The sequence below is a fragment of the Bufo gargarizans genome, chromosome 8, assembly GCF_014858855.1.
Source record: "Bufo gargarizans isolate SCDJY-AF-19 chromosome 8, ASM1485885v1, whole genome shotgun sequence".
Taxonomy (NCBI): Eukaryota; Metazoa; Chordata; class Amphibia; order Anura; family Bufonidae; genus Bufo; species Bufo gargarizans.
This window is the reverse complement of record NC_058087.1, coordinates 134,950,851-135,061,652: the sequence shown is the minus strand read 5'-3', so window position 1 is coordinate 135,061,652 and position 110,802 is coordinate 134,950,851. Positions and strand designations below refer to the sequence as shown.

General features: G+C 46.2%; 3 protein-coding genes across 5 annotated transcripts; 1 reads left to right on the top strand and 2 right to left on the bottom strand.

Moving 5' to 3' along the window:
• Window positions 1-505: 505 nt before the first annotated feature.
• On the bottom strand, window positions 506-42,457 carry LOC122944903 (mismatch repair endonuclease PMS2-like). 2 transcript variants are annotated; one of them, XM_044303628.1, is made up of 15 exons: window positions 42,322-42,457; window positions 39,440-39,579; window positions 38,636-38,722; window positions 36,058-36,160; window positions 32,498-32,681; window positions 30,859-31,029; window positions 29,560-29,657; window positions 25,664-25,763; window positions 24,275-24,359; window positions 23,015-23,167; window positions 19,570-20,404; window positions 15,414-15,581; window positions 8,534-8,634; window positions 2,453-2,622; window positions 506-756 (listed from the first exon to the last, which is right to left on the bottom strand). In XM_044303628.1, the coding sequence occupies exons 1-15, from the start codon at window positions 42,333-42,335 to the stop codon at window positions 616-618; spliced, it is 2,550 nt and encodes an 849-aa protein (XP_044159563.1). In that variant the 5' UTR covers window positions 42,336-42,457; the 3' UTR covers window positions 506-615. The 2 variants fall into 2 exon arrangements, with proteins under 2 accessions (XP_044159563.1, XP_044159565.1); XM_044303630.1 differs by having other exon boundaries at window positions 32,534-32,681.
• A 160-nt stretch (window positions 42,458-42,617) lies between these two features.
• Window positions 42,618-50,256, top strand: LOC122945063 (aminoacyl tRNA synthase complex-interacting multifunctional protein 2-like). Its single transcript, XM_044303898.1, has 4 exons — window positions 42,618-42,866; window positions 47,669-47,878; window positions 48,065-48,296; window positions 49,695-50,256. The coding sequence occupies exons 1-4, from the start codon at window positions 42,753-42,755 to the stop codon at window positions 50,078-50,080; spliced, it is 942 nt and encodes a 313-aa protein (XP_044159833.1). The 5' UTR covers window positions 42,618-42,752; the 3' UTR covers window positions 50,081-50,256.
• A 5,374-nt stretch (window positions 50,257-55,630) lies between these two features.
• On the bottom strand, window positions 55,631-110,297 carry LOC122944565 (eukaryotic translation initiation factor 2-alpha kinase 1-like). 2 transcript variants are annotated; one of them, XM_044302971.1, is made up of 16 exons: window positions 110,059-110,187; window positions 89,047-89,185; window positions 88,391-88,555; window positions 82,773-82,909; window positions 82,575-82,612; window positions 82,396-82,495; window positions 82,188-82,268; window positions 80,447-80,546; window positions 79,272-79,329; window positions 66,643-66,958; window positions 66,264-66,372; window positions 65,781-65,887; window positions 63,679-63,796; window positions 59,979-60,058; window positions 57,565-57,798; window positions 55,631-55,788 (listed from the first exon to the last, which is right to left on the bottom strand). In XM_044302971.1, the coding sequence occupies exons 3-16, from the start codon at window positions 88,527-88,529 to the stop codon at window positions 55,669-55,671; spliced, it is 1,737 nt and encodes a 578-aa protein (XP_044158906.1). In that variant the 5' UTR covers window positions 88,530-88,555; window positions 89,047-89,185; window positions 110,059-110,187; the 3' UTR covers window positions 55,631-55,668. The 2 variants fall into 2 exon arrangements, with proteins under 2 accessions (XP_044158906.1, XP_044158905.1); XM_044302970.1 differs by lacking the exon at window positions 89,047-89,185 and having other exon boundaries at window positions 55,634-55,788; window positions 110,059-110,297.
• Between the last annotated feature and the right edge of the window lie 505 nt (window positions 110,298-110,802).

The following is a 110,802-nucleotide window of genomic DNA, read 5'->3' as shown; positions in this document are numbered from 1 at the left end:
AAGCAGATCCCAGAGGTGGGACACATACCTATCTGACATTAATGCCATAGCCTAGGGATAAGCCATCAATGTCCCAGAAGGGCCAACCCCTTTAAGAAGCCAGTCACAAGATGAAACAGTGGAGCAGGGAAGACAAGATTTGTGCCTCCTCTGCTCTTCCCCATGTGACGATTACAGGTGGCAGTGACCTAATGGCAGCTGGGTATAAGCAGAAATCTGTATGTAATACAGGGGAGGCACAGCATTTGTCGCTCTTGCACCCTCCTGCTCCACTGACGCAATCAAATCCTTCACTGTTACAACTTGGGCAGCTGACGACCTTTCCCCGTCGGTCCCCTGACACCAAGCTCGGACCCACGAGATGGCGGCAGGCACAAATACATATTCTACTATACACCAGAGATGCAAAGCCAATACACAAAACACATGAAAGACACGTAACAGATGAAAACATAGACAGATGTGTATAAAAAGAAAAGATTTATTCCTAGATACAAAATAAAACCTGAACCTCGTAAAATGCTGTCGTGAGATAAAACTAATGGTGTGGCTGCTGCGGTAATGTAAAACCATAAAAGCCACTAACAGAATTATTTCCTATTGTGCCCACACCACTCAGAAGTCAATCATATCCAGGCTGGCGAGGTGCCTCATGGTCGGCCTCCCATGGGGACAGTTCCACGGCTGCTCGATTTCTCCCATGTGTGCCACCAGCTTCCTCATTTCATGACTGTTTAAGGCTGTTCCAATCATCACCTGGCAGTAAAAAGAGACCATGAAATCTTAGCAACAAAAGCGACTGGTCGTCAGCTCTAACGCAGAATACTTTTAGTCAATATGCAAATGAGCAGTGAAGTGCACCGAGGGCGGGAACAAGCCACTCTGTGCACCATTGCTCCTCCCACTTCCTCTCCCAGCCCCTCCATCTCCTTCTTGATTGACAGAGCCAGGTGAGAGTATTATGCAGAAACCTGGTCCTGTCAATCAAGGAGAAAACGAGGCTGGCAGAAGAAGCAAGAGGAGCAAGGATGTCCAGAGCGGCTTAGGCCCGCCCTCAGTGCACTTAACTGCTCATTTGCATATGGATGAAAAGTACTTTTTCACCAGAATGAAGTAATAGATCACAAAGTGAAAGGTATCATTACATTCAGCTGAGCTAGTCCTACAAGGTCCTGGTTTAGGCCTAGTTCACACGTACGTTTTTTTTTTGCGAGTGTACGGGCCGTTTTTTTTGTGTTCCGTATACGGTCCTGCGCAGCCGTCCTCCATTCATTTCTATGGGGCCGAGAAAAATAGCCGAGAGCTGGCTCAGCTGTTGCTGTCTGCCCCATAGAAATGAATGGAAGCATGGGCCGCGAATGCGTGGCACGCTCCCATTCACTTCTATGGAAGTAGCTGGGATTAGCGCTTAGTGGAGGACAGTCCCTGGGAAATCTGGGGTCCTCCAGCCAAAGCGCTCCCAGCTCCGTTCTCGATATAGGTGCGGGTCCCAGCGGTGGTCCCCGCACCTATCAGACAATGGGGGCATATCCTAGCGATATGCCCCCATTGTCTAAGATGGGAATACCCCTTTAACAATGAATTTCCGGATGATGAACTGCCTTTAAAGGGAATCTGTCATCTCAATCTTCGACTATTATTTGCAGTAATAAATGAGTCCAAATCACAACTTTTTTCCTACTGCCAGCACTCAAAACTGCACTGAAATACATTGTCAGGACTGCTGTGCATGCGCACATGACTCCTCTTCATTATGTTAGACAGCACAGCAGTCCTGACAGTGTATTTCAGTGCAGTTTTGAGTGCTGACAGTGGGGTAATGGGGAAGGGGGGGGGGGGGGTGGGCAGTAGAGAAATAAAAAATAGAGAGCTGGACTCCCCTAAAAGTAAGGCTACTTTTACACTTGTGTCAGAGGATGTCTATACTGGGGAAAAAAAACGGTTCCGTTTTGTCCTCATGCATTCTGAATGGAAAAAGATCTGTTCATGATGTCTTTGGTTCCGGCAGCATTCTATTTCGTGTCCGGTCATAAAAACGAGGAAAAAAAAAAAACGGATCCAGCACTGAAAATAATGTAAGTCAATGGTGACGGATGTTTATTTAAAAAAAAAAAAAATTTTAAAGAGCCAAAAAAACGGATCCGTCACCCACTGAGTTTCAATGTATTTAGTTCCGGATTCGTTTTTTTTTTTTAGTTTTGATTTCACATAACCGCATCCTAACGGAGCAGATGCATCCTGATGTGCAAAATCAAAACGGATCAGTTTAATTCCGGTATTGAGATCCTCTGCCGGATCTGAATACCAGAATTTACAAGGCAAGTGTGAAAGTAGCCTAATACTGCACGTAACAGTCCAAGATCCGGGTGATAGAGTCCCTTTAAGAAACGTGCATGTCATCTCCTGCTGTTTGCACGGCAAAGTAACTGGATACCCAGCCTGCTTCACTTACAGATTTTCTGCATGCTCTTGAGGCAAACATCTGCCTTACTCGAGACGGTCTGCACATAACTCCGGGAGAGTCACTAAGCATAAAGATTAATTCCTCGATGTCCTGCTGGCCAAAGGTCCAGTTTTTGCTAGTTGGTAAAGAAACTAACTTCACTCTTTCCATGACGGGCGCTGTTAAAAAACAAAAAAATGCTATTGGTGACAATGCTTAGGATGATAACAATGCTTTCTTCACATTTGTTTGCAGGTTTTTTTTTATTGCCATTGTTTTTTCTAATATTTTCTCAGCTCCTATGGTCATGGGAAAAAACAGAAAAAATGCTTTGCCTGTAGGGCATTTCATAAGGTGCTATAGACTTTAAAATAACACCCGGAACAACCTCTTAATAATTTTGGCACATCCTCGGGAGTTCTTTAAGCCAGAAAATTAAACCTATGCCAGCAAGGATGTGGCATAAATTTTAGGTGTAAAATGGATGCACCCGAAATCTGGTGCTATATTTATAAACATGGATCCCTAAATAAAGATATTTGATAAACCTGTTTCACCTTGTTAAAGTGGTGAATAGGGTTGTTTCGATACCAAAATTTTGATTCCGTTTCGATACCATAAAAAAGTATTGCGATACTCGATACCATACGATACCACAGGAAAAAAAATAAAACACCAAGAAAGCAGCGTGCATTCCGCATTTTATGGAATGTCAGGCCCATAATCGAACAGTCCAATCCTATTTTTTGAGGGGACAAGGTAAAAAAAAAAAAAGGCGAATCGCGCGGTTTTAATTTTTTTTTCTGTTGCGGCGCTCACCGTATAGGAGCTATTTTTTTATATTTTAATAGTTCGCACTTTTTTGGGCGTGGCGATATGTAATGTTTATTTATTTATTCTTTATATATTTTATATGTAAAATTGGGAAAGGGGGTGATTTAAACTTAATATTTTTTTACTTAGTTTTTTTTACTTTTTATTTAATAACTATTAGCCCCCTTAGGGGCTAGAACCTGGGATCTTTTCATCCCTTGTCCTATTCACCATAATAGAGCTATATTAGGGTGAGTAGGACTTCACACTCTCCCTGCTGCCCTGTGTTCACAGCAGCAGGGAGATTACCATGGCAGCCATGGATGGCTTCAGTAGCGTCCTGGCTGCCATGGTAACCGATCGGAGCCCCATGATTACACAGCTGGGGCTCCGATCAGAAGCTGCCACTGCCACTGATAAAGAGGAGGGGAGGGGACCTTGTGGTCACTGCCACCAATGATACTAATTCTGGGGGGGGGCCGCACTGCGCCACCAATGTTTTTAGTACTGGGGGAAGGGGGTGGCGCACTGCGCCACCAATGAAGATAAGTAATCTTTTAATACAAATATAGGAGGCGGGTGCCGGCGGCCTCTATGACAGGGCGCTGCAATCCATGGCGGTTAACCCACTCAGGTGCCGTAAACAGTTATATCTACTTATTTTAGTTATAATGGATATTCATTACCTTTAAGAGCAATGTTGATTTATATTCACTATTTTGTATGGATTTTCATGTAGGCCGAAGTAAGTCCATGGGAAGATTACTGCGCCGTTCAAAGAGCTAGTGTTATTGTAACAATATATTATACATTTAGACAGTTAGAAGATACACCTGCAGATGTAAAGGCCTCATTGTATTTGTTATCTGTACATGAATTGCACAATGTGAGAATTGTCTAGATGTTCCTCAAAGTATACATTCACGTATCAAAGTTTGTCCCTCGGCTCCAAGACATGGCCTCCTGATGTCAGAGGTATGTAGTATTAAAAATATCAGGCATGTATGAGTTAATCCTTAATGAAATGATGCTTATTGCTTATACAACAGTGCCACCTAGATATGAGCAGTTAATACTACACCAGTAGCAAAAGTGCATTCTGGGTAGTATTTTGACGTCACGTTCCTTATCAATGCACACGCCCATCCAACAATGATTGGAAAGTTCCAAACTAGGAAGGTGTGTTCTTCTGATGAGTTTTGGGTTAAGAAACCAGATACAAAAAGAAAGGAAAGAAAAAACAAAGAAAGAAAGAAAGAGATCTCTGGAGAAAGATTTGGATTATCAGAAAAACTCTTGAGAGCAGACTGCCCCAAGACTCTGTACATCACTTGACTTTATGTAGTATTGATCTAAATGAATTGGCTTGATACTTAGCCAGATACCCGCTCATTTGCGGATGTGTAACGTTAGTTGCTACATTAATATTGTCACTTGATTTCAGTTACGATGCATATAACTGAATAAAGGGGATAATATTGGAGAAACTCTCTGTTGGGAATCTTTATATTCCCTAGTTTGATATCAAGCCAATAATTTAGTTTTAAGTTTTGTTGCAATACTACCCCATATCTGAGATTGGTCATCATTTTGGGCAGAGCAAGGGCTTGTATCTGTCATTTTCTTGATTTAATTTTTGCACATAATCCATTGATTTTATATCTCTCACAATTTTAAAGCCGGATTGCATAATATTTTTGTGTTGGTTGAGTAGTGTTTTGTTGGCACCATATAGTGGTGAATTCTGGGTACTGCTTATCATTGTATTTTATTGAAATTTACGTTGATAAATTTTTTATTGTATTTTAAACTATTGTATAATAAACCATTTATATTTTTGCAAAGACACTTGTACCCTGTTTTGCTGATTGCACAAAATAATCAGGTTCTCGATTGAACTCTTTTTAAGATGTTTATGTCCATTTCACAGATCAATATCATTTGAATAATTTTTCTTTTGATCCATTCTTTTTTTTTTTTTTTTAATAAAGCATTTGCTTTATATACCCGACAGGAGGGAGTGACTCCTTCTCCCATGTGCTGCTGAGGGAACAAGGTGCACGCTGAGAGCAGCGTGCGCCATGTTCTCTGATACTAGGCTGCGCAGTCAATGTCAAATCCCGGTATCGAATCGATACCGGTACAAAAGTATTGATTGGGCATCGATAATTCGATACCCGCTACAACCCTAGTGGCGAAGGTGATGGGAAAACCGGCAAAAAGTAGCAAATTTTTTAGCACTACTGGACATCAGAAAGCTAGCATAGACATTTGAACTTGACATATCTGAGGCTCTTAAATGGCATTAATTAGTATTAACCCTTTCACGCATTATCATGTACATGTACGTGGGGGAATGTGGTGCCTTACCACATTCCCACGTGCATGTACGCGATGGGATCGGGCAGGTGCACGGGCCCGGCTGTTACTGATAGCCGGGCCCCTGCTGCTCCCGCCGGCATCGCTGTATGCGATAATGCCGGCAGATTAACACTTTCACATGCCGCGGGCAGCACTGAATGCGGCATGTGCAGGGTTTACAGAGGGAGGGGGCTCCCTCTGACTCAATCGGCCCCCCGCGCTGCGCTGGCAGGGGGACGATGGTTGCCATGCCAGCACTGATGCCTTACACAGGCATCTGAGCCTGCCAGCTACGAAAGCCCAGCCTGAGGGCTGGATCTCCTAGGCAACTGTCAGCATCTTACTGTGTAAGATGCTGACCATTCAATTCAGTACAATACATAATGTATTGTACTGAATTGAAACAGGGATCAAACCCTGAAAACGTGAAGTCCCACAGTGGGACAAATATAAAAAGTGAAAAAAAGTGGTTTTTTTTATAATAAAAATATTAACGTTTCAAGTAAAAAAAAAAAATAAGCGTCCTTTTCCCAAAATAAAGTTAAAAAAAAATTGTAAAAAATAGGGTAAATAATAAAAAAGTTGACATATTAGGTATCGCCACGTCCGTAACAACATGCTCTATAAAAATATCACATGACCTAACCCCTCAAGTAATCACTGTAAAAAATATAAAATAAAAACGGTGTCAAAAAGTGTAACAGCAAGCGATCAAAAAGTCATATGCTCTCCAAAATAGTGCCAATCAAACCCTCATCTCATAAAAATAATACCCTACCTAAGACAATCGCTGAAAAAAAAAAAAAAAACTATGACTCTCAGACTATGGAGACACTAAAACATGATTTTTTTTGTTTCAAAAATGATTATTATTGTGTAACATATAAATAAATAAAAAGTATACATATTATGTATTGCCACATCCGTAACGACCTGCTCTATAAAAATATCACATTATCTAACCCCTCAGGTAAACACAGTAAAAAAATAAAAATAAAAAAAAGCAATTTTTTGTCACCTTATATCACAAAAAGTGTAATACAAAGTGATCAAAAAGTAATATGCACCAATCAAACAGTCATCTCATACCCAAAAAAATGAGCCCCTACACAGTTGCCCCCAAAAAAACTAAAAAAAAAACCTATGGCTTTCAGAATATGGAGACACAAACATTTTCTAAAATGCTTTATTATGTAAAACTGAAACAAACAACCAAAAAAAGTCATATTTGGTATTGTCGTGTCCATAACAACCTGCTCTATAAAAATACCACATGATCTAACCTGTCTGATAAACATTGTAAATGACAAAAAATAAAAACTGTGCCAAAACCTTTTTTGTTACCTTGCCTCACAAAAAGTGTAATATAGAGCAACCCAAAAAATCATATGTACCCTAAAAATAGTACCAACAAAACTGACACCTTATCCCGTAGTTTCCAAAATGGGGTCTTATTTTGGAATTTCTACTCATGGGGTTCATCAGGGGGGTTTCAAATGGGACATGGCAACTTAAAATTATCCCAGTGAAATCTGCCTTCCAAAAATAAGGCGTTCCTTTCCTTCTGCGCCCTGCCGTGTGCCCGTACAGCAGTGTACGACCACATATGGGGTGTTTCTGTAAACTACAGAATCTGTAAACTACAGAATCAGGGCAATAAATAATGAAGTTTTCCTTGCTTTGTTACTGGGAAAAATGGAAAATCTGGCAAAAAAGCAAAATTCTGAAATTTCATCTACATTTTCCTTTAATTCTTGTGGAGCAACTAAAGGGTTAACTGAACTGGTCCTGAAAAAATTGGGTTTTGGAAATTTTCTTAAAAATTGTAAGATTTGCTTCTAAACTTCTAACGTCCCAAAAAAAGTTTAATTAAATTTTCAAAATGATCCAAACATGAAGTAGACATATGGGGAATGTAAAGTAATGACTATTTTTTGAGGTATTACTATCTATTATAAAAGTTGAGAAATTGAAATTTGGACATTTTTCCACATTTTTTGTAAATTTGGTATTTAAAATAAAAATAAAAATGAAATTTTTTGACTCAATTTTGCCACTGTCATGAAGTACAATATGTGTCAAGAAAACAATCTCAGAATGGCCTGGATAAGTAAAAGCTTTATTAAAGTTATTACCACATAAAGTGACATGTCAGATTTGCAAAATTAGGCTGCGTCCTGAAGGTGAAAAATGGCTGTGTCCTGAAGGGGTTAAAGGGATTGTCCAGGCTTTTACTATTGGTCAGCTATCCTCAGGACAGGTCATCAATATCAGATCGGCGGGGGTCCAAACACTCGGCACCCCCACTGATCAACTGTATGAGGAGATGGCGTGCAGTGCATACGTGCCGTCACCTTTCTCTCTTCCTGTTCACCGCTGCAGTCTATGGCAAAAGACCATAGCCCGAATACAGCTGAGGATAGGTCATCAATAGTAAAAGTTCAGAGAACCCCTTTAAGTACATGCCTAGATAACATCTAATGCACAAACGTAAATAAAAATCGAAGGAGAATTAGATCCATTTACCATACGCGTAGGGGAAAACTCCGGGTGCATATGTCCAATATACTCATTAGCCCATGGAGGCAAAAAGAGTGTCCTTTTGGCCTCTATCGGGCTGGTATAGTTCAGCAGACTTTTTTTTTATTTATTTTAAACTAGATGAAAGTGCACAGTCTACTGTCTTATTCTATAAAGAGACAGCCCACAAAATGGTATACAGTGAAACTTTTTAAGATTGGAGCCTATGGACTTTGTATGCAACTGTATTGCTATAAAGTGGTATACGCTAGGAATTCTCTACTGATACATTTTTTTGGCCATACACTGCAAATGCACTAAGTAGACCCCGAGGCATCAAAGAAACCCTGTAAGATGACCCAAGGGACATAGAGAAGAAACGTTTCTGGCACATACCGTCTTCATCAAAGATGAAATCAAAACCATTTTTCTTGAATATTTCTATATTGTCCATCAGAACCGATTCATTCACAGACGTTAAATTTAGTTTCTGTGGCCTGAAAAGAAAGATATAATAATATATAAAAAATATATCATAAGTGATATTATATATAAAATATATAATAAGTGAGAGATTTTACAATAATTGGAGTGCAATTACCGTAATTCTCTGGTGGTTTCTGGTATTGCAGCTCAGTCTCCTCCACTTGAAATACTAGCCACAGCCCATTAACACCCTACAACTAGCTCTTACCCCAATCACTTCCCTCCCCTGTCCAGACTTGGCTGCCAATCATTACAACCGGACCCTCAAAACCACCCTAGATGAAGTTGCTCCAATATCAATCCGTCCCTTTCGACACAGAACACGGCAACCCTGGCACACACCTGAAACACGTTTTCTCCAGCGCTGCTCCAGATGTGCAGGACGCTTATGGAGAAAATCATGAATATCAGCAGACTTCCTCCATTATAAATGTATGCTAAAAACATATAATTCGGCTCTCAGCATTGCCAAACAAAAGTACTTCACCTCTCTCATCTCCTCACTTTCAAATAACCCCAAAACGATTGACACTTTTCACTCCCTTCTAAGCCCTAAAGTTCCAGAACCTGTCACTGACCTCTGCGCTGATGGCATGGCCACTTACTTCTGATACAAGATTGGCAGTATCTGGCAGGAAATAATCTCCCAGTCCCCAAATAATTTCAATCCTCCTCCCTCCAATTCCTCCACATGCGCTCTCTCCTTTTTTGACCCTATAACAGAGGAGGAAGTCCAGGCTTCTCTCTTCTTCTCGACCCACGACCTGTAGCAGTGATCCTATCCCATCACACCTCCTCCAGTCCCTCTCCCCGGCTGTAATCACTCACCTAACTACAATTTTTAACCTCTCTCTTCTGGTATCTTTCCCTCCTCTTTCAAACACTCTTATCACCCCACTACTAAAGAAACCATCTTTTGACCCGACCTGTGCTGCTAACTACAGACCTGTTTCTAACCTCCCCTTCATCTCTAAACTCCTTGAACGTCTTGTCTACTCTGGCATAATAAGCTATCTCTCTGCAAACTCTCTTCTTGACCCCTTACAATCTGCCTTCCGCCCTCTTCACTCTACAGAAACTGCCCTTACTAAAGTGTCTAACGATCTCCTAACAGCAAAACTAAATGGTGACTATTCTCTACTGATTCTGCTGGATCTCTCTGCAGCGTTTGATAACGTAGACCATAAACTCCTCCTCACCATGTTCCACTCTATTGGCCTTAAGGACACTGCTCTCCCTGGGTTCTCTTCCTATCTGTCTGGCCGCTCCTTTAGTGTATCATTCGCGGGCTCTTCTTCTCCTCTTCCTCTTGATGTCAGAGTTCCTCAGGGCTCAGTACTAGGTCCTCTACTCTTCTCCCTCTATACAGCCCCCATCGGACAGACTATCAGTAGATTTGGCTTTCGATACCATCTCTATGCTGACAACACCCAACTCTACACTTCGTCCCCTGACATCACCCCTGCTCTACTCCAAAACACCAGTAATTGTCTGGCAGCTGTCTCTAACATCATGTCCTCTCTGTACAGCGCTGCAGATGGCGACCAAAATGGTCACCAATGCGACTTAGAATTTACAAATGGCGACAAGACTTTTTAGACTAGACTCGCCGCCGCAGCTCTGCAGTTGAATACAGCGGCGGGGCAGAGGAGATGATAGTTCTCTGCCCCGCCGCCGATGTTCTTCTCAGCAGTGCAGTAGAGAAGGAGTCTCTCCCTCCCCCCTGTGCTGCTGCCGCTGACGATAAGAGGAGAGACGGGAGGAGCTGTGGCCACTGCGCCACCAATGAAGATAACTGACCTGTTAATACAAATACAGGAGGCGGAATCAAATAGCCGGCACCCGACCTCTATGACAGGGAGCTGCGATCAGCGGCAGTTAACCCCTCAGGTGTAGGGGATCACAGCTCCCTGTCACAGAGGTCGGGTGCCGGCTATTTGATTCCGCCTCCTGTATTTGTATTAACAGGTCAGTTATCTTCATTGGTGGTGCAGTGCGCCCCCCCCTCCACCCCCCAACACCCCAGTATAATAAACATTAGTGGCGCAGTGCACCCCCCAAAACCCCTCAGTATTAAAGTCAATGGTGGCAGTGGCCACAGGGTCCCCTCCCCCTCTTCATTGGTGGTTCAGTGGCAGTTCCAATCAGAGCCCCACAGTGTAATCCCGGGGCTCCGATCGGTTACCATGGCAGTCAGGACGCTACTGAAGCCCTGGCTGCCATGGTAAGCTCCGTGCTGCTGTGTGCACAAAGCACAGAGCAGCAGGGACAGTGTGAGTTCCTATTCACCCTGATAGAGCTTTTTCAGGGTGAATAGGACAAGGGTTCCAGCCCCTAAGGGGGCTAATAGTAAGTTTAAAAAAATTTACATATAAAATATATAAAACAATAAACATATTACATAGCGCTGAGTCTGAAAAGTCCAAACTATTAAATTATGAAAAAAAATATCTCCTATGCGGTGAACGCCATAACAGAAATAAATAGAAAACCATGCGATTCAACATTTTTTGTCACCCCAAAAAATAGGATAGGACTGTTCTATTATGGGCCGAACGTTTCATAAAATGCGGAATGCACATGGCTTTTTTGGCGTTTTTTTTTTTATCGCGTGGTATTGAGTATCGCAATACTTTTTTAAGGTGTTGAAACCGAATCCAAATTTTGGTATCGAAACAACCCTACACCGATCTGATCGGCGTAGCGTTGTCACGATGCCAAAATTTTGATTCGGTTTTGATTTGGCGACTAAAAATGTAATTTGGCTCCTAAATTTTTCAGTTCAGGAGCCAATGGCTACTAGGTATTTTTTTTTAGTCTGGAGCACTGCTGTATCTAAAATTGAGCCTCTCAAAAAGTGAACTTCTTGTCTTTCCCCCCTATCTACTAACTCACCTAACCTTGATATTTCAATTTCGGTCTGCAGCACTATCATAACTCCTGTGCAACATGCCCGCTGTCTTGGGGCCACATTTGACTCCAATCTCTCCTTTGTTCCCATATTCAATCACTCACACGCTTTTGTCGTCTGCACCTCAAGAATATCGCCAGAATCCGCCCTTTTCTTACGGTGGAAACGGCAAAAACTCTTGTTGTTGCCTTGATTCATTCTCGTCTTGACTACTGGAACACATTACTAATCGGTCTCCCTCTCACTAAACTCTCCCCCCTTCAGTCTGTCCTAAATGCTGCAGCCAGGCTCATCTATCCATCCAACCGCTACACTGATGCTACTAGTCTGTGCCAGTCACTTTACTGGTTGCCCATCCACCACAGAATACTGTTCAAACTTCTCACCCTCACCCACAAAGCTCTCCCCAGTGCTGCACCTCCATACATCTCCATCTACCACCCTACTCGTGCTCTCCATTCTGTTAGCGACCTAAGATTAATAACCTCCATAATTCGTACCTCTCACTCCCGTCCTCAAGACTTTTCTCGAGCTGCACCTACTCTCTGGAATACTCTGCCCCGGAATACTAGGTCAATCCACAACTTCTCCACCTTCAAACGTGCCTTAAAAACACATCTTTTCAGGCAGGCTTATCAAGCTACCTAAACTGACTATTCCCCGACTAAACCTCCCCCACCAACTCCTCTGGCCTAAACTCGATCCTCTAGTCGGCCGGCACCACTCCTGTCAGTTCAATAATGGCTCAAATCCTACTTATCACAATCAACTGCCTTATGTGTCACCCCCAATTCCTCATAGATTGTAAGCTCTGCGACCAGGGCCCTGACTCCTAGTGTTTCAGTTGCATATTAGCCAGTTAGTTTTGTTTGTACATGAACCCTATGAACTTGTAAAGCGCTGCGGAATATGGTGGCGCTATATAAATACATTTTAGTATTATACACAAAAACATCACCTCAAGTCTGGTTAAAGCAAAAATGAATTCTGTGTGTTGCCTTATGAAGACAACCACTTTCCAGGTGCCTATGAAGGTCCCCATAGACACTAGTGTATGGTCAGCAGAATGCACCAAGAACAGCGGGTTCGGCTCACAGTCTAAGGCCGAATGCACACGGCCATGAACGGTCCGAGGTATCCCGGCCTGGATTCCTGTTGACAGCAGGAGCGCACCGCGTCATTAGTTGCTATAACGCTGTGCGCTTCATGCCGCCTGCACTACAGTAATACACTCGTATAGATCATACGAGTGTATTACTGTAGTGCAGCGATGGCATGAAGCGCACGGCGTCATAGCAACTAATGACGCGGTGCGCTCCTGCTGTCAGCAGGAATCCAGGCCGGGATACCACGGCCGTGGAACACAGCCGCATGCATTCAGTCTAAGGCCCCATTTACACGTCCGCAATTTCGTTCCGCATTTTGCGGAACGGAATTGTGGACGCATTCATTTCTATGGGGCCGCACCTTGTGCGGCCCGGCTCCGGAAATGCGGACCCGCACTTCCGGGTCCACATTTCCGTTCCTGAAAAAAATAGAACATGTCCTATTCTTGTCCGCAATTGCGGACAAGAATAGGCATATTCTATTAGTGCCGGCGATGTGCGGTCCGCAAAATGCGGAATGCACATTGTCGTGTCCGAGTTTTGCGGATCCGCAAAACACATTATGGACCTGTGAATGGACCCTAATATGTACAGAGGAGTGCTCAGGCGGTCCCCTGGGCATAAGCCCACCGGGGCATTTCCCTGTAGGGTCTATGGGCAGTCCGCCACTGCCTGACCCGAAATGACTGTATTATATGTATCTGGGGTATATTTCCACTGGACCGGGGGTCGAGTGGAGGGGTGGACCGTAGGCGCAAAAACGCAACCAGAGTTTTTTTACAAACCAATAGTTTTTTTTATTGTTATCGTGACAACGCGTTTCGGGGTTCTGCGGACCCCTTTTTCAAGTCGGTGGATGATACCGCTGGTGGAGAGAGCGCTGTTCCCAGCTCCTGGCACGTGTGGAGTCCAGATGCTGTACACCACACGTGCCAGGAGCTGGGAACAGCGCTCTCTCCACCAGCGGTATCATGCACCGACTTGAAAGAGGGGTCTGCAGAACCTCTTTGTAAAAAAAAAAAAAAACTCTGATTTTTGCGCCTACGGTCCACCCCTCCACTCGACCCCCGGTCCAGTGGAAATATACCCTATTCATTGACCCAGACGGTGGCTTGGCCCCCGCCAAAGGGGAACGTGGACGGAATCGGCAGCATCAACCAGTGAGACATAATCACTCCTATTCACCTCCATTTTAGTTGCACCGAATAATAGGTGCAACAACAACAGGTGAGCAGTACCACTCTTCCTGTTACTTTGGAGACTCGTCTTCTAACTTATTTACCCTATGAGCGCCTTTTTCTTTCCTTGGCCACATTTTCCATTATTATATGTATCTGGACAGCGGCCACGAGAAGGCCTCAGACGGCCTCTCCTGCCAGCAGCTTTCCCTTCTCTCCCTAATGAAAATGGATACACGCATGTATGGGGGAGTTGGGAGAGGAGATATAGCGTTTGCTGACACCTATTGAATGTGTAGGCCAGCCTTAGAGCCAGGGCTAGAGAGCAGCTTTTGCTCTGGCAGATCCACTACATCTTGCATGGTCGGCCATTCATTTGAGTACTGAATGGTGGGCTACACCTTCCCTTTGGAATTAAAGGGGTTCTCCAGGAATAAAAAAAATATATATGAAAATACTTAAATATTATTTTATAATAAATATATTCACAAATACCTTTCATTACTTAGAATGGCTTGTTTTGTCTAGGAAGCAATCATTAGGAGAAATAAAATGGCCGCCGTCCTATCAGTACACACAAAACCTGCCCTAATCACACAGGAGGACAAGTTACTTCACCACAATGAGCCATAGTGCTGCCTCATCCTCCCCTCTGCTCTGCTTGTCAGTAATCATGACCCTGAATACAGGTGAATCTCTGTGGCAGTGGAGAAGATGAGGAGACATGAGAGGAGGGTGAGGTGTAGCTAATGAGCAGCAGCACTTGTATGCAGTCACCATTACCACAGCCTGTCCTGTCCGTCCTCTCTGCACTTCATGTCTCCTCATGAACTAAATTCCCCAGAGATTCAGCTAAAGTTCTTATCACCTGTATTTAGGATCATAATCCCTGACAAGTAGAGCAGAGAGGAGGACGAGGCAGCTCTTTACCTCAGTGCTCTGAAGTAACTTGTCCTCCTATGTGATCAGGACAGGGTTTGTGTGAACTGATGGGACAGCAGCCATTTTGTTTCCCCTGATGATTGCTCCCCAGACAAAACCAACCATTATGAATAATGAAAGCTATTTCAGAATATATTTATAATAAAGTAATATTTAAGTATTTTCATTTTCTAAATTCCCAGAGAAGCCCTTTAACAGCTGAATCCTTGGGGTTTCTAAAGCCGTACTACAGGGGATGAGCTGACTACCAGGCATGCTAGCTTGACGAGACCACCCCTTTAAACTGTCTATTGTCCTATGGCAGTGATGGCGAACCTATGGCACGGGTGCCAGAGGCGGCATTCAGAGCCCTCTCTGTGGGCACCCGCGCCTTGGAAAAAGTCTATGGCGTACCAATATGCTTTAGACTTTTCCTGCCATTCATCAGCACAGGACGCACTATGAACAGCACAGGCAGCGCACTAAATGTAGGCTATTAAGCTATTATAGCTAAGTGATAAAGTACATGGAAGATATACTATATTGGTATTCAGGTTAAATTGCTGTGTTGGCACTTTGCGATAAATAAGTGGGTATTTGGTTGCAGTTTGGGCACTCGGTCTCTAAAAGGTTCACCATCACTGTCCTATGGCAACGAATGATCCCATACGTACATGATAAGTCTCTGCCCTTGCAGGACAGTGTTCTGCTGTAACATTTCAAAGTTATACTCCTCATCAGTTGCGTGTTGGTCGATGATGAAGAGGTCGGCGTCTAGTTTGGCGATTATGAATCCCAGATTAAACTGCCCAATGATGTCCATCTTGGAAAACATTTCTTTGCTGTAAATCAAGAACAAGAACATGATGGCATTGCTTACATTAACGGGCATTTCCATAGAGCGCTATTAATACAATTATTACACATGCATACACCACAAGGATCCCCTAAACACTTCGAATTTTCAGAAAGGCGCATAGAGGGTCTCCTAGTGATCACTCCGATGCCGGCTCTTTATACCTCTGGGGTACGATTCATTTGGCGGGACATTAGCCGTCACCAGTGCAGATGCATTAACGATCAGAATTGAACAGGCTGTCTAATGAAGACAACTCTGTCATTGTAGAGGGGAGGTCCCGTCGACTCTAGCAGTCCTTGTATCACATGGATGGTCATTGGCCACCATGTAATACTACATTTGCCCTGCAGTGGCCGCTGTAGAGGAAAGACCTGACTGGCTGCAGCTTCCCTTGACAAAATCAGATTTTTGCTGGGGGTGCCGAGAGCCACCCTCTCTGATATCCCCTATAATATGCACAGGGATTTGATAAGGAGAAAAAATTAATGAGGCACACGAAATCCATTTGTGCCACCCTCCCATATGCCCGAGAACCCATGGGGCACAGATAAGCATCCTCCAGCACTCCAGCTGTGCTGAAACTACTCCTTTCAATTCTATGGGAGTTAACAAGAGCAGCCAAACAAAAGTGCATACTGGGAGTTGTAGTCTCACAGCAGCTGGAGTGCCGAAGGTTGCTGGTGTCTGCCATAGCCCTCATGCACACGACAGTATTTTTTCACGGTCCGCAAAACGGGGTTCCGTTGTTCCGTGATCCGTTTCCGTTTTTGTTTCCGTGTGTCTTCCTTGATTTTTGGAGGATCACCAGACATGAAGGAAAGTGAAAAAAAATCTAAGTCAAGTATGCCTTGCAAATGAAAAAAACGGACACAGACGCGGATGACAATCTTGTGTGCCTCCGTGTTTTTTCACGGACCCATTGACTTGAATGGGTCCGCGAACCGTTGTCTGTGAAAAAAATAGGACAGGTCATATTTTTTGGACGGACTGAAAACACGGATCACGGACGCGGATGACAAACGGTGCATTATCCGAGTTTTCAACGGACCCATTGAAAGTCAATGGGTCCGCAGAAAATCACGGAAAACGGACACGGAACACAACAACGGTCGTGTGCATGAGGCCATAGGCTGTATTGCTGCTATCTCTATCTAGGTCAGCGATCTCCAACCTGTGGCTTTCCAGGTGTCCCGGCTGTTATTGCATGTTGGGAGTTGTAGTTTTGTGACAGCCACAGTTTGGATCCCAGTGCTCTATGCCTTTATAAACTAGCTTGGAAAATAGTTTGCAATATTTTATTCAAACTGGTTCTAGGTGTTGTCTGATGAGTAATCATGTGTGGGCTAACAGGGCCAATTGTTCCATACTGTGAGCCGTCCGCAGCCTTAGTCACTTGCGTTTTTTATAATCATCAGGAAATGGTCCGTCTGTACAAATTATTCTGTACATAACGTTCAGAGAATAAAATAAACCAAAGTGCAATACGGAGAAATGGCAGAAGTACGTTCTTAATGCAAAGTTGCACATTCTTTTCCGGTCCTGGGATACACTGGACCACTCGTAAGGACCCCAATAAAACTCAAAGGGGTATTCCAGTACTTAGATACCAAAGGCCTAACTTCAGGATAGGTCATCCACATCAGGTCGGTGGGGGACGGACACCCTGCACCCTTACGGATCAGCTGTTTCAAGCAGCCGCCGTCATAGGAAATTATAAAGTGGACGGAACCTTGTGCTTCCGACTCCGTCCACTGTATAGTTTCTGAGACAGCTGATCGGTGGTGGTGCGGGGGGCCGGATACCCACCGAGCTGATATTGGTGAGTATAAGCCATCAAAATGTACAGTAAGTAACTGCAAAACCCTTTAAAAGGTGTATTCTCATCCGAGACATCTATGGCATATTGACAGTATATACCATAAATCATGGGGGCACAACCTGCGTCCCGGGGGCCACATGCGGCCCTCGATATCATTCTGTGCGGCCCCCAACCATCTGGTGACAGGCATGTATGTCTATGTCTTGTGGCTGCTCTCATGTATCTTTCATGTATTCCCCCATTAGATGGGAGTCCTGGAAGTGTAACTAGACATTTATGATATATACTGTACGTTCAATATCCCATACATATAGTATTTCAGTTGGTAATACTGCTTTAAGTTTTATTATTGGCCCTTGGAATGGGTTCAGGCTGACAATGTGGCCCCCAACCAGAAAAGTATGTGCACCCCTGCTATAAATGTTCTAAAAGTGGGGGTTCTACATCTAGGACTACTAGGAAACAAAGGTCCCCTGCTCCTCCATCACGCTCAAGAGAAGATGCGCTGGCCACACATTCACGCAGCGATCTCTAATATACATCATGGGATAAAAAAAATAAAAAAATAAAAGCTAGGATCCCCACCGAGCCTCTTCATAGTTTTCCCTTTAAAGCACTTCCCCATTTACTTTAAAGGGGATCTCTCACTTCAGCAAATGGCATTATTCATGTAGAGAAAGTTAATACAAGGCACTTACTAATGTATTGTGATTGTCCATATTGCCTCCTTCGCTGGCTGGATTCCTTTTTCTATTACATTACAACACTTCTAATTTCCAGAGGTTACGACCACCGATGTAGCACAAATACGTGGTGGCCGGGAAGGTAGCTGCTGCGCATGCGTGCCTATGTGTGATTGCACAGTCCCGCCCACCAGAGAGGCTGCGCTTTTTCCTATAGTGTGCAAGCACAACCACTGTTAAAAGATTGCAAGGTGGTCGTAACCCCTGGAAACGGGCAGTGTATAATGTGATGGAAAAACGAATCCAGCCAGCAAAGGAGGCACTATGGGGACTCACAGTATATTAGTAAGTGCCTTGTATTAACTTTCTCTACATGATAAATGCCATTTGCTGAAGTGAGGCAGCCCTTCTTCTGGAGAAGCACCAGAATTACACACCTCCGTCAACTGTGTAATGGACAGAGCTGGTTAAAGCACTTCAACGGGAGCAGTGCTGCAGTAAACAGTTCAGTCCACTACACCAGGCATGCTCAACCTGCGGCCCTCCAGCAAAACTACAACTCCCAGCATGCCCGAACAGCCTACAGCTATCAGCCTTCAGCAGGGCATTGTGGGAGTTGTAGTTTTACAACAGCTGGAGGGCCGCAGGTTGAGCATCCCTGCACTACACAATGGACGGAGCAGTGTAGTTCTAGCACCGATCTGAGGCGCAGGAGATACTGCAGAACAGCTGATCAGTAGACATGGAGGGTGTTGTATCCTTAGGGTAGACCATCAGTATAAAAATCCTGGACTACCCCTTTAAGAGTGTATGGCTTACAGGTATCTCACGTCTATGGCTAGCCTTAGTGAGCAATGATATATATATATATATATATATATATATATATCTGCACATGCCTTATACTGTACATCCCTATCACTATTCTGCAAACTGTGACTGTACTGCAAGAAGGGCGTGAGATTTGCAGATATGAACATACAAGTCATTATGGGCGGACTGGGAACCTAAAGCGGCCCTGGTAAAAAAACAAAAACTGAAAGTGGCCCATATTGTACGCAGGTCCAATTTGACAGAAGGGGGGGGGGGGGGATGGGTGCAACAGAAGTAGGCAAGGCCTGGAATACTGTAGTGCAGCACAAAATTCTGCCCTAGCAGAACCAGATACTACAGAGCAGCACAAAATACTGCCGCCTTCACCACAGTGTTCAACTGTATCACAGTCCTGAGGACAGTAATACAGTGAAATTCAGGAGGGCACTTGCAGCCGTTGGCCAGGTGAATAAGTACCTGATGCTCCTAGCATCAATCAATGCCTAGAGAATCAGATTGGAAAGTACCCGCAGGCGGCAGTGTGGAGGACTCAGGCGGCCCCACGGGCATTGACCCACCGGGAGATTTCCCTGTAGGGTCTATGGCTAGTCCGCCCCTGCAGGTCATTGAGCCACCAATGAAGACACTTCACATACCTGATCTCTTTCCTGAGCTCGGCTTCTGCGGTCTGATTTTCCCCAGGACTGATCTTGGCTCTGAATCTCCGGAACATTTCCAATTCCTCCTTTTGCTGCCTTTGCCTTTTTAGTTTTTCCATCTGTTTGATCAGACGGTGCATTGAGAAATGTAAAGGCACAGTCGTCTTCCTAATGTTAACTGGTGCATCCACCGAATCAGGTTCAACATTTTTAACCAATATCTCCATTTTCAAACGCTTGCAATTTGGAGCAGAAACATCGTCTTCTTCGTCTCTGTTGGGATGCTGGCATAGGATCTCGGCTTCCACATGACGGGGATCACTTGTGGATGGAGATTCCGCCTCTCTTTTCACAAGGGTATCCGGTGAGTTCAAGCTGTCACTGTTAGTGCGGCAGGGCACGTCAGGGGCGCCGAGACCCAACTCACTGTCAGAAGTGCTGGTGGCACCTTTGCCGAGACCTAACTCACTGTCAGAAGTGCTGGTGGCACCTTTGCCCGAGTCGCAGTCACTTTCACTCAGAGTAACGTCACTAAATGTTTGCGTGGTTCCTTGGGGCTCCTTGACATCACTCGCCTCAGATGCTGGTATAGAGATCCTGGTCTCAACTTTTGGTGAAAGGTTAAAAAATGACTGCAGTTTTCTTTGTGCAGGAGAGGTGCTCTGCGTCTGCATCGTCCCAGTCTTCGTGCTAGCTGGACCGCCCATGGATCTCTGGCTGATCGTGAAGGCCTCCCTCAGTTTAGAGACAGCGAATGCTCCTCTCTCGGATAAATTAGACTGTCCTACTTTGAGACAATCAGATTCTTCTGCATTTACTCTTCTCAAATTGCCTGCAAGAAAAAGTTTATGGTTCACACGTTAAAACTTCAAACCCACATTTCTCCGCTGTACAGAGAAGTGCACTCAGAGCTTCCCCCGTACTCTGACTACTTATATAAAGGATGTCGAAATTCCCATTTACAAATGGACTGCTCACGGTAGTCAGTAGGCAAAGCTTTGGGGGGAGGTGCATGGACGGCAATGATGCAGACTTCAAAAGCTATGTAAACCTTTGGGGGTAATTGTTAGCTCAAAATGAGTAAAATGCAATAATTTTTTCGATTGGTCTTTATCAAAAATATTCTGCCATTCTGTCACAAAGGGTTAAAGGGGTTGTCCGGGTTCAGAGCTGAACCCGGACATCCCTCCATTTCCCCCCCGGCAGTGTGTTATTGAAAACAAAAAATGCTCCGATGCTAGCCTCAGGGGGGCTGCCTGGGTGAAAATAAGGGTATGTCCGGGTTCAGCTCTGAACCCGGACAACCCCTTTAACTGTTTGTCTAGCTGTATGAATGGTACTTCGGCTATTAAACTTTATTTAAGCCACATCAGTAAGATAGGACTTGAGCTATAATTAGTGTTTAGGAGGTCAGAGATAAGGAGCCATCAGCTGAGCTGCCTGAAGGTAAACAGTAAAAATACAGAGCCTGCTACTACAGAATCCCAAGGCTGTACACAGAAAGGGGCTCAATATTTTTAATAAAGACCAATTGAAAAAAAATATTTTTAGCTCAAAAATGAGTACAATGCAATAACAAAGAAATATTGCCCCCAAAGGTGTCCAAAGCCTTTAAGCGAAGAAAAACGCATGGATCGCTCATCCACAAGCTGTGCATTGATCTTCTCCTTCTTAGAAAAATTAATACACCATACACAAGACATTTAGTATACTTTTTGATCAAAATGCATACTGTATGCCCAGTCACGTGTGACGATGGCCTCTTTCGAGTGGGTCCATACACTTTTGCCTAGAAGCAAAAGATCGATGCATAGCTTGTGGATGTGCGATTTATGTATTTTCTTTAGTTTTAAAGGGAACCTGTCACCGGGATTTTGTGTATAGAGCTGATGACATGGGTTGCTAGATGGCCACTAGCACAACCACAATACCCAGTCCCCATAGCTCTGTGTGCTTTTATTGCTTTAAAAAACCGATTTGATACATATGCAAATTAACCTGAGATGAGTCCTGTCCCTGACTCATCTCACATACAGGACTCATCTCAGGTTAATTTGCATATGTATCAAATCGTTTTTTTTCCACAATAAAAGCACACAGAGCTATGGGGACTGGGTATTGTGGATGTGCTAGCGGCCATCTAGCAACCCATGTCCTCAGCTCTATACACAAAATCCCGGTGACAGGTTCCCTTTAAATATAAATTAACACCTTATCGTCACTCCTCCTATTTCATACCGTTCCTGGTCTCTGTCTAGTTTCTGACACATTGAAATGCAAGCTTTTTATTAGATCTGTTCACATGGTGCAGTGCTGCATGGCAGCTGTTGTTCCTGTGGGTAGGTGTAGCCCAGTGCCAAAGGAGGGTTAGCCTGACAGCTGGGGTGTTGTTGGGCTGCGCCGCCTGCACCAGTGCGATGCTGCAAAGGTGGTGGTTGCCATGTGGTGCTGCTCTAACTTAGTGTAGGGACCCACTCATAAGAGGCCACTGTGACGTGGCGAGTGGGCTTATGCATTTTGATCAAAAGGTAAGACATGTGGATGTGCGATCCAGCTTTACCACATCTGCCAAGTGCTCCTTTGGCTGGCGGTTATTCCTCCAAACCCCACCCGATCATACACACTGGGCTCAGCTGAGCATGCATGTGTTCGCAATGGGGAGAGGGCGTTTGACAGTAGATTCTGTGAGAACAAAGGATCAGGCTTGTTGAAACGCACCATACTCGATCCCACCTTCTCCCAGGTGAAGTTTATCTAAGGCCCCATGCACATGACCGTATTTTCGGTCCATATGTTTTGCGGATCAGATGCAGAACCATTCATTGCAATGTGCTCTCCGCATTTGTCTGTCCATTCTGTGGCCCTGCAAAAAACAAAGAACATGTCCTATTCTTGTCCGTTTTGCAGACAAGGATAGGACACTCAGGGGTTGTGTCCTTTCTGCTGCAGCTCTCTCTCTCTCTCTCTGTAACTGTCACAGCTTCTAACAAAAGAAACGGCTGAAGAGTGGAACTGAGCGTGTGTGACCACCTCTGCAAGGTGGACAGAGAAATGAGGAAAAGTACAAACAGAATGTGGCGTTATACAGATACAAGTTTATTGAATAACTTAGTGGCTTTGCAATTTTTTTTTAATTACATGCATTTATGAAGGTGTGAAAACTGTAGAATATGTTTCATGGGACAATCTCTTTAATATCTAAAAACTATGCCAAAAAGTTTTAAAGGGGTTGTAAACTTCTGTTGTAAGGGCCCCCACAACAGTATGTGGACCACAGGACATCCTGCTGCTGCAACCTCCATCAATCACCTGTAATCTGGGGGGAATCCAACAGCAAACCTTCACGTTGCAGGACCCACACAAGGGAATGCAGCGCTACATAGTTCTCAATGGCTGCCCTTGTATGATGTGAATGCTATGTTGTAGGCCACCAGTGACTTACCTGAGACATCCATCAGCTGCTGGTTCACATTTAGTTTATTCACACTGCTGCTGAACATGGCGGTGAGAGAAGTCTTTAGAATAGCCAGTAAAAGTTTCTCTTCCTGGAGTAAAATCTGCCTCTTGTCCGGCGTGACGTTGATATCTACACATTCTGTATGAGAAGACACAAGCATTTCCAGATCTCCATAGTTTTCTCATGGGCTACAGCCAAGTCATGGTGTCTGTGTGCAACTTCACAATGATACACAAGAAGCTGCTGCAGCAGCAACCGGTCAGATTTCAGGTCTCATTTCTCAGAGGCCTGTTGGAAAATAAAAGCAGCAACCTAATTGGCTGTTGTAGGCATCTGCTCCGTATTTTCCTAGTTCGAGGTTTGATTAATCCCCTCATAGTGTTCTCCAAAACGCTGCGCTTATGATTCATTTATCTAAGTTTTTTTCGGTTTAAGTCACTGTTACACCAGACACAGCGCCTTGCAGGGCTAACTCAGCTGAATGTAATGATACCTTTCACTTAGCCATCCTGCGCTTTATTCTAAAGAAAAAAGTACTTTTAATCCATGTGCAAATAAGCAGTTAAGTGCACTGAGGGCGGGTCCAAGTCACTCTGTGCAGCCTTCCTCCTACTTCTTCCTCTGCCAGCCCCTCTGTCTTCTTGATTGGACAGGACCAGGTTCCTACATCGATATCTTGCCTGGGCCTGTCAATCATGGAGAGGGAGGGGCCGGCAGAGGAAGCCAGAGTGTACTTAAAGGGGTATTCTAGTTATATAACGTTATCCTGTATCCACTGGTCCCAGCGTTAGGACCCCCACCGATTACGAGAATGGCAGCCCTGTACCCCGTGGAGCCCCTCTGAAACAAACAGAGCGTCTGGTCGGGCACGTGCGTGCCTGCTCCATTCATTTCTATGGGAGTTCCGGCGTTACTAGCTGCTCCATTCATTTAGGGGGGGGGGCTCCACGAGGGAAGGTGCCCCTTTTCTGGTGATCGGTGAGGGTCCGTTTTGCGGACAAGAATAGGCATTTCTATTATGGGCGGCCTGTTCCGTTCCACAAATTGCAGAACGCACACGGACGGGATCTGCAAAATACGGCCCGGTCGTGTGCATGTAGCCTTACACGTACGTGTCATGACCCCACCCATCAAAGATGCTACGAGTTCAGGTCAGCTAAAACCCCCATCAGGCTGTGACACACACACACGAGTAATACAGAAGTATAATAGTATCACAAGTGGAGGTTATGCAATAAAACTCACCTGAATGGACACTGACATTGAGGACAACGAATGGATACTGATGTCTGTTGAATGAATGATACACTTCATTCACAATCTTAATGACCTGAGCAACAGAAAGAAATTTAATTAATAATTTCCTGAAAATACTAAAAACGTATAAAAAGCGCAGATTCTTCTGGTAACCTAAAAGATATTCGCTTTGAACCAGTTTTCTGGTGTAAAAAAAAAAAAAAAAAAAAAAAAAAGTCACAAATTTATAGTTCTAAAATTTGCAACTTTTTTCCCTTATTGGCCCTTGTGAAAAGTGACAATAGAAGTAGGTGGCGTTCAGCTGGTCAATTCTAACTAAACACACCGGCGCAATATGCAGCTCAAGGCAAGCATATGCTTCATTTTCTGTCTTTAGGACTGCTTAAAGGGGTTGTACACCTTTGGGGATGTTTTTCGCAAAGTCCTGCTTCCCAGCTCATTCTCTCCCCGGCCGCTGCAGCCAACCGCTGGCTGCAGATGATGTTATCCCCTTCCGTCTTGTCAAATGGGAACACGACACAAAGGGAGCAGGTCTCGGCGTCAAAGCAGAAGTTTTCTTCCTGGGAGTAAAGCGGAGCAGCCAGGGAGAAAAGGAGCGCTGAGCCAGAGCCATGAAGCAGGTAAGTATGCATCCCTTCGCAGGTCTACTCATTAGGGGCGTTTGCCAAAAATCTCCCCAAAAGTGCACCTCTTAATAAATTTGGTGCAGTTTCCAAAAACGAACTTATTAGACGCCGGTCTTCATCAATCTTCCCCTACAGGTTTTAAACACCTGGTTCTGTCCTACACTTACTCAGTGAATGGACGGCATCCGGATCCACGTAATATCTATATGTACTATATGTATATGAAAACTCACAGTATTAGGGCTCAGCGGGTCCGCAATACAAGGGCACCGGCCGTGTGCAGCCCACATCACTTCACTTGAATGGGTCTGCAATCCGGAAGGACCAGTGCGGAACGGAGGCACAGGACTTCAGGGAACCACTACGGAGTGCATCGGTGGGGTTTCTCTCCGTGCCTCCGCAGCGCAAATTTTTTTTTCGTTCTATCTTTTTTTGTAGTGCGGATGGATCATGGACCCATTCAAGTTAAATGGGTCTGGATCAGTCTGCAGAATCCGCGCAGATGTTGCCCATGCATTGGGGACCGCAAATTGCAAGGAACGGCCTAGCAACAGCCGTGTGCATGAGCCCTTAGAAAAACATGTCTGCAACACTGTAATGATTGGTGTTGAGCTGCAATACCGCAGACAACCTGCGAACAGGTGTGGTGCTGTTTTTGGAAAAAAAAAATAGACATGTTTTTTTTTTCCAAGACTGGACAACCCCTCAAATGTAATCCTCATTTTCAGGACCTAACTGAAACCATTTTTACCTTAGCAGGGTCACAAGGCCGCTGGTTGATAAAATAGAACTGCCTGTCCGTGGAACTTCGTCCTACACCATGATCACATCGAGATATGTATCCTGAAATACTGATAGCAAGATTATACGTAGGAATGTTTGTGCGTCAACAGTTCTCTCATTCCTAATTAACAATATAATAAAAGCACAATAATAATGAGAACAATCTCTGAGTTAAAGTTATCAGGTCGATGTCTAAATCTGCCGTTAGTATGCAAAAAACTCCACACACTGTAGTGTCGCCTCTCCCCTCAATCTGCCCCTTCTCCCATGTCTGTAGGTTACCAAAAAGAGAGTAAAGACAGAGGAGTAAGACTGTACGATCAGACTACACAGGGTTTATTTGTAGTCTGTAACCATGGAGACACATTGTTCCTCATAGGAGCTTTACACACAATAAAGGCAGGAAATGTTAAATCAATATTATTCAGAGTTGCTTTTTTATTTTAAATGCAATGAAGCAAAAAAATAGTTTCAGGGGTGGACATTGAGGGGCTCCCCACGAGAACATTCACCCTGGGTTCACACCTGAGCTTTTTTGAGACGCGCGTAAAACGCGCGTATTTGTCGCGCGTTTTTCGCAATAGTAAACGCGCGTTTGTGTGATTGACTGCAGTGTTGTCCAATGAGTCTATGGCCCAAACGCGCGACAAACGCCCCCAAAAAAGCTCAAGAACTTGTTTATGCGTCGGGCGTTTTACAGCGTGTTCAAACGCGCTGTAAAACGCTCAAGTGTGAACCAGGGCCATAGGGAAGCATTGGTTTTCACGTGTTGAGCGTTTTACAGCGCGTTTTCACGTGCTGTAAAACGCTCAGGTGTGAACTTAGGGTCATTGCATAACTACCAGGACATCACCGCTTGATGATTTCTGTCTTGTAACATCGTTACCCCTGTACTGTGAAGTCACTCAGCCCATTATCCTTGTACCGTGACATCACCGTGTGCAACAGGGAGACCAACATAAATCATAAACGCTTTCAGAACATGCTTCCAAAGCACGTATTGCAGCATGGGGCCCCAAGGTTTGCTATGGGACCTCCTAGTACGCACAGCCATATTTTAAATGTATATATAAATAGCCAGCAAATGGGGACCCATGCCATTAGAAGGGACTCATGTTTTGCAAAAATAAAATAAAAAATACACAGTTCACACAAACTGTCCATTCACATGTCCGCAAAATGAGTCCGTAGCCATTCCACAACTTTAAGGAACAGGTGCGGACCCATTCATTTTCAATGGTGCCGGAATGTGCTGTCTGCATCCGCATTTGCGGATCCGTACTTCCGGATCCACACTTCCGTTCCGCAAAAAAATAGAACATGTCCTATTCTTGTCTGCAATTGCGGACAAGAAAAGGCATTCTCTATGAGAGTGCCGGCGATGTGCGGTCCGCAAAATGCGGAACGCATATTACCGGTGTCCGTGTTTTGGGGATCTGCAAAACACATACGGACGTGTGAATGGACCCTTAATACGGGGTTGTGAATCCAGCCTCATGAACTGCTGCACATAGGCCAATTACAACCATACATTTCAGGTTGCCCCTGAGACTACTCAATGCCATAACAGGAGAAGCAGAAAGCATTAACCTGTTCGCTACCAGCGCTGTACGGCGATGGTGTGGCCTTTAAACATGGCGCCCGCTCGCGTGTGCAGCATAGCTGCGCGGGTCTTTGATGTTTCAAACAGCAGAGGCCCACAGCTAATGTCCGTGACTGGCAATAAGGCCGGGGATGCCGGTAATTAATTCTAATGGGCTGGGTCTCTCTGAAGAGTCCCAGCCTCTTAAAGCTGGCAGGCCAACATAGGAAATAGTCAATCCACATATTACTATACTCCTTTTTAGAGTATAATAATATTCTATAAAAAAAACTAAGTAATGCACATTGTAGCCTCCTAAAGGGACTACAAAAAAAACTAAATATTGAAAGGGGGGGGCCCTTTCCTTAGAATAAAAAAATAAATACAAAAATAATAAAAAAAATTTAATAGTACGGGCGTTTTTAGACGTGATGCCCATGATGTTTATATTTTTTATATAAACATCATGGGCATCACGTCTAAAAAAAACGCTTGTACTATTAAAATCTAAAAATTTATTTCCAATACGGGGAATGGTGTAACGGAAGAAAGTAGTAAATGGCCTATTCACTATTTTTTCATCGCTTCTCTTAGGCCTCTTTCACACGGGCGTTGCGGGAAAATGTGCGGGTGCGTTGCGGGAACACCCATGATTTTTCCGCGCGAGTGCAAAACATTGTAATGCATTTTTAACTCGCGTGAGAAAAATCGTGCATGTTTGGTACCCAAACCCGAACTTTTTCATAGACGTTCGGGTCTGGGATCGGTGTTCTGTAGATTGTATTATTTTCCCTTATAACATAGTTATAAGGGAAAATAATAGCATTCTGAATACAGAATGCATAGTAAAATAGCGCTGAAGGGGGTTAATTATATATTTTTTTAACTCACCTTAGTCCACTTGATCGCGTAGCCCGGCATCTCTTCTGTCTCCTTTGCTGAACAGGACCTGTGGTGAGCATTCATTGCAGGAACAGGACCTGTGGTGATGTCACTCCGGTCATCACATGATCCATCACCATGGTAAAAGATAATGTGATGGAACATGTGATGACCGGAGTGACGTCACCACAGGTCCTGTTCAGCAAAGGAGACAGACGAGATGCCGGGCAGCACGATCAAGTGGACTAAAGCGAGTTAAATTATTATTATTATTTTTTTAACCCCTCCAGCGCTATTTGACTGTGCATTCTGTATTCAGAATGCTATTATTTTCCTTTATAACCATGTTATAAGGGAAAATAATAATGATCGGGTCTCCATCCCGATCGTCTCCTAGCAACTGTGCGTGAAAATCGCACCGCATCCGCACTTGCTTGCGATTTTCACGCAACCCCATTCATTTCTATGGGGCTTGCGTTACGTGAAAAACGCACAAAATAGAGCATGCTGCGATTTTCACGCAACGCATGAGTGATGCGTGAAAATCACCGCTCATGTGAACAGCCCCATAGAAATGAATGGTATTCAGTGCGGGTGAAATGCGTTCAACTCACTCATCGCATCCGCGCGGAATACTCGCCCGTGTGAAAGGGGCCTTACCGTGAAAAAATAAAAAATTTGAATAAAATGCGATACAAAAGACACAAACTGCAAAATGGTATAAAGAATAAAAACTACAGGTCATCCCGCAAAAAAAATAGCCCCCACACAGCTCAGTAGATATAACTATAAAAAAAAGTTAAAGGGGTCAGAATATGGTGATATAAAAAAACTTTTCAAAGTTTTCATTAATTTTTTTCAGTATTTAAACATATAAAACCTATACATATGTGGTATCGCTGTAATCGTACTGACCCAGTGAATGAGTGAGAATGACTTTTGCCGCAAAAGGAATGCCATAGGGACAAAACCTGTAAAACTGTGGAGGAATTGTGTTTTTTTTCCCCAATTCCACCCCATTTTTTATTTATCCAGCCTCCCACTACATGGTATGCCATATTAAATGGTGGCGCTAGAAAGTAAGACTTATCTGGCAAAAAAAAACAAGCCTTCGCGTGGATATGTGAACGAAAAAGTAAAAAAAGTTATGGCTCCAGGAACACAGGAAAGAAAAATGATAACGCAAAAACGAAAAAAAAAAAATAAAATCCAGTATCCTAAGGGTTAACCAGCGTAAAGCTGTTTGATATATGACCAAATCTTTCTCATACAGCATCACCTGGCTTCCTTCATTTTACAGAGCTTATTTGCATGGTAGAGGCAGGTCTGTAGACGCGCATGTGGATAGTGGTGCTATACCATGGTGGTATACATCATGCGCCATCTTCATCGTTACTTACCTATAGAAACCACCTAGGACATCTGCATGGTTCAGCCCATACTCCTCACACACACTTTCACTTGGAGGCAGCTGCTCAAAAGGAATCAGGTTCTGCAACTGACAGGGAGAGAAGAGACAGAATCCAGAATGATCATCTCCTCGCCCAAGCTGCTGGATTATCTGCTGCGTCTCAACTTACCTGTAGCCAAATCTTCCATCAACATGATGCAGGCGCAGGTCTGACCACCCGAACTAACAGCATCATAAAACCCTCCGATGCTGTTAGTCTGAGTGATAAGACCCATGATGGAGTTGGAATTTGTGGCCCTAATACAGGCAAAGAAATTCGCCCAAATTGCACTTGTGAAATTGGCCTTATAGGAGTACCATATATGGATTTTTTAATAACCCATATGGACATTTCTGGCCTATCCACGAGATACACCATAAATGCTTGGCAGGAGTGGGTCTCACCTATGGGACGCGCGCCTATTGTGTGTACGGGGGCCCCATCTTGCGCTGCCGTGAACGGAGAGGTGTCTCTATCTCTGTTTACTTCTATAGTGGTTCCAAAAACATTAAATCACACCTTTCCCTATTTTACATATAAAAATATATTGACAATAAAAAAATAAAAATAAAAACATATCATGTATCGCCGCGTCTGGAAATGTCTGAACTATTATAAAAAATATAAAAAATCCTGTGCGGTGAACGTCGTAACGGAAAAATGAAAAACGATTCGCCATTTTTCTGTCACCTTTACCACCCTATCAAAAATAAATAACAGTGATCAAAAAGTCGTACCACAAAAAGGGTACTAATAAAAACTACAGTTCGTACCAAAAAAAAAACACGCCCTCATAAAGCTCTGTGGGCGGAAATATTAATCAGTTATGTCAGAATATGGCAATGCACAAAAAATTTAGATTTTTTTTCAAGGTTTCAAGGTTTTTAATTCTAAAGTAGTAAAACAAAAAAAAAAACAAAAAAAAAAAAAACTTATACAAGTTTGGTATCGATGTATTCTTATTGAGCCGCAGAATAAGGACGTCATGTCAGAAAAATCCTTCCTCTTTAAGCATACTTATGACCCAAATGAATGGGGCCCCTTGTCTTGTTCCACCTCCCTTCAATGTTTTTTTTTTTAATCCGATACATTTTTATTATTTTGTAAAAATAAACAATATCATTTTACTAAATTCTTGTGTCATATATTATGTTCAACACAGTGCAAAAATACTCATTGTACAAAACAGGATAGTCAATAAAAGGATCCTTAACATAAAGTCCCTTCTATGTTTAATGTGGATTTTACCTGTTTCTGGCCAAACACAGCTCCTATGTTTTCTTTCACACTACTTGAAGTGCCACTTGAGCAGACGACGGGGGTTCTCTTCCCTTGGCCCACTTGGTTGGTGCAATTTATACGCACGTCCGTCGAAATGATACAATAAGCTTGTAGAATCTGAACCATTTTTGCAAATTCCTTTAAAGAGAAAAAAAAGAAATACTTAAAAGGGTAACTGTCATGTTTTCATAAAAAATAAATAAAAAAATTGATATCTTTATATATATATATATATATATATATATCAATTTTAACATATGTTACTGCTGCGGCAGTATTATGCATAAAGCAATCTTTAGTTTCTTCACATACCACTGTTTTCCTTGAGTTTTTCCCTTAGTTACAGCTGTTTAAAAATTTACAATATGAGGACCTTCTCAAGATGGCTCCTCTGCCAGTTCTCTGAGGCCAAAACTGCTTTCCCTCACTTCCCATACACACACTTGCTGTAGCCAGCAGCTCCCTGCCAGCCAATCAGATTGGATTACTGAGAGACACGCCTCCTCACTCTGAAGCCTAATGCAGGCATGCAGTGTGAAGGACCGCCCCTGTGTCTTCCTGTCTTCTTAGGGCTCTTTCACACTTGCGTTCTTGTCTTCCGGCATAGAGTTCCGTCGTCGGGGCTCTATGCCGGAAGAATCCTGATCAGGATTATCCTAATGCATTCTGAATGGAGAGAAATCCGTTCAGGATGCATCAGGATGTCTTCAGTTCCGGAACGGAACGTTTTTTGGCCGGAGAAAATACCACAGCATGCTGCGCTTTTTGCTCCGGCCAAAAATCCTGAAGACTTGCCGCAAGGCCGGATCCGGAATTAATGCCCATTGAAAGGCATTGATCCGGACTTAAGCTAAACGTCGTTTCGGCGCATTGCTGGATGCGACGTTTAGCTTTTTCTGAATGGTTACCATGGCTTCCAGGACGCTAAAGTCCTGGCAGCCATGGTGAAGTGTAGTGGGGAGCGGTATACTTACCATCCGTGCGGCTCCCCGGGCGCTCCAGAGTGACGTCATGGCGCCCCAAGCGCATGGATCACGTGATCACATGGAACACGTCATCCATGCGCACGGGGCGCTCTGATGTCATTCTGGAGCGCCCCGGGAGCCGCACGGACGGTAAGTATACCGCTCCACCGCTCCCCGCTCCTACTATGGCAACCAGGACTTTAATAGCGTCCTGGGTGCCATAGTAACACTGAAAGCATTTTGAAGACGGATCCGTCTTCAAATGCTTTCAGTACACTTGCGTTTTTCCGGATCCGGCATGTAATTCCGGCAAGTGGAGTACACGCCGGATCCGGACAACGCAAGTGTGAAAGGGCCCTTAGCCAGAGACAGACAAGCCATAGCAACTGTCTTTTAAGGGAGCAGTGGAAAGGGACAGAGGACATTAATGACAGCTCTTATTATCAGGTAATTACAGATATTTTGATCGACATTGACAGACAATAAAAATAAAATTTGACAGCTATCCTTTAAAATGTGGCAAGGGGGGGTGCTGACTGTGTATATGCCGTTCCAAGCCTACTTAATCAAATACTGTCTCAGAAGTTCACAGGATGAACACTACACTTCCGTATCCATCTATCACACTACTAGTCGCGCACTTTTTTAATGTTCCTCAGGAATTCCTTGTGCCGCACCGGCAAGGTGTAGAAGAGCTGCTGAATGCCGACTGTTGTTCCTTGCTGTCGGGGGAGGGGAGATCTTTGAATGATTTTTCCATTTTGATCCAAAACCAAGCGAGTGCCCACTTTAGCTGATTTATGACAGGTGAAAATTGACAGATCACTGTAGGAAAAAAAAAAAACATAGATAACAGTGAGTAACTTCTTATATAAATAGAACAAAGGTAAAGAGGAGCTGTCCCCTCTCCCAACGTCTGTTTTAGTAACTACTTGCATCCCCCATGTAATAACTATTCTGGAGCATCTCTTTGTATAACTCTGTGTTGTGCCATTCCTTTATTATTCTTGCTAGAAGTTATGAAAGAATTACTATGAAGGTCAAGAGGGGTGTTACCAGTTGGGGGGCGGGTTGTTCCTGCACAATCTGAGACTATCCAATCAGTACTGACAGTGTCAGTTACCCTTCATCTGGTAACACCCATCTGGACCCTTCATCGTAAACTGTTGACATTCTTCATGTAGGGGAATGCAAGTAGTTACTAAAACAGACATTAGATTTGCTAATGAAAATGTGCCACATTTCTGAAGTCTTTTAGGGCTCTTTCACACTTGCGTTGTCCGGATCCGGCATAGAGTTCCGTCGTCGGGGCTCTATGCCGGAAGAATCCTGATCAGTTTTATCCAAATGCATTCTGAATGGAGAGAAATCCGTTCAGGATGCATCAGGATGTCTTCAGTTCAGGACCGGAACGTTTTTTGGCCGGAGAAAATACCGCAGCATGCTGCGCTTTTTGTTTCGGCCAAAAATCCTAAACACTTGCCGCAAGGCCGGATCCGGAATTAATGCCCATTGAAAGGCATTAATCCGGATCCGGCCTTAAGCTAAATGTCGTTTCGGCGCATTACCGGATCCAACGTTTAGCTTTTTCTGAATGGTTACCATGGCTGCCGGGACGCTAAAGTCCTGGCAGCCAGGGTAAAGTGTAGCGGGGAGCGGGGGAGCAGCATACTTACCATCCGTGCGGCTCCCGGGGCGCTCCAGAGTGACGTCAGGGCGCCCCACGCGCATGGATCACGTGATCGCATGGCACGTCATCCATGCGCATGGGGCGCTCTGACGTCATTCTGGAGCGCCCCGGGAGCCGCGCGGACGGTAAGTATACTGCTCCCCCGCTCCCCACTACTACTATGGCAACCAGGACTTTAATAGCGTCCCGGCTGCCATAGTAACACTGAACGCATTTTGAAGACGGATCCGTCTTCAAATGCGTTCAGTACACTCGCGTTTTTCCAGATCCAGCGTTTAATTCCGGCAAGTGGAGTACACGCCGGATCCGGACAACGCAAGTGTGAAAGAGGCCTTAGATAATTTTTCTGCCATGCTTGAGTAGGAGGCATGACTTCATGGGAAAGATGACATATTGTGCAACACCAAAATTGGGCCATAACTGTGGCACAAAGTAAGCCAACTAATAGGTGGTATGAATTTAGGTAAGACATTCTAAGGCCACCGGCACACGAGTTTCTGTATATGTTTCCTTACCAAATCCACCTGTTAGTTACAGTTTTTGGTGCGGATTTGATGTGGTTAGCCACAGATCTCACCTTTCATTGAAAAAGGGCGAAATCTGCCCCAAAAATTGCAAACATAATTGAGACGCTGCGGATTTCTAAATCCTCACGGCAGGTCAATTTCCACACGTAAGAAAGAAGCAAAGTGTACGTGAGACTTGTGTAATCTCATACATTTTGCTGGTCCTGTATTACGCTGTGGTCTTTCCGCACCAGAATCTGCACAGAAAAACCACACGTGCAGGAAGCCTAAAGGAGCGTCAGTCACTGTGGCACATTTTTAGACTATCTAGTCAAGTGGTCTCCAACTAGTGGCTCGGGAGCCACATGTGGCTCACACCCCCCTGCTGTGTGGCTCGCCATGGGAGTCCTGAGTTATGACCATATGTACCGGCAATTGACATTATTGCAGACCTATCCTAGATTTACCACCAAACAGCGCCAATTCAGATGGTATAATACCAGTGTTCAATTTCACACCGAAATATTAAATCACCAAATGTTTGCAACTTCACGTTTCTCCACATTCAAAATGTCTCATCTATATACTGTATCTGAATTGCTTGTTGCTCCCGGTCATCACTGAAATGTGGCTCAGAACATACAAAAAGTTGGGGACCTCAGGTCTAGTCTAAGGTTACAGGCTCTTAGACAGCATTAGTAGTTTTACCACTCTCTTTAACATTGGAACCATCAATATTTTAATGTGTATATCGGCATAATGGCTGATTGTTTTTATTTTTATTAATTTATTATTATTTTAATATATACCGTATTTTTTGCCCCATAAGACGCACTGCGTCTTATGGGGCAAATACTTATGAGCGCTTCCATTATGGAAGTGCTCATTAGTACCGGAGGATCGGGAAGCGGTGAATGCACTACCCAGGCTCTGTACTCACCGCTTCCTGCCAAGAAGACAGAGCGCTGTAGGTGAGGAGCGGCGGCGTCCAGAGCAGGAGAGGTGAGTGGATTTTTTATTTTATGTGATCTGAGGAATGGAGGCTGAATAAAAGGCTGGGGGCTGATTAAATGAGGCTGGGGGCTGATATGAGGCATAGGGGTCTAATCTCAGGTCTGAATTGAGCTCTTTATATTGGGTCTGTTATCTGAGGTCTGATTGGGGGTCATTCACATTGGGGTCTGATCTGAGGTCTTATTGGGGTCTGATTAACCTTGGGGGTCTGATTGGTGGACTGATCAGATGTCTAATAAGAAAATATTTTTTTCTCATTGTCCTCCTCTAAAACCTAGGTGCATCTTATGTGCCGATGCGTCTTATAGGGCAAAAAGACCAGAAGCAGAACACTAAAGTTAGAAAGGACGTTTATATACTTTTCTACGACCGTTCAGCACGCATCACTTCACATGAATTAGGCCTCGTTCACAGTTCTGTGTCCTTTTGACAACTGTAAAATAAAAAAATCAGTCTGTGTTTCATCGGTGAAGGATCCGTGTTTGGTCTGTGTATCCGTTTTTGCCCACCTTGTGTCATCTGTATTTCACGGACACGGCTCAGCTGAAAATTAATTTCAAAAGCATCTCCTATCAGTGGTCAGAGAAAAATGGACCCAACACTGACCAAACACGGATGCCATCCGTGTTGTGTCCGTGATTTTCACAGACCCATAGACTTCGATGGGCGTGTTTGAAGTTAATGGACGTGTGAACAAACGTGGAAATTTATTTAGTTTTTTAAGTCAAAGAAAAAAAGAGTGTATCCAAAAAGAAGGAAAAGTATGAGTGACTTCTGTTTTCATGTTCTGTTTTATGGCTCAAAAAAAATATAAAACTGCATCAAAAACTTCACGTATGATTCCAGTTTATTTGCGCCAAAGTCCATAATGGAGGAACTTATGTTCCCTCTTCCTGCAGGGTCCACGTCTGGCTGTGGCATCAAATATTGCATGTCTGATTCCAGCCTAAAGGGAGATTACTGTACATTCGTACAATCTGTTCTACTTTACCTTAAAGCACACAATGAACTTAAAGCTTCTCCTCGAAAACCAAAAGTCTCCACGGTCACCAGGTCAGAGAAATCCTGCAGTTTGGACGTGTGATGTTTCAAGGCTAAGGGATTAAACATAGTCAGTAAGACAAAGCAACACAACACGGCAAATACTGCAGAATATAAAGAAATCTCAAATTGCATTGTAACAATGCCTATTCTTATCTGCAAAACGGACAAGAATAGGACATTTAATTTTTTTTGCGGGGCAACGGAACGGACATATGGATGCGGTGGGCAGACCCATTGAAATAAATGGGGCCTCATCCCAAAAAAAAAAAAAAAAAAACAGACCGGACACGGAAACAAAATACCGTACATTCGTGTGAATGTAAGGGAATCCTCATCTCTTGTCCAGTATGTAGTGCAGATACAAAGAGCGTCTTTCACTCTGGGGGACCTGTCTTGTCCTTCAGTACATAGACAAACCACTGATCTGAATGGGCACTTTGTAATACTTAAAGGGGTTTTCCGGGATTTTAGTACTGATGACCTATCCTCTGTGCCAGCGCAGCCTTTCCTTCATTGTTTACCTGCTCGCCGTCGACATCACAGCGGTGAGCAGGTGTCATTACAATTCTATTGGACGGCTCCGTAGTGTTTAAGTGTATAAGAACGAGCCGTCCCATAGAAGTGAATGGGGCGGCATCTTGTAATTACACCTGCTCGACGGCTCAACTGCCACCTGTCGACGACGAGCAGGTAAACAATGAAGGGAAGGCTGTGCTGGCACACTGATCCTGAGGATAGGTCATCAGTACTAAAATCCCGGAAAAATCCTTTAATTTCCCCTGTAGAGGCACTGCAGGAAAGATGAGCGTTTACTGCCAGGTTTCCCCACAGGTCAGAGCTGACTAACAGGGGGTCTTAGAAGGCAAAGGGGGGCACTATGTGATGATCTTATTGTCAAGGGACCCTTCTTAACAAGTAGAAGTTCTCCAATGCAGAGAACCCATTTCATGGTGTTTTTCTGATCAGAAATGGTATTGCAAGCCTGTAGAAAACGATTGTAAGGCTCAGTTAGTTCTCAACACTTATACTTTGTGAGCCAGACTAGGTCAGGATTCCTGTATGCAAGCTGGAATGCTTTCATTCACTGACAGCAAGCCAAGATCCTAAAAATGGATTAAAAGAAAGAAAGAAAACTGGCTTAGGCATCTTGCACACAAACGTTGTGCATCCGTTCCGTGCGGCGGCCGGAACGGATCGAGACCCATTCAACTTGAACAAGTTCTACTTTTTTTGCGGTGAGGAGGCACGGACAGAAACACCACGGAAGCACTTACATTCCACATCTCCATGATTGCGGACCCATTTAAGTGAATGGGTCAGCATCAGTGATGCGGAGTGCACACGGGCCAGCGCCACGGGCACACAACGTTCATGTGCAAGAGGCCTTACTGTTGTCCACAGCAACCAATCAGATTCCACCTTTTATTTTTCTGAGCTTCTATGGAAAACGAAAGGTGGAAGCTGGCCCCTACTTATATAAAACAAATAACCATATTAAAAGAGTTGTCTGGGGGGATGAGATTTTTATATAGGGGGCAGATCGGGTTTAAAAAAAAAAAAAAAAAAGACAAGGCCGATCCCCCGCCCCCCCGCCCCCATGCTTACCAAGTCCTCACTTCCTCATCCCGAGTCAACGCATGGGAAATTGCAGCAAATGCCTACTTAGCCAATCACTGGTGGAGGAGGGTCACTGCTGTGGAAAGTGATTGGCTGAGCGGGCATCTCCTGCCATTTCCTGTGTCGAGCCATCACCGGGAAGTGGATGGCAGTGAAGTGGCAATGGCGGGGAATCGGTGAGGATGGGGAGGAAGAGGGGGAGAAGGTTTTGTTTTAACCCATTCTGCCCCATATATAAAAAATGTAATCCCGTCAGAGACCCCTTTAAAAGGGTTGCCTCATGATAATATTTTTGATCTATATGTCGCTAACATATTCTGCAGCACAGTACAATGGCCATTGTAGGCAACACCTTTAAAGGGGTTCTCCGGGCTTTTCATATTAATGCCCTATCCTCAGGATAGGTCATCAATATCAGATCGTCGGGGGTCCAACACCCGCCACCCCCGCCGATCAGCTGCACTTGCAGTCTCCAGTCTCTCTTCCTGCTGCTGCTGTCCTATAGACATACATTGGAGTGCACTGCGCGCGCCGTCGCCTCATACAGCTGATCAGCGGGGGTCCCGGGAGTCGGATCCCCGCCGATCTGATATTGATGACCTGAGGATAGGTCATTAATATGAAAAGCCCGGAGAACCCCTTAAACATTGGAGTCGTTGCGATAATCAGGGGATACGTAGTACTTTATACAATTGATGGCAGGCCACCAGGAGGAGCTACTTGTTAGAGATTCACTGGCCGTGGTCATAGTGATAGTGGTGGTGGTGGGGGGGGGGGGGCTGAGCAGCGTAGTCCCCAATGGAACAATGGAAGTCCATATATCCAAAAACAGATTTTTATGAATGCACAATGTGCCCCTACAGTGTACCGCTGGGTCTCTGATTCCTAGCAAGAAAACCTTCACATACTTAAGCCTTCAAAGTTATGTTCTTCCACCCCGCAGCCATTGTCAGAGACTTCAATGAGATCTGCTCCATACTCCTTCAGCTTTATGTCTAGGAGATAAGAAGAACATTACAAATGCAATTAATTTACATGAGTGTAAAATGAGGATGAAATGTACGGCTGCGGCGAAGACGAAGAGGACAGAATGCCGAGAACAGATTGTGGAGGACAAAGGGTGAACTAATCCAGCATCATAGAGTATTGGATGTATATTCCGCCCCACGGCAGCCATCTGTTCTATGAGCAAACCAACGTCAACGCACCTCAAAAATAGTCACATACTAGGAGTAGTACTCCGAAATGGAGCAGCAAAAGACTACTTCAACATTGAATATTTCCCTAGGGGTGAAAAAGTTGCATTAAGGCTGTCTACGCGACGACATGTGTTGCGCGACACGACAGTCGCGCGACAGATAGGGCACAACTACACTGCGACATTTTGTCGCGCGACAATTTTTATAATGATAGTCCATGGTGTTGCACTGCGACACGACAGTCGCAGAAAAATCCATACTGTTGCAGTATGTCGCAGTGCCCCACCATAGACTATCATTTAAAAAATTGTTGCGCGACATTGGTGCGACAAATTGTTGCGCGACAAGGTGTAGACCTAGCCTTAATCTTGCAACCACTGGAGAACTTGTCTAAAAAATGTTTTACATCACAGTAATCTGAATCAATGTGTGACAGACGTCCTCACAAAGGGGTCTTCTAAGACGGACCATCAGGACCTGCCAGAGAGTGGACACTCCCTTTGAACGCCTTACCAATACTTGTCGCTCCAGCATCTATGCTGTTCTCCAGAAGCTCTTTAACGGCGGTGGCAAGACTCAGTACAACTTGGCCGGAGCAGATTTGATGGACGGACTTGCGATCGATCGGCTTAATTGCTTTGGCGGGTTCAGTGCTAAAATTCAGAAAAAAATTTAAATAAAACTGAAATATTCCTGGTGATAACAAAATAAATACGTAAAAACCTATATTTCTGATGAACCACAGAGATGTGTCAGGTGATCTCCTTGAAGGTTTGCAGAACTTTGCCCTTTTAGTTCCTGCCAGCCTCGACTGATTGACAGATCCGGATGAGCCTAGGGGTACCTGCACACGGTACAGATTTATATGCAGAAAATCCGCACCAAAACCCCACTATTTATTGCGGTTTGGGTGATTTTTAAAAAAATGTTATGCAGATTCTTTGCTTATGAAGTCTATGGGGAAGACCGCTCTACAGAAGGTGAACAATCACACAAACAATTGACATTTTGCGAATTTTAAAATCCGCACAGCAGGTCAATTTCCGCACCTAAGGAAAAAAGCAAAGTGTACATGGCATTTGTCAAATCTCATTCACTTTGCTGGTACTGTATTACGCTGCAGTTTTTCTGCACGAAAATCTGAATGGAAAAACACACAGGCCCCTTTCAGACGAGAGAGTTCCACGCATCGGACTCGCAGCGAGAGTATGCAGCAGCACTCGTCCTGACCTCCCCAGCACTGACGGGGTCGCATAGCATTATATTGATTTGTGATGCTATGTAACCCTTAGAGGTCTGGAATGTATTGGATAACCGTGACATAATGTTGTCAGTGTAAAGGTTGCATTGCATCATAAATCAATATAATGCTATGTGACCCTGTCCATGCTGGGAGGTCAGGACGGGAGCTGCCGCGTATTCATGCTGCGAGTCCGATGCGTGGAACTCTCTCGTCTGAAAGGGGCCTTAGTCTGCATCATGTGCAGGTCGCTAAACTATGAAGATGAAGACTCTGGTCATCTGGACTCCATTGGGTCTGATAAAAGGAGGTGAGGTGTATAAATTGAAGACTTGTTTGACATGTTTGTGTGGGACCTTGTCCATTTTTGCCTGATAGAATGAACAAAGAAACTTGTCTGAAATATTTGTAGAAGACTTTGTCCATGTTATCTGATGGAGAGAACAAAGAAGACATGGCCGAAATATAGGAACAAGGTATTATCCCACTTATTGAGAAGAGTGGGACCCGCAACTTTCCGACATTAAAAGGGTTGCCCAATACCTCCATTTTCACCCCGGCAGCCCCCCTGACATGAGCATCGGAGCAGTTCATGCTCCGATGTTCTCCTTTGCCCTGCGCTAAATCGCGCAGGGCAAAGGCATTTTTTGGAGTTCCAGTGACGTACTGGGGCTCTCCATGGGGCTGCCAGGAAGCCCGGTGACGTCACCGGCACTGATGGGCGGGATTTAGCGCTGCCCTAGCCTGCCCATCAGAGCCGGTGACATCACCGAACACACTGCTGGGCGGAAGTTTCCTCCCGGCAGTGTGTTATTGTAAATAAAAGATCGCTTGCGCTGCACGATTTAGCGCAGGGTAAAGGAAGCGCATCGGAGCATGAGATGGGTCTGCCAGGGTGAAAATAAGGGTATGTCCGGGTTCAGCTCTGAACCCGGACAACCCCTTTAAAGGGAACCTGTCACCAGGATTTTGTGTATAGAGCCGAGGACATGGGTTGCTAGATGGCCGCTAGCACATCCGCAATATCCAGTCCCCATAGCTCTGTGTGCTTTTATTGTGTAAAAAAAACCTGATTTGATACATATGCAAATTAACCTGAGATGAGTCCTGTCCCTGAGATGAGTCCTGTACGTGAGAAGAGTCCTGTACGTGAGAAGAGTCCTGTACGTGAGAAGAGTCCTGTACGTGAGAAGAGTCCTGTACGTGAGAAGAGTCCTGTACGTGAGAAGAGTCCTGTACGTGAGAAGAGTCCTGTACGTGAGAAGAGTCCTGTACGTGAGAAGAGTCCTGTACGTGAGAAGAGTCCTGTACGTGAGAAGAGTCCTGTACGTGAGAAGAGTCCTGTACGTGAGAAGAGTCCTGTACGTGAGAAGAGTCCTGTACGTGAGAAGAGTCCTGTACGTGAGAAGAGTCCTGTACGTGAGAAGAGTCAGGGACAGGACTCATCTCAGGTTAATTTGCATATGTATCAAATCGGTTTTTTTTACACAATAAAAGCACACAGAGCTATGGGGACTGGGTATTGCGGATGTGCTAGCGGCGATCTAGCAACCCATGTCCTCGGCTCTATACACAAAATCCTGGTGACCGGATCCCTTTAATGGCATTTCCTATTTGCCATATGGGACTACCCCTTTAAGGAACCCGTACACGTATTTTACCTGGTAGGATTGTCTTCTCTAAGGGCTCATGCACACAAACGTATTTTCTTTCCGTGTCCGTTATGTTTTTTGCATTCATTTCAATGGGTCCGCAAAAAAAACGGAAGCTACTCCTTGTGCATTCCGTTTCTGTATGTCCGTTCGGCCAAAACAAATAGAACATGTCCTATTATTGTCCACATTACGGACAAGGATAGTACCGTTCTATAAGGGGCCGGCTGTCCCGTGAAATACGGAATGCACACTGACGTCATCCGTATTTTTTGTGGATCCATTTTTTTACGGACCACTAAATATATACGGTCATGTGCATGAGCCCTTAACCTCATAGAACATGAAACAAACCCACAGTGGGGAGAAGTTTTAGGTCTGCGCCGATTACCAGCTCTTGGATGTAAACAAGAATGCTTCCATTCACTGACAGCAAGCAGAGATCTTGTCCATGGTGAGGAAGTGAAGCACAAAGTGGCTGCAAAGGCGCACGAGTGACTTACCAAGCTTGCTCCATTCCTATCAGGCAGACTGAGCTGCACTAAAGTAAAATCCCAAGACCAGTGAAATGTTAGTACATCCCGCGGGTCGGCTGAGCCCAGTCCTCCCGCCTCCCGACAGCCGGGCCGCTCTTTCCACCGCTCACTGCTTCGTCCAATCACGGTGCCAGGATCGGCCCAGCTCACATTCCATTGGCTGATAAAAGGAATGACGAATCATATTAGCTAGAGCAAGAAGCGAATCCGCCATCTTTGATGTGGGCAACGGGGATGCGCGTATTAGTATTTCCTACCCAAGCCGTGCCCTTAGTTAAGATGGCCGGCGAGCAGTTTTTGTAGATGGTCGCAGCGAGGCTTGCTGGGAAGTGAGTGGCGTCATCAGTTCTCCAGGACCGGGGGATTGAGCAGCGTGGTGCCGGGCGGGTGCTGCAGTCATGCCCATGTATAAAGTACAGCAGTACAACAGCGGGGACGTCAAGGTGGATCTGCCCAGCTGCATGTACACTCTGCCCAACCTGCACCAGGCTCCCTGCGGACACCATGAGCAGGTAATTGCATCATGCCGGCCATCACCGAGGCCTCCTGTTTGCTGTGTACAGCACTGACCATAGGTGGGCCCCACCGTTATCCTGGTGCCTGCAAGCTTAGATCCATGGACATGTCATTAACATTTGCAATTGACCTAAGTGATGCAGTGAATAGTGCAGTCCTGCCACTCACCCCACCCCAGACAGGTATTACCTGGCATGATGCCACCCCATGCAGCGCCGTTCCTGCTGTCATGCCATGGAAACCTGACAGACTCCGTTATAAGTTAGTGGATCGAACGCCGTATTCACTAATCGAGTGCCCCTTTAAGCCATGGGCATGGCAGGTCGTAAGGTTTCCATCTGCAAACCCCCTGTTACAGCATATGGATGTCTTGGGGGGGGGGGTGTTGCTATTAAGGCAAAATGTGTGCGCCCGTGCATGCACCTCCTGCAGAAACAACCCCTTTCAGAATTAGGAAATCGCTTTTCACTTGCAAAAATTTTAGCAACCTAAATCTGCCATGTGTGAATTCACCTGAACGGTGGGGTTCACGTTCCTAGCAACCGTCTGCAACCCATCCGTGTGAATGGGAACTTTAAAAGGGAACCTGTCACCGGGATTTTGTGTATAGAGCTGAGGACATGGTTGCTAGATGGCCGCTAGCACATCCGCAATACCCAGTCCCCATAGCTCTGTGTGCTTTTATTGTGTAAAAAAAAATTATGATTTGATACATATGCAAATTAACCTGAGCTGAGTCCTGTATGTGAGATGAGTCGGGGACAGGACTCATCTCAGGTTAATTTGCATATGTATAAAATATTTTTTTTTTACACAATAAAAGCACACAGAGCTATAGGGACTGAGTATTGCGGATATGCTAGTGACCATCTAGCAACCCATGTCCTCAGCTCTACACACCAAATCCCGGTCAAAACAGGGTTTTAAAGGGAACCTGTCACCGGGATTTGGTGTGTAGAGCTGAGGACATGGGTCAAAAATCATTGGTGGCAGTGGCCACAGGGTCCCCTCCTCTTCATCAGTGGCAGCTACTGATCAGAGCCCCAGCAGTGTAATCCTGGGGCTCCGATCGGTTACCATGGCAGCCAGGATGCAATAGAAGCCCTGGCTGCCATGGTAACCTCCCTGCTGCTGTGTGCACTATGCACAGGGCAGCAGGGAGAGTGTGAGATCCTATGCACCCTGATAGAGCTCTATTAGGGTGAAAAGGACAAGGGATTAAAAGATACCAGGTTCTAGCCCCTAAGGGGGGGGGGAATAGTTATTAAATAAAAGTAAAAAAAAACACACCAAAATATTAAGTATAAATCACACCCTTTCCCAATTTTACATATGAAATATATAAACAATAAATACATATCGCATATTGCCACGTCCAAACGATTAAAATCTAAATAAAAAAAATATATGTGGTGAACGCCATAACAAACATTTTTTTATTTAAAAAAAAAATGAAAATGCACAGAATATCGGAATAAGTTATCGGCCTGAAAGTTCACAGGTTATCGGTATCGGTCGATCCTTAGCACCAACCTTCCAGATTGCGGACCCATTCAAGTGAATGCAATACAGGCATGGCTGGCACAGGTTGATGTGCATGAGTAATAGTGCCAGTACTGTGGTGGATAGGGCGCAGTACCATTCGCAGAGTGCTGACAGGGTTTATGGGTGAGCAATGTGGATTAGCAGGACCAGGCGGCAGCTCGCCTCATGCCTCGGAGGAGTGTCTGCAGCAATGCCACATATTTCACCTATTCTCACGAAATCTAAGAGACACATTTGTGTCTTAGGCCTCGTTCAGACAGCCGTAGTGTTTTGCGGACCCACAAAACACAGATACTGGCCGTGTGCGTTACTCAATTTGCAGACCGCACATGGCCGCAACCATAATAGAAAATGCCTATTCTTGTCCTTGCCGCGGAAAGGAACCACGGATGCGGACAGCACACTGTGTGCTGTCTGCATCTTTTGCGGCCCCATTGAAATGAATGGGTCCGCACCCATTCCATAAAATTGCGGAACGGGCGCGGACCCGTTCGTACGGCCGCCCCAATGGGCTCTTAGTCTGTGTTCATAATAGAAGCCACAATGCATGCTGGATCCGTCATATGGTGGATGCGGTCGGTGCCGACATACCCCATGGAGCTACAGTGGCCTAAAGGGAATCTGTCGCCTACGTCTAGTGTATGTAGCTGATAGCAGCGCTCTGTGGTGCTGTCTCACATATATCTTTGCTCTTTCAGAATGCCACAAAATAAGTTTGGTATGCAGATGAGGTCCAAAGTGCCCAGCGGGTGTCGCCAACAGTTCAAGGTGCCCAAGCCGGCCCCTTCACTCATTCCCAGTGTCTCTCCTTGCTCCCTCCAGTCTGCCCCCTCCTTTGTAAGGTCACATGCTACTTTTGACCACCGCTGCTGTTCTGAGCAGTTGCCTTAGTGAAATCTCGCACAAGCGCAGAGACTTCCCTGTGTGGGCATCGGACCCGTGTCACGGGGCTCAGTGCATGCGCGCTACCTACAGTGTCTCCATACCCAGTGCAGGGAGGTCACGGCGCAGGCAGTCTCCTGCACTTCACTTGCGTGAGATTTCGCCGAGGCCAGCGGCGCAGGCGGAGTTCTAAAGAAGTATGTGAAGTCGCAGAGGAGGCGGCGGACTGGAAGGGGCAAGCGTAGGTACTGGGAAGTGGCGGGTTTGGGCTCCTTGAACGGTTGGTGACACCCGCTCTGCACTTTGGACCTTATTTGCATATCAAAGATAAGTTTCTGGCGTTCTGAAAGATTGATAACCCAGACAAGGGGAATAGTATTGTTCATGTTAGACAGAGCAGTGCCATCGGGTACATACAGTAGAAATAGGCGGCAGATTCCACCGAGGGGTCCATTGGTTTTCAGTTCTCCTGTCGGAGATGAGGGCATCTGCACCTGAGGCTCCGTGTGAAGGCTCTGATGCCAATGTGAACAGAGCCCAAATCCATGCGATTTAAGGGGGCATTGAGCCACATTGTATTTCCATCTGCCTCTGGTTTCATATGGAGGTTCTTTACTGTTTGGGTTTCATACAAATCTGACAAAGTGGCGTGGTCCATCAGATGACGGAGCTATTCTCTGTGCTGCTAGGGCAGAATAATGACACATGGCACCCAGGAGCCTCCATAAAAGGGTCCATTCACACGTCATTTTGCGGAACGGAATTGCGGACTCATTCATTTCTATGGGGTCCGGGTCCGCAGTTCCATTCCCGAAAAAAATAGAACATGTCCTATTCTTGTCCGCTATTGCAGACAAGATTAGGCATTTTCTATTAAGTGTCGGCGATGTGCGGTCCGCAAAATGCACACCGCCGATGTCCGTGTTTTGCAGATCCGTGGATCTGCAAAACACACTGTGAATGGACCCTTAACCCGCGTGGCACTGTAAAGCCTCCTCCATGCGGCTGTCACATGTTTTTTTCGGGTCAGGCTGCAGAAAGAAGCCACAGCATTTCATTGATAACGTAGAGGTTGGACCTCAAACTTGATTTTCAAGCAGATTCCTAGACCTGATTGTGACATTTGTCCAGGCCACACATACAGGTGAAACTCAAAAAAATTGGAATATTTCATTAATGAAACTTAAAATTTGAATATTGTGAAAAGGTTCAATATTCTAGGCTCAAAGTGTCACCCTCTAGTCAGCTCTTTAGTCCATACCCCCTGAGCAAAAGGGGACCTGAGATTGTGACTTTGGGGTTTCATAAGCTGTAAACCATAATCATCCAAATTATACCAAATAAAGGCTTGAAATATCTCGCTTTATCTGTCTATATTAGTTTCACCTTTTTTAAGTTGCATTATTGAAATAAATGACCTTTGCACGATATTCAAATTTTTCGAGTTTCACCTGTATATAGAAAGTGTACATTATATCGGTGGTATAATGGTCTTTAGGCTACTTTCACACTTGCGTTTAGGTGCGGATCCGTCTGGTATCTGCACCTATAATGCAAACGCTTAGATCCGTTCAGAACGGATCCGTTTGCATTACCATGAACAAAAAAAACTTAAAAAAAAAGTCAATGGGGGACGGATCCGTTTGAAAATTGAGCCATATTGTGTCAACTTCAAACGGATCTGTCCCCATTGACTTACATTGTAAGTCTGGACGGATCCGTTTGGCTCCGCACGGCCAGGCGGACACCCGAACGCTGCAAGCAGCGTTCAGGTGTCCGCCTGCTGAGCGGAGCGGAGGACAAACGGTGCCAGACTGATGCATTCTGAGCGGATCCGCATCCACTCAGAATGCATTAGGGCAGTACGGATCCGTTCGGGGCCGCTTGTGAGAGCCTTCAAACGGAACTCAGAAGTGGAGCCCCGAACGCTAGTGTGAAAGTAGCCTTAGACTGTCTAGTGAACCTGTAAGTCTGTCCATGCTGGGAGTTGTAGTTTGTGAGGGCATAGTAGCCCTGGAAGGAGTGATGTCTCCCCATTGACTTGCATTGGGGGTCAAGGCGGATCAGTCTTGCTCCGCATCCCAGGACAGACAGCAAACTACAACATGTTGCGGTCTGCTCTCCGGTCTGGGAATGCAACTAAATGGAACGGAATGCCTTTTGGAGCAGTCTGTTCAGTTTTGTCCCTATTGACAATGAATGGGGACAAAACTGAAGTGTGTGTTCCGGATCTCAATACCGGAAAAAAAAGCTAAGTGTGAAAGTAGCCTTAATGGTTGGCTGAAAGATCTGTATCATTGGAGAATAAATAAAAAAAACTTTTATGAGAGGTGAACCACGTGACAGTATCAGTTTTGCGTGTACTCTTCAGGGGGTATCTGAGCCAGCGCTTCAGGCTCTGGAGTCCAGACAAGAAGACATCCTTAAGAGGTTGTATGAACTGAAGGCTGCGGTGGACGGCCTCTCAAAAATGATCCAGACCCCCGATGCAGATCTGGATGTGACGGACATGATTCAGGCAGATGAGAGCGCAGTAGCTTCAGCCTCCTGCAAAGCCGACCTGGACTCCATACTTGGAAAGGTACGTGATAAGGGATGGTGGGGGTAGACTGAATTGGCAGATCGGTTTTTCCATAGATCTGCTCCAAAAAAAATATATACAAAATCCAGTATAAGTCATTAGGCACAGGAATCTTAACAGGCGCTGGGCAGCCCTCTGCCGTAGGTTCAGACTTGCCTTAACGGAGGGTTTGTTTCTCACTTTCAGGACTACGGCGCGCTGAGAGATATTGTCATCAATGCTGATCCCTCCGTGCCTCCACTGTCCTTGCTGATCCTGCACGGTCTGCTGTGTGAGCGGTACCAGGTTCTGTCGGCAGTGCACACTCACTCGTCGGTCACAGGCATCCCAGAGCCTCTGCTCAAGTGCTTCGGAGACCAGGTCAACAAGAAGTCACGGCAGGACTATCAGCTTGGCTTCACCCTCATCTGGAAAGATGGTAGGTATTGGCAGAGCAGTGGTTTCTATTGTGGCCCCCGCTAGCCTGTAAAATGAGCTCATTCTGATCTGCCACTGATATTTCGGCTCCATTTTGCCGCGTGACTATATAATAATGCTGCTGCTCTGCCTGCGGGGACCAAGTCGGTGCCACAAACCAATCTTGGAAATCAGTAACTCCCATTAAAACAAAAAATTGTTGGTTTGGGAATGGTGTATGGGTTGTCCCCTTAGATGCACGTGGATTTATGCTGCTCTACCACATGGAGTAATCCATATGGCTATATGATTCTGGCAAAACCCTTGCTGCCCATACAATGCCAGTTGCCAAGATGGCTGCTGATGGAGTTGTAGTGTGTGTGGATGTCCAGACATCTTAGTGCGGCTGTCACTGCCTAAGGCCTCATGCACACAACTGTTGTGTGTTTTGTGGTCCGCAAATCGTGGATCCACAAAACATGGATGGCGTCCGTGTGCGTTCTGCAATTTGCGAAACGGCACGGACAGCCTTTAATATAATTACCTATTCTTGTCCGCAAAGCACGGACAAGAATAGGACAGGTTATTTTTTTTATTTTATTTTTTTGCGGCCCACGGAACGGACCAACGGATGTGGACAGCACACGGAATGCTGTCTGCATCTTTTGCGGCCCCATTAAAGTGAATGGGTCCGCATCCAAGCCGCCAAAACTGCGCCTCGGATGCGGACCAAAACAACGGCTGTCTGCATGAGGCCTAAGGCTGCTTGCACACCTGCAGTAAGGTATCCGGCAGACTGTTCTATCGGAATTGACTGTATTCAGCATAGCCACATAGGGATGTTCGCCGCTCAAGCACATTATAATGGGATCCGTCCGGCTTCAGCACTGGGTTTTGGCTGGACAAAAACTGGTGCACGCAGTGGGATGTGGTGGCGAACGCAGCTGTATCCGGCAAGGCTAGATCTGCTAAACTCCAGCAAGCTGTGAAACTAGCCCAATGGAGGCCTTATGCGCACATCCGTGAAAATTTCCTTGAACAATCCGTGTTTGTCCCGTGACACTACATAGCTGAAAATTTAATTTTCAGAGCCTCTCGTATAAATGGTCCATGAAACACGGGTCAACAACCTTCGGCACTCGAGCTGTTGTGTAACTACAATTCCCAGCATGCTCCTTTCATGTCAGAGTTCTTAGCAGAGCCAGTATGCATGCTGGATCCATAAACACGGACGTGTGAATACACACATTAATATGAATGGCCACATGTGCTGTCCGTGGAGAATATGGACAGCACACGTCTGTAAATCATTGACGTGTGAATGCCGTAGGTGGACAGATGACAGACCTGGAGTGCAGCCATTGTGAAATTCACTGCATTATCTGTACTAATACGATTTTTTTAAAAATTTTTTCCTTAGTGCCCAAACCACAGATGAAATTCAGCATACAAAACATGTGTCCGATCGAAGGAGAAGGCAACATCGCCCGGTTTCTGTTTTCTTTGCTGGGTGACACATTCAGCGCGGTTACCGCCACGCTGATTGACAGCTGGGTCGATATGGCCATTTTTCAGATGAGAGAAGGGAGCAGCAAGGAGAAAGCTGCCGTACTGAGGGCGATGAACTCTGCGCTGGGCAAGACTCCCTGGCTTGTAGGAAATGAACTGACCATTGCAGATATTGTGAGCTGGTGCGCCATTCAGCAGTCTGGAAATATCACCGCTGTCCCAGCAAACGTGCTGAAATGGATGAAATCGTGTGAAAATCTCCCCTCCTTTAATACAGTGCTTAAATTATTAAAGTAAAACAAAATGTGGGCTCTGAGGTTTGGCATTGCTCGGGTAGACCCCCTTATGGCATAACCACTGAGGTGTACTTTCCGATCTTCAGTATGTATCCAGCTTTCTTTCCTTTAAGCCTCCATTTGAGTGGCTTTTTTGTATTGGTACACCATGAATATAATAAAAGTTTTACTACTCTCTGTACTGTGAATGTTACTTGAGCCAAACAGCACGATTCTTAAAATATTACGTGGGGTTCTCCACCCACATGCAGGGAGTTAGGTGGGAGCCGTAACATTATGTCTATTGATCTGGTATTTTATATAATCAAGGGGTTATGAAGGTGCTGGATTACAGGGGTTGCTAGACTATCGGCACTGATGTCCAGTCATTTAATAAGAGTAAGTCATGTTTACAGATCGCCTTGACGCTAGCAGACGGGCACAAATAATTTTGTACAAAAGTCTTTGCCAAGAATCTCACATTTACAACGTAGAATTAGTATTTTATATGTACTTATTTTATTGTTTGCAGAGTGCTGTTGCATTTTGTGTGTTCTTTACTTTTTGTATTTTCAGCCATGGAGATCAACACCTGACCACCCAGTTTTGTTTTTCTTACAGCCATGGCTGCTGATGGAGGGTTCCATCTGTCAGCAGCCACTATTCAGTTACACTGGAGACGGACAGGAAAACTAGCGCATGCGCAGTCCATCGTCAGTGCGAGTGGCAGCCACTGATGGTCTAGATCAGGCATGCCTAACCTGCAGCCCTCCAAATGTTGCAAAACTACAGCATGCCCAGACAGCCTACAGCAGGGCATGGTGGGAGTTGCAGTTTTACAACAGCTGGAGGGCTGCAGATTGAGCATCCCTGGTCTAGATCCTCCATCAGAGGCAGCATCAAAATACCTTCGCACTGGCTGTGATGCCTCAGGGTTTGACACCACCCCTATCACACCACATTTAAACTAACAGGCTGATGAACTAGTCCCTTTATTTTAGGTAGCATGTTTGATGGCCCAGCACGGTCAGGCTGTCACAGAGCTCATACTATATTCCTGCATTTATTAGGGAACCTGGTGCCATCGGTAATGTTGCCACAGGGCTAGATCTAGTGATCTGGGGACTGTTACCATAAGGCCCCTTTCAAACGAGAGAGTTCAACGCTCTGGACTCACAGCATGAGTATGCAGCAGCACCTGTCGTTACCTTCCAGCGCCCACGGTGTTGCATAGCCTTATATTGATTTATGATGCTATGTAACACGGAGAAGGACATGTCTAAGCCCGGGCACCGCGACAAGGTTTCTCAAGTAGCCCGGGACCTAACACTCTCCTACCTGTGCCAGTGGGCAAATACCAGGAGCCAGTGGGCAAATTACAGGAGCATAAGGCCGACTCACAAACAACTAACCAGTTACCTCCAGCATGTATCCATGCTTGCAATGGGAGGAGGGAGGAGTCTGCAAGTCCCACTCAAGACTGTCTGGTATGGCCCAGGCCTCACAGGTGCACCTAAATGTGGCCTGTAGATGGAAAACAGGCACATTTAAATTGGAGTTTATATACCTCCAGGAATCTCTATATATACAAACTGAATGGAATGACGTGGTATAGCAGGAGGTGCTCAAACCCACATGCAGTCGTGCATATATATAGGGGAGCAAATCCTGCACTTGTGGCCCGTTGCTAATGGCAATCCCCAGCAAACATGCATACGGTGGAGGATGCCCGCAGCGAACCACAAGTACCACAATAGACATCCTACACAAGATAACAATTGTGTGGATGTGATAATCAATTTAACAATATAACAAAATAGCAAAAGACAGGTGCACTCTGCGGTATTACTAAATCCTCAAACTGGTTTTAAAATTGAGAAATTAGTCAACATGTCCCACGGAGTTGTTTGAGTCGGCCTTATGCTCCTGTAATTTGCCCACTGGCTCCTGGTATTTGCCCACTGGCACAGGTAGGAGAGTGTTAGGTCCCGGGCTACTTGAGAAACCTTGTCGCGGTGCCCGGGCTTAGACATGTCCTACTCCGTGGGACATGTTGACTAATTTCTCAATTTTAAAACCAGTTTGAGGATTTAGTAATACCGCAGAGTGCACCTGTCTTTTGCTATTTTGTTATATTGTTAAATTGATTATCACATCCACACAATTGTTATCTTGTGTAGGATGTCTATTGTGGTACTTGTGGTTCGCTGCGGGCATCCTCCACCGTATGCATGTTTGCTGGGGATTGCCATTAGCAACGGGCCACAAGTGCAGGATTTGCTCCCCTATATATATGCACGACTGCATGTGGGTTTGAGCACCTCCTGCTATACCACGTCATTCCATTCAGTTTGTATATATAGAGATTCCTGGAGGTATATAAACTCCAATTTAAATGTGCCTGTTTTCCATCTACAGGCCACATTTAGGTGCACCTGTGAGGCCTGGGCCATACCAGACAGTCTTGAGTGGGACTTGCAGACTCCTCCCTCCTCCCATTGCAAGCATGGATACATGCTGGAGGTAACTGGTTAGTTGTTTGTGAGTCGGCCTTATGCTCCTGTAATTTGCCCACTGGCTCCTGGTATTTGCCCACTGGCACAGGTAGGAGAGTGTTAGGTCCCGGGCTACTTGAGAAACCTTGTCGCGGTGCCCGGGCTTAGACATGTCCTACTCCGTGGGACATGTTGACTAATTTCTCAATTTTAAAACCAGTTTGAGGATTTAGTAATACCGCAGAGTGCACCTGTCTTTTGCTATTTTGTTATATTGTTACATTGATTATCACATCCACACAATTGTTATCTTGTGTAGGATGTCTATTGTGGTACTTGTGGTTCGCTGCGGGCATCCTCCACCGTATGCATGTTTGCTGGGGATTGCCATTAGCAACGGGCCACAAGTGCAGGATTTGCTCCCCTATATATATGCACGACTGCATGTGGGTTTGAGCACCTCCTGCTATACCACGTCATTCCATTCAGTTTGTATATGATGCTATGTAACCATTAGAGTTCTGGAATGTATTGGATAACACTGACATTAATTTCAATGTGTCTGCAAAAAACAGACCGCACAGTGTTCTGTAGCCCTGCAAGAAAGATAACGTGCTATTCAATGCCCAGGATAGGCATTGTTACAATGGATTTGCCCAAAAAAAAAAAGCAACACTGTTACTGCAAAATACATACGGTCATAAATCCATCCTTAGATAACTTAGGGTATTTTCACACTAGTAGAAAATGGAAGTGGGGCACTCTAAGTAAAGGGATCTTTTATTGAGAATAGCAAGATTAACAGTAAAATTGGCAATAAGTATCACAGTAATCATAAACAGCAATGTAAAAATCAGCAGAGGATAAGTGGTCAATAATAGTGGTATAAAAATGGTAGTGATATTAAATTCAATGGTATATTAAAACCTAAAACAATAAAATCGACAAATGTAGATCCCAATATACAGATGGCTTAAGACAGTGAGTTGGAATATTTGAAAAATAATCGAAAGGTGGTCATAAAGGTATTATTCGATAGTAATAATTTGATGCGTTTTTTCAATGGAAAATATTCAATGATATAAATAATCGCTTTCTGACGAATAGTTAGAGTAAATAGATTCATGGCCAGTCCTTTAACACACATTCGTTATAATGGCCAAAGTTCAAAGCGTATGTGGCATTCGATAGTTTGTAGAGACAATGTTTCAACTGCTCATATGCACAGAGGCGTCCCGCGGTATTTGTATAGGAAGCGATCGCTAAATTTCAGGTAGGGATATGCACAGTCTTAGGCCCCATGCACACTGCCGTGTTTCACAGCCGTGTGCGGGCCGTGGAACCGCGGCCTGGATCCCTCCTGAGAGCAGGAGCGCACGGCGTCACTGGTTGCTATGACGCCGTGCGCTCCCTGCTGCCGGCACAGTACAGTAATACACTGGTATAGATCATACCAGTGTATTACTGTATTGCGGCGGCAGCAGGGAGCGCACGGCGTCATAGCAACCAGTGACGCCGTGCGCTCCTGCTCTCAGGAGGGATCCAGGCCGCGGTTCCACGGCCCGCACACAGCTGTGAAACACGGCAGTGTGCATGGGGCCTTACCGGGAGGTCTTTTCACTGGACTGATAGCCCTCGACTCGGCCTGCTTTCTTTTAGGATTCCGGTCTCAAGGGCTGTCTGTTCAAATTCGAATTTGGCGCCAAAGAGGTTGTTAGGTACATGTAGTCTTTATCTTTCGTGTTACGATTATTTCTGTATGAATAGCGAATTCGCCAAAGTAAGAAATCATCGTAACACGAAAGATATCAAGACTATGTGTACCTAACAACCTCTTTGGCGCAAAATTCGAATTTGAACAGACCGCCCTTGAGACCGGAATCCTAAAAGAAAGCAGGCCGAGTCTAGGGCTATCAGTCCAGTGAAAAGACCTCCTGGTCATATCCCTACCTGAAATTTAGCGATCGCTTCCTATACAAATACCGTGGGACACCGCTGTGCGTATGAGCAGTTGAAACATTGTCTCTACAAACTATTGAATGCCACATACGCTTTGAACTTTGGCTATTATAACGAATGTGTGTTAAAGGACTGGCCATGAATCGATATTTACTCGGCAGAAAGCGATTATTCATATCATTGAATATTTTCCATTGAAAAAACGCATCGAATAATACCTTTATGACCACCTTCTTTCGATTATTTTTCGAATATTCCAACTCACTGTCTTTTAAGCCATCTGTATATTGGGATCTACATTTGTCGATTTTATAGTTTTAGGTTTTAATATACCATTGAATTTAATATCACTACCATTTTTATACCACTAATCCTCTGCTGATTTTTATGATTACTGTGATACTTATTGCCAATTTTACTGTTAATCTTGTTATTCTCAATAAAAGATTCTTTTACTTAGAGTGCCCTACTTCCATTTTCTATTATTTATTCTCATCAGACTGGGTGTTATCTGTTAGTGGGAGCACCTCTGCTGGATCTCCACCCCACTCTAGTGCGACATTACCTCATATTTTCACACTAGTGTTAGAAGAATCCGGCAATCCATATACAAACAGATTTTTTTTTTCCAGATCAGTCTTTCCGGTATCATCTGGAATAACGGATCCGTTATTAAATATTTTCAAAGCTAGAAAGAACTGCGTATGCGCAGACCGGAAACCCGGATCCGGCAATTTCTAGAACACTTGGTACCAGATCTGGCATTAATACATTTCAATGGAAATTAATGCTGAATCCAGCAAGTGCGGTAGTGTTCCGGTATTTTGTCCAATCAAATACCGTACAAGGGACAACCTCCTGATGCATACTGAACGGATTGCTTTCCATTCAGAATGTATTGGGACAAAACTGATGCATTTTTTCCCCATTATTGAGACCCTTTACCGGGTTTCAATACCAGAAAATAATAACTAGTGTGAAAGTGCCCTTATCGGGGATAGGTATGTGAGGACAGAAAGGAAATGCAGCATTCCAAAAGCTAAAGGGTTAATGCAGGCCTGCCGACCGATATATTGCATAATAATGACTGTACAACTCCATATATAAATAACATTTAATTTACAATAAAAATGTAATGAACAGACAGCAACATGATCTAAAGCTGGAGGCCGGTGTCTCTGCTCGATATCTGCCCCTGTAATAACTCCAGGCTCCTCTTCAGTCTCTCATTCTCCTCCTCTAAGAAAAGGACTTTCTGCTGAAGATCCTGAACCAGCTGCCGAAAGAATAGAAGACAAAGTAGAATTGTCAACACGGCATAATTATTGGATCTGCTGATAAAAAAGTTATGATTGGCCAAAGGGTTTATATTCCGTAGGATATGGATAGACTTTTACCAATGATCCTGTGTGCGCGCCAAAGAGATGTCCCATGGGGCTCCTTGCTTGGCCACAACAGCTCTACTCTTAGGGCTCATTCACACGGCCGTTCAGTGCATTGGAGGCTGCCGCAACGGATCCAGACCCATTCAACTTGAATGGGTCTGTGATCTGTTTGCACCACACAAAAAAATAGAATATGTTCTATTTTTTTTGCGGAGGCACACAGAACTTCGTAGTGATTCTGTGCCTCAGTTCCTCACCAACCTTCCGGATTGCAGACCAATTCAAGTGAATGGGTCTGCATCTGGGATGCGGGGGTGCACATGGCCGGTGCCTGCATATTGCCATGTGAATGAGCCCCTATCCTGTAAAGCAGGAGCGAAAGTCAGGTTCCCCCCACTGTCAAAGACCACCAGGGAACCTGGAGAAAAGAGATGCTCATTGGGGGATATTTCTCAAACTGGCTTAGTTGCCCCTAGCCACCAATCAAATTCCACCTTTAATTTTTTAGAGCTCCTTTGGAAAATGAAAAGTGGAATCTGATTGGTTGCTAGGGGCAACTAAGCCAGTTTTCCTTTACACCAGTTACTCCAATGAGGTCTGTGTATAGAACAGATCCAGTGTCACTGCTGCTTCTGCGTGTCCCGGTGGTCATGTGACTGGTCACATGATCGCTGGGATTACAGTTCTAGGAGGTTGCTGCTGGGTCTACAGTTTCCCAATGGTCCTTTGAGGGACAAGGGACTTTATCAGACTATAAGACCAAAAATGAAAAAAATACCATAAACTTGCAAATCAACGTGCATTACTTATGAAACAATGCTGCAAAAAAAATAAAAAATTTTTTAAAGCTGTTAAACTGACCAGTGTGAAAACTGCTACACTTTGCCTGGTCCTGAAGACTAGCATTGCCCTAGTTGTGACCCAGCTAAGGGGTCAGCCACCTTTGGCACTCCAGCTGTTGTGAAACTACAATTTCCAGAATATTCCATTCATTTCTAAGGGAGTTCTAAGAAAAGCAAGTATGCCTGCTGGGAGTTGTAGTTTCATGACAGCCGCAGGGTCGGAGGTTGCCTAACCCTAATCTAGAGGTTTAGGGTCGTACCTGCTGTGTTGATGGACACTCCCTGGTGTTACTGCTTGGGCTGAGCCCAATCAGATGTCTCCTCAATACTTGGTGAGCCTCTATTAAATATCCAGCATGCAGGGGCACAGAGCAATGGGGCCATTGAATAGGTCAATGCCCCTTTAAACATCTGATCGGCAGGTTTGCTGCAAGTTGGACCCCCACCATTCTCATACTAATGACTAGGGATGAGCGAACTTGGTTTTTGGGTTCTGTGGCAATTCCGTTATGGATTCTGTTACAACGGGCCATAATGAAATGCCCCACGGAAGCCTTTAAGAGGCATTCCGTCATAATAGGAGTCTATGGGCAGCATAATGGATCCGTCTGGTTTCCGCTATGCAGGAGTTCTGTCCTGCATAACGGAAACCAGGCGGAGTCGTTAGGCAGCCCATAGACTTCTATTATGACGGAATGCCTCTTCAAGGCTTCGGAATCGCGACCCAAAAATATCAAGTTTGCGCATCCCTACTGATGACCTATTCTAAAGGATAGGCCGTCAATCTTGTAATCCCATTTACCCTATTTTATACAGCATACTTACATTTTCCCTCTCAAGGAACAGCTCGCCTCTCAGCATTTCGTCAGCAGATGGACGTAGTGAACAGTCAGCGCTGGTCAGTAACTTAACGTATTTACTTTGCACCGGCCAACGAGACACAAAGGATTCCGGGATGATCCCGGTGCTGAGAGCTGATAAAACGTTGTTCCTTTCCATCTCCGTCCAGAATGGATGGAAGAGCTCCAGTAATATAACGCCAACACTGTACATATCAGACTGCAAAACACAAGGACAATGGCTTACATTTACTGACCCTTCCCTCTCGCTCTCTGTCCAGCTGCTGACTAAGGGACAGATCAACCTTCCCATTTAGCTGTACTGGCTGCGCCACCTCCTTGTCTGGGCTTTAGGTATTCTAGTGTTTGCCAGCCTTGTGAAGGCTTGCCTCTTCTGTGTCAGCCCATGTACGAACCCTGCCTGTTTCTCGACTTTGATTCTTTACCGCTTTCTCGAATACCTATGTACGCCGCCTGCTCTAACCTTGGATTGCTTTCTCGTATACACTTGTATGCTGCCTGCCCTGACCTCGGCATGTCTCCTGACTACTCATGTTGCCCGACTCCTTGCGCCAATGTTTCTGATCCGACACTACTCCAGGAGGTAGCAGTCTGGTTGGTTTCCTGCTCCAAAGTCCAGGTCTAGATATATATAGTACAGAGCATTTATTTCTAACCCTGGACAATCCCTTATAAAATGGTTGCCCCATTTTTTTAAAGAACAAATTAATGTTATACTTACCATGCAAACCCCCCTCCCCCACCTTTTCCAGAACTGCTGATCCTATCCTTCCCACACCTGCAGCGATGACATGCTCATGCACAAGTGACTGCTGCAGCCAATCACTGGTATATGGCACACCACCACTGAGACCAGATTGACTGCAGCAGTTACATGCAGTATAGGGGCATGCAAATGCTGCAGTCAGGAAAACCATAGACCAACAAGGGAATACAGAACAGTGGTGCTGGAATGGAGCAGGTATGGGAAGGATCAGTTTAATATATTTTTTTATTACAACCCACTTAAAATGCAACCTGCCATGTTGTTCATCAAAAGTAATAGTAAAAAAAATGATCTCGGCATGCACCATGAATGCCGCAGGCCATAGGAGACAGTAGAAGTGGACAGTTCAGTCATGCCAGGCTCCTCATGAATCCACATGCTATGAATATGCTGCCCCTTCCCATTACTTTCTATCACCCCAGTAATAAAGTCACTAAAGCAATCTAGTATTTGTAGCTTGCACATACACTATCCTGCAAAGCAGCGCACCAGCAACCAGAGCAGCAGTGTCAGAGAAGGACAGGTCTTCTACAGCAATCGATATAAATGGATTTCACGTTTTACAATATTAAAAATGATGCCAGCAACTCCTAGGACAAACGATGGAGCTGAAAAACTGCAGCATTCCTTAAAGGGGTTCTGTACTTTTTTTCCTTACTGATGATCTAACCTCTGAATAGGTCATTAGCATCTGATCGGCAGTGGCCCAACACCCAGGACCGCCGCCAATGAACTGTGAGATGGCGGTGGTGCCATGGCCTTCTCGCAGGCCAGTGAGTGACGTCATGACTATTATCACTGGCCTGGGCGCGGCTCAGCCACATTCACTTCAATGGGGCCAGAGATAAGTCATGATGTCACTGGCCAAAGGATAGATCATCAGTAATAAAGTACAGAACCCCTTTAAAAAGGTTGTCCCATTAAAGGGGTTATCCAAGTTCTCAAACAGCCCCCATGTGCTGGGCATTCTCACAGGTAATATACTTACCCCGCTCCCTGCGCGGCTCCTTGTGCCCACACTGCTGCTTCTCCCTGCAGACACATGAAAACATCCGGTGTCGGGGGGAGCAGCCAATGGTAGGCGGGGATGAGCCTCCCTAGCATTGCAGGTGACGCTAGGGAGGCTCGTCCCTGTCCCTGCCTGCCTTTGGGGGCACCAGGAGCGGCGCAGGTAGTGGGGTAAGTATATTACCTGTGAGGATGCCCGGCACATGGCGGGGCGGTTTGAAAACTTGGATACCCCTCTAGGACAACTTATGCCCTATCCACAGGCTGAGGCCACCACCAATCAGGAGAACAGGGACCCATGCTCCAAATCTGAATGGAGTGCTCCATTCTACTGTATAGAACTGCTGGAGAGTGCCAAGTACAAGCCTTCAGCCATCTCCAGCAGCCCCAAAGAGTTGGGAGCGGCAGCGTGCATGCTTGACCACTGCTCCATTTAAACGGGGAAGCGCAGGCCCACATTCACCTGACGACCACTGAGGCCCCAAACCATCCTGTCGACAGGAGATAAGATTTTTTAATGGGAAACATCTTTAAATAATGCACAATTATTGCAGGTTTAGTCACAGAAGATGGTGGCACTATATAAATAGAATTAGTCTACATACCTTAAAATCATAGCGTGAGCCTTTTAACTGTTCCTGTGCGGCATACATACAGGTGCCCACTCCTGACGTGTGTGTCGAATCTGCATTAAGTAGGAGCAGAGAATGTATCCTTTATTATATCATCTGATAACGTGCAGGACGTGCATGCAGCAGGACAAGTTTTCGACCACATTTCTATCAGACCCATCAGCTCTCCTCACGGTCTGCTCTCAAATTCTGGTACTGACAAATCACTAAAACTTTTCTTATAAGGGCTCATTCAGACGGCCGTAGTGTTTTGCGCCCGCAAAACACTGATACCGGGTGTGTGCGTTCCGCATTTTGTGGACACGTGGCCGGCACTATAATAGAAATGTCTATTCTTGCTTATTTCTGTCCGCGGACAAGAATAGGACATCTTTTTTGCAGGGCCGTGGAACAGAAGTACGGATGCGGACAGCACACTGTTTACTGTCCGCATCTTTTGTGGCCCCATTGAAGTGAATGGGTCCGCACCGATTCATACGATCGTTTGAATGAGCCCCAACTCTGCATTGTGAAGGGCATTTAGAATGGTCCTACCCCAGATTTCTGGCATTAAAAAAATAAATAAAAAAAAGTCACAAACTGCTTAGATCCTTTTACACCCACCATCGCTACTTTCCAAAAAGTGGGAATGGTGTGGGCAGCACCATTGGCCCTGGCACATTTACAATAATTTATGCCGGCTTACTGGCGTAAAAGATGACTGAAATGTACACCAGCTACAAGCTGGAGTACTTTTTAATCTAGGCGCACAGACTGGCGGAGGAGGAGCTTAACTTATGACGAGGCTGGTGCAAGGGGATATGAAGACTGGCATAGAAATGCCAGTCTTGATAAATGACTCCAGTGTTTATTCTCACATACAGTGCTTCCCATAATTATTCATACCCCTGGCAAATTTTGACTTAGTTACTTTTATTCAACCAGCAAGTAATTTTTTGCGGGAAATTACCTAGGTGTCTCCCAAAAGATAATAAGACGATGTACAAGAGGCATTATTGTGGGGAAAAACATTTCTCAGCTTTTATTTACATTTGAGCAAAAAGTGTCCAGTCCAAAATTATTCATACTCTTCACAAACTGTCAGGCTGAGTTCACACGGGCGAGATTTCCGCGCGGGTGCAATGCGGTAGGTGAACGTATTGCACCCGCACTGAATCCTGACCCATTCATTTCTATGGGGCTGTGCACATGAGCGATTTTTTTCACGCATCACTTCTGCAATGCTTTAAAATCGCAGCATGCTCTATATTCTGCGTTTGTAACGCAGGACAGGCCCCATAGAAATGAATGGGGCTGAGTGAAAATCGCAAGCATCCGCAAGCAAGTGCGGATGCGGTGCGATTTTCACTCATGGTTGCTAGGTGACAGTCTATTCACTGTATTATTTTCCCTTATAACATGGTTATAAGGGAAAATAATAGCATTCTGAATACAGAATGCTTAGTACAAGGTCAATTGAGGGTTAAAAAAAAATAAAAGAAATGAACTCACCTTGTCCTCTTCATCGCGCAGTTCCCGGTCTCTTCTGATGAGCTGTCGGCTAAAGGACCTTTGGTGACGTCAGATCACATGCTCCAATCACATGGTACATCACCACGGTGAGTTAATTTCTTTTATTTTTTTTTAACCCTCAATTGACCTTGTACTAAGCATTCTGTATTCAGAATGCTATTATTTTCCCTTATAACCATGTTATAAGGGAAAATAATACAATCTACACTACAACTAACCCAAACCTGAACTTCTGTGAAGAAGTTCGGGTCTGGGTACCACAGTCGGTTTTTTATCACGCGAGTGCAAAACACATTGCACCCGCGTGATAAAAACTGAACATCGGAACGCAATCGCAGTCAAAACTGACTGCAATTGCGTACCTAATCGCGCGGGTTTGCCGCAATACACCGGGACGCATCCGGACCTAATCCGGACACGCCCGTGTGAACCCAGCCTCACAGTCTGTGGGAAAAATCAAAAGTTCTATATCATTCCAAATAGTCCAACAAGCTGTTCTAAAGCATCCTAATTACCCTGATTAATTGGGAACAGCTGTTTTAATCAATTCAACAGGTGAAAAACAGCAGCTCTCTGAAGTTTGTTTGTGGACAGTCATGGCTAAGACAAAGGAGCTCAGTGAGGACCTGCGGCTGCGCATTGTGGCTGCTCACAAGTCAGGAAAGGGCTACAAGGCCATTTCTAAATGTTTTCAAGTTCCAGTGGCTACAGTGCAAAGTATTATTAAAAAATACAAGATGTTCCGCACTGTGGAAAATCCTCAGAGGACGTGGTCGGAAGCCAAAAGTGACACCTGTGCTGGCCAGGAGGATAGTTAGAGAGGTGAAAAAGAATCCAAGGATCACCACCAAGGCCATCCTGGTGAATCTGGGCTCTGCTGGTGGCAATGTCTCAAGGCAGACAATCCAACGGACATTGCACACTGCTGGGTTCCACGGATGCAGACCAAGGAGGACGCCACTTCTCCAGATAAGGCACACAAAAGCTTGCTTGGCCTTTGCAAAAGCTCATCTGGACAAAGAAGAAGACTTCTGGTCTTCTGTGTTATGGTCAGATGAAACACAAATTGAATTGTTTGGTCACAATGATGTTTCCTTCATTTGGCATAAAAAAGGATAAGCCTTCAACCCAAAGAACACCTTCCCCACTGTCAAACATGGTGGTGGGAACCTAATGCTTTGGGGGTGTTTTTCAGCCAATGGACCAGGGAACCTAATCACAGTAAACGGCACCATGAAAAAAGAGCAATACATGAGGATTCTCAACGACAACATCAGGCAGTCTGCAGAGAAACTTGGCCTTGGGCACCAGTGGACATTTCAGCATGACAATGACCCAAAACACACAGCAAAACTGGTGAAGAAATGGTTAGCAGACAACAACATGAACGTTTTGGAGTGGCCCAGCCAGAGCCCAGACTGGAATCCAATTGAGAATCTGTGGAGGGAGCTAAAGATCAGGGTGATGGCAAGAAGACCCTCCAATCTGAAAGATTTGGAGCTCATTGCTAAAGATGAATGGGCAAAAATACCTGTGGAGACCTGCAAAAAGCTGGTCTGCAATTATAGGAGGCGTTTGATTGCTGTAATAGCCAATAAAGGCTTTTCTATTGATTATTGAGAAGGGTATGAATAATTTTGGACTGGACACTTTTTGCTCAAATGTAAATAAAAGCTGAGAAATGTTTTTCCCCCACAATAATGCCTCTTGTACATCGTCTTATTATCTTTTGGGAGACACCTAGGTCATTTCCCGTCGAAAAATTACTTGCTGGTTTAATAAAAGTAAGTAAGTAAAAATTTGCCAGGGGTATGAATAATTATGGGCAGCACTGTATATTCTGTATTTCTGTTTTTATTTTCTGATTATACATTTTTCTCTATTTTGTAAGAGAGCGGTCATCTTGCCAGAGCTGCCGTTAACAGCAATTTGAGATATGTTTCACCGCAGCTACGTAGCCAACGTCTATGGGAGACAGTTTTGGCCATGCTCTGTGACTTATGCAGGGAGGGGGAGGTGGCGAGCTGTGTCCAACCTCTATGTCAATTGTAGGCAAAGTATCGGACCAACCTTACTGACGCTCCCAACCCGAGAGCCACTTCAGCGTGCCCACAAATTAAATGGTTCACTTTTATGTAAACATTACATGCAGTCTACTCACTATTGGTCCCATCTTTCTTTAGCCATGAATCCGAGTGCTGTATAATATCTCTGCAAGCGAGTCCAAAGTCACCAATACGAACATGAAGATCTGGTCCTTGTAAGAAAATATTTCTCGGCTATGCAAAACAGAGGCACAAGTCAGTTCACGGGTGTGTGGAATGAATAGTGTATATCAGTGGTCAGCAACCTTCTGCACTGGTGCCTTCTCACGCAGCTGATTGACCTATCTAGAAGATAGGTCATCAGATAAATCCAGGAAAACCCCTTTAACCCCTTAGTGACCACCGATATGTGCTTTTATAGCGGTCACTAAGGGGCCTTAGGCTGGGCCGCCACGGGGAGCGAGAACCCGGCGCTCACATGAGAGCCGTTGTCCTGATCTAACAGCCTGGACCGGCAGGAGGGATGATCTGTGATCTTTAACACTTCACATGCCACAGGCAATGGCGCCCGCCGCATGTAAAGCGGTGACAGAGGGAATCCGCTCCCTCTGTCTCCCATCAGCACCCTGCAAATGCGATCGCGGGGTGCCGATGTGTGTGAAGGCTGGCTGGAGGCTCCAGACCACTCTTGAAAAATTTCCAGCAGGCTGTGCCTCTCTGGCGCAGCCTGCTGGTCAATATTAGAATAGCATTGCCTTTAAAATGCAATGCACTTTTTATAAAAACTCCACCATGTTTTGTATTGCCGCGTCCGTAATGACCCGGACTAAATAAATATCACGTAAGTAATACCCTACGGTGAACGCCGTAAAAATAAAAAAATTGAAAATGATAGAATTGCTCATTTATTCTTAGTTGCCATGAAATATTTTTTATAACATGCAATCAAAAAGCATAATTTACTCCAAAATGAAACCAATGAAAAATACAAGTCGTCCTGCAAAAATCAAGCCCTCACACAACTCCATAGAAAGAAAAATAAAAAAGTTCTGGGAAGCAGCAATGCAAAAACATTTTTTTCCTTAAAAAAAAAAAAAAAAAAAAAAAAAAGGGGTTTTATTGCAAAAAAGTAGCAAAATGTCAAAAATATTTGCATTTGGTTCTTTAAAAAAATGGACGTGGCTCAAGAAAGCGCACAATAGGGTAGTAGGTTTGATTAGATGGTAACAAAGGTTTACACTAAAGGCTCACCTTGTGGGGTTGTGCTAATATAGGCACAACCCTATCGAAGGCTTGTCACACATGAGTCAGTCCTTGGGTGTGCTGCCGCAGGTCAGGGTTCCTTTAGAAATCCCTTCTGAAGGAACCCCAACCTGCGGCAGCACACCCAAGGACTGACTCTTGTGTGACAAGCCTTCGATAGGGTTGTGTCCAGTCCCTCCGGAAAGGTGCTTTAGGTAAAAAGGAAATCCTGCTCCGGGCGCTTTAAACCCAATTCAGACAGACAGTCTTGGATGTAGAAAGGTTTCTTTATTCCATAAAAAATGCGTACAAGTAAAAACAACACGTTTCAGGGAGTTCAGATCCCCTTCAACAGGATCTGAACTCTCTAAACACATTGTTGTTACTTGTGTGCATTTTTATTGGCATAAAGAAACCTTTCTACATCCAAGACTGTCTGTCTGAATTGGGTTTAAAGCGACAGGAGCAGGATTTCCTCTTTACCTATATGTATTTGGTATCACTGTAATCATATTGACCCAGAGAATAAAGATATTATGTTATCTATACCAAAAAATGAACACCGTTAAATCTATAACATAAAAACGCAGTGGCAGTATTGCCGTTTTTCCCATCTCCCTCCCAGAAAGAGTTAAAAAAAAAAAAAAAAGTTAAAATCAGAAAGTTATGTGTACCACAAAATGGCGCCATTAAAAAAAAAAACTACAACTTTTCCTGCAAAACAACAAGCCCTCATACAGCTATACAGACGGAAAAATCAAAAAGTTATAGCTCTTGGAATGCGACGATAAAAAAAGGAAGAAAAAGGGGTTAAACACAGTGGGAATTCTGCTCCGCTGATAAACTTTTTAGGTATGCACAAATGCATCAAATGCTAAACCCCGCAATCTGGTCACTGTTAGAAAAGCTACCAAGTCACCCTTGTATGCGCATATACAGAAACCAGTATGTGAAATGATTGGCTATTATACAATACCTTCAAGTCTCGATGGAGAACGCCCATGGAATGGATGTATCGTACGCCTTCCAAGAGCTGGCAGAAAATGCTCAGAGCACTCTGGACATCCACAAAGTCAAAGCATCCTGAGGACAGACCGGTTACAACAAAATTTAAAATTATTTTTTTCAAAATCAAGCATTCTCACAGGCATTAACCATATAGCACATGTGCTTGTCCACTTATCTCTTTAGACGGCACCAACATATTCCACAGCGCTGACAATTACTGAGGCAATTAGTTTCACTAGGGCTACACGGCAACACCGGTCGCAGCCAGGATCGCCGAGTAGCGGTGATCCCATAGAAATTAATTGGATTGCCGCGGCAGTCACAAGAAATCCAACACGGCTCAATTTCTTGCGACTGCTGCGGTGATTCCATTAATTTCGATGGGATCACCGCTACTCCTGGCCGCGACCAGTGTCGCCCTAGCCTAATACTGGAGTTACATGAAACTTACTAGCGGAATCTTTCCCGTTCCTGTAGTGCTCGTTTCTGTCTTCAATCCAATCCCACAAGGACCTTTCGCAGAGATTCATCTGTATGTGCAACATCAAATGATACTGAATCTGTGAAAACACAAAAACTTGCACTGAATGGACCACAGACCGCATGCAGGGAGAACAAGGTTGATCGCTGTATCATGGCTTTACTGGCATCCAGTAGTCTAAACCATTTCCCATAAAACTGCCACCTTTTTGCTTCAACCAACAAGGGGGTTTTGGCTTAAGATGCGCCAAAATTCAGACGCGAGATTTTGAAACTGAGTAAGCCACCTGTATTACAGTAATGATAAAAAGGAACAGCACCATATCATGTACACCATAATGTACGCATACCTCAAAGTGTCTGTGCAAGCAGAGCTCTTTTTGTGGGCATTCTTCATCACACGAGGAATCACTCTCGTCATCCATGTCATCTTCAGAATTGAACGGGCATCTGTCCCTTGGGCACAGTTCTGGTGAGGACCGGACATTGGCATTGGAGTCTTTAACTGCAGATGGGTTCATGTCCGAAATACTGAGGTTCTTGATCTTGCTTTCATACTTGTCTTTACCCACAGATGCCATGTTCACGGACTGGTTTTCATCAGTTGAGTCAGCAAAAACAATAGATCCCCCGCTGCTCTCTACACTTTGTATTCCCTTATTATTCCTGCAAGGATGATGATAGTAATGAGTTCATTCATTATTATGCACTTTGTCCTCCAGGGTAGCAAAGCTTAGGATATGACACCAATGTCAGATAGGTGTGGGTCTCACCTCTGGGACCTGCAACTATCTCTAGAACGTGGCCCCAAAACGCACCTGCAAGCGTGCTCTCCATTAACTTTTATGGGAGTTCCAAAAATATCCAAGCGTGATTGTTCGGCTACTTTTGGAAGTCCCACAGAAATGAATGGAGAGCGCACTGCACAAGTGTGGCCACCGATCGAATCACGTCTGTGGGACTGCTGAAAAAAGCAGAACTGGCGCTCAGCTATTTTCAAAACTCCCACAGAAATGAATGGAGAGCGGCAGTGCATGGGCAGTTGTTCTCTGTTCATTTTGGGGACCCTTTTCTGGAGATAGGAGTGGGTCCCAGAGGTGGGACCTGCACCTGACATTGGTGGCATATCCTAGCCATATGCCAATGTCTGAGATGAGAGTACCCCTTTAAATCATACAATTCTGACTGCCTGCAGCCACCACTAGAGGGAGCATAAGAGTTAAAATAAAATAAAAACTTTTCCAGAGTCCATGACAGCACCAGGAGAGAGGATCCTCCGCCCAGGACAGGAAACTCAGATATTTAATAAAGGAGGGGCCTCTCCAGTCCTCAGTGGTCTTCAGAGACAAAGAGAGCATCCCCGATAATTATCCTTTTAAATCCATTGCGTTTTTCTCTCTTTTTTTTTTTTGCTGCGCACCCTGTGCACCATAACCAAGACCCATCGCGGAGGGAATATAAGGGTGCTGTTATGGACTCTGGAAAATCAAATTACCGGTAAGAGTAATTATCATTTTTCCCTTCGTCCTATGACAGCACCAGGAGAGATCTCGGAGATAGAGAGCTAGGGTGGGATAACAGCCTGAAAGACTTAACGCCCAAAGGAAAGGTCAGAGACAGAAGAAAGGTCCAGTCTATAGTGCCTATAGACGGTTCAGAAGACCAGGTAGGTGCTTTGCAAATGTCGAGAATAGACGCATCTGCTCTCTCTGCCCAAGAAGTAGATACCGCTCTTGTTGAGTGCACCGTCCAACCCATAGGTACCGGTTTCTGTAAGGAAACATAAGCTAGCTTGCTTAATCCACCTGGCTATGGAACTTTTGCTAGCAGCCTTTCCTTTATTAGGACCTGAATACTGGACAAACAAGGCCCCTGACTTCCTCCATTCTCTAGTAGCATCCAGGTAGGCTAGAGAACATCTCCTAAGTAACTAAACTCCAATTCCTTCTGACACCTGGGATTGGTACCAAAGGACGAAAGTACTACCTCCTGAGATTTATGGAAGTTTAACGCTACCTTGGGAAGAAAAGCTGGGTCTGGTCTAAGAACAATTCTATCCTCCTGGATGGAAGTATATTGGGGAATGATAGACAAGGCCTGGACATTTAAGAGTCAACATTCTGATCTCAGAAATGGGTTCAAAGGGTCCTTTCATCAAACACACAAAATTTAGGTCCCAGGGAGGAACTTGGAAAATCTGGAACTTAAAATGTCTCAGACAGCCCTGCATCTTCAGTGCCACTCTCGGGAACCTCTGATAAGCCGGGTATATTGGGAGATGGTGATATGTGTCCCTGATGTCCAGGACCACCATATAACAGTCCCTGTACAGGAGGTCCACTACTGACTTTATTGTCTCCATTTTGATGTTTTTGTATACTAAGAACTTGTTTAATTTCTTTAAAGGTAACCTGTCACCTGGATTTTGTGTATAGAGCCGAGGACATGGGCTGCTAGATCGCCGCTAGCACATCAGCAATATCCAGTCCCCATAGCTCTGTGTGCTTTCATTGTGTAAAAAAAAAAAAACGATTTGATACATATGCAAATTAACCTTAGATGAGTCCTGTCCCTGAGATGAGTCCAGCGTGAAGGAGCTCCGCCCCGCATCCTCAGAATCTCCTCCTAGCTCCCCGACGTCACAAAGCTAGTACAAAAATGCATAATAATTGCTAGTGCTATACTTATAAATTAGAGATGCTTGGCAAATCATTTTGTACAAAATTATTTGAGCCCGTCTGCCGCAAGTCAAGGCGATCTCTGCAAGACTGGTTCCTAACACTAATTCTACCTGTTATGTGCCATGAAGGCTACCATACAATTCAGGGAGTGTAGGTTCCACATGCATGCTGGGCCTGCTTTAATTTCGGTCATCTTTGGTGCCAAAATGGCGTCCATTATATCCAAGGAATGCAGGTACCAACATGCATGCCGAGCCCACTCCACACCCGGTGCCAAAAGGCCACCAAAGAATGCAATGAGAGTCCACACTCACAAGTGTATGGTAGCCGCCATGGCACATAACAGGTAGAATTTAGTGTTAGGAACCCGTCTTACAGAGATCGCCTTGACGTGCGGCAGACGGGCTCAAATAATTTTGTACAAAATGATTTGCCAAGCATCTCTAATTTATAAGTATAGCACTAGCAATTATTATGCATTTTTGTACTTTATTTGGTTTGCAGAGAGCTGTTGCATTGCATGTATTGTTTTACAGGAAAGGAACACTAATGCCGACACTGCGCATGCGCTAGCTCGCGCATCGCGAGATTACGGCGCTCTAACTTTGTGACAAGGAGGAGATTCGGAGGATGCGGGGCGGTGCTTGGCTCCTTCACGCTGGACTCATCTCAGGTTAATTTGCATATCTATCCGTTTTTTTTGACACCATAAAAGCACACAGAGCTATGGGGACTGGATATTGAGGATGTGCTAGCGGCAATCTAGCAGCCCATGTCCTCAGCTCTATTCACAAAATCCAGGTGACAGGTTTCCTTTAAATTTATGATGGTTCTGAATTCTCCATAGTTTTTTTAGGTTTTTTTTTTTACCAGAAAAAGGTTGGAGTAGAACCCCATACCTTCTTCTGATGGAGGACAAGAGATAGGCGCCCCTTTTAAAATAAGTTTCTCTACCTCTTTTTCTAGAGCCTTCTGAGCCCTTGGGCCTACCTCTGTTACCAAAATTTTTTCTGGGGGAAGACTCTTGAATTCCAGTCTGAATCCCTCCCGAAATCTCTGACCAGGCTGGGAGGAAGTACAACAGCCTCCCTCCCACCCTGGCGTCATTGGGGGTTGTCTTTTTTGGCAGTGATGGAATTACGGCCTCTGAACAAGAACCCTTTGGATTTGGAAGAAGAGAACTTCCACTTGGAATCTCTCTTATTCGGGCTTGTCTCTGTACCTGAGAATCTTCTATTCTGGCGAAAGGAGGGATTCTGCTTACAAAAGGAAGGGGGGAAACCCTTTCTTTCTATCTCCTGCTTTTTCAAGAATATCGTCTAAGGCAGACCCGAACAAGTATTTTCCTTCACATGGAATATTACATAGTCTATTCTTAGACGCCACGTCCCCTGACCAATTCTTAAGCCAAAGGGCTCTGCGAGCCGAATTAGCCAGGGAAGATGAATGAGCAGACAATCTAACCGCATCGGCGGAAGCAACCGCCAGAAAGTCAGCTGCTTTGGCAATAACCGGGATAGATTCTACTAGCTGGTCCCTAGGAGTCTTATCCTTAATCTGGTCCCCTAACTGCTTAACCCATAAGATAAGGGCCCTAGCAGTACAAGTGGCCGCTATGTTTGGTTTAAGGGAAGCCCCTGCTGACTCCCATGTTCGCCTTAGAAAGCTATCTGCTCTCCTGTCCATGGCGTCTTTAAGCTGCCCTAGGTCATCAAAAGGCAAAGATGATCTGCGTGTCACTTTAGCAATCGGTATGTCAATTTTCGGTGCGCAATCCCAGAGTACTGAATCCGCGGCATCAAAGGGGTAATTGCGTTTAACGACGAGGGAATAAAATTACGTTTGTCTGGATTTTTCCACTCGTTCGTGATCATGGCTGCCATGTTTTCATGAATAAAAACAATCTTTTTTTTTTTTCTTCCTTCCAACCCTTCAAACATTATGTCCTGGACTGATCTTACTTTCTTAGGGTCCTCAATATTCATTGTAGCTCTAACTGCTTTCAGAAGTTTTAGTTTTCAACATCTTGAATGGGAAAGAGGGTCTACCACCTCTATCCTCATCCAAGGATGATTCGGATGAAACCTCCCCACTTTCCACTAACATATTTTCATTCGAACTAGAGACGTCCGAAAAACTTTGCCCAGAAGAGGATCTGTCTTTGCTTTTATGGGCTACTTTTTTTTTTTGATTTAAGGGCGTTACCCACTTCTTCTCTAATCAGTCTTTTCATACTTTGAACATTGAGGGGGATTCTTCTGTTATAGTGTTTTCTATGCAGGAGCGACAGAGTAGCTTAACATAGGAAGGGGGCAATTTGGTCTTACAAATTCCGCATTCCTTATGCTTTGTCTTAGCCGACACTTTCCTGGGTTTATCCTAAAAGACAATATGCCATAATAAACCCAATGTAAAAGGAAACCCAAAGAAGGGGGATAGAACCCCCCTGCTGTACATACCCTCCAGCCATACCAAAGGTGCAGGGGTAGACTCGTCCTTCTGGGCCTTTCTAGCGTCCTCCATGCTGACAGAGGTCCAACACACACCTTGGATCAGGTCCTTCACGGCAAGGATCCACAGGCCGCTCTAGCTGGGCTAAACGCACCGGAAATTCAAATCTCCCGCACTTCAGCGCACCAGGTGACAAAGTATTGCGAGATCTCGTCCGTGGTCTCGCGATACTACGGATGGGAAGGTCTACGTTCGCAATCCCTGCGCTCCCGTCCCCTGCTGATGGAGCCCGTACCACAGACAGGGAAATGCTATGTCTAGGCAGAAAGGAGGGACCTCTGGACTGGAGTTTACTGGTATGCCGCCACAGTCTTCAGGGAGCACGTAGCGGGGAACTCATCCGGCACGCTCCCCAGCCCAGCCGGCAAGGTTAACTTGGAGAGAAAGTACTCCCCAGCAGACGCTTGTAGGAATCCTCTCCTAGGACAGGAAAACCACTGAGGAATGGAGAGGTCCCTCCTTCTTAAATATCTGTGGGTTTCCTGTCCTGGGCGGAGGACACTCTCTCCTGGTGCAGTCATAGGACGAAGGGAAAAAAAAAATCTATGTTTACTGGAGGGCTCTGTGCACACAGCGATTCATACATTTGCCTCTCAACCCATTCTAAGAGATGAGGAAAGGCTTTTCTGATCATGTCCTTAGATCTTAACATACATTGATCTCTTAAGTTATAATACTCAGGATAGGTCATCAATATCAGATCGGTGGTGGTCCGATACCCGACAGCCCTCCCTTCCTTGTTTACCTGCTCACTGCCGACAATGCAGCGGCGAGCAGGAGTAATTACAAGCCGTTCCATTCATTTCAATGGGATGGCTCTGTAGAATACACTTGTATAGGAAGGAACCATCCCATAGAAGTGAATGGGACAGCTTGTAGTTACACCTGATCACCGCTGCGATGTTGATGGCGAGCAGGTAAACAATAAAGGGAAGGCAGCACTCGCATGGAGCGCAGCCTTCTCTTCAACTAGCTGATTGGCAGGAAAAACACTTTAATGACACCTCTTTATAGACTGTATTCGAAGGGTCTTTTCAGCTCCCAATTATTCATGGCAGTTGGCTCAGAGTGGCGTAGAACATGAAAGAGTCATTACTCACCTAACTGATCCCCTGCGACTCTTCCTGCTCCCTCACAACACACAGAAAATGCCATTTCAGCCAATCAATGGCTGAGGCAGGTCATTTCTGTGGCCAGTGATTAGCAAAGGCCATCTCCAAGCAATTCTGCTGTGCTGGGATGGTTGCAGGAAGCAGAAGACACAGGGCAGGGAGTTGTTAAAGGGGTTGTCCGGGTTCAGAGCTGAACCCGGACACATCTGCTCCTTCCACCACTCAGCTTCTCCGACATGAGCATCGGAGAATTTGAATGCTCTGATGCTCCCCCTTGCTCTGCTCTGAATTGCGCAGGGCAAGGGCTTTTTCTGGAGATCTGGTGACATACTGGTTCTCTATGGGTGAGCTAGGCGGCTAGCAGTGAGCCTGATGATGTCACTAGCACTAATGGGTGGGCTTTAGTGCTGCCCTAGCCATTTTACAGGCTAGGGCAGCGCTAAAGCCCGACCATCAGTGCCGTGACGTCACCAGGCTCACAGCTAGATGGAAGCTTCTGCCTAGCAGTGTAAAAATGTAAACGAACCGTCTTTGCCCTGCGCAGGGCAAGAGAGAGCATCAGAGCACGAAATGCTCCGAAGCTCATGTCAGAGGGGCTGAGTGGGGGTAAGAAGGAGATATGTCTGAACCCTGACAACCCCTTTAAGAGGCTTTTTTTTTATATTTCCAAACCACTCTGCCAACAATTTTTCAAGGTTGGAAAAAAACGAGATTTTTGTATAACTTACCAGTAAAATCTCTTTCTCGCTCTTCCTTGGGGGACACAGGAACTCTTGGGTATAGCTTATCTCCATAGGAGGCGTGACACTAAGTAAAAGACTGTTAAGCCCCTCCTCCAGCAGCTATACCCTCAGCCTGGAGAGAGAGACTTCCAGTTATGTGCCCAAGTAGTGCAAGACAAAGGCAAGGAGTAACCAAAACCAATACCAACAAGCCAGAAAAAAACACCCGAAGGCCAACAAAAAAACAATGGGCGGGCGCTGTGTCCCCCAAGGAAGAGCGAGAAAGAGATTTTACTGGTAAGTTATACAAAAATCTCGTTTTCTCGCCCAATTCCTTGGGGGACACAGGAACTCTTGGGACGTTCAAAAGCAGTCCACAAACAGGGAGGGACCACAATCAAACGCGAACCAGGCACCGTAAACATCAAGGCACCGCCGCCTGCAAGACCAAGCGGCCCAAAGCAGCATCCGCCGAGGCATAAGTGTTCACCCTGTAAAACTTGGTGAACGTGTGCAAAGAAGACCAGGTGGCCGCCTTGCACAGCTGCTCAGCCGAGGCACGACTACGCTGAGCCCAGGAAGCCCCGACCGCTCTGGTAGAATGAGCGGTAACACCAAGGGGCGGATCCCTGCCCCGAGCACGGTAAGCCTCAATGATAGCCATCTTGAGAAAGCGGGCAACAACCACCTTAGACGCCGCCAGTCCCCTGCGCGGACCCTCCGGAACCACAAACAGAGAATCCGTACGCCGAAAGGGTCTGGTCACATCCAGGTAGATCCTGAGAGCCCGAACAACATCCAGACGGTGAAGCTCCCGCTCCCGGGGATGCGACGGGGCCGGACACAGAGAAGGAAGGACAATATCCTCATTCAGGTGAAAGGCGGACACCACCTTCGGAAGAAATTCCGGAACAGGACGGAGAACCACCTTGTCCTGGTGAAAAACCAAGAAGGGCTCCACGCAAGAAAGAGCCGCCAACTCAGACACACGCCGAAGGGACGTGATAGCGACGAGAAAGAAAACCTTGCAAGACAACAAGCGAGGGGAAACCTTGCGCAGAGGCTCGAAAGGGGAAGATTGGAGAGCCGCCAACACAATGTTGAGATCCCAAGCAGGAACAGGAGGGCGATAGGGGGGAGCACAGTGAGCAACCCCCTGAAGAAAGGTCTTAACCGGACCGAGCGGAGCCAGCGGACGCTGAAAAAGGACCGAAAGAGCCGAAATCTGACCCTTCAGGGTACTGAGACCCAAGCCCAGAGCCAGACCAGACTGCAAAAAGGATAAAACCGTAGGAAGGGAAAACCTCAGAGGGGGAGTCCCCAAGGCCTCACAGAAAACCAAATAGGCCCGCCAGGTACGATAATAAATCCTGGCCGAGGCCGGTTTTCGTGCACGAATCATGGTACGGACCACGTCAGCCGAAAACCCCCGCCGCGTCAGGACCGCGGTTTCAATAGCCACGCCGTCAAACGTAGCGACCCTAAATGCTGGTGGAAGATCGGCCCCTGAGAGAGGAGGTCCTCTCTGAGAGGCAGAGGCAAGGGAGCGTCTGCCAGAAGCAACATAAGGTCGGCGTACCACGGACGACGCGGCCAGTCCGGGGCGATCAGGATAGCTGGCGTGCCCTCCGCCGCAATCTTCCGAAGGACCCGCGGAAGAAGAGGCAGGGGCGGAAACACGTAGAGGAGCGAAAACTCCGTCCAGGGGAGGACGAGCGCGTCCGCGCCGTAAGCGTCCGGATCTTTGGCCCTGGCCACGTAGATGGGAAGTTTGTAGTTGAATCTGGAGGCCATGAGATCCACGTCCGGACGACCCCAACGGAGACAAAGAGACTCGAAGACGTCGGGGTGCAGAGACCACTCCCCCGGGTCGATCGTCGTCCGACTGAGGAAATCCGCCGCCCAATTGTCCACCCCCGGAATGTATACGGCCGAAAGGGCCGGAACATGAACCTCCGCCCAGCGAAGGATCAGAGACACTTCCCTCATCGCCGCCGCGCTGCGAGTGCCCCCCTGGTGATTTATGTACGCCACAGCCGTGGCATTGTCCGACTGGACTCGAACAGGGCGACCCTGCAGCAACGAAGTCCAGTGTCGGAGCGAGAAAAGAATGGCTCTCAGCTCCAGAACATTGATCGGCAGTCTGGACTCCGACGGAGACCAAGTGCCCTGGACGGACCGGGGAGGAAACACTCCCCCCCACCCCCGCAGACTGGCATCGGTGGTAATCACCAGCCAAGTCATTGGCAGGAAGGACTTCCCCTGAAGAGGGGTCCGCAGCCACCAGAGGAGAGAGGAACGAACCTGGGGGGAAAGGGGAAAATGCCGATCCAGACTCTCCTGGGACTTGTCCCAAGCGGACAGAATGGCCGTCTGAAAGGTGCGGGAGTGGTACTGCGCGTAAGGAATCGCCTCGAAGCAGGACACCATCTGACCCAGGACCCGCATGCTGAACCGGAAAGAAGGACGGCGGTGGGACAGAAGGCTCCGAACCGACCGATGGAGGAGCAGGCGCTTCTCCAACGGAAGACGAACCACCGCTGAATCGGTATCCAGCAGCATCCCCAGAAAGACCAATTGCTGGGAGGGAACCAGAGAGGATTTGGGTAGGTTGATAACCCAACCAAACTGGCGCAAGGTCTGCAGCGAGAGATCCACGCTGGCTGAAGTCAGTGACAGAGAAGGCGCCTTGATCAGGAGATCGTCCAGATATGGAAGCAGAAAAACTCCCCTGGAACGAAGTAAGGCGAGGACCGGGGCCAGGATCTTCGTGAAAACACGAGGGGCCGTCGCCAGCCCGAAGGGAAGGGCAACGAACTGGTAGTGTTCGGACCCCACTGCAAAACGCAGAAAGCACTGATGACACCGTGCGATTGGAATGTGAAGGTAGGCGTCCTGGATGTCGATGGAGGCCAGGAACTCCCCCTGTTCCAGAGAGGCCACCACCGACCTGAGCGACTCCATCCGGAACCGCTGAAGACGAAGGAAGCGGTTCAGTCGTTTCAGATCCAGAATGGGTCGCACCGAACCCTCCTTCTTGGGGACCACAAAAAGGTTCGAATAGAACCCCTTGAACCTGTCTCCCATGGGAACCGGGATGATGACCCCTTTGTCTAGAAGAATCTGAACGGCAGCAAAGAAATCGGCCGCCCCTCGGGAATCCCGGGGAACCCGAGAGCGAAAGAACCGAACTGGGGGAAGGGACGCAAGCTCGAGTTTGTATCCGGAAGACACAACCTCGAGAGCCCAGGCGTCGGAGACGTGCGCCTGCCAGAAGTCCCTGAACAGGAGGAGACGTCCCCCCACCCGGGTGGGTGGGGGCGCACCTTCAGGCGGGGGGCTGCTTGGTCGCGGGAGCGCGAGCAGGTTGAGATTTGCGCCAGGAGGGCTGGGTCCGAAAAAAGGGTTTCTTACGCCTGTCCTGGACAGGATTAGTGGACGGACCAGAAGCGGAGCGAGGAGCGGAAGCCCTACGAGAAGACCTGAAACGGGGGAACGAGGGACGACCACGAGTGGAGCTCCTAGCTTTGGATTGGGGAAGATGAGTACTCTTCCCCCCCGTGGCTTCCGAAATGATTTCATCCAAACGGGTTCCGAACAAACGAGCACCAGAGAAAGGAAGGCTAGTAAGAGACCGCTTAGACGCGGCGTCCGCCGACCAAACCTTTAACCAAAGCTCTCTCCTAGCCGACACGGCCAGAGCAGATGAACGGGCAATAAGAGCTCCTGCATCCAGGGATGCTTCGCATACAAATTTTCCAGCCTGAACTATAAGTTGAGTCAGGGCACGGAGGTCTTGAATAGGGACGTCAGATTCAAGCTCCAGATCCAGCTGAGATGCCCATTCTGAAACCGCTTTACCCGCCCAAGCGGAAGCAAAGACTGGCCGAAGTGCGGATCCGGAGGCCGAAAAGATACCCTTTGTAAGGGTCTCTACACGGCGGTCTTCAGTGGATTGTAATGAAGAACCATCTGCGACGGGAATAGCCGTGCTCTTGGACAAACGGGCCACAGGGGGGTCGACCTTGGGAGGAGACGCCCAGTTTGTGATGCAATCCGCCGGAAACGGATAACAAACATCCAACTGTTTTGGCGGGGTAAACCGTGCATCAGGACGGGCCCAGGCCTTAGAAACCACTGACGAAAAGTCAGCATGGAGGGGAAAAACCGCCGAAGCCTGTTTCTGGCGAAAGAAGGAAACACTGGTTTTCTCAGGATCAGGAGGATCATCGCGAATTTTAAAGGTATCACGGATACTGTTTATAAGGTGGCCCACAGCAGAAGCCAGCTTTGAAGGCAGCGCCGAATCCATATCCCAATCGGAATCAACCAGCTCCCCCTCAGAGGGCAAATCCTGCAAGGAGGAAGGGCCCGACTGAGAACGCACCCTTGGGGGGGATACCGAGGCATCCGAGGATGACCGGTGATCCACCCTAGGCCGCTTCTGGGATTGGCGGGCTCTAGAGGAATCGCCTGCAGAGAGAGACTCAGACGGGTCGGCCAGGACAGCGGACCCGGAGGGCCCAGCAGGGGAATCATCCGGCTGCGACAAGGGCAACGCATCTGCAAGTCGGCCCACAACGCTAGTGAGACTAACCACAGCCTGGGAGAGGGATCTAGCCCAGTCAGGGGGATCCAAGAGGCCAGGGGGTGACACAACAGATGGCGGACCCTGCGATGGGTCTTTGCAAAGCGAGCAATGCGGATCAGACTGCCCTTGAGGAAAGGGCGCCTTACATGCGGTGCAGGTATGGTACCAAGGTCCCACTGGCACTAAGGGGTCAGACATGTTGGTAGAAGCAAAGAAAAAAACCCGAGTCCAGGCCAGGGGGCTACAGTGAGGAAGGGTCAACAGTCCTACCAGGTCACAGAAGGAAGCTGCAGCAGCAGAAGAGCGGCGGTGTGCAATCAGAGCAACGGTCCGTCCTGCAGTGAGCTCCCAGAAGCACGCCGGCACGAGAGTGGGCGGGACTAAAGAGGCGCGGGAAGAAAGTCGTGCGGCCTCTGAATGAAGATCCGAAACTCCGCCCCCCGCCGAAAAAATTATCGCGCGCGCGCGCGCGATTCAAAACCCGCGCTCCACCATCACAGGACCCCCGAATGGCCCCCGCCGAGCGGAAGCAAGGTAGGAGCCCAAGGAGGAGGGCCGGGAGCCGGCGTCCTGCCATGCAACGGCACAGCGGTCGCATACCCGGCCGCCCTCAAACAAGTCTCCCCCATGAATCATTGCCGCCGCGCCGCTCCAGACAAAGCAGGGCGCCCGGCCGCCGAATCGCGCCTGCAACAAGGCCATCAGTAAAGGGGAGTAGAGAGGAGCACCGAACCCTCCGGAGAGGGGAGAGAGGGAGGGGGGGAGGGGGAGGGGAGCGGAACGGCTGCACTAGCCACCTCACCTGCGACGTCTTCACCCTCTAGTCCATCCAGCTGGGACGCCCCTTCAGCCACTGGCACAGAGTGACAGTAGCTGGAGAGGGGCTTGCAGGTGGGCGACCCAGAGCTGGCGGGATACAGGGGAGCATGAGCTGCCCTGATCCTCCTTTTCTTCTGTGGGGGAGGCAGCAGGGCGGATAACCGGCCCTGGTGCAGCTCAACCCCGGGAAAACAGAGAAGTCTACTGCGACTCTGTTGTCCCTGTGGAAAAATCCAAGTGAAAAAAAAGTAAAAATAAAAAAATTAAAAACTCTAAGTCTTCACAAGACAACTCTGCAGTGCAGAGAGTGTCTTGCCTCCTTGACACTAAGCAAAAAACTGGAAGTCTCTCTCTCCAGGCTGAGGGTATAGCTGCTGGAGGAGGGGCTTAACAGTCTTTTACTTAGTGTCACGCCTCCTATGGAGATAAGCTATACCCAAGAGTTCCTGTGTCCCCCAAGGAATTGGGCGAGAAAAAAAAAAAAGCGAGAACAACCCTATAATAGAAAAGGTGCATTAGCCAAGCATCTGGGGCAATACTTACTCCTCAGAGTTGTGGTTGGAAGAACCTTTAATAGCTTGTAATGAATTGATCGGCTTACCTAAAATCATGGCACACACAAAAAAAAAATCTTTAAGAATATGCAAGTATTGCAGAATTTAACATTTTATTGATCTATGTTCCATCAGGGCTTCATTGCTTCTCATGGACTGCCTACCGCCCTTTAGTACAAGCATGTCAGCAATTAAAGGGATTTTCCCCATGAAAAGCCTGCAAAGTAAAATTTGTAAAATGCAATAAACTACTGCGCTTTATGCTAAAAACCTGAATCCCACCGCTTTATATCAAGGCTGCCCGCTGGCCATGTCAACACTGGATGCCTGCTCTGTTTTGGCCTTCAGTCCCCGTCTCTCCTGAACATTTTTCTAAGCCATTTTTCATTTGATCATAAAATTGGCTTAGAAATTTGTTCAGATAGGGAGAGTGAGGGGCTGAAGGCTGAGAAATCAGACAGCTAGTCTGACGGACTGATCACAGAACAACCTTCTGCAGCTGCTATGCACTGTGAAACATAGAAGCTACAGAAGCCAGATGATGCAACACTTAAAGGGAACCTGTCACCAGGATTTTGGGTATAGAGCTGAAGACATGGGCTGCTAGATCGCCGTTAGCACATCTGCCATACCCAGTGCCCATAGCTCTCTGTTTTTGTTTTTTTTTTACACAAGAAAAGCACAATGATACATATGCAAATTAACCTGAGATGAGTCCAGCGTGAAGGAGCCCAGCACCACCCCGCATCCTCAGAATCTCCTCCTTGCTCCCAGACGCCAGAAAGCTAGCGCATGCGCAGTTCGTTCCCTGAGGCTAATGCCAGCACAGGGAAAGAACACTGAGGACGCTGTGCATGCGCTAGCTCGCGCATCGCGAGATTACGGCGCTCTGGCTGTCTGACGTATCAAATTGTTTTTATTTTTTTTACACAATAAAAGCACCCAGAGCTATGGGGACTGGATATTGTGGATGTGCTAGCAGCCATCTAGCAACCCATGTCCTCAGCTCTATACACAAAATATTGGTAACAGGTTCCCTTTAATAAAAAAAATAATAACTATGGAAAAAAAATGCATCTAAATAATCAAAATAGAAAACTGTCTGCTGATGTTGTCCATAGCTAACTTTTTGTGAGAAAGTGTGCCTACGGCAAGGGGACATACATTTTGAATTTGGTGGCTGCACATGTTCCATCCAAGCTGTATTGTACCCAACAATATTAGGATGATGTAATCCGGCCAATACCTTAACTTCACGAAGTACCTGTGAATGAGCAAAGCAACATTTACATAAAAAAATATATTTTTACATTTTCACCGTATATATTTCCTATAGAACGTTTAATGCACGTTAAAATGTAATAAATGGACAGAAAGCATAAAAAAAGTCAAGGTTTCCTGTTGTATTATGCCATGCACTATATGAGTACAATCAACATGCTTACAGCTTGTACATGTCTACCCAGAGCTGCACGTCACATGCTGCCCCCTCCGACAACCATTTCTATACATATTAGAAACGACTGTAGAAGCCGTCAAAAATTCCAAGGTGGGTTTCCGAGTTGCAGTTACTTATATGGCAACGTGATGGTGAAGGTCAGATCCATAAGATATTCTCACTATGTAAAGGTGGCCATACACCTTAGATATTCACTCATTCAGGCGACACTTATTACCCTCGACCCCCTGGTCATACACATGCACACTCGACTGAGCATGCATGTGTTCTCAATGCGGAGAGAAAAACAAGCCACTGGCAGAGGCATATCTCCCGTGAGAACAAAGCATGAGGCATATCCAAATCCAACATCTGACGGCAGATGTGAAGAGGAAGTGGAGACACCCTCATACACATAATGTAATTATTAAGGACACCTTAAAGGGGTTTTCCGTGATATTAATACTGATGATATTTACTCTGGATAGGTCATCAGTATCTGATCAGTGGGGGACTGGCAGCCGAGGCCCCCGCCGATCAGCTGGTTGTGGAGGCAGCGGCGCTCACAGTAATGCTGCAGCCTTCTCTCAACTTTTCCAAGGCCAGCGACGACACGTTCATCAGGAGCAGCTCAGCCCAATAGAAGTGAATGGGGCAGAGAGCGATACCAAATACAGGGGCTATACAATGTATGGTGAAGTGCTTAGTAAGCTGCAAGAAAGCTGCGGAGCTCACAAGAGCGCCGGTGCCTTCTCAAACAGCTGACTGGCGGGGGTCCTGGGTGTCTGACCCCCTCAGATTCCGAGGACAGGTCATCAGTATTAAAATCTTGGAAAACCCTTTTAAAAGGGCATCTGTCAGAAGATTCGTACCTATTAAACTGTCTGACCTGTTGTGTGCACTTGGCAGCTGAAGGCATCTGTGTTGGTCCCATGTTCATATGTGCCCGCATTGCTGAGAAACATGATATTTTAGTATATGCAAATAAGGCTCTATGGAGCAACGGGGGCGTTACCGTTACACCTAGAGGCTCTGCTCTCTCTGCAACTGCCACACCCTCTGCTAGGCTAAGCAGTGCAAACGTCCTCATGTCTGGCCCCGTCAGTCAATTTGGAGAAGGCGCGACAGTTGCAGAGAGAGCAGAACCTCTAGGTGTAATGCCAACGCCCCCATTGCTCCTAGAGGTTCATTTGCATATTTTAAAACAAAATTTTTCTCAGAAATGAGGGCACATATGAACATGGGACCAACACAGATGCCTTCAGCTGCCAAGCGCACATGTAACAGGTCAGCCAGTGTCATAGGTACAAAACTGCTGACAGATGCCCTTTAAATTGTACTTACTGCCTGACCTGCACATAAGGCTCCAAATCTGATCACACATAGTGCACAACAGCTACAACCGCACTGACATCTTGGAAAGACCAGATGCACCACAGTATAGGGAGGACGTTTTAGACAACTTACCCTCTTACAGTCTCTCCTGGATACTTTTTTTATGAGGATTTTTTTAATGGCGTAGAACTGACCATCTAATTTGTTTCTGACCTACAAAATATAACACACAGAACAATATTACCGTACGACGCCACGACTGCATAGTAATAAAAACACTGGCAAAAACTTGACACCACCTCCCCCCCCCTCCAAATGATATAGAGACCCGGAATTATACCTTATACACTTTCCCGTAGCCTCCTTTTCCAAGCTGAGCAATTTCTTCAAACTCATTCAGGTATCGGGACACCTGGGCATCGGCGAGCACGTCCTTCGCTCTGAGAAGACATTTGCGTTACTAGACCGACAGATGATCATAGGTCTGTGTAAAGGACATACTTTTTTGCTGGCACTAACCTGTTCAGATGGAAGCTTAGGTCACCGTGGGTTATTTCCTGTGTATATGACAATAAGACAGGAGCTTAACAACCAATAATCAGATTTATAGAACTGCGTCATTTCCCAGCATGCATTGCTCCTAATAGAAAGGTATTAAGCATCAGTGCTTCACAGGGCGAGAGTGACCCTGTATCTACCGTATGGACGTTCACCTACCTCCTTGTACATGTGTCGTTTAGCGGCCCTCAGCAGCTCGGTGATGGCGGTGCTGTGCTGCAGTCTGACTGTGCTCAACTCATCGCTGAAGGCAAACGGGGTGAGAAGGCCCGTTCTGGCGAAGGTCTGACAGAGCACTGCGAGGAGAGACGACATAGTGACCACAGGGCTGGAGGCAAAGGGATTATCCCATTTCATAAAGTGATGGCACATCCATAGAATACTCCATCACATGCACTGGCTTAGCGTAGTCTTCTTTTTTCCTGCAGAGCAGCGCTCCTGACTACGCAGCGGTGCCGGGAACTGCAGTGCAGTCTCATTTATTTGAATACACCAGTACTATTATGGCACAGTGATGAAGCGGGCTCATGAGCTGTGCCCATGACATAATTTGCTGGTGCCAGCTGTGTTACATTTGGCATCCTAGATGCCACAGCCAGTGGTGACTGCGGCATGTAAGTGATTAGTGAATGGGCTCACTCTCTTACCAGCCCACCAACAATGCAACTGCTGGGTGCCAAGTGACTGCCATAGCAGCCGGGGGGGGGGGCTAACAATTTTCCCTGGGCCTGCCACGTACGGATGTCTATTAGGGCCTTACCTACATAGTCCAACAGCATAAAGATACCTCCTGTTGATAAGGGGACTGGTAACATGGAATGCATTCATACATTTCCAGGAAGAATAACAGAGGGATAGCACAGAGGAATACGCATATTTATGAAAGCAGACAGTGGACCAGTCTATTCATGACCAAGATTTTAACACCTTGACATCTGTTTGTATCAAAGGGGGTTTTCTGACTGATGACCTATCTTCAGGATAGATCAGAAGTATTTAAAGGGCAGGGGTCCGTCACCCAATCAGACTGAGGTGCTCCAATGAGAGCCACTGCCTTCTCACAGCTTGCCACGTACAACGCCATACATTGTATAGTGGTTGTTCTTGGTCCGCATTCACTTGGACGGGACTGAGCTAGACCTATATCATGTGACGTCACTGGTCTGCAAGAAGGCTGAGGCACTCAGAGGCTGATTGGTAGGGGTCCTGGGTGTCGGATGTCAGTATTAAAAGTCAGTTTATTTGAGAGGTTTGGTCTTGCATCATGGTGTAGTCACTCTCCACCTAAAAGTCAGACAGATTTTTAAAGTGGTTGTCCAAGTTATATTTATTGATGACCTATCCTCAGGATAGGTCATCAATATCAGATTGACTGGGGTCCGACACCTGGCACCCCCGCCAATCAGCTGTTTGAAGAGAAGGCGCCCGCGCTGTTCCAGCGCTGCCTCCTCTTCACTGTTCACCTTCCCGCCGTCGCCTCTGTAGCAGTGAGCAGGTGTAATTACACCTAACCGTCCCATTCATTTCAATGGGACGGATCGTTCCCATACACTTGTATAGGAGCGATCCGTGCCATAAATATAACGTGGACAACCCCTTTAAGATTCTTGTCCACGGATGCCTTGCCAGGGCCTGCACAAGGTGATGATGTAAACTATATGAAATAGCTGTAAGGATGTTACTCATAAAATGTAAATTATTTTTTGCATGAAAGTTGAGAAATTCATCTTTACGACAACAGACACAGCAGCTGCCACTGTAAAGAAGACTGGACTTTAACCCTGTGATCTGAAATGCAGCCAGATGGAGTCTTTCCCAGGCACAGCACATGTCTGTACTTCGGCCTTGCAGCTCGTAGGGGCCGATCATGCCCTCACAACAATGGTGGAGGTGCACCAACCGAAGGTGTAATCGCACTCTTCTACTGGAAACATACCTGGCCCCCCCGGGATACTTCCTCCTCTGATCTAAAGCTGACCATACACATTAGATACCCATCAGCCAAAACTGCCGATTCGGAAGGACCGGCCAACCATCTACAGCAATCTCCCGACAGCAGATGTTTGGGGGGACGGATGGGACTGTTCATGTCCGTTCCTTTTGTTCTCAGGGAGATAAGCGGTCACCAGAGGCTTTCTCCACTGATATTGTAATAAGAAAAGAAAGTATTAAAGGAAAGCGTCATCAGAAAATGAACTATTATTTAAATCCCATTTTTAAATTTTTCACATTTTTAGAATTTGTTATTTTGAATTTTCCATGTCAATATCTATATTTAAACAAAAAACAAAAAAATCCTGCAGTTTTCACAATGGCCACTAAGCCTAATAATAAGCGCCACTTCTTGGTCTGTCACTTTACTGCAGTTATCTTCTTATCTTTCATTCTAATCCTGCTTGTAATGATAATTATATTAACTCTGTGTATAGATAAGACAGGATCCACCATTCACAATAGGTGGTTGTCAGAGCCTATTCCTTCCTTGTCCAATGCCATCTGCCCAGGTCACAGAACATGCCTAGAAAACTCTCCCATAGAAGTCCCAGGGGTCCCCTCCCGACCCATGGGGCTGCCGTAAAGCAATTTTTACTAAATGCTGTTAAAAACAGATCAGGCAAAATGGCCGCCTCCATAAGAATGTTCAGGAAATAGAATTTAAATAATCTGTAATTAGAAAATAAAAACTGATTTTAGAAAAAAGGAGATGTGTTAATATCTGGTTTTAACTGGTAGATAAAAATGTTGGTGACACATTTCCTTTAAACATAATAATCAAGTATCTTCCTTAAAATCTGCAGAAAGCACGAGCGCCGATGGAGAAGAGCACATCCATCATTGCTCATTTGCACAGCCTAATTACACACGCCGATGCAAGCTGAATGCGAGAGGCACGATTCGTTCCTCCCTTATTCTGGTCTATTCATTATCAGCAGCACATTCCTGACTACACAGGGAGATGTGGTGCCGATAATCAGGCATCTTTCATCCCGGGGAAAGATGTCATCATCAATGAACCAGCGTTTGTTTGTTCATCAGCTGATCGACTGCTCGATTATACATGCCAATTTTCGGGAATGAGTGTTACTATGAACACTTGCTCCCAATAATTTGCCCAAGTACTTAAAGGTTATGCACACCATTGCGGGCAATTTTTTTATTATTGCATTGAACTCATTTTGAGCTAAAATAATTTTTTTTCAATTGGTCTTTATTTAAAAAAATGTTGAACCCCTGTCTCTGTGCAGCCTTGAGTTTCTCTAGTAACAGGACCTGGATTTTCACTCTGTTCCGTCAGACAGCTCAGCTGACGGCTCCTTATCTCTGACCTGCTAAACATTCATTATTGCTCCGCTCCTATATACAGTAAGTGTTTATGACCTTATAGTAATTTAGAGATTAATAAGGGTTATTAGATGACCGGCCCAAAGTGAAAGTACCATTCGCACAGCTAGATGAACAGTTAACCCTTTGACAGAATAGCTTAATATTTTTAATAGACAATTGAAAAACTTTTGAGCTCAAAATGAGTAAAATGCAATCATGGAAAAAAAACAAAAAAACATTGCCCCCAAAAGGTGTACATAGCCTTTAAAAGGGGTTTTCCAGGAGTTTTGTGGGCGGTGGGGGTCTGACACCCAGACCCCTGCCGACCAGCTGTTTGGCCTTCTTTCAGCTTTTCATAGGCCGAGTGATGTCATGTTCACATGCCCTAGGAGAAGCTCAAACCTTAGTCAAGTGAATAGGTCTAAGCTGCGATACCAAGCACAGCCGCTATACAATGTACAGCTCCGTGCTTGGTCAGCTGCGAGATGGCAGCAGCGCTCACAGGAGGGCCACTGCCTTCTCAAAATAGCTGATCAGCGGGGTGTCAGACCCCCACAGATCAGACACTGATTACCAATCCAGAGGACAGGTAGTCAGTAAAAAATCCTGGAAAACCCTTTTAAGACAGTTTGCTTGGTGAATTATCATATATTCTATGAGCATTTTTTGACATTATCTCCCCAGTCACTGCTGTGCAGGGTTGTAGGTGTTACAGGAAACAAAGGCTGCTCAACTTGTGATCTGTACAAAAGAGCAGCGTGCAGAGATCAGATTTTTGTGGTCTGAGGGCGTTTCTGGTGTCGACATTTATTGAAGACTTTGTGCACAATATCGAGGATGTGTTTTGTCGCGAAGAACTGTGTATGAATATATAGAGAGGTCATACAAGAAGGAGCTGGACTCCCGTCAACGATTGAGGACAACATTGAGCGGGGACTGATTCTGTTGGATAGATGAGTGATAGTAGATTAGGTGGCCCTACGAGGACAAAGTGACTGACGTTGGATGAAGAGGTGAAGACAGCGGCTCACAGCTCAGCCTAAAACATTTTTTTAATGAGTTAATACGAAAGCTTGCTGACAGATGGACAAAGTGGATTGAAAAGGAGGGAGATTATGTCGAAAAATTGTGTATTTGTCTTTTCTAAAAGTTGATTAAAATAAATTCTCTTCTTCATAGATTGTAAGGGCCAAGCCCTTCTTATAGGATAAATACCTTCTGGAAGTTCGTCAGGAGATTGCTCACCAATCACCATGCATGCCGTCTCTGTCTTACTAAGGCCCCTTGTACACGACTGTAATCCCTCCGAGACATACAGTCCATGAGCGGGCCATATGTCCCAAAGCAGCATTGATCGTGCGCACGGGAACACACAGCATCATAGATTACAATGATGCTGTGCACCTGTCCGCAGGACTATTGTCCCGCACTCATATGATCTCATGAGTGTGGGACAATAGTCCTGCGGGCGGCCAAATGTGCACAGCATCATTGTAATCTATGATGCTGTGTGTTCCCGTGCGCACGATCAATGCCGCTCCGGGACATATGGCCCTTGAAGGGCATACAGTCGTGTGCAAGGGGCCTAAGGCTGTCATTACCCCTAGGAGGAATTTAGATCAGAACACACGCACACTTGGCTGAGCCAAGCCTGCATGTGTATGAAGGGTTTGGGAGAGACAGCTGTCAGCAAGGCTGGACTGGCATAAAAAAACAAAACAACTGCCCTGCCAAAGAAACCATACCAGTCTACAATATTGCTCCTATATGTTGCAAAAAACTGCAAATTTTGCTTTACTTGACCACCATTCCTGGGGTTGTGCAGTTTTAGATATTGATGACCTAACCTCAGGATACGTCGTCAATATTAGATCGGCGGGGATCTTACTCAAGGCACCCCTGCTGATCAGCTGTTTGAAGAGGCTACAGCACTCCTTTGATCCAGATGCTGGACGCTTACCATCACCCAGCAGAACTTCATCTAGCCTCATGTACTTTGTGTGGGACAGATTATCAGTCCAGGCCTGCCTGTCAGCTATCTAATGCTCAGCCTAAGGGCCCATTCACACGACCATCGGCCATTTGTGCCCGTATTGCTTACCGCAAGCGGCAGTTCCACAATATATGGGCACCGGCTGCGTGAATCCCGTATCACGGATGTGGAACCATTGATTTGAAGGGGTCCCCAATCCTCAAGATACAGCGTGGTGCTGAGTGGATATATGGATCGGAAGCTCTTCAGTGGGCTTTTTGGTCCGTGAATAATGGGACATATCCTATCTTTTGCTGTATATTGCAGATCCATTCAAGTCGAATCCACGCTGCAATACCGGATTCATATGACCGATGCCTGCGCACTGTAGACTGCATTCTGTGGTCCGCAGCACAGGCACAGATGGCCTACGGTCGTGTGAATGGGCCCTAAGAGGAAAGTAGGATAAAATTACACTCACATTTGAACAGATGCTTGGAGCGGTGCGGGTTCTGCTCATGGACATAGCATAGATGTTCCACCAAAGACACAAGTAGCAGCTGGTTGGGGACTTTGGTCACATAGAACAAACTTGGGACTCGACCTCTTTCTTTAACCATTTGGCAGTAAGACGGTGAATCGGACTCTGCAACAAAAAGATAAAAAAGCCCATATTGAATATATTACAACTTATTATTTATTTGAAAGTGCCATTAATTCCATAATTTAAATAATATAAAATACAATAAGCAAGAAACAGACTAGTACAGAGGGAGAGAGGACACTGCCCACAAGAGCTTACAATCTACAGGAACACATCAATCACCAGTCCTTGTCCCTCAATGGGGCTGACTATCTGACATCTCTATCTCAGACAGTAGGACCAATTAACGGACCAATGACTGTTTCTCCTCTGGTCCGTTAATTGGAAACAGCACCACTCTTCTCAACTGGTTGTGTCCGTTATAGCAGCTCAGTCCTATTTCACAACTGGGACAGAGCTCCACTCCATTATTGGTTAGTGGAGCCATGACATACTGATGTATTGATGTGACTACGCCATACGGGAAAGCAGATACCGCTAACATATGACGACGCGTTCTTAATGCAGGAAGTTGGGAGAAGCACTCGCATTACCTGCGCACTGAGTGCGGACGTCACAACTGGGTAAACTGGTTATGATCTTCCACGTGGATGCACTTAGCCAAACATACGGAACAGGTTCTTCAAATACAGTCCATTAGAGAGAATCCAGCTCACCCCACAATCCACAGCCCTGTGCACGGAACAAGCCAAGCAAATCACTCTTGTAGAGAATAGAAAAAAATACTTCCAGCACTTGAAATAAAACTCAGTTGCATATAACTCACATGGACACAAACCTTCACCCCAGCACGGTTGACACGTTTCGAACACCGGTGTGTTCTTAGACGTAACCTAATGAGACTATCCTTCCTTGGCTCTGAATACACTTCACACCGCCAATCACGTCAGGGGTGAGGATATACAAATAGAATCCACATATATATACAGACAGTATTCGCCATCACGGAGGGAGAGGGGAAGAAGCGCGGGCGCGGTTAGGGCAGAGGACAACCCGCCGCTGACAAGCTACCACTGCAGAGTAGATCTACATCCTCCCCACAACTTACACAAGGAAGAGGTGCAGTCCTCAGTGGTGAGAGGTGCGGGCAGAGAGGTCTGTACACGTGGCAACCATCTTGCAGGTGCACAGAGTGGCGTGTCTGAGAGCCGTCTAAGATTAGACATAAGCGGAGGCGGAGAAGTGGTAGTCCTCATGTAGCCTTGTGATTAAAAATCTAAAGGCCAAAGTTGTCCTATTCTTGTCAGTGGAAAACGGAGGACGGACCAATTCAAGTCAATGGGTCCGTCAAAGAAAACGGATGCACAACTGGTATGTCATCCGCGTCCGTTGTTTTCTACAAGACCTTGGTGCAATAAAATTACACTTTTCATTAACCTTCCTTTTTTTTCCAGTCAGACAAAAAAATTTAAGATTACACTTACCGGTAATCACTTTTCCATAAGCCCATGACAGCACCCTTGAGAGACCGCCTCCATCCAGGACAGGAAACAGGAACTTTCGTGGAGAGCTCATAAGGAGGAGCATGGCCCCGAGACCACCAGTTAATCGCAAGAACTTGTCCTAGACCACACTCTTCTCCTTTTTTTTTTTTTTTTTCTTTTTTTTCTTTTTTTTTTTGTATATGTATATATATATTTTTTATATATATTTTTTTTTTTTTCTATATCTTTTTTTTTTTTTTTTTTATATGAATATCAGGGTGGGAATAAACCCGGGTGCTGTCATGGGCTTATGGAAAAGTGATTACCGGTAAGTGTAATCTTAAATTTCCCTTTCGCCCATGACAGCACCCTTGAGAGACGATTAGAATAGAAATCCCTTTATTTCTTAGGGTGGGACTACCGCCTGGAGGACTTTCCTACCGAAGGCTAGCTGTTCTCTATTGCCTAGGTCCAATCTGTAGTGACGGAAGAAGGTGCTAGGCGACTGCCATGTGGCTGCTCTACAAATTTGTTCTAGGGTAGCGTCAGCCCTTTCTGCCCAAGTGGTGGAGACTGATCTTGTAGAATGAGCACCAAAGCCCCCCGGGGGCGCCTTTCCAGCTGAAGAATAGGCCAAATTAATGGCTCTTACGATCCATCTGGAAAGGGTTTTAGAAGAGGCTGGGAGGCCCTTATTTTTCCCACTAAACTGAATGAAGAGTTTTGAGGTTTTCCTCCACTGACTAGTAACCTCCAGATAATGAGATAGGCATCTTTTTACATCTAAACAGTGCAGTTTTTCCTCTTTTTCATTTCTCGGATCTTGGCACAGGGAAGGAAGGATAATGTCCTGCGTTCTATGAAACATAGAAACCACTTTCGGTAAGAAGGAAGGGTCTGGTTTAATGAGAACCCTATCATCTAAGATGTTAGTGTACGGAGGCGAGGTAGAGAAGGCCGAAATCTCACCAACCCTCCTTGCTGAGGTAATTGCGACAAGAAACGCTATTTTGAAAGACAAGATCTTTATAGGTAACTGTTTAAGTGGCTCAAAGGGAGGTTCTGTGAGGCTAGTAAGGACCAAGTTGAGGTCCCAGGGGGGAATTGAAGGTCCAGGTATAGGCCTAAGCCTGCTGATGGCTTTAAAGAATCTTCGGACCCACGGGTGGCTAGCGATGGAAGAATCAAAGAACGCACTCAAAGCGGATACCTGTACTTTCAGAGTACTTGGCCTCAAATTTTTTTCATGTCCAGCTTGCAAAAAATCTAAAATCCTACACATAGGTGGGGGATTCAAAGGATTCACTGGATCCTTGGCAAACTTCTGGAAGGTGTTCCAAATCCTGAGATAAATAGAGGAGGTGACATCCTTTCTGCAAGATAGTAAAGTGGAAACTACGCTCTTGGAGAGTCCTCTACTTTCTAGGATTTCCCCCTCAAGAGCCATGCTGTTAGGTGTAGCTGCTTCACACTCGGATGATTGACTGGTCCTTGGGATAGAAGATCTTGCCACTCCGGGAGAATCCAAGGGTCCGTCAAGGATAGCTTCCTCAACCAGGTGAACCAGGTTCTTCTGGGCCAGAAAGGAGCAATTAAGATCACTGTTGTTCTTTCCTGTCTCAGCTTCTGTAAACATCTTGGAAGAAGCCTTAACGGAGGAAAGGCGTAGAGGAGCTGGTTCGGCCAGGGAAGGGAGAAGGCATCTATCCCTGTTGGTGAATCTCTCGTGCTGAGGGAAAAGAAACGATGACACTTTCTGTTTTCTCTGGTGGCGAACAAGTCCAGATGAGGACGACCCCAAAGTCGAATTATTTGATCGAACACCCTTTGGTTCAGACACCATTCCCCCTGGTCTAGTGTATTTCGACTTAAGAAATCTGCCACTTTGTTTTCTGAACCTTTTAGATGTATTGCCATAAGGGACGGCACAGAAGGAATTATAAGGGAAAAGATATCCGTTGTTAACCGCATCAGATTTTCTGATCTGGTTCCTCCTTGTTTGTTCAGATAGGAGACCACTGTGGCGTTGTCTGAAAAAACTTTTATAGACTTTCCCTGTAGTAAAGGAAGGAACTCTTTTAAGGCGAAAAAGACCGCCCTCAGTTCCCTCATGTTTTGGGAGTCTAGACTCTGCTCTCTTTCCCAAACACCTTGTCTTAAGTCCCCTTGGCAACAGGCCCCCCACCCGGAAGGACTTGCGTCGGTGGTAAGGGTAACAAAGTCTTGTTGGAACCAAGGGAGCCCCTGGGACAGGTTTACGGGGTTCAGCCACCAGTGAAGGGACTGGATCACTTGGGGGGTGAGTGTGAAAGGTGTATCTAATGGGCGGAGGGAACCCTGCCACTCCTTCAGAATTTGCCACTGTAGGGGTCTGGAGTGAAGATGGCTCCAACTGACCGCTGGTATAGTTGAGGTCATTCTGCCCAAGACCGCCATTGCTTGTCTGATAGTAGGGTTCTCTGCCGATATCAGGGACTGAACCTGTTGTATTAATCTCTGAATCTTGTCCTGGGGTAGAATACAGAGTAGTTTTTTTGAGTCCAGCATCATCCCTAAAAAAAATGCAAACTTGGGAAGGAATTAAATGGGATTTTTCTCCGTTTATTTGCCAGCCGAGGTCTTCTAGGATCTGCACTACTTTTTTGAGGTGCGCTTCTAGAATGGATCTTGACTCTGCTACCACCAGGAGGTCGTCTAAGTAAGGTATTAATAAAATGTCTTTTTCCCTTACATGAGCCATGACTTCTGCCATGACTTTCGTGAAAAGTCTGGGAGCTTGAGAAATCCCAAAGGGAAGGGCTGTGTATTGTAAGTGCTGGATGTGACCTCCTATAGAAACCGCGACTCTGAGGAATTTTTGACAGTCTAGCCGAATGGGAATGTGGTAGTACGCATCTCTTACGTCTATCGTAGCCATGAAGCAGCCCCTGAACAGATGTTTTATGACTGATTGGATCGACTCCATTCTGAATTTTTTGTAAGAGAGGAATTGATTTAAATCCTTTAGATTTATAATAGTTCTGAATGTTCCATCCGGTTTGGGGACCAGAAAAAGGGAGGAGTAAAAACCCTCGCCCTTCTCTGCCTCCGGCACCGGGATTAGAACATTCTTCCGAAGTAGGGATACAATCTCTTGTTGTAAGGCTAGATTTTTCCCCGGGTTTCCTAGAAAATTTGTGATTTTGAATCTGTCCGGTGGGCGGGAGACAAACTCTAGACAAAACCCTTCCTTTATAACGCCTAAAATCCAGGGACTTGAGGAGATTTTCTCCCAGGCGTAGAGGAAGAGAGAAAGTCTGCCCCCCACAGGAGAGAAACCGTCATTGCTGTGATGGTTTAGAGGTTGAGGAGGATTGGGAACTGAAGAGAAACCCCTTGCTTTTCCTATTCTTGTTGTCAGCTCTGAAGTCTTTCCTCTGCCCCCTAAAAAAATCTTTCTTGTTTTTGCGAAAAAAACGTTGTTTTTTCGGGGGTCTGGAGACAGGGAATCCTTTTTTATTGTCCGAGGCTTTATCCAAAAGGTCGTCTAAGACGGATCCAAAAAGATAATCGCCCTGACAAGGAATTGCACACAGCTTATTTTTAGATCCAGTGTCTCCCGACCAACCTTTTAGCCAAATAGCTCGTCTGGCTGAATTTGAAAGAGCGGCTGATCTAGCATTTAATTTTAAAGCATCGGCTGATGCATCAGAAATAAAGTCTACTGCTTTAAGTAGAGTGGGGAAAACGGTTAACAATTGATCTCTCGGGGTCTTGTTCTGAATGTGAGATTCTAACTCCTCTAGCCATAATTTCAGAGACCTAGCAGTGGATGTGGTGGCAATATTTGGTTTGAATGCTTGAGCTGAGGTCTCCCAAACTTTTTTTAAGTAAACCTCTGCTCGCTTATCCATAGGGTCTTTAAGAGAACCTAAGTCCTCGAATGGAAGGGCCGATTTTTTTGAAATTTTTGCAACAGGTGCATCCAATTTAGGGGGTCTGTCCCAGTTTGCTGAGTCTGCCTCGTCAAAGGGATATTTTCTTTTTAAATTTTTTGGCACAAAAAACTTTTTATCGGGTCTTTTCCATTCCCTCTGTATTAAAAACTTTATATTCTCGTTAACGGGAAATACCCTAGATTTTTTCTGCCCGAGATCACCAAACATGATATCCTGAACGGATTTTGGGTCTTTGGGTTCGTCTACTTTCATAGTCGCACGAACTGCTTTTAATAAAGCTTCCGTATCATCGGGGGAAAAGAGTGGCCTGCCCGTGGATTCTTCATCCTGGGACGAATCTGGGCTATCTAGGATTTCTCCCGTATCGCTTTCCTCTAAGGGATCTGAGTCAGATCTATTAGCCGTGCTTGGTCTGGTTCCCAGGGAGGTAGAGGCTACAGCGGGAAAGCTCTTTTTGAAATCCTTCAGGGAGTCCGAGACCTCCGTCTTTACCATCTCCCTAATACTGTGTAAAAGGGATGGGGACTCCTCCTCCACTAGTTTCTCAATACAACTTTGGCATAACTTTTTCAACCAAGAGGGGGCCAGTTTCTTTTTACAGATGGCACACTCCTTCCCTCTGGTCTTTGAAATTGCCTTTCTAGGGCCCTCTTTTGTAGTCTAAATGCAGGAAGAGACAAGAGGGAAAGGAGATTTAGCTTAAAAAATGAAATAAATGGTGGGGAATGATCCCCCTTACCCCACCAGGAGTACCGGTCTGATCTCATGACCCTCCTGTTGATCGGCGCGTAAGGCACTCTCCTCCTCCATACTGCTGTGGGATAGAGAGTGACTCCCCGGATCCAAGGAAATGTGGCTTCCTGTAAGGCTGGCTGGCTGGCTGGGCTGCTGCTGACCGTGCGCCTGTGGGTCCGAAGTCCTCGGTCGGGTCCTGCTGGAAACTTTCTGCGGCCTAAGTAGGAGAAGGCTCTTCCTACTTCCGGAACGCACGCTGCGTGCGTTCCAAAAACCGGAAGTCTCTACCGAGACCCGGATCTCGCCGCATCGCGAGATTTTTAGTTCCCCCTGCGCGCGGCAAAGGAGAAGGCCCCGGCCCGCCTGAGCACTGTCGGGCAGGACCGGCGTGCCGAACGCACCTCTCGGTGAGCCCGGGACTGCAGAGTATCGCCAGCGGAGCGTAAGCCAGACCCCAGCAGCAGCACCAGACTCCGGCCGGCGGCTCCAAGAGGAGACTTATGCCGGAACAGGTAACCCCACTCTTAACACAATTCCTCCGGGGCCCTGCAGCCTAGCTTTTTCTTTTCTTCTCTCCACGAACCGTCCTCTGTCTAGGACAGGAAACAGGAACTGGTGGTCTCGGGGCCATGCTCCTCCTTATGAGCTCTCCACGAAAGTTCCTGTTTCCTGTCCTGGATGGAGGCGGTCTCTCAAGGGTGCTGTCATGGGCGAAAGGGAAAAAAAAGGAAGACACAAGGAAACACAACTGAAGCAAAATCGTTTCGTAATTGAAAGAGCTCACAGAATCCCGACTAGGCCTCTGCCTCCGGGCTCGTCGCCAAGACCATTTATAATGAAAATCCTAAACTATAGAGACAGAGATAGTATTCTGGCGGCAGCGAGAAAAAAAAAGGATCCATTTCATATGAGAACACCAAGATATCCTTCTACCCGGATTTTACCGCTGAGGTGCATTCACACATGTCCGGGCCAAGCTGAGAGAACTGGGCATACAATAGGCAATGGTTTTTATCCGACCAGGCTTCGAGTGCAAGTAGACGGGACGACTCGCTTCTTTCAGACGCCAGAAGAGGCTTCGAACTGGCTGGACACACGACGGTCTCAAGAGGAGAGGTGGTGAACGAGCCGTTCAACGCAACTGAGTGTATTCTACGACCAAGGTGATCCTCCATCTTGTACAGCAAAATCGCTACAAGATATTGGCGGGGGGGGGGGGGACGACGACGACGACGACTGAGTGGGGAGTGGGTGCTGGAGTTGGGGAAACATCTGCATTAATGGTTTTGTTAAATTTTCCTTAGGCCTCATGCACACGACCGTTGTTTTATTCCATGTCCGTTGTTCAGTTTCTCGAGATTTTCTGCGGACCCATTGACTTTCAATGGGTCCGTTGAAAACTCGGCTAATGCACAGTTTGTCATCCGCGTCCGTGATTCCAGTCCGTCCAAAAAATATAACCTGTCCTATTTTAGCGGAAAACGGTTTGCGGACCCATTCAAGTCAATGGGACCGCTAAAAAACACAGAGGCACACAAGACTGTCATCCGCGTCCGTTTATTTCCTATCATTTGCAAGGCAAACTTGACTTAGACTTTTTTTTTTACTTTCCTATATGTCTGGTGGTCCTCCAAAAATAAAAGGAAGACACAAGGAAACGTATCACGGAACAACGGAACCCTATTTTGCGGAACGGAACACAACAACGGCCGTGTGCATGAGGCCTTAGTCTCAGATAGTTGAGGTTTCCCTTTTTGAAAGCGGGAGGTAGGACGTTTGCCGCCGGCTACCTTAGAAAAGTTCATAATTAGAGGGAGCGGTTAGGGGAGCTGGGTATCCTCCTCTCAGTCAGTGACAGATATGGGCTGATGACATAGCCTTAGCTTTGAGTGCCAGGTTAGCTGTCGGCTTAGCATTTAAATTGGGATCAGAGGCCCAGACAGGTCGGGGATGTGTGGGCCCGGGAGGGGGCAGGGGAAGTTACCGCTTAGGCCAAGATTGGTATGAATGGACGTGTGAATGTCGCTGCGGGTTTCTTCATTAAGAGGCATACATTTTTATTCTCATCATGGCAACGCTTAAGATAATCTCATGGAATGTGAGGGGCTTAAATTGCAAGGTCAAAAGAGCATTAGAGTTTAAATTATTTCAAATCTCACAACCCTGATGTGGTTATTTTACAGGAGACGCATCTGAGGGACCACAAGGTCTTATCTCCGAGACGCCCCTGGGTGGGGCAGACCCATCACGCGACATATACGAACACAGCGTCGGGAGTATCTGTCCTCGTCAGTAAGAGAACTCCATTCGATGGATCCTCACGGTAGATTTGTGATCATACGTAGCAGGGTACGGGGCAGTCCTATGATAATAGTGGGAATATATGTACCTCAACCTTCTCTAGATCTGTACTAGATGAGATCACGATACAGGTTTCACAGTTACCCCCAATCCCCCTTTATTATAGTAGGAGACTTTAATGCAGCCATGGATAATCGACTTAATAGACTCAAGCCACCAACAACCCATCGCCATATAATTGGGCTATAGCACATCATTTAGAAGAGTTGTGGAGATGGAGAAACCCCAGCGGCAGGCAGTTCTCGTGGTATTCAGCCTCTAGCAATACTATGTCACGTATAGACCTGGCGTTTGGTAGCCCTGACTCTCTAACCCATGGTGAGAGAAGTTGGCTATTTACCAAGGGGTATAGCAGATCATAAGTAGTGAAAAGAGTATGGTGGCTCTCTGTCGCCTGTGACTATGAATGGGTGCTACTAAGCCTAATGACTCACCCAGTCAAAAGGAGTTATAATAATAATAACTTGAGTTGTTACTTTGCTTGAAAAAGGTTCTAGTGAAGAACCGAAACGTTGCACCACCTGGGTGAATAAAGTTCACTTGTCATTGGAGTGCCGCCTACTTTTCTGGATTATACATTGGGGTAAGAAGCCTATTCCCCTGGAGACGTGCACCCTCTTTTTCTTTGATTGTGTTCCAGTGCCGCCATTTTTCGTGTGTGTGTGTGTGTGTGTGTGTGTGTGTGTGTGTGTGTGTGTGTGTGTGTGTGTGTGTGTGTGTGTGTGTGTGTGTGTGTGTGTGTGTGTGTGTGTGTGTGTGTGTGTGTGTGTGTGTGTGTGTGTATATATTATATGAGAGAGAGGCTGAGCACTCTCCCAATGGACCACCCAAAGACTATTCAAAAATGATTATATTTATTACACCAATATATAGATAAAAATATAAAATATACAAAATGCACAAATAAAAATATATTCTATTAAAAATAGTAAAATAAAACTGTTCAGATTCAGAGTCTAATTAAGTTGCGGTGGCATACAAAAGATTGCTATATGCAACTTGGAAGAAAAAGTATGTCCTAATTAGAGGAGAAGGAGATCAATAACACGTCAGTACTTTTATCTTCAACAATATGCAAGAAAATTTATGAAGATAAATTTTTGAAGATACATTTTCGGATGATTGTCCAGGCTTAAATTCGATATTTAATTTTGATTTATTTTTTTTTTATTTTTTTTTTCCCCCGATTATTTTTTATTTTTTTTCTCAGTCAGTATTCCCTGTATAGTAAAACACACACTGTTGTAAAGATGCTGTCTGACTATAGCACACAGTGGCGTCCCACGTGGCTAATGGAGTCAGGTGCAGCAGTACCTGTTAGTAGCGGTTCAGCAGAAACAGTGTGAGCGAAGTGGACTGAGGAAGGGGCTAGGAAAAGACCCCAAAACGCGTCTGGTTACAAAAGACCCGCACATCAGCTGATGGACGTCCTAACTTCAACAATTTAATTCGACTTTATTTCCCTGATGAACTTTCTGACATACAGCAAAGTTTTCGACCCTTGAACGGATAGAGTTACAATCAAAGTCTTCTCATCAAAGTGTGAAAGTAGCCTCAGACGGATCCGTCCAGACTTTACATTGAAAGTCAATGGGGGACGGATCCGTTTGAAAATTGAGCCATAGTGTGTCATATTCAAACGGATCCGTCCCCATTGACTTACATTGTAAGTCTGGACGGATCCGCTTGCCTCCGCACGGCCAGGCGGACATCCGAACGCTGCAAGCAGCGTTCAGGTGTCCGCCTGCTGAGCGGAGCGGATCCCAAACGCTGCCAGACTGATGCATTCTGAGCGGATCCGCGTCCACTCAGAATGCATTAGGGCTGGACGGATGCGTTCGGGGCCCGCTTGTGAGCCCCTTCAAACGGAGCCCACAAGCGGAGCCCCGAACGCTAGTATGAAAGTAGCCTAATACGTGAAACACCCTCGAAGGCGACTGTTCATGGCGAGAAATGTCGTCACAGATAAACCAAAAAAGTCCTGCATGTATCAGTCACCGGTAGGTCATGCGTACACGAGATTGCAGCGGGAGCATGGCCGTAACATACCACCACGATCCTGCCGCAACTGCTGGGGACCCCCTCCACAAAAACAAGCCCCCATATAAAGATGTCAAATAAAAAAGAAAGTCATGGCTCTTAGAATTGTATCAAAACAATACAGATCTGATATCACCGCATTCATACTAAACCTGAAGGATAAGGGTTCATGAACACAACCGTATGTCAAAAAAATAAAAACAAACATGACATGACATCTGTATTGCATACATTTTTTTTTTTGGATCCATTGTAACAATGCCTGTCCTTGTCCACAAAACGGACAAGAATAGGACCTGTTCTATTTTTTTTGCGGAACAGATATGCGAGGAACGGACGCAGAGTAATTTCCATTTTTTCCAAGCCCCAGTGAAGTAAATGGTTCCGGATATGGACCTCCGATCTATGCCTCCATTCCGCACCGCATCTCATGGATTACAGACCGATTCAAGTGAATGGATCCACATCCGGGTTGTTGGGTGCACACAGCCGGTGCCCGGGTATTGGTAACTGGTAAAACTGCTTTTCCCCCACCATTCCTCCTTCACAAAAATGAATACAAGTTAGGCCTCATGCCCACGACCGTAGTTATGGTGCGCATCCGAACCGCAGTTTTTGCGGCTCGGATGCTGACCCATTCACTTCAATGGGGCCGCAAAAGATGCGGACAGCACTCTCTGTGCTGTCCGCATCCGTTGCTCCGTTCTGAGGCCCCGCAAAAAAAATATAGCATGTCCTATTCTTGTCCGTTTTGTGGACAAGAATAGACATGTCTACAATGGGTCGCACGGGCGGCTTCCGCTGTTTGTGGACCGCAAAAAAACGGCACGGTTGTGTGCATGAGGCCTTAATCAACAAATCATATGTAACCCAAAATGATAGAAAAACGAGTAAAATGACTAATGAAGCTCCCATTGTGACTGGGGTCTTTAAGATACATTCCAGGATCAGACATCCTGATGGTCGGGGGATCAGCTGTTCTGCAGTAGCTCTGTCCACTGTGTAGTGGATGGAGCTGGTTACTGCAGTGCTGCTACCATTGAAGTGAATGGAAACAGCATTGCAGCACACAATGGATGGAGTTGTGTCCTTCTGGTGCTGGACGTACTCCAGAACAGCTGATCAGTGGGGGTGCGGGGTGTCGGACACCTGCCGATCAGATATCGATGGCCTATTCTGAGGACAGGCCATCACATTTAAATTCCTGAAATACCTAAGGGGAGTCCATCATCTATAACCCTAAGTTCACACCTGAGCGTTTTACAGCGCGTTCAAACGCGCTGTAAAACGCTCAACACATGAAAACCAATACTTCCCTATGGGAATGGTTCTCACCTGGGCGTTTTACAGCGCGTACGATCGCGCTGTAAAACGCCCGACGCATAATCAAGTTCTTGAGCTTCTTTGGGGCGTTTTGACGCGCGTTTGTGGCCATAGGACACTGCAGTCAATCACACAAACGCGCGTCAAACGCGCGTTTACTAATACAAAAAACGCGCATAAAAACGCGCGACAAAAACGCGCGTAAAACGCGCGTTTGAGAAACGCTCAGGTGTGAAAGCAGGGTAAATCATTTCCTGTATGCAAAACTGAACCCAAATGGTCAAGAGGCCAACATGCCCGATCTTTTTCTTCTCAGGGTAGATAAACCACTATATGGGCTCATGCACATGGTCAATACCGTTTTTCTGGTCTGCAAATTGCAGGTCCACGAAACGCGGATACCGGCCATGTGCAATCCGCATTTTGCATAACGGAAGGGGCGGCCCCTAATAGAACTGCCTATCCATGTCGGTAATGTGGACAGGAATAGGATATGTTCTATTTTTTTTAGGCGGAACGGCCATGTGGACATACGGACACGGAATTCACACATTCATTTTAGTTTTTTTCGGCTCCACTCAAGTGAATGATTCCACATACGGGCCGCAAAAACTCAAGACAGAACATCAACATCAGATCTGTGATGATCCGACGCCGGTGGATCACTCGTGGACCCATTCATCTCCATGGGACCAGAAGAAATACAGTCAGCAAACGGACATCGTTCATGTGGCGGTTTGGCAAATTACAGAACATGTCCTATTCTTGTCTGTTTTGAGGAAAATAGGCATTTCTACTATTGGACCTGCGAAAAATGCGGCATGCTCACGGCCAGTATTCGTATTTTGCATGTGCTCATAGCCGTAAACTCTTAAAGAGGACTTTTCACCAATCCTGACGTGCCTGTTTAATAGCTGCATGCATCCCCCATGTAATAATTCTGGAGTATCTATTCTTATGGCTCTATGATATGAATGAATTGCTAGCAGTCTGCAGTAAGGGTACAGATGAGAAGTAACCAGTTATGGGGGTGTACCTGCACAGTCTCACTCTATCCAATCAGTGCTGTCATTTTCAGTCTGTGCAGGTACACACCCCCAACTGGTTACCTCCCCTCGGTACCCTTACTGCAGACTGCTAGCAATTCATTCATAACTTCTAGCAGCAATAATAAAGGAATGTCACAACATAGAGTAATAAGAATAGATGCTCCAGAATCGTTATTACATGGGGAATGCATGAAGCTATTAAAGCAGACATGTCAGGAGAGGTCCCCTTTAAAACTGGTGGAATAGTACGGTCATAACGTTCGGTTTGGTGCGGTAACTATCCACGTCCCTGCCCTCGCAGTTTTTAGCTGCTATTACTATGCAAATAACATGTCAGCAATGTTTTATACAGCCGGGTGTTTTATTGACTTTACTCGCCTTGGCAAGTACATCCTAGACCTAAGGCTACCTTCCCATCTGCGTTTTCAATTCCGGAAGAGGGTCTCAAAACTGGAATTAAACTGTTCAGTTTTGTCCCCATTCATTGTCAATGAGGACAAACCTGATCAGGATGCGCACGAATGCATCCGTTCCGTTTGGTGCCAGACAAGAAAAAAAAAAGCAGCAAGCTGTGGTTTTGTGTCCGGTTTGCAAAACGGAACAAAGCGGCATGAAAATCAATTTAAGTCAATGGTGCTGGATCCATTTTTTTATTATTTTGCTAGTGGAAAAAACTGATCCGTTTTGATTTGTGTTAGGTCAGGGATTGCCAACCTCCGGCTCTCCATCTGTTGCAAAACTACAACTCCCAGCATGCCCAGACTCCCTACAGCAGGGCATGGTGGAAATGTTGATTTAACAAAACCGGAACCGGCCGAAACAGATGCACCCGGATGTATTAAATGGCTCGGATCCGTTTAATTCCGGTTTTCAGATCCTCTGCTGGATCTCAAAACCAGAATTAACAATGCAGATGTGCAAGTAGCATTAGGCACCTGTTATCATCTAGGCGGCCAGTATCTGGGACATCACTACCAGTTTATTACTTGTCCCCTGAGGAACCTTCGCTACCTGTTGGGGAAACGCGTCGGGACGTTATTTAATATCTATGTGGTCCTTTTTTTAGGGACATACAAGGCACATTAGGGTGAGCCGTCGATTGAGTGGGGTCGCCCCTTTCGGGGCGAGTGCTCCACAGCTAGGTAGGGAGACCCCTAGGGATACTGAGGGATATACCTTACCAGACCTTCACTCAGCTGGCTTCAACTATACCACCTCCGCATCTTTTTAGTTGTTACCGGCATCCAGGTGAAAATAAATTTCTTATCATCGACTATTGACATCTTTCCACCCGTGATCACCACTAAGGCTACTTTCACACTAGCGTTCGGGGCTCCGCTTGCGAGTTCCGTTTGAAGGCTCTCACAAGCGGCCCCCGAACGGATCCGTCCAGCCCTAATGCATTCTGAGTGGATGCGGATCCGCTCAGAATGCATCAGTCTGGCACCGTTTGGCCTTCGTTCCGCTCAGCAGGCGGACACCCGAACGATGCTTGCAGCGTTCGGGTGTCCGCCTGGCCGTGCGGAGGCAAACGGATCCGTCCAGACTTACAATGTAAGTCAACGGGGACGGATCCGTTTGAGGTTGACACAATATGGCTCAATTTCAAATGGATCCGTCCCCTATTGACTTTCAATGTAAAGTCTGGACGGATCCGTCTGAGCAACTTTCACACTTAGAATTTTTTCTGAAATATAATGCAGACGGATCCGTTCTGAACGGATCCCATCGTCTGCATTATAGGAGCGGATCCGTCTGTGCAGACACCAGACGTATCCGCTCTGAACGCAAGTGTGAAAGTAGCCTAATCCATACCTGGGTACCGTGAGTAAACTAGCACATGGCTGCCAAACAGTTATATTTATTCTGTTAAGTATGTTTCGCCGTCTGTTACTATAGGTTATCAATTCCTAACATCAGGTATCTGGTTGTTTTGTTACTGGTGCCCTGTCCCCCCCCCCCCCTATCCATTCAGATGTGTCTCCAATGTATCCAGTAGGGCTGCACGATATGGGAATTTTGTGCGATTGCGATTAGGGCTCTAAAAATTGCAATAACGATATGCGTTGCAATATTTTAAGGGAATTGTGCTTGAGGTCTATTTGCTTGGATTTTCAAGGCAAAAGCAAACAGAAATTACTGATAATGCTGAAATGTAGTTATGCTCAACTCAAGAACTGAAATGCACAGTGTTTTTCAAAATAAAACATATTTTTACTAAATTTAATAACATAATTGCATTACTGCAAAAGTACAAAATACAAAACTTGCTATTTTCTTAACAGCGCTGCACAGAGCAGATAAATTGAATAAAGAGAAGAACATTTATTTGTTCATTAAAATAACGACTTGCCTCCAGCCCCTCCCCGCACTGTAACTGATGCATCGCCGGCCGCGCTGTGCAGCATAGCGGCCGGCATACATCCGTGTCAACCACGTAAAAAGTCAACCATCGCTTTATAAGACGCACTGCCATTTCCCCCCACTTTTGGGGGGAAAAAAGTTTGTCTTATAAAGCTAAAAATATGGTAATACAATTGCAGCATTTTTGGGTCGGCCAATTGGCGATTGCGATATGGCGATTTATTGCGATTGCTTTGGCGATATATATTGTGCAGGCCTAGTATCCAGCTATCATTGTCAGAGATACCTTTGGATTGATTACTAGATCACGCCTATCTAGGTGGATTGTTCTTTATATCTGCACACATTTATGCACTATTTTATTATCGTATTTATTTAATAAAAGTTATATTGTAAGGGCAATTTACTTCTGTGACCTTCTACTTATTTGCCCTAATTAGTGAAATAGCCTTGGGGTAGGTTAACATTGACCCTGGGTTCACACCTGAGCGTTTTACAGCGCGTTCAAACGCGCTGTAAAACGCTCAAGACATGAAATCCAATGCTTCCCTATGGGAATGGTTCACACCTGGGCGTTTTACAGCGCGTACGAACGCGCTGTAAAACGCCCGACGCTCAAACAAGTACTTGAGCTTCTTTGGGGCGTTTTGACGCGCGTTTGTGGCCATAGGACACTGCAGTCAATGACACAAACGCGCGTCAAACGCGCGTTTACTATTACAAAAAACGTGCATAAAAACGCGCAACAAAAACGCGCGTTTGAGGAACGCTCAGGTGTGAACCCAGGGTAAGGGTTTGTTTTTTTTTTGGAGGAAGCGGTTTTGAGGCAGATTTGAAAAGGAATTGGAAATATAAAAGGCAGGGCTACTACTTCTCCTTCCTGCGGGATCCACAGGAAAAAAAATATTTTATTTTTCATATATTTACCATTTTCCTAAGGCTACTTTCACACTTGCGGCAGAGGAATCCGGCAAAACGTATGCCAACTGATTGCATTTTAAGACCGATAGGATCCTGATCCGTCTTACAAAAGCATTGCAAGAACGGATCCGTCTGTCTGTTTGTCATACAAACGGATCCGTTTTGATTTTTTCTTCACATTTTTACGTATCCGGCACTAATACATTCCTATTCTTCAGTTTTTTTGGCAAGTCTTCAGTTTTTTGGGCCGGAGATAAAACCGTAGCATGCTGCGGTATTATCTCCGTCCTGATCAGTCAAAAAGACTGAACTGATGACATCCTGATGCATCCTGAACGGATTGTTCTCCATTTAGAATGCATGGGGATATACCTGATCAGTTCTTTTCTGGTATAGAGCCCCTAGGTCGGAACTCAATACCGGAAAAGAAAAACGCAAGTCTGAAAGTAGCCTTATCTGCCATTTTCTACTGTACTGTAAGACACTGCTCCTGTGCTATATCCACCAGCACAAGACTGACAATAACAGCATAAAACTGCACAACTGTCACTTAAGGTTATCTCTCCGTGGAGGCCTTATGTTCACTTTTTCACCAGATCTCTGGCTACGTGCCAAAGGGACAGTCAATGCATGTCAGGGCAATCTGTGGGCTATGCCCTGGAGACTGAACTTATCTGCTCGCTGCATGCCTGCGAGAGAAGAGGAGACGGCTTCTCCTGGCACATCACTGCTCCTCTAGATTACCCACCACGTGACTGGATATCTGCTCATTACATCAGCTGGGATATTCCCAAATTGTGCGCCAGCTTCATATTACCCGATGTTACAAGCAGCAGGCATAAGTGTATATACAGCTGGGGCACATGCATACGGATCCTGACAGACAGCCCCCCTGTAAACCAAGCGTGCCCCCAGCAGGTAGAGGGGCCTCCACCAAGTACGAGAACAAAGGAGCCCCCTGAACCTCCCAAGATTACAGCCCCCCTTTGGCTCATAGTTCAGAGATCTCTGCACCTCCGAGCTATGGTGAATGGAGCGCCCATGAGTTCAAAGCGGCCGTATAGAGCAGGCATTCTCAAACTGTGGCCCTCCTGCTGTTGCAAAACTACAACTCCCAGCATGCCCGAACAGCCTACAGGTATCAGCCTACAGCAGGGCATTGTGGGAGTTGTAGTTTTACAACAGCTGGAGGGCCGCAGTTTCAGGATGCCTGGTATAGAGTATGCAGGACCTCCTGCTCATGGATACACTGATGACATCCAGTGCAGCTCCGATAAAGGGCTTTACCTAAGTTCTGGCAGTAGATGTTAAGTTAATGGTGTTGTCCTATCAGAAACAGGGTTGTCCCGGTCCATGGGTCGTGTCTGGAATTGGTTCTTAGCTGCACTGAAATGAATAGGTAGAAGCTGCAATACCACACACAACCTGAGGGCAAGAGTGGCGCTGTTCTTAGGAGAGAGCAGACATGTTTTTCTAAACCTGTAGAACCCTTTTTTGTAAACTCAAGAGAAATTGCAAGATTATAGAGCAGGAGGAGCTGAGCAGATTGATGTGGAGTTTTATAGGAAAAGATACTGTATAACTTGTAATTTATTCATTTAAATTGATGCTCATTCTGGGCTTTGATCCGTCCCTAAAAGGCTGCATACAGAGATGGCTGTCAGTCACTGATAGGACCGCCTCCTCCTCATATAAGGAAGGCTGTCAGTCACTGATAGGGCCTCCTCCTCATATAAGGAAGGCTGTCAGTCACTGATAGGGCCTCCTCCTCATATAAGGAAGGCTGTCAGTCACTGATAGGGCCGCCTCCTCATAGAGGGCAGGCTGTCAGTCACTGATAGGGCCGCCTCCTCATAGAGGGCAGGCTGTCAGTCACTGATAGGGCCGCCTCCTCATAGAGGGCAGGCTGTCAGTCACTGATAGGGCCGCCTCCTCATAGAGGGCAGGCTGTCAGTCACTGATAGGGCCGCCTCCTCATAGAGGGCAGGCTGTCAGTCACTGATAGGGCCGCCTCCTCATAGAGGGAAGGCTGTCAGTCACTGATAGGGCCGCCTCCTCCTCATATAAGGAAGGCTGTCAGTCACTGATAGGGCCGCCTCCTCATATAAGGCAGGCTGTCAGTCACTGATAGGGCCGCCTCCTCATAGAGGGCAGGCTGTCAGTCACTGATAGGGCCGCCTCCTCATAGAGGGCAGGCTGTCAGTCACTGATAGGGCCGCCTCCTCATAGAGGGAAGGCTGTCAGTCACTGATAGGGCCGCCTCCTCATAGAGGGAAGGCTGTCAGTCACTGATAGGGCCGCCTCCTCATAGAGGGAAGGCTGTCAGTCACTGATAGGGCCGCCTCCTCCTCATATATGGAAGGCTGTCAGTCACTGATAGGGCCGCCTCCTCCTCATATAAGGAAGGCTGTCAGTCACTGATAGGGCCGCCTCCTCATAGAGGGCAGGCTGTCAGTCACTGATAGGGCCGCCTCCTCATAGAGGGAAGGCTGTCAGTCACTGATAGGGCCGCCTCCTCATAGAGGGAAGGCTGTCAGTCACTGATAGGGCCGCCTCCTCATAGAGGGAAGGCTGTCAGTCACTGATAGGGCCGCCTCCTCATAGAGGGAAGGCTGTCAGTCACTGATAGGGCCGCCTCCTCATAGAGGGAAGGCTGTCAGTCACTGATAGGGCCGCCTCCTCATAGAGGGAAGGCTGTCAGTCACTGATAGGGCCGCCTCCTCATAGAGGGAAGGCTGTCAGTCACTGATAGGGCCGCCTCCTCATAGAGGGAAGGCTGTCAGTCACTGATAGGGCCGCCTCCTCATAGAGGGAAGGCTGTCAGTCACTGATAGGGCCGCCTCCTCATAGAGGGAAGGCTGTCAGTCACTGATAGGGCCGCCTCCTCATAGAGGGAAGGCTGTCAGTCACTGATAGGGCCGCCTCCTCATAGAGGGAAGGCTGTCAGTCACTGATAGGGCCGCCTCCTCATAGAGGGAAGGCTGTCAGTCACTGATAGGGCCGCCTCCTCATAGAGGGAAGGCTGTCAGTCACTGATAGGGCCGCCTCCTCATAGAGGGAAGGCTGTCAGTCACTGATAGGGCCGCCTCCTCATAGAGGGCAGGCTGTCAGTCACTGATAGGGCCGCCTCCTCATAGAGGGCAGGCTGTCAGTCACTGATAGGGCCGCCTCCTCATAGAGGGAAGGCTGTCAGTCACTGATAGGGCCGCCTCCTCATAGAGGGAAGGCTGTCAGTCACTGATAGGGCCGCCTCCTCATAGAGGGAAGGCTGTCAGTCACTGATAGGGCCGCCTCCTCATAGAGGGAAGGCTGTCAGTCACTGATAGGGCCGCCTCCTCATAGAGGGAAGGCTGTCAGTCACTGATAGGGCCGCCTCCTCATAGAGGGAAGGCTGTCAGTCACTGATAGGGCCGCCTCCTCATAGAGGGAAGGCTGTCAGTCACTGATAGGGCCGCCTCCTCATAGAGGGAAGGCTGTCAGTCACTGATAGGGCCGCCTCCTCATAGAGGGAAGGCTGTCAGTCACTGATAGGGCCGCCTCCTCATAGAGGGAAGGCTGTCAGTCACTGATAGGGCCGCCTCCTCATAGAGGGAAGGCTGTCAGTCACTGATAGGGCCGCCTCCTCATAGAGGGAAGGCTGTCAGTCACTGATAGGGCCGCCTCCTCATAGAGGGAAGGCTGTCAGTCACTGATAGGGCCGCCTCCTCATAGAGGGAAGGCTGTCAGTCACTGATAGGGCCGCCTCCTCATAGAGGGAAGGCTGTCAGTCACTGATAGGACCGCCTCCTCATAGAGAGAAAGCTGTCAGTCACTGATAGGACCGAGCACAGGGATGGCCAACCTGCGGCTCTCCAGCTGTTGTAAAAGTAGAATTTCCACCATGCCCTGCTGTAGGCAGTCTGGGCATGCTGGGAGTTGTAGTTTTGCAACAGATGGAGAGCCGCAGGTTGGCAATCCCTGACCTAACACATCAGCACGGAGTATGGAGTTTGTATGTTCTCCCCATGTTTGCATGGGTTTCCTCCCCACACTCCCAAGACATACTGACATGAAAATTAGATTATGAGCCCCACTGGGCACAGTGCGATGCTAATGTCTGTAAAGTGCTGTGGAATATGTCAGCGCTATATAAGTGAGTAAAATAAGTCAACCTATCCCATACTACAGTTGTAAGATTACAGGAATTTCCCTATGTTACTGGCTAAGCCGGTAAGCCCTAATGAATTCTGTTGTGACAGGACAGACCAGTCATCACACTGCTTGTCTTAAGCCTCATTGACACGTTCATGACGACATCCGTGACAATATGGGCAGTGGTTCATCCATGAAGAAACCGTGTGTCCGTTTTTTGCCTCTTCAGTATTTCACAGTCACAGCTAAAAGCTGAAAATTCGTTTCTAGAGCACCTCGTAGAAACGATCTGTAAATACCAAAGACCAGACACGGATGATCGTTATTGTGTCTTGGTTTTTCACAGATCCATCGAGATGAGCGAACTTTTCAAGAGTCGTTTCAGGATGGCTGAATTTTCAGAAAAATTTGGTTCGAGCATGAATCTAATTGTCTCGAACGAACGATGGAGAGCCTAGTATGCTAATCTGTTTCTTGACAATACGTTTTATTATTTATTTTTTTAGCTTATGTAGGAAGGCTAATAAAATAGCTAAGCCAGCTTCACATCTGCAACTAACTCTTTCAGGACAAAAGCCCTTTATCAGAGCAAAGCACATAGGTACAGCTTTTCTAGTAGCAAGGGGGGGGGGAACCTCTTGGTGGGTACTATTTCTATTATGGAGATGAGTTGATCTACATCAGGGATGCCCAACCTGCCGCCCTCCAGCTGTTGTAAAACTACAACTCCCACAATGCCTCGCTGTAGGCTGTCCAGGCATGCTGGGAGTTGTAGTTTTGCAACAGCTGGAGGGCCGCAGGTTGGGTATTCTTGATCTACATGGGGACTATTGTAGACTAGACAACGCTCCTCTTGATTTCTGGGGAAAATATATGCAAACTATCCTTAGGAAAGCCAATTCGTATATCTTTCCCAGAAACCCTGAGGGGCATTGCCTGACTGACAATACTGCGCACACATACTAGGGGCTCTCCATAATGAGAAACACTCATTACTATACCCGGCGCTCTCTCAACTAATCACAAAAAAATTGGCTGTGTGTAAATCCTACTTTTTGAGAAATTCGCTAGGAATCCCGGTAGAATTCCTTCCTCAGCCGTCCCCTGGAGGAGGCTACCCAGGACTATGTGAAGCCATGACATATGGAGGCAGTAGCAGCTGTCACCCATCACTACCATGTGCTGTCAAGTACTCCATAAGGGGCGTCTATACCCAGCTGCTCACATACATGGCCAAAAAAAGCACCATGGAAACTCACCGTCCAGCATCAGGTCAGCTTCATCTGGGTAATCAAACACGGGGTCCCCGCCGCCCTTCTTCATGACCACCTGACCAGTGGCCGGGTGTCCCGAGCTCTCACCCATAGCAGCCTCTGCTCCCACCTGCACACACCAAGCAGCCCCGCTCCAGTCATCCAGCAACTTCCAAAGGTCACCATAGACAACGTAAGCGGCGGGCTAGACCGGTGTTCCGGTGACGCGTTATACTGCCCTACCTCGTGAGATTTCCCTACCCTCTGACTTCCTGTCGCATGAGCGATGACGTCGGGGGGCGTGTCTCACTTTTCTCCATCTGCGCATGCCCAAAAGGACACTCTAGTGAAAATCTCAAGGCTGAACTTAGCAGCACGCCGGGAACCTGCGCATGCGTCTGGGAGCCGAGACGCGCCTGCGCAATGTGATGGTAGGGAAAAATTACGTCCCAGTGCGCAAGCGCCGAGGGTAAGCATGAATATCCATGCCAAAAGCACTTTTAACCCTTTGCAGGAGCTATTCTCATATTGGTTCTTGACTGATTGTCCTCCTATATATAGGTTCTATTATATAGGGGGTCTGTCTGCACAGTATATGGGGGGGTCTGTCTGCACAGTATATTTGGGGGGCTGTCTGCACAGTATATTTGGGGGGCTGTCTGCACAGTATATTTGGGGGGCTGTCTGCACAGTATATAGGGGGCTGTCTGCACATTAAATGGGGGGGCTGTCTGCGCAGTATATGGGGGG

What these genes read in the sequence shown, in the direction of transcription:
- LOC122944565 (XM_044302970.1), bottom strand. Translation starts at nt 110,164, where the DNA reads ATGGGTGAGAGCTCGGGACACCCGGCCACTGGTCAGGTGGTCATGAAG. An exon ending in CTAAGCTTCCATCTGAACAG is followed by an intron (nt 82,496 to 82,574) that starts GTTAGTGCCAGC and finishes ATGTCTTCTCAG; the next exon opens with AGCGAAGGACGTGCTCGCCG. An exon ending in TGTTCCTTGAGAGGGAAAAT is followed by an intron (nt 55,789 to 57,564) that starts GTAAGTATGCTG and finishes TTCTTTCGGCAG; the next exon opens with CTGGTTCAGGATCTTCAGCA.
- LOC122944903 (XM_044303628.1), bottom strand. An exon ending in TGCTGGAGCGACAAGTATTG is followed by an intron (nt 38,723 to 39,439) that starts GTAAGGCGTTCA and finishes CTTATCTCCTAG; the next exon opens with ACATAAAGCTGAAGGAGTAT. An exon ending in GCAGCTGATGGATGTCTCAG is followed by an intron (nt 20,405 to 23,014) that starts GTAAGTCACTGG and finishes TTTTTCTTGCAG; the next exon opens with GCAATTTGAGAAGAGTAAAT.
- LOC122945063 (XM_044303898.1), top strand. Translation starts at nt 42,753, where the DNA reads ATGCCCATGTATAAAGTACAGCAGTACAACAGCGGGGACGTCAAGGTG. An exon ending in CCTGCGGACACCATGAGCAG is followed by an intron (nt 42,867 to 47,668) that starts GTAATTGCATCA and finishes TGTACTCTTCAG; the next exon opens with GGGGTATCTGAGCCAGCGCT. An exon ending in TGGACTCCATACTTGGAAAG is followed by an intron (nt 47,879 to 48,064) that starts GTACGTGATAAG and finishes TCTCACTTTCAG; the next exon opens with GACTACGGCGCGCTGAGAGA.